The sequence below is a fragment of the Podarcis erhardii genome (assembly GCF_964252035.2).
Source record: "Podarcis erhardii genome assembly, chromosome: 5".
Taxonomy (NCBI): domain Eukaryota; kingdom Metazoa; phylum Chordata; class Lepidosauria; order Squamata; family Lacertidae; genus Podarcis; species Podarcis erhardii.
In genome coordinates, this window is record NC_138509.1 from 29,768,082 (window position 1) to 29,902,226 (window position 134,145).

Genomic DNA, 134,145 nt, shown 5'->3' on the forward strand with positions numbered 1-134,145 from the left:
TGCTGGCTGATGGTTAATATTCTAGGACCAGGCTTTACTTCTACCCCACCCCCTTGCAGGTTCACCAGTTATAGCATAATGTATAATCTGATGGTGTTTGTGTAGCTTTTCCCTTCAGCATTGAATAGGTAGAGCACATGTGTTGCATGGAAGAGTTCTAGGTTTCAAAGACTCCACTCAAATCCTGGAGGGCAGCTGTCAGTCATTATATAGACAATGTAGAGCTTAATGGGAGAATGTAGTTTCCTGTGTTCTAAAAGGCAATCCAAGTGATACTCTAAAAACTGCTACTACTGTTAAAGTATACACTACAGATTTTGGTACAGTGGTACCTTGGTTCTCAAACGCTTTGGTTCCCAAACGCTGAAAACCTGGAAGTAAGTGTTCTGGTTTTCGATCGTTTTTCGGAAGCAGATCATCCGATGCAGCTGTCAGCTATTGTTTCCAGGGCGCCTGCACCAATCAGAAACTGTGCCTTGGTTTTTGAACATTACAGAAGTCAAACAGACTTCTGGAGCAGATTGTTTGGTACTTCTTTTTTGCTGTTTATTTTGCCTTTTTGTTTTTGAGGCTTTTTCGGTTTATTTGTTTTTGTAACACTGGAACCCAGTTCAGCCACTGATTGATTGATGGTGTGACTGGGGAAATGGATAAAAGCTCCCCATCCAAACAATATCAGTGCAGGTAAGGGAAAAATAATAATTTTAATTTTTATCATCTACAATACTGTCTTGCTTATTTTATAGTACAGTACATTGATTTTTGCTTTCATTTTATGGGTCAATGGTCTCGTTAGATAGTAAAATTCATGTTAAATTGCTGTTTAAGGGATTGTTTTTTAAAAGTCTAGAACGGATTAATCCATTTTGTGTTTCTATGGAAAAGTGCCTCTTTGTTTTGGAACGGACTTCCGGAACGGATTACATTTGTGAACCCAAGTACCACTGTATTTGAATTTTTAATGCCAGCTGATGGACTGGGGAAAAATGCCTTTTTTCTATTTGTTCTGAAGTATGCAATCTGCTCTGTGTGTGCCACAGTCCATCCTGGACCCCTAAACTAGTCTGCTGCTATCAGGTGCCATGATGGATGCTGTCCCATTGCCAGCATTGAAATAAGATTCAACAGCTAGTCCAGTTGGCTTTTGTACATGGAATAGGGAGGTGAGCCACCTTTTCCTTTGCCTTAGGCAGTAAAACGTCTTGGGTTGGCCCTGTGGCTTTCCATAATAGTATGAGCGTATGGCGTTGAGATTATTTTCAGACACTAAGACATTCAAGCAATAACACTGATGGAGGAATTGATTGGTTGTGTTGCTGGTGTGAAGCACTGCAAAGAATACTCCCAAATCTGTCACAAGCCTCTGTGGTAATATTTGTAATCTGCAATGAAGAAACACGACAAGAAGCCATTAATCAAGCTATTGGCATAACAGTCAAACGACCAAATACATAGTACTTAATGGTACATTGTCCATATTGGTTGTCTGTGTTCCTGTGCTTGTCAGGTTGTTAGATGCGTGATCTCTCCAGGTCTTCTTTAAAGGCAATCGGGGAGTAAGGTTAAGTCTGTCTCTTTCCGTTGCTTTGATGCAAGGGCAGCACTGGAAAGCTATCTTGAAACCAGAGCGGAACCTGTAAATGGGTGCAAACACAAGCCAAGTGTTACATGGTATAGATGAGGGATGGAGAACCTCAGACTTGAGGGATTCCTCAAGTGTTTTGTCTGGGTGGACTGACACCTCTTGCCTGACAGGGTGGAGAGATAAATCTGTATAGAAAAACCTGACTTGTGTGTGACCGATACCAAAGCATAAGTCACATTGGCTGTTCTGTCTACTTTTGCCTCTGACCCAGCAACCACTAGCATGTGACCCCCCAGAATGTAGTCAGGAAAAGCTCCCCATCCCTTGTACGGTCTGAGAAGGTAGAAATTCTGCAAAACCCATTATTCATGAGGATCTTGCATCACGTATGCAAGAGTGCAGCCTCGCCCCCAAACTGGTAAGAATCAGTTTAGGAGGAACCTAATGGCCAATTGCTTGACAAAGGCACAAGGAAGTCTCCTCGTGTACAGCAAATAACTTGGATTCAGTAAGTGTTTCCAAGGACTATGGTTGGATGAAAGAAGGTGAGGTGCTGAGGTGGCAGAAGGTGGTTGGCTAGAGAATGAATGGTTAAGATGACGTATATTTCCTTATACAGGGTGTGTGCTCTGACAGACGCTTTTGTACTCTGTCCCGTAACACATTACTGAATAAAGTCTGACAAATGAGGAATTTTGTGTGAGCCTCCGTATTGAACCTCCAAAGGAAATTTTCTCTCCAAAGAAAAATGGACTGTTTCCCTGATGGAATACAGAGGCTATCAAAGGAATGTGATGCACATTTAGAGAAAACTGCTGTTTTTTGTGGAATTTGTTAATACTGTGCCTGAGAGTAAGCACCATTGAACTCGGTGGTATTTGCTTCAGAGCGGGAATGTAAATGATTGCATTGTAAATGTTAGAGGTCAAGCTAAATATGATATAAGGATAAGCCCTGAGCGTAGGCCATACTGAGCAAAATGGGCCAGTGATCTGAACTGGTATAAGACAGCTTCCTAGGTTCCTATATTTATATATGAGCATTTTTATCCTACACTTCAGTGATACTCCCAAGTTGCTTGCATCCACTTAATGCATGCACTACTCACTTTTGATTAAGGCAGCAATAAATAATTGGACTATACATCGCAGAGCTCATGGCAAGCAAAAATACAGCCAGGTATACTTGTTGAATGTACTTCTGCCTGTAAATGTCTTTCTGGATGTTCCCCAAGACGAAGTAGAGATGATAAGGGAACCAGCAGATGGCAAATGTGATCACGACTGCAACCATTGTCCTGACGAACTAGAAAAAGGAAAGAGAAATCTTTGAATGCTTTGTCATTCTTCTGGTCCTAGATTTGTGCCTGTGATGTCAAAGAGGCTGCTACCCATTTCTCGTGAAATACAGGCTTAGGGTGGGTACTCAGAAAGTCTGTGATGCATGGCTGTGCAGCAATTTGTGCCTTGAGTTTCTTATGAACCAAACCAGACAATATGTTAAATGCATAGTTGTATTAATGACAGTTTCCTCATCCCTGCAATATATAGTAGTAACTTGTTTATAAAGGCAACTGTGGCTGTGCAGAATGCTGCTGTGATAATGTTGCCGCAAATCCCAGAAACATGCACTTATTAGGATTGGGAAGTGACAGGTGGTGACTATTCAAGTTGAACCCCCTTAGCTAGCAGTATCTTGCCCTACTTGTTTGCTGCCAATGTATATAATGTTGGTTACTGGAACGCAGGTGGCACTATGGTCTAAACCACTGAGCCTCTTGGGCTTGCTGATCGGAAGGTCAGCTGTTTGAATCCGTGTGATTGTGGTGAGCTTCCATTGCTCTGTCCCAGCTTCTGCCAACCTAGCAATTCGAAAGCATGCCCCTGCAAGTAGATAAATAGGTACCGCCGTGGTGGGAAGGTAAATGGCATTTCTGTGTGCTCTGGCTTTCGTCATGGTGCTCTGTTGCACCAGAAGCGGTTTAGTCATGTTGGCCGCATGACACAGAAAGCTGTCTGGGGATAAACATCGGCTCCCTCGACCTGAAGCGAGATGAGCACTGCAGCCCATAGTCACTTTTGACTGGACTTAACCATTCAGGGGTCCTTTACCCTTACCTTTTATAATGCTGGTTAGAGGCATCGTGCTGTAGTACCTATCCAGGACAGCAGAGGGCATTTGCTGAAACTTAGGTGGTAATTTGAAAAATCGAGACTGTACACATTCCCACAAACTCTGCACCTAATGCGCTCCTACCATTGGTTTGGGAACAGGTATTTGTCATGATCTGTACCTATCCTGTTGTTTTTTAAGAAATATTGCATACACAGTCCAAGTCTTAGCCGGAGGTGTGTCTGGTCTGTTCTTGCTGATAACGAAACTATGCAGCAGTGAGATTTACCCCTGGGTTCATGTTACCACTGCGCTATAAGCAGCAATTATTAGCTCATGACAACTAACCTTTTTTTTGGCTGTAATCATATGCTGGTAGCTGAGCACATTAGTGTGATCTCCAGGAACAGCATTATTCCACAGAGCCTTTCCTATTGCACTGTATGTGATAAACATCACTAGGAGAGGCAGCAGGTACACCAAAACAATGACTGTAATGTGGTACCTGAAAAAAAGAGAGAAAGAGCTGAGCATGGATAGAGCTTGTTTCCCTTCCTTCAGTCCAAAAAGAACCTCTGTGTATTGGGAAGATCAATAAATGCTTTTCTGCCTGAGTTTCCAAAACTTTCTGGGGCCAGTGGTTTCCAGGGCAAGAGTGGCCAGAGCAGTGAATGTAAATGGTATCTTTGTACACTGGGATAGTTTCTACACCCACACCCACACACCCTCTCTATTCTCCATCCAGGCAAGCAACAAGTCATTTTCAGAGTTCAATGTCATGTTCCAATCAGGCAAAAACACTCGAGGAGGATGTGAAGCAAGGCCGGTGAGGGGAAGCTATCAAAACACAATGTACCATTAACGGTCTTTCAAAAGTGATACTCTCAAAATTATAAACTGCTGTTTAGGGTGACCATCTGCCCTACTTTACCAAGGACTTGCATGGGGTTGGACTAGATGACCCTTGGGGTCCCTTCTAATTCTTAAGGTTCTATAATTTCTGCTGTTTTGAAAGTGACCTCTGTCAGAAGGCCTGACCAGATATTTATGAAGGGAGAGTAAAAGCCTTGAAGTTGCCCATCAACAGTTAATATGGGGACAACAGACCGAGCAAACCTACAGATCACCTGGTCACAGTCTTCTCCACTATGACAAAATGATAGTTAATTTATATTTGAATTATAGTGATTGTTTCTAAATTTGCAACCACATGTATAAATTAGCATATCATGTATACAGTGTGAATTTGTGTAAAATTTTGTGTGTCCCCCCCCCCACTTTTTTTGATGTGACAGTGGCCACAGTAAACCAGTGGCATGAAGACAGCTTGTCAGAAGGCTACTATTTGTAGAAGATGGTTGACGATAAACGTTCAAGGAGTGATGTTAACGCAATGCTTAAATAACCGTGCCTCCTTTCTGGAGGGAGATGAGAATTGTGCCCAAAGCTCCATAAATGTTTGGCCTCTTGAATTCCAGAACCTCATAAACAGAACAAAGGACTCTATGTTTTAGCCTTGAGTGTGGTTTTCCCCGGACTAAAAGGGGAAGAGGTGAGCCAGACAGAGGAAGAGATAAGAACACATGGGGGAAATCCTTCCCTTTGCCACAAATAGCAAGGCTAATCACTGCAAGGTCTCAAGATATCTCTCCATTTTCCTCACTCCTTTTATCTACTGGACCCAAGGCCTGCTTTTTGAGGTCACACCGCTTCCCCCTTCTTTTTGCGTCCACCACATTGCCATGTTTTGACTAAACATTTTTTTCACTACCGATAATCAACTGTCAAAATTTCTCTGACAGATTTAATGGAACTTTTACTCTGTAGAAGTGTTGCTTCATATCACAGTGAGGGCATCCCATTCAGTGCCAGATTTTGTTTTGATATTTCCCAAACAGGAAGCATGACAATTGTTCAAACAGACGTTTCTTGTTGATCCTTGTTTCTGTGTGAATCTCAATTGGGCCAGAAGATTACATACTTGTGCCTTTCTCATCAATTTCTTGCAACAGGGAGAGTGCTGCTGCTGAGGTAAGTTCTTCACTTTTTGTGCTGGGACAAAGGCAACCCACCTGCAACTTTAATTAGAAGCTTGCTCCCTGTGATCCCTTCCGCTAAGCATTTTCTGTTCAATATGATGTTTCATTAGGAATGAATTGCCCCATATTTGTGACACTATGCTATTTTTCAGTTAAAAGAAAAAAGAAATCTAGTAATGAAAGTGTAGAGCAGGAAGGACTAATTAAAGGACAATTATAGGCTAAAGCGATTAAAGTTGGCAGCTGCAAAGAGGAAGCTTTTAGGTAAAGATACTGTAGCTCTGAAAAGCCTCAGGAATATTTTGCTAGAAAATACATGGAAGCTAATGTTGCAATTGACTTTTAAAGACAAGATGAGAGGGTAACACAGCCATCCCATAGCACTCCAATGCTATGACATTGCCAGAATTGTCCAGCAAAGGCATCTAAACCGATAGATGGGATCCCAGACTAAATTACTAGTATGGAAGGAATACTGGCATCCCTTTTCACCCAAGGATTTAAAAGTCTTCGGATGGTCCTGCCATTCAGTTAACTCGGATAAGTCTGAAGGATTTTTAATTGGTATATGAAACCCTGTTTGAATTAAATTTGATCACCTTGGTCTAGAGTTCCTGGTTTCAACCCTCGTTCCCCCATCACAGAATGTCACAGCCTTCTTTCACTTTAGAAAACTGCAACTTCATTGAAATCTGTGGATCAAACACCCTAAATTGGCAGTATCCCTGATTACTGCATGAATATTAACGTGGTCACCTGTTTGCCTCCACTCTCCTCCAAGTGTAAAGAAGAAATAGTAGTAACATAGATTCTTGCTGAAAACAGATGGTTAAGGCAAGATTTTCAGCAACATCATTCACATTCTCTCTTTCCCCCTTAACTCAAGAGTTCTCAGCTGCCAACATGCATTTTGGGGTTCAGGATTTGGGATGTTCTTACGTGATGAGATGTTTACGATGAACGTCATCTGGCCAGGCAACAACACATTTGGTCATTCCATAGTCGACACGAATTTGTGCATAAAAGAACTGTGGGAAAGCAAGTCCAAAAGCTACCAACCAGATTATTCCTATGACCACTTTGGTGTACCCAGCAGAGAGCTTTTGCCTGAAAGGGTAAACTATAGCCATATACCTGAAAGGAAGAGAGAGAATTAGGCTGCAGTTCACCCTGCACAAAATTGCAATTCCTAGCAACCATTTGCAAACAGCAGCACCCATAATTCTTTGAGGGGAAGACTGTGCTCTGTGCTTTGAAGGTATAGTGTGTACACAGCCATATTCACAGTAAACAAGTCAAACATTGTAGAAGAGGCAAGGCATTATCCCATCCACCCTACTCTACTGTGTACATTTATGTGGAAAGAAATCTACAGATCTAAAGGACTGTGGGAAATGCTTGGTGTGTACAAATGAGTCTTCTGAGCATTCACTCCCAAGCCGATTCTGAAACTTGGGGAACTTCTGGAGGGACCTCTAATAAAAAGCTGTGGCGAGGGGAATATACAGCTCTACTTCAATATTTGCATGCCTCCAAATTTTATAATGGAGTTCTCTAGTTAAAGAATGCATACAAATATGGTGAAAATAAGGCCAGACTAATTAGTGATTTGTATGAGCTTTGTGAGGGGCAATCGTTTATTTTTTAAAGAAAAAGTCATGCTGCTGCCACAGGCCTGATTTGTTCACTGAGCAGTGGAAATGTTTTCCCCTCAGCTCTCTCCAACCCTTGCGCCTTCCAGTTTAAATGGTATGTTGTGCATTTTATCTCACACCTGTTCTGAACCCTCATCTCGGGTTGCTGACTGACACATGACCAGGAAGCCAGTGTGGCCTGCTTGTTAAATGTGCTCTGTGATCGTAGCACACACGTACTGTAGGACACGCAGAAAATGACATTTTCGACAATAATTGATGTTGCATGGCCAGTGTGGCTGAGTTTTTCCAAAATTGGTAGCTTTTTCTAACGCCAAGGATAGGATTTATGATCCCAGGGTTTTGTATACCTAAGTAAGTGGTTCTGCTGAGAAGAGTTATTTGTACAATGATTAATTCCTGCCTCCTTGTAGTTTGTTTACACTGAGATTGCAGGAAGTACAGTAATTCAGGGCAAGTTATTCCATGGAAGTACCATACCAATGGATGAATGAATGTCTCAGTTTTGGTTTCTCCAGGTTTCTATTTTTTTCCCATTCTTAAATTCATCTCTTCATATTTCCACAGCAATTTGTGATTTAATCTTTTTAATGCCTTATGCAAATTTGTCAGCAACCTTGGTGCAAATTTCTCCTAATATTCACCTTTGTCCATGTAGTCTTAACCAATATCTACATTTTTAAAATATACCTCCCCAATATAATGCATTTTCTATGTTATTTTCACTAACAAGCATTTTAATGCACACTTCCCCCCAATATACCCATTTTTGAACACTCTGGTTAGAGAATAGCATTGCAAAATTCAGTGAAGTGCTACTTTTGAAGTGTTTCAGTTCACATATTGGTTCAATAATGTTTCTCATTAAAAAGCAAACAAAATAAAATTTCTCCCCCATAGCTTAGTGATAGGGCACCTGCTTTGAATGTTACTAAGAATTTAATTATTTGTACCCCACCCATCTGACTGGATTGCCCAAGCCACTTGGTTGAAGGTTCCAGGCATAGCTGTCAACTTACAGATTTGAAAATAAGGGACCAGCAGCCTTGAAAATAAGGGACCAGCAGCCAAAATAAGGGACTTGCAGCCTCACCTGTTCCAGGCACTCCAGTCTTCCTGTCCTCCTGCAGTCTGGTCAAACTCATGCTGGTAGCTTCGAGAACACTGTCCAACCAACTTTGTAACCAGAGGTTCAACTGAATAGAATCTGAATCACATGCACCACAAGGCCTATGCAGCCTCAACTTAAGGTGGCTCCCCGGCCTGGCTTTGCACTGCAAAATTTGCAGCAGCACGTGCAACAAAATGGTGTCCAGCATTCAAAAAATCCTCAGCTTGCATTAACTAGCCACACACAAGGCATGCAGGCTCCACCCCCCAGTCGTTCTTAGACTTCTTATTGGGTGAGCAACTCAGCCAAGCAACACAATTGGAGCCTCCCTCCTCCCTGGCCGGCAGGGAGGGAGGGAGAGGAGCTGCTTCCTTTGAAATTTAAGGGACATCATTTAAGGGACATCCATCAATAAGGGACAGCAGCGGGACAGCAGTTCCAGGTTCCAGGTTCAATGCCTGACAACTTCAGACAGTGCAAGGGAAGAGAACTGCTAGTCAGTACGTATAGACAATAGAACACAAGAGCAGTCCTGCTGGATCAGGCCCTAGGCCCATGTAATCCAGGATCCTGTTCTCACAATGGCCAACCAGATGCCTATGGGAAGCCTGCAAGCAGGGCATGAGTGCAACACTGCCTCCAACAGCTGAGGGAGAACATGGCTGCTGTGGTTAGTAGCCATCGCTAGCCTCCATTTTCCTAACGCTCTTTTGGGGCCATCCAAGCTGGTGACCGGGATGTGGGTGGCGCTGTGGGTTAAACCACAGAGCCTAGGACTTGCTAATCAGAAGGTCGGCAGTTCGAATCCCCGCGACAGGGTGAGCTCCCGTTGTTCAGTCCCTGCTCCTGCCAACCTAGCAGTTTGAAAGCACATCAAAGTGCAAGTAGATAAATAGGTACCACTCCAGCGGGAAGGCAAACGGCGTTTCCGTGCGCTGCTCTGGTTCGCCAGAAGTGGCTTAGTCATGCTGGCCACATGACCCGGAAGCTGTACGCCGGCTCCCTCGGCCAATAAAGTGAGATGAGCGCCGCAACCTCAGAGTCGGTCACGACTGGACCTAGTGGTCAGGGGTCCCTTTACCTTAAGCTGGTGACCACCATTATATTTATGTACTTTCTTCTTTCTGTCCCACTTTCATACTAGGTCAGTAGTGTGTGAGATACACCAACAATCTGATTTGGTACAATGCAGCTTCCTATGTTCCTAATACAACTTGTGCAACAGTACTTGTCCTGTTCAATTGATATATTGTCTTGTCGCTTCTTAACTTTTGCACCTTTGAGTGAATCAAAACCCAAACAAAAAATATTCGCTTCCAATTACTTACTGCCAAGTTACGACAGCCTCTTTGCTTGGAAGATTTGTCCGGAGCTTTTGCAGAATGTATAGAATAAATTTTAGGGGTGCCAACTTTTTCTGGCATGGCTCCTGTGTCTTAAAACGCCACATGACAAGCAGAAGTTTAGCAGGCAAAGCTTCCCCACATCTTAGCCGTGTAGGGAGGAAGATAACTTCATCCATTTGTCACACATGGCGCAGGAAAATCTGGCACCCCTAATCCAAACAGCAAGAAATGATGGCTTGTTTTTGTAAACTTTTCCAAGGAAGATAAATGCAGCCTACCTGTTTTCCTGAGAAATCTTTGATGACTAGCAGTAGTGTGAAGGGAAGATAAACAGAAGAGGCAGCTTCCCAGGCAGGAAAAGGTGGCAGCCCAAAAAGGCTGAGCCGAGGCTGGTGTAAGTCTCCGAAAGGGAGCATTCTGGGGCATGGTGGGGGCAGGACTGGGAGGGTGGGCCTTAGGCTGGATCCTAAGTAGATTCAGCCTAGTTACATGTGACCTGGCAACCCAGCACAGAACACTGTTTTAAAGACTTGTTTTTCCTCTGCCAGACTTAGGCAGGGCAGCAGCATCCGCCTAGCTGCTGAATGGGATTTGGATCAGGTGTAACTTCATGCCAGCTTTATTTCCACTGGCTTTCTTTACACCAGCTTCTTGCACTTAGGGTAGCTCCCTAAAGAGTGGTGCAGTTATGGTTATGGCACAAACCTTGTGCTTTATAAAAATGGAAGTTCTTCCCCAAGAATCCCAAAGTGGGAGATGTAGAGAAAATAAACTGATCTGGAGGACTGTTTTTTAAAATAAATTTGTGTTAAGCTCCTGATTACACAATGCATCTGTTACCAGCAGCCCTTGACTTCGAGCCGGAAAAAGCTACTTCTATTAAAGTCATTAATCTTTCCCAGAAACTGATTTATTTCTGTTTTCATGATCGACTACTACTGTCTACCCCACCGAGGAGTGGCCTTATCTGCTTAATAGCACATATTGCTTGCATTCTGCAAGTGTGGATATATTTGGGTTGTACTGGCTGATTCAGGTTTGTGAAAAGGAAACCCCTACAAGCCTGCATTTTGCCCCATGAGCAGTTTGGCTTGCTTTCTGAACAATGCTATGCCTGGCTGATTCCACATTTGATATTTGCTTATTCCTCACTCACCTCTGCCTCCTGAAAGGAAATGTCTGCACAGTTCTCTTTTCTTCCTGTTTGGGTTTTTCTTTCTGTGGCTGACAGTGCAGCCCTATTAATATATACCCACTCTGAAGTAAGCCCCAGTTGAGTTTAGTGGGACTTACGGTACTCCCAAGTAAGTCTATATAGGCTGGGAGCCTCATACTGGTCCTCCCCTCCATTTCTTTCCACTTGTGCAAATCCAAGGGTTCACCAAAGCACACAGAGACCTCCTTATACAGTGGTACCTTGGGTTAAGAACTTAATTTGTTCTGGAGGTCTGTTCTTAACCTGAAACTATTCTTAACATGAGGTACCACTTTAGCTAATGGGGCCTCCTGCTGCCACCACGCTGCTGCTGCACAATTTCTGTTCTCATCCTGAAGCAAAGTTCTTAACCCGAGGTACTATTTCTGGGTTAGCGGAGTCTGTAACCTGAAGCGTCTGTAACCCAAGGTACCACTGTATGCCATATTGACAATATGACAATTGTCTCACACCCTTGGACTTTATTGTTAATAGGAATATAGGAACCACGCAGACACTGAACATAATGGGGAAATACAATGTTTTACATCTGGTTAAAACTTGGGAGTTTATGAATTCTAAATTAATTTGAACGCAGGAGCTACACTGACATAATTTTGTATTATTTGTATTTTATTATTAAATAAATATTTGATGACTAGTATGTTGGGTGTTTCCCAGAGGTAACTTTTGTCCTGTTGACTCTAAGTGAAAGATGTTTCTGAACTGGCAGGATCTTGCTAACTTGTCCTTTTTTTGACAAGAGGAAACGGAACCTAATTTGCACTGTCCTCCTCAGAAATAAGGCATTCAGATATTTCCTGTATTGTAGGTTATGAGTCACTGTCTGTAAATGATGTGTGAACAAGGACTCGGTGTAACACTAAACAAAAACAGATAAATAAGAAGATCAAGTACTGGTATATTTGTAAGTCTTGCTGCAGACTAAAAAAAACCTAGGGAACAGAATGGGACTTTCAGAAAATGATCAAGATACTGTAGTAGAAGCTATGTAGCAGCCCGCTGAAACTTCTGTAATATCACCTTTTTGATTTGGTAGTGATAAACAATTTCCATAAAGTTTAAATTACCGTAATAGGAATGGTCGGCCTTTTTGTGTCCTGCAGAGTGCTTCCCTGCTGAATTATAAGACAGCCAGACTCAGCCAGACTCTGCTATGGTTGAAAACCACATTTAACCTTTGACTTAGGGATCTGCTTTTACTCTGTTATATAAGCTCTTTGATAGCATGAAGGGGTGGTACCTGGGTCTACTGGGTACCAAGCTGTGCAGATTTCAGCAGCTTCAGAGTGTAGCCCCTGATGTAGGCATCTTAAAGGAACCAGATGGAGCTGTTTGGGAGCTGGTGGTGTGCATATGAGCAAGGAAAGGGAAGTGTTTTACCAGTGAACCCTTTAAATATTACATCTTTCAGTGCAAAATAATAATTCAGGATCAGAATATAATGCCCCCTTTGTTCATTATCCCATGTTCCAAATGCAAGTTCCAAGTCATAGTATGGCAACTTGATTCTGGCTTATTTAGAAGTGCTGTGTGTGTGTGTGTGTGTGTGTGTGTGTGTGTGTTCGTTCCCAGGTATAGGACTGTTCCCCTTGACTACAATCTTAAACATACTTACTAGAGAGTAAGGATGCAATTCTATGCACGCTTACTTGGGAATAAGCCACCGTGAACACAAAGGGGCCTACTTTTGAGTAAACATGCATAGGATTGTGCTGTAGAACTCAGTGAGATCTACTTTTAAGTAAATATGCCTAGATTTGTAAAAATTCAACTGCTTTTCCAGTTTAGTTAGCATAACTTCTTTCAACCCAGCTTTTACAAGTTAACCCTTTAAAAACAAATAAGAATAGGATAACAAAATTTAGCTCAACTTCAAAACTCTTACCTCTCAGCAGCAAGAGCAGTCATAGAATAAATGCTCACAAACATTGCCGTAACAGGAATAAAGTTAAGAAACCGACAGAATCCCTCACCGAAATACCAGACGTTGTGGCTGGCATAAATAAAATTGAACACTGTGTTCAAGGCAGTCATTAGCAGGTCAGAAAAAGCCAAGTTAACAATAAAATAGTTGGTAACAGTCCTCATCCGTTGGTGAGACAAGATAATCCAAATGACAGTGCCATTGCCCACAACCGATACGATGACTATGAATAAATAGGTGATAGCCCAAAGTGCTATTTGCCAGCCAGGCTGAGAAAACGCGGTCTGGTTGATATGGTCTACGGAAATGTCATCCACTGAAATGTTGCTTATGTTTGAGGAGGAAATTGTCTTCATAACTTTCTTCAGCTCACTGTCGAAAACTGTGAAATGGGATTACTTTCTTACAGCAGTCCTAGCATTGTTGCTGTGAACTTGCAGTTTGGAGATCTTCAGAACATGACACACTGACTTTGATGTGCATCCCACATTCAGTTTAGAGATCTTCCGTGCACCACACAATGGTTTTCCACAGGAAGCGATTACAGCTCTTCTATGCTCATATCCACCACAAATCTATTTGAATATCTGCTGGTGTTAATGACCAACAGAAATATGCAGAAGATCTGTGATAAGAAGAATCTTCTGAAGAATCGAAGTGTCAGGTTATGGTAACTCTATTAAAATGTGTTGTTTTTTTAAAAAGAAGAGATCAAAAGATATTGCAGCATGGAGTTGCTGGACTTTAATTCTCCCTTCCTTTGTAACACTGAAACATTTTGGAAGCAGGCAAACAGGCAAAAAAAATCTACAGGCTTAACGAGAATTGAAAAGAGGTGGAGAGGCTAGAATATACAATAGCTAACGAAATCCAATTTTGTGACGCTGGAGTTCCACCCCTTGCCCCACGTTTTTGTAGTAATCTTCATAGCTCTGTTCCTCTCAGGTTTAAAGCGAAGAGCGTCAGAGATTTTACCCTATTAGGGCCAATACATTTATCCCTTGCATATCCACAACTCAGATTTAATTTGGTGAGAGTTTCACTAAGAACTTGGCCTGCAGTGTGCCATAAATATTATTAGGAGGGTTTGCGAGAACAGTTCCAAAGCAACTATACAGAAGACAGTAAAAATGTATTCAGGATTGTGAAATCCATCTCCTGCTGACTGCTGTGAGAGCTTCGCAGAAGCTCACACACTTGACTGTGAACAGTGGCTGGGAGCTCAACTGCTGGGAACCATATTCTGCTCAGAGGTAGTCATTTTCATCCTATGAAAAGCTCCCAATCTTCCTGAGAAGGCTCTGTGAAGCACAAGGGAATGCCACAGGAAGGAAATACCGTTTCTCCCCATCCATGTAAGTGTAAGGGCTTTCTGCCTATGCCCAGGAGTTGGTTGCTTGGATCCCATACATTATTTTCTCCTAATAAAATGGTATTTTATTGATGCAGAGAGTTGCCTTCAAAGTGTCTTAAAATATGCCTAACTTATCTATGACTACTATTTATTCTTATTACTATGCCTGTATAGTCTAAAACAGTTTCCTGAGATGTGCCCATTTATTTTTTTTCAAACTTTTAAGTAATTTGCATCATACAGAGAACCATCTCTTTTACTGTGTATTTAAATCTTCGGTGGAAATTCTGAGATTATCCCATTGCTCTGAGACTACGTTAGATTTCCACTATATTTAAACTGGATTATTCAAGTCTGTTGAGAAATTTCTGCAGAACAGTAGCTTGCCCCATTTTTTAAAAAAAGCAACACAGGAAAAACCTCCGGTAATGAAATAGCTAGCATGCCATAGGTGTATAAGCACTATTTCAAGAATGTTTTGTTCAGCATGTAAAATCATGTAGTCTACTACTTGAAAGCCAAAGTTATGAATCCAAGCTCTGACTAGTGTGCACCATTGCCAGAAGACTACATCTAATGTAACCTGTAGCACAAGACTTTGTTTTAAACCAAACAGTGTCCAACCTTGAGTCAACATTGTTTCACCCCAACTTCCCCAGCTGCTTATTCATATCAGTACATTTCCATATATCAGTTCACCTGTGCAAGTGTACCTATAAAAATTCCTGGCCTGCAAACATTTTACTAGCACATGAAATTACATAGCCTTAGTTTCTATGCTGGCCACAGAGGAAAGTTCTTCAACCAGTATGGAAATGTAGGCTACTACTAAGCCATGTAGGCTAGCACCAACCAACCAACCACAACAGTCAGTTGCCTTCTACCAAGGGGTCTGGCGTAGGTACAGAATAGTTTGTTCTAATAGTCTGTTCACAGCTGCATGGAATTCCTGGTGGCCTATGGCGATCAGGCAAATGGTTAAATACAAGGCTGGATTTGATTCAAGTTCTGCTCTCATGTTTCTTATCATCAAATACTTTCTGCTAGAGACACTTGAACATCTCTCTAGACGCTACTTAAAGAAAAAGGGCCACTCTGTATACTGTAGAACAGAGGCAATTTAGTTAGTGCTCTCTGCAAAATCTCCTGTCTGCCAAATGTGCAATTATTAACAGGGACATTATATACCGTTACCCTGGGATGAGGTGAAAAAAGTACCGGACTATTTGAGATGTCCCAGCTTTATTGAAGATGCGCTTTAAACCTTGGATAGCTTCCAAAACACATTTAAATTGAAGAGTTTTAAAAGAGCATCAACTCAGAACTGACTTGTGTAAACAAGTCCTTAACGGATAAACCATTTTAAGAATGCAATATTTAAATGTTAATGCCTGGAATATTCATGTGGAAAATAATCATGTAAGCCATCTTTGAACTTTTTAATGTATCCTCACATATTCCTGCATAGTTGCATTAAAATTCCAGCACATGAAAAAGGAGAAGGCTGAAACTATTGGACATTGTCTATGTGGACAAGGACAGTACTTCATTAGACCCAACATTACCAGTGACCAGTCGATTTAATGTTATACTGTACTTTATTTATTGTTTTGTATAAAAAAACCATATAGCATTTCCAAGAGTACTCTGACAAGCTGAATATGTGCAATTATATTCTTTCTGTGTTAGTTTCACAATGGGAGTTTGATTCTCTAGAAGATGAATAAATATTTACACCGAGTATATATATGAAAGAGATCTGTTCCATTTTACTGTTAGATCCTTATAAGGGGATATACTTCTCTCTGGCTAGCGGAAAGGTTCTGTTCTGTTCCAAAAGAAAAACATGCTGAAAGGTCACTTGTAGAAAGCCCAATAGACTTCCAGGGAAATCACTATGACTTTACACAGTGGAAAACACAGCATAATTTAGCTAGTGATCTTAACAGTTTTAAGATACTCTTCATAAGAGAGATATAACGAAGAGCAAAATCTATTTTTTTATTAGAAAACACAGGGCTTTATCAAAGACAAAGCATAAGATTACATTGAATGCTTGTTGCAGAAAGCAAGAAAACCTGAAAAACCATTGAAATGTTTTCATATCAGACACTTTCAGATTTCACAGCTTCTATAATGCAAATCATTTCTCCTCAATTCCTCCATTCATTCGCTTGCTTGTTGGCAAGTGGGCAAGAACAAATTCAGCAGTTGTTAGCAGTGTCAATGAGCTATTCTTCCTCAAGAAAATAGCTTTCTTGTGCAGGGCTTAGAGTGAGGCATTTCTTTCTTTTTCTCAGCTAGCTTAATATCAATCACATATTCTCTTCATGTTTGCTCAATAATACAGCAAAACAATTCACTTTTTTTTTCCTTGCTAGTTGCCATTGGGAGAGTGCTTGAACTCACTTTGTGAGTCCTATAGCATCTTAATCTAATATGCCAACGTTAGATTCACAATGCTAGGAACAAAACCGGGACATCTGTATACAGTGGTACCTCGGTTTACGAACTTAATCCGTTCCGGAAGTCTGTTCTTAAACTGAAACAGTTCTTAAACTGAGGCACACTTTCCCTAGTGAGGCCTCCCGCGGCTGGTGCCCTTCCACCATTTGGCTTCCATTCTTAGACTGAGGTAAAGTTTGCATTTGTAAACTGAATCATTTGTAAACAGGGCTGTTCTTAAACCGAGGTACCACTGTACTACAATGGAACATTTTTTCTGTTGTTGTTGTGAATGGTTTTCAGCTTATTTGACTCTTGACAAATGCGCATTGCGTTTGTCAAGAGAAAGAGTGGCACCTTTGAAGGAACGCCCACTGATCACAGTCGCACCAATTCTCCAGTAAACAAGACAAGGGGGGGAGGGTCCTCCACCTCTTCTCTTTTTTCTTCCTAATGTAACCCTAATGTCTCAACAAATGAAACTGACCTATGGAAAATGTAACTTGAAAAAAGAGACATTGCACATACCTTTGTAAACCAAGAAAACTTTAATAAAATATTATTTAAAAAACAACAAGAAGACAAGTGGGGTGGGGCTTTTACAGCACATTTCCACACATGCTTATTCGAAAATAATAATAATAATAATAATAATAATAATAATAATAATAATAATAATTTATATCCCACCCATCTGGCTGGATTTCCCCAGTCACTTGAGCAGCTCCCAACAGAATATTAATAGCACGGTAAAACATCAAACATTAAAAACTTCCCTAAACAGGGCTGCCAAATGAGGCTTATTCCCAAGTAAGTAGGATATCTAACGATATTTAGAAGGGTACTTGTGTTAAGGCTGCCACCGCCCGTGAAAGACAAATTTATTATGACATCAGCGCTTGTGAATTAAACGTCTGCTTCATCCGATGCAATGGAGCATAGTAATCAAGTGTCAGAAACACACACACACGTGTAGACGCTGGAGCTCGAGGAGAACGCGCAGCTTGCGGCGATTCAATCAGAGCTTAAACTAGCGCAGCGGGAGCCCCTCCGAGGGCGCGAAGAACCCCCGGGGCTGCGGTTCGTTTTGAGGTGCGAAAGCGGCGCAGTCTCCGACTAGCTGCCGCTCCAGGAAGCCGGGGCGCCGTCGCTTTCTCGCCTCTCCTTTCCCGGCTGCCCTCGGGGACACAGGCAGGCTCCTCCCGCCGTCTGGCGCAGGCCAGCCGCTTCCAGGGAAGAGGAGAGCAGGCGCCGCCGCCGTCGCTCGCGGCCTGGGGCTCCGCAGGTGGCTGGCGGGCGGGCGGGAGGAGCAGGAAGCGCGGCGGCGGCGGCGGCGGAGGGATTATTGGCGGAGGGGAGGCGCCCGGGCCGCGGCAGAAGCAGGCCGAGGGAGGAGGATGGCGCGGTCGACGGGAGACTCGGAGCAGGTCCGCTACTGCGCGCGCTTCAACTACCTGTGCCTCAAGTTCACGCTCATCACCTACGCCACGGTGTTTTGGGTGAGTGCGAGGGGCGGGCGGGCCGGACCTCCGTCAGGCGGCAGCAGCTCCCCTGTAGTAGGGTGGAGCCGCCGAGCTGGGGCAGGCAAGAAAGAAGGAAAGCGGGGCGACGAGCGAGGAGCTGCCATGGGAGGGGGGGGGGCGAGGAGAGAAGAAATGCCCCTCCGTGCCCGCGCGGGGTTGCCCCAGGGATGCCCTCCTGCTGCCTTTTGTGTTTTTTCTCACAGAACCGGGGCGACCTGTCAGCAACAGGTGTGGTGCGATGTGGGTAAGGCTGCTGGAAAGAAGCACCAGGAGACGCGCCGCCCGGCGGCAGCGTTTGGGAATCTGAGGGGGGTTTTGTTGTTGTTGTTTAGGGAGTTGCGCACTGAAACCACACACACACACACACACACACACACACACACACACACACACACACACACACGCCTCCTCCTCCTCCGAACACGCCGGGGCGGGCCGTCCAGTTGCAAAGGTTTCCAATCCCACCCAGTGACGGGAAAGCAAACAGTTCGCTCGATAAGCACGTGCTTTTGTTTGTTTGTTTGTCAATGGGAGGCTATCCCGTGGTTTAAAATAACGCCGATTTCAAAGTATGTAACGGAGGAGACCCTTCAGGGGTGCGGTCAGAATAGTTGTAGCTTGACTTGTGCGGTGAATTTAGCTGTAGGCTTTTAACCTGGCAAACTAGTGCACTGACTCAGTCGAGGAAGGAAAAAAAAGAGGCATTAAAGTGGTTGTGACACCTGCTGCCTTTCTCTAAAGCGAGCATATGCTAGCAGTGACTATTAGAAAAGGCAGGGTCATATTTCCTTGTCATCTCCTCCTGCCCTGAAATTTTCTTCTGGTTCTGTCAAACCATTAATAATAAAATAATTCATTTTTGCAGTAAAAATTGTTTAAATAGAAATAGTCTCTGAAAATTGTAAAGGTAAAGGGACCCCTGACCATTAGGTCCAGTCATGACCGACTCTGGGGTTGCAGCGCTCATCTTGCTTTATTGGCCAAGGGAGCCGGCGTACAGCTTCCGGGTCAAGTGGCCAGCATGACTAAGCCGCTTCTGGCGAACCAGAGCAGCACACGGAAATGCCGTTTGCCTTTCCGCCGGAGCGGTGCCTATTTATCTACTTGCACTTTGACGTTCTTTCGGACGGCTAGGTTGGCAGGAGCAGGGACCGAGCAACGGGAGCTCACCCCGTCCTGGGGATTCGAACCGCTGACCTTCTGATTTGCAAGTCCTAGGCTCTGTGGTTTAACCCACAGCGCCACCTGCGTCCCCTGAAAATTGTACATATGCTTAATTTTTTTTGTGTTGTCATGCACCCATCATTCTGCAACCAACATTGCAAACACACAGGTTTCTTAAGAAGTGCAGAAGAAGATAAAAACCATGCATTTATGTGGCCTGCATAGTTCTGAGTTCAAAGTCTCAATTTTTGCTTGTGGCACACCCATATTAGTAAGGAGGCAAATTTTAACCTATAAGGAAATATTTAATGAATTAGTCACATGGATGAATTGATAAGAGCTTGCAGATCTAATTCAAACAGCCTGTTTTGTTTACAATCGCCACCATTTCCTTCCCTTCCCTTTTCTTTCTCTGCTGTGTTGAATATAGACTAAACACCTTGGGACAGGGATCTATCTATGTGTGCTTGTTCTTGTAAAACACTTATTACACAGTGACAGTGTAATATGACTGACTGATTGAATAATATTGCTCCCAATAAGACTTATTAGATAGATAGATAGATAGATAGATAGATAGATAGATTCTTTATTGTCATTACACAAGTGCAACATTGCACAAGTGCAACGAAATTGGATGCCATCCCTTAAAAACAACAAAAGCAAAACAACAACAACAACCAAACAAACCACATTCCAGCCACACCCACACCCACACCCATCAAACTCCCAGGTCACACTATCGAGTTACTGCATTTAAGAAGGCCACAGCTCTTGGATAGAAACTATTTTTCAGTCTATTTGTCCTTGACTTGATGTTTCTGTATCTCCTGCCAGAAGGCAGTAGTACAAACAGACTGTGTCCCGGGTGAGATGCATCCTGCAGGATATTGTTTGCTTTCCTAAGACAACGGGAACCGTACAGTTCTTCCAAAGATGGGAGGGGATGACCAATAATCCTTTGGGCTGTGGTTATGACCTTCTGGAGCACCTTCCTCTTCCTAGCTGTACAGCTGGAGAACCAGGCACAAATACAGTATGTGAGAATGCTCTCTATGGAGCCTCGGTAGAAGGACACCAGCAGTCTCTCACTCAGATTGTTCTTCTTTAAAAGTCTGAGGAAATAAATTCTCTGCTGGGCCTTCTTCACCAGAGCAGTGGTATTTGCGCTCCAAGTCATGCCCTGATCGATAGTCACTCCCAAAAACCTGAATTCCGCCACCCTCTCCACCCGTTCCCCGTTGATATACAAGGGCTGAATGTCCGCCTTTTTTTTCCTGTAATCCACCACCAATTCCTTGGTCTTAGCCGTATTAAGAGCCAGATTGTTCTTTCCACACCAAGCACAAAGCCGCTCCACCTCGTCCCGATAGGCGGACTCATCCCCTCCTGAAATGAGCCCCACCACCGTAGTGTCATCAGCAAACTTGATGATTTTGTTGCTGGAATAAATGGCTGTACAATCATACGTATAGAGAGTATAGAGCAGGGGACTCAACACACAACCCTGTGGTGAGCCGGTGTTAAGGCTAAGGGCTGTGGACATATGTGACCCTACTCTAACCCTCTGAGAACGTTCTGACAAAAAGTCCAAAACCCAGAGACAGGTGGAGTTGGAGAGTCCAATCGCCTCTAGCTTGGACACCAGTCTATGGGGGAGGATAGTGTTAAAAGCAGAGCTAAAATCCACAAACAGCAGCCTCACATAACTCCCCGGCTGCTCCAGATGGAACAGAGCAGCATGGAGAGTGGTAGTGATAGCGTCTTCCGTGGATCTATTTGCCCTGTATGCAAACTGGTAGTTGTCAAAAGTTGATGGAAGACAGGAAATAATGTGACGGCGCACCAGTTTCTCAAAACACTTCATGATGATTGGAGTCAGTGCAACTGGTCTGTAGTCGTTCAGACTACTGATTGTGGATTTTTTAGGCAGAGGAACAATAGTTGACGACTTCAGGCAGGGTGGGACAATAGACTGGTGTAAGGACTTGTTGAAGATCTTAGTAAAGACCCTCGCCAGCTGATCCGCACAGCCCTTCAACACCTTTCCCGTGATGCCATCAGGTCCAGCAGCCAGTAAAAGCCCCAAGCTTTCATGCTATTTGAAAGACAAAGCTGTCACTTTGGATTGTATTCATACTTATACTGGATTAATTAACCATTAACACATGAGGATCTGGACTGGACATAATGTTCCCTGTTACTATGAATAATAGTTTATGCGGAGTGTTGTTCTTCTTCACTGGCTTTGGTCTGGAGAGCCTGGTTTGTTTAAACTAGAGTTCCCTGTTTAGATGAAATAAGAGACTATGGCTTAATATTTGTTTACTAATCAGTACATTATTCCAGGGCCAGGAATTAACCTAAAGCTAAAGATGAAAAGAGGGGCTTTAGTTTAAACAAGCCAAGATATCTGCACTGAAGAGGACTTGCAATGGGAGGGGCAAAAGAGGAGTGTAAGGTTTTGACACTCGTTCTGGGCTTCATGGTTTATGAAGCTAGGAATGATTAAGTCTGAACTGACCCTTACTTTGTTCATTATTGTATCTTCAGATCTGTGAGTATCACTCAATCAATACACAACACCACTTAATTAACATGTAGCTCAGTTAAAACACAATGCCCAACCATGATTTTGTGGCTGGGAGTACCTTTGCGAGTTTGCACATGCTCTTATTCCCTCCTCCACTTCCTCCACAGCTCACATTGCTGTGATGTCCAAATTGGCACCTTATGATTTGTGCTAACCTCTGAATCATGGTTTGCAAACCATCTTCAAACCAACGTTTCAAATTCTGTTTAACATCATGGCAAACTATGGTTAGTAAACATCAGGAAGTAGATGGAAGAGGGTAGATTGTGGTCTGTTGGTGAACTATTGGCCAATTTTGGGTGAACAACCTAGTTCAGGTGTGGGTAACATTTGTCCCTGCAGGTGTTGCTGCACTCCAACTCCCATCATCCTTGCCCTTGGAGTTCAACCACTTGTGGTGGCTCAGAGGTTAGCAACCCCTGATCTTACCCCCTTTAAGTTGTGTTGGGTTTCTTGCAAAAAATGCTTGACTAAATGCATTTTGATCTCTTAAGAAAAGAGTGCACATTTTGAATCGGTTAACACCCTTCGTTGTGCTTTCATTGTTTAGAAGACTTGCATTCTGGATATGAACTTCTGCTTTGTAAATATGAAATATTTTGGTGGACCCCTGGGCTTCTTAAGAAAAGTAAAACAAGACTTGTCTTGTGGGTATAGTTAGAGGCTTTCATTGGGCAATAATGGCTGCCTCAACAGTGAGTAAGTTGAATGAGATGAAAGGTTAGGTAGCAGCTGCTGTGTCAAAATATTGTTCTGTTTCACTGAAGTGAGTTGAAGAGGTCATTGGGGTCATGGAACTAAACTTAAGATCCAGTTAAAAGTGTGAATGTAGAGGCCTTATAATTGTGTTTGTGCTTGCATTGTAGCTTTCTGTGTATTAGTTCTAGAAATTACTGCCAGATAATTCAGTTTTCATTAGCATAATTCTACCTACATTGGGGAACGGAACTTGCCGATCTGTTTTATTAATAATGCCAAAAATCATTTTAGAAACATTTTGGCTATTTTTTTTATGGCTCAAGTTTAGCTGGAACTGTTTGGATCTTCAGATCCCGGGCTGATATCATCTGAAGGGTTACTCACTTTCTTCACTCTATTTAGGCATCACAGCTAATAGATCCTCGACTGAAATACCACTGAAGGTTCATGCTGTTCTTTATCCTTATGGGGAAATTCCTTACTTTTGTGTGACGCTAGCTAAATTTCCTATTTACAGTTAAAGTTATCTGTATTCCAGGCGGCTAGGACGTAGGTTCCCAGTTCCCAGTTCCTTATTATTAGTTCCCAGTTCAACAGAGAGCTGCATGAGCAGCCTAAACGAGGAACTGAATTTCATAACATCTTGGCACCCCAAAATGAGATTTGGCGCCAACTCATACCTTACAGGACGTGGGTGGCGCTGTGGGTAAAACCTCAGTGCCTAGGACTTGCTGATCGCAAGGTTGGCGGTTCGAATCCCTGCGGCGGGGTGAGCTCCCGTCGTTCGGTCCCATTTCCTGCCCACCTAGCAGTTCGAAAGCACCCCTAAGTGCAAGTAGATAAATAGGTACCACTTTATAGTGGGAAGGTAAACGGCGTTTCCGTGTGCGGCACTGGTGCTGGCTCGCCAGTTGCAGCTTCGTCACGCTGGCCACATGACCCGGAAGTGTCTTCGGACGGCGCCATCTCCCGGCCTCTAGAGCGAGATGAGCGCGCAACCCTAGAGTCGGTCACGACTGGCCTGTACGGGCAGGGGTACTTTTACCTTTACCTTTACATACCTTACATCTCCATGACTGGGAGGCTGTTTCCTTCAAGATACAGCAGAGACATGTAGGGGCATTTCCCTGAACGTGCAAATACCTAAGTGTGGATGGGGGCAGGGACAAATGTTTGAACCCCTGATGCTTCTCAGGATGACATGCATGAGGCTTTTGAAGCGGGGCTTGTTTGTGTACCCCGCCTCCCATCCACAGATACAGCTTTTGCATATTCTGAGAAATGCACAAACATGCCTCCTTATTCTCTCTGGTCAAAAGCTTTGCTTTTGCACAACACACGATTCCATCCTGGTCATTCAGTGTTACAGTGTCAAGCCTTATGTTCTAACCAGCACCCATATGCCTAGGAAGGCTGGCATTTCTTTGTATAATGATGCACGCATTCCTATTTATGGATGAAGGCTTCAACCAAAAGTCAGACTTTTCTAGAAAGGAGCGACTTAAGAACCTCAAATGGAGAGAGGCCTCTCCCAGCCAATACACTTTTGTCATAAAAGATTGGTGAGAGGATCACTCCTTCTTTCTCAGTTTATTTTAAACTGCCTTCTTTGGCAGTTTTTCTTCCTCAGAGGAATTTTTATTGAGGGAAAAGAGACCTTTTTAAAGCTATGCTTATTTTTAACTTTGATAAATGCAATGGTTTATATTTCTTAGAAGTATATTTTGGCACTGCTTTTATATATATATATATATAAAGGATTTCCCCTTAGTTCCCCGGCTCTCTTGCTTACTGATGGGAGAAATTTTGAAGCTGTGTGTTGAGATATGGGAGCTCTAAAAATACAATTCAGGATTGGTCACTCGGGCCATATGGAGACAGGACCTTTCACCCCAGAGCTAATAGCACTGTGGGGAATATTTCCACCAAGATCATGGTTGAGGGGAGGGAAAACATCCTCATGTGCTGCAGTCCTGACAAATTTAAATACTGTATTAATATTTATTAAATCATATTCAATTTGAATTGGATGATCATGTAGCAGGATAAACCGATTTTCTCTCTTCTAAAATGTTGGATAAGAAGGCTGCTGAAAATAAGTAGACACACAGCTTCAAACAATATTTTCATTAGCTTGATTCAGGTAGAACAAGAACGGAAGAGATATTACCCTGGACCAAACCACTGCATCTGAATAGTCTTTAAACCTCTTTTGTTGACTAGCAGCATTACGCTTTCCATTTTTAAGTTCGGAATAGAGTAGTTGCTTTGGAAGACAATAATCAGGCATCCACACAACACGACCAGTCCAACGAAGTTGATGTTGAAGAATCATTGCTTCGACACTGGTGATCTTTGCTTCTTCTAGTACACTGGCCTTAGTTCACCTGTCCCGATTGAAATGCAGAGTTTTTGAGGACTGGGACATTCACAGGGAAACCAAAATGCTTGTTTACAAAGCTATTGTACTACCAACCTTACTGTATGCTTGGGTGCCCCTATAAGGCCATTAAGACCAGAGTGTAAGGCTACCTCGTGCACCACTATTAACATTGAGTATTGTGGCACTTTAAAGATTAACACAATTATCCTTTTAGCAAAATGATATTGTTTTATTAGTATGAATCTTTTATGAAAGTGGCACAGGACTCTTGGCTGAAGTGGACTTAACACGATTAGTCTTCTGGAAATGTATCCGTGGTATCAGTTCGACTACGGAACAGTTCAATAATGTTTTGGTTGTCTGCCCCTTGATTTAGGGACCAGACAAAATAATGCTGTGTGCTTGATGCTTCCAGTTTGCTGAACCTGGTTTAAGGGTTTTTTGTTTTTTGTGTTTTTTTTAAATCAATTCCATTTTTCAAGATTCCTGCTAGTTTGTACTTTTGTGAAATAAGCAGTAATTTGATTTTCTCTTTTTAATAAGTCAGTTTAAAATACAGCCATTGGTTTTGTTTGGAAAACAACAATAACAAACACTTTCTCTTTCTTTCTGTTACAGTTGCTAGGAGGGTTTGTCTTAGCCGTTGGCATTTATGCAGAAGTTGAAAGACAGAAATATAAAACCCTTGAAAGTGCCTTTTTAGCTCCAGCCATTCTTCTAATACTCCTAGGTATTATAATGTTCCTCGTTTCCTTCGTGGGTGTGCTGGCTTCCTTAAGGGACAACTTATGCCTTCTTCAAGCTGTAAGTACTTTTATATAAGTAGGAGTCTACTTGTAACCTGAACTTGATGTTTATAAAACTTATTTTGATCTCTATTCTGTAAACAGCTTTAAGACAGCTTATCTAATAGCTTCCTTCTTTGGATAAATAGCAGAGAGAAAAGAAAGTGCAAGATGGATTCTAATTTAACCAGTGTAAATGAAGTTGTCAAAGGCAAATGCTTTACTTTAGTGGCACTTAATCATGGTTTTAGAGAAAATGTGGGTGCAGCTGAAAGAGCCTGCTTAAACAAAAGTAAGATTTATGTAAGAAAAATACAATGTAAATTCAGGCATACAAAATGTTTTTATATTTAACAAATATTTAACATGTGTTTACATAGCTTGATGTTAAAAGCGGAGTCAGGATAAAATATTTTCATTCAAAAATGTATTTACTTATTATTTAAACTGAAGTCCATTGATTTACTGCCTCCAGGTTAGCAGAGCAGGTTTCTTTCACAGCATGTATGCTTGAACTTTATCCATCTATATGGTTTTTTAAAAAATGTGTCATATTTTTATATAACGTATTTATTTATGAAAAGAGCCCTTTGATCTAAAGTTGCACCATGATTCCTTTTGGGGTAGAACCAGTGATTGACATCTTCACATCAACAGTAAAACAATCAATATGCGTAAAACAATCAATATGCAAATTAAATCTAGAGAAATGTTGAGAATGAAAAGTAAACAGCAAGAATTAATTAACACTACAGTGGTAACTTGGGTTAAGAACTTAATTCGTTCTGGAGGTCTGTTCTTAACCTGTGTGTGTTTGCCAAATTGCGACTTTCCCAAATAGGCTTACTTTGAATGAATGGTGTTGATGTGTCCAGAGGGGCCCGTAGGTTTTTTAAAATTAAAATTACTGCCATCTCATTGCCAATATAATAACCTACAACAAATGAGCTCCCACCCCACCTTCAGGATACGCAAAACCATGATATTCTTTAGGGGTTCCTGTAGATACTCATTAGCATGCTATCCTGAGCTGTGCTGCTTGTGAAATGAGAGACTGAGCGAGCAAGTGAGAGAAAAGGAGAGTGGTGTGGTGAGCACAATGTGTTCGGCATATATCAAGGAGCCACTTTAATTTTAGTAACAAAGAAATTTAGTGCCATGCAAAGCAGGGCATTTATAAAGACCTGCAGAATGCATTAAAGAAAACAGTAAACGAGAATATCCTTAGTAGTACAAATAATTCCACAGGAGGAAAAGTTGCTGAGGACTTATTCCCCTTTGGTTTGGTGTCTTTGGTGATTTGCTAGGCAAAACTGCTGGATGTGAGGAAAGGGGAGGGAAGCCTTCTTACTGTTCCCTTTAAGAACCAGGAGTCAATAGTGGAGGTGGTGTGTTCCACTGCCAATCTCGTGTATACATATGAATTGATTATTACAATATTAGAGCAGCCCACTCGCTCTGCAACACTCAGGTGTTTATTAGAGTAAGCTGACCAAGGAGACGAAATGCAAAGTATAAAATACAAAACCACAGCCTCCATGAAGCCAATGATTTTAGAATGACAAGCTCAGAACTAAGAATCATAGTAGGCCTATGAGACGTTACAACATTCGGAAGTCTTGCCACCTGCTTAATAATAAACATATTGATCCCCTCAAGGAAGAAACTTGGAAAGTTCTCTGAAGATCAGTTGGGAAACTGTTTCGTAAGTGAATATATTGTGTGCAGTCTTCTGCTGAAACGACAGAAAAAGAACTGATGAGAGACCCTTTTGACCTCTGAGAGGTCATACAGAAAGCATCTGCCTAACTAAAGGGAACTAAGTTTTGAAGTGAAACATTAAGATGGGCAAATCAAATAGCTGTTCTGTACTTTGGCACCTAGCAACTACAGTGGTACCTCTGGTTACATACTTAATTCATTTTGGAGGTCTGTTCTTAACCTGAAGCACCACTTTAGCTAATGGGGCCTCCCGCTGCTGCTGCGCTGCCGCCACACGATTTCTGTTTTCATCCTGAAGCAAAGTTCTTAATCCGAGGTAATATTTCTCAGTAAGTGGAGTCTGTAACCTGAAGCGTATGTAACCCGAGGTACCACTATATGTGCTTGCATCGTGCTAGCTGCAGCGTCCCCATGCCACAAGTGTCTCCTTGATGACCAAATGTAACAGGGAGAAGGCCCCTCCCCTTTCTGTTTGCCAGATTGCGATGATTTGTGTTTCCCTTCTAGTGAGTTGCCCTCACCAGCCAGTGCTGCATGTTTCGATTTCAAAGCCTTGCAAATTTATAAAGAAAAAAGGGGGAAGAAAGAAAAAGAAAGAAAAATAACACCCCTCACATTAACCACTCAGTAAACTTCACTATATTCAAATGTCTGAACAGGTATCCAAACAAAATGGATTTTGTTTGTAAAAAGTATGTTTGAATGTAGCAAGGGAATTAAGGTCTTGGGTCCATTGCGTAATAGGGTCTAAAGCATGAGTGCTGCACAGACCTCAAGAGAGGAGGATGAAGGCGGCTTGGGGACCTGACTGTGGTGCCACAGGTCTGCCTTCATCTCCTGTGCTGTGCTGCTGCTGCCGCCGCCTGCTGCTCATCCTTAGTAGCTGAGAGGCAAGATCACCCCTGAGGCACATGGGTCTCTGCAGAGTAGCAGTGGCAAGTGCTCCAGTGGCCCTGCCTCATCTACAGCAGTTCTAAAAGTTGCTTAATTTCACTGGAAGTCATGAGTCATGATTTCAGCACTGAAGATTTTAGATTTTGTATGTTTACGTAATATTTTTGAACTTCTTTTGCAGTTCATGTACATCTTGGGTATTTGTTTGCTCATTGAATTAATTGGTGGAGTTATGGCCTTAATGTTCAGGAATCAGGTAAGAAAACTGAAATATTCAAGAAAATGCCTAGTTTAAAAAAACTTCTCCCCATTTGTTATGGAAAAATGGAACCATTACTCACTTGTCCCAAAGCAAAATTACTGATTACCCTGTTTTTCTGTCTATAAGACGCCCCCAATTTTGGGTACTCCGATCCAAGAAAATGGGGGAAATCTATCCATGTATAAGATGCCCCCAAATTTTGGACATTATTTTAAAGGAAAAAAACCTAGTCTTATACACGGAAAAATACGGTATTATGGAAGAGTCACAGAAGATCATGTATTTGAGTGGCAAGATTGGAACAAAATCAGGGCTATGCAAACACTACTGTAATAAATAAATAAAATTGCATTCTTGCACTCCTGATTTTGTGCCCATAGCTACTATGTAACTTGCAGAAAGCACGCAAATTTTCATAATTTCTCTTACTTTGTATAATTTATCCTGCAATATTCACTCTTGCCAGCTATACAAACTCTTTTTATCCTTCTGGCTTTTCAGCAGGTGTTTTCCACAGTTCAAAGTGTATGCTTGTTACCTTAAAAGGCTAAAACTATTACCATTAAAAAAAATGAAATATGAGATTCTTAGGAAGTTAGATTCAGTGCCCAATACCACATTATATGTTCAGTAGACTGTGAGTTTAGTTTATTTGTATGTTGTTTTTTCATAGTCAGCTGTGACCAAAGCAACTCATTAAGTTATCAAAAAAGAAAGATGGTCTTTCCTTTCAAAAAGAAGGAAATATGTATATGATGCCTTGGACTTCCTTCATTATTTTCAAAAGACACCCATAATTGGGTATTAGCAAAATGAACATTAACAGAGGCTAAAAGTCTGGTAGCTAATCAACTAAAAATTCTGTAATTGGTTGGCAACTCTAACATTTTGTCATAAACCGGGAATAGCTTTGAGTGTTGCCAGAATATAACTTCATAGTGCTTTAGGAAGATAAGGATCAACAAGTTGTCTTTGGCAGTCCGCTACCCCTCTGAAGCTTCCAACCTGCCTGCTGGCCTTGCATGTGTGCAGTAGCATAAATACGATAGAATGAGACAACTTGCCTCTGTGCAGCCTGGATGCGAGAACAATATATAGGCATCAAATATCACTCAATACATTATTGCTTAGATTATGTTATGTGAAGTTTCTTTTCAGTATGGAGAAATGCAATAGCATTTTCAAGATGTCAGATTACCTTGTTCGGAGATTTGCAAATCAGGCATCGTGGTACCACTGCAGCTTCACACTGGCTCTCTGCCTGTGGCCTAACACGATACAGGACATTTAGGCTGTAATCCTGCACACACTCACCTGGGAGTACCGTATTTTTCGCCCTATAGGACGCACCGTCCCATAAGGCGCACCTAGTTTTTTGGGGGGGAAATAAAGGGGAAAAAATTATTTTCCCCCAGGCGCGGGGCTGGGGCGGGGGAGGCCCAATCTTCCCCCGACCCCAGTCCCCAAACAGGCAGCTCTCTGCAAGCCGTGGGAGCCCAGCGCTGGCTCCCGCTGCTTGCTGAGAGGTCCGCGAAGCCTGGATGCGCTGAGCTCAGCGAGGGCTGGCTTCAGCATGCAGGCAACTCTCCGCAAGCAGCGGAAGCGCTCCTGCTGCTTGCGGAGAGATCCGCAAAGCCTGGAGAGCGAGAGGGGTGCGCACCGACCCCTCTCGCTCTCCAGGCTTCAGCGAAAGCCTGCATTCGTCCCATAGGACGCACACACATTTCCCCTTCATTTTTGGAGGGGAAAAAGTGCGTCCTATAGGGCGAAAAATATGGTAAGTCCCACTGAAGTCAGGAGAGCCTACTTTCTTCTCAGAATACATGTATCACATTGCTCCCATGCCTTGGGAAAAGACTTCAAACATAGTAAGTTGGTGAAAAGGTTGTATATGTTAAAATATACCAATCAGAAGAACTGTGGAATAATAGCCAAATCAAACAAATGTGAACAGAGGAAGTTAGCTCGGGTGTTGGAGGGCAACCTCCCTTCTCACATTATGTGGCTCCCCAGCCAAAGATTGGAATAACCATCCCTCCTTGCTAGGTGAATCATGAGCTGTAGATGTGCCTCAAGCCCCAGTGTTCAGAAGCTTTCATTCAGGCATGCAGCTCTAGTGCAGAGAGCACTCAGCAGCACCCCTAAAGCTTCTTGCTTTGGATGATAACTCATGGTTGTTCCCTGCCTAAAAATGCCTCATGGTACCAGTCAACTGTTGTTTTAATTTCCTTCATCAGCCTGCACAGAATGCTTCAGAGGTGACTGGTTTCTGCTTGTTTGCGTCCACCCACTCACACACAACAGCTTGAAAATAGCTCTCAGCGCTGGCAGATGGACCCCATTGACCCAGTGAGGGGCAGGAATATCATAACTGATTCTGGGGTGTGGAATATAGCTTCCCCCCCAAATCTAGAGAAACTGCTTGACCATGCAGGAGAACCCAACTCGAGTCTCTTCCAAAGTGAGAGGGATAGAGCAGACTTGTTAATTGGACAGCAGGTTTTTTGCAAAGAGCAAGAGCGATTCATTCTGCGTAGTGAGAACTTGGAATTTCAGCAGCAGCATCCTTAAAAGTCCACAACTATTTTTAACTTGCCTGAGCATCAGTTCCACAAGGCATGGATAAAGACTTGAGAGCCTGCCCAGGCATAGAAATTCCTACCCACAGCACTGTAATGTCCCTTCTTAACTTGTAATAAAGAGGCATACACTCATTCTGGCTAGGCCCAAAGGGTGGAGATGTAAATTACTTCCTTCCCCCAAGCTTCTCGTTTTACAGGTAGGTTTCAGTCAGCCTGTTCCAAGAGCTAGTAAGCAATTCTTGAGCCATTAGTGTTTTGGAGAAGCGTGGAGCTTGGTGTTTCCTCTTGCAGCACGAGCTGGCCTGACAAGCCTGTTTTGTCTCTAAAGTTGACGTACAAGTCCTCTGATTTGCAAAGGCTTGTCTACCTTGAATGTCTAACTCGGGGAAACTGATTGCTTGCTAATAATAGTGAAATGAATAAAAGTTTGAGATAATAGGGACCCCCTCACACACATAATAAATCTTCAGTTATGATGTTGTACCTTCAGATGCCTTTCCTCAAAGTAGTATTTCTGTAGTGTGAATATTGCATTTTCCCACCATTCAAACCGAATATTGTATCTATGTGAAAACGAATGGTGCACCAATGGAGACAGGATTCGGCCTGAGCAGATGGAGATCTTTGGCCTCGCAAGTTGATTTTTTTTTTGGAAGAACTTAGCCATTACGGGGTGTATCCTGCTATTAGAATGATGCTCATGTGGGAGATAGGTATTTTCTGGTTTGTTAGTTTGTTTTTGTTTTAAAGAACCATTTTATACTCCAGCATTAGATGTTGGGGACAACGGTGCTGATTTGGGCCCCACACTGTGGGTACCCAGCATGACTTGCCCCCTGCCCACACTGTGACATTATGATGCACATGCCATGACATCATGATGCACGCTGTGGTTTCATGATGTCATAGCGTGGGGCGGGACACAAGCTCCAGCAGCACGGCGGCAGGACTTCTCCCGCCAGCTCTCTCTCACTCTCTCTCTCCCCCCAACTCCATGCTCTCTCTTCCACCCCATGCTTGATCTCCTTGCTCTTTCTCCCACCCACCCTGCCCGAACTCTGTGCTCTCTTCCACCCCAAGTCTACACTCTTTCACCCCCTAACTCCACACTCTCTCTTCCCCTCCTGCCTGAACTCCACTCTCTCTCTCCCACCCCCCGCATGAACTCAGTGCTCTTTCCATGGGGTGTGGAGCCTGTGTGCCAGCTCCTGCATTTTGCGGGTGCCCAGCCCCTATATGGGAAATTTTCTGGGTGCTTGGGCACGCAGGGCCCCAGAGAGATAGTGCCTATGGTAGAGACGTATTCAATCTTCAAATAATTTTCTGTGTGTGGACAAATTGGAGGAGAGGAGAGCTTGCTGGTACCTACCACTTGTTGAAGAGAGAGATTACAATCTCCAGGTTGGAATGGTATAGTGGGAGAATTTTTATCTTCTAAAGCAGTAAAAATAAAGAAAAAAACCCAAATGCTACAAAATGGACATTGGAAGGATGTATTATTTGTCACTTATGATACATCGCAGGCATTGTTCAACAGTTAACCATATTCCACGCAGCAATGTGAATGAGAGGAAAAATCACATTTTCCCATTGGCAAAACACTCCAGTTGGTATGCTGGGAAAATGCAAAAATCTTGTAACAAAGCCACTTTTTCATTAAGTTAATTCTGTGGATCCTACATAGTGGTCTAAGTAAGATGTTTCACATTTATTGTATGAAAACAACTATTAAACCATAAGCAAACATTTGCAGGAGTAGGTTCTTGTTTTCCTACAATTTTATATATTGACAGGGCCTAATACCAGACTAGTTCTTGCATATTGCTTATTTTTAGGGCTGTCAATCAGTTCCACATTCTTGACCCATAATCTGCCTTTGATTCTTACATTAAATTGTAGATATCATCATCATCTTTCTAAGATACCAAAGGAAGTGTGAGAACTTACAGCATGTTAAAATTTTCTCTTTTATTTCCTTTTGTAGCAGCTTATCAGAACTAAGAGTCTAAAAAGCATTACAATCATTCTCAGTTCCACTGCTGAATAGACTTGTTAAAACTTGTTGCCAGTTATGGATGGCATGAGTGCATGCTTATACTTTTTTCTTTTCAAATTATGTGTGCTTGATTTCATTAGCCTTTTTTCCCTTTAGACAATTGACTTTGTAAATGAGAACATCCGAAGAGGGATTGTGAATTACTACGATGACTTGGACTTCAAAAACATAATGGATTTTGTTCAAAAGGAGGTTGGTTTTTGGATGTCAAATTAATCAAACAGTAGTAAGCTATTCATTGATCCCATGTGCTACAATATAGCAGTAGCTTCCAGCTATTTGCTGTTCAGGTGGATGTGTTGGGGTGCTCAGTGCTGGGGTGGCTTCCTTGCTGACCCCCGCCCACTGGTGGAGGCTGGCAGAGCTGGGCAGGGGTATCTCTGCTCCATTCAGACCCTCTCCAGCATGGTGAGCTGGGGTTTGGATGGCTCTGTTAATCGCTTACAAATTTGATGATTTAGTTTCCATGCAAACATTTATCAGGCACTAAGGTGTTTGTCGGAACTTGAAACCCTTTCTGAGGGTAATAGGCCATTGAGAGTTAGAAATTGTTTTGAACCACGGCTGTGTGTTATGCCATAGCATGCTTAATTGACTCATTGGTTTGTGTTGAAATACTTACAGGGTTGCTTTTGCCTTGAGCTACAGAGATGTTAAATGAAACGGAAAAGTTGGATATTTTTTAACATACAGAGAACAGCATGTGTATAGATATATAGATGAAAACTCCCATCATTTAAAAGACAACTTTGACTTTATGGTGAAGATTTTGGACACAAGCCAGAAGAGAGGTTCTTTTGGGCAAACTAAATTGAAATGAAGGGAGGTGTGCATAAACATTAATGCTCATTTCAGTGAGGCTTGCTCAGAAGACCATGGTGGTGAATTGTGTTCCTTACAAGATATTTTTTAAAGGGGACAGCCTTCTTTTAAAAAAAGGTCAGGAACAAATTGTTTTAGGCGTGTACTAATTCATAGCTTTCCAAGTTGCCCTTTTGTTAAATGTATACACAAAGTTTTAGAGTTCTCGTAAGTATCTGGTTTATTCTTGTTTAGGTCCCTGCCAATGAGATGTTTAGTTAATGCGTTAATGATTGATTAACAGTGTTTAGTTTTCTAGTTCTTGTTTTATAAATGAAATTACATTAGCTATTCTCTTTTACTCTGTAATGATACTCATAAAATCTGGGACGATTCTGTGGTGCGTAGTCAAAGCTGAGAAAATTTTGATGCGGCAAATAGAAGCTGAAGGTCACAAATGATGCAAATGAAAGTTTAATCAATCATTTTATGATGCTTATTGTAAATAGCGCATCACAATCCAAATGTTTTTTGAGTTTGACCTTCAGGAGTGTAGTCATCAGCAGATCTCCGCTTTTGGCTGTGGCTGTTTTGCCTGAAGGAAGATGCTACGTTCAAAATGTATGGGGATTTCATGATATTTTAGCCATTAAATTAAACACACACACACACACACACACACACACACACAAATAAATTACACAGTATTCAGAACTTTGGCTAGATAGCTCCTGCCCTTTTTGTTCCTATTTCAACCCTACACATTCATTGCTTTAGTGTTTTTCTTTCCTTTTTTGCAGTCAGACTAGACATCATATAGCATAAATTTAAAGCAACATATTGGTCAGCCTTTCCCAACTTGGTGTCTTCTGGATGTTTTGGACTATTAATTCACATCAGGTCCAGCCAGGGCACCAGGTTGGGGAAGGCTCCCTTATACCTATAATTTGGGGTTCTAAAGTGAATAGGGATTGCTTTGGAATCTGGTAGGATCAGCCCTTGAGACTTCCTCACAGAATTCTTTACAGGCTCTTCCTGCCCCACAATAGAGCTGCAAACAATATACAGTGGTGCCCCGCAAGACGAATGCCTCGCAAGACGAAAAACCCGCTAGACGAAAGGGTTTTCCGTTTTTCGAGGCGCTTCGCAAGACGAATTTCCCTATGGGCTTGCTTCGCAAGACGAAAACGTCTTGCGAGTCTTGCGAGTTTTTTCGCTCCCCCCCCTTTTTCTAAGCCGCTAAGCTGCTAATAGCGCTAATCCGCTAAGCCGCTATAGGGGTGCTTCGCAAGACGAGAAAACCGCTAGACGAAGAGACTCGCGGAACGGATTATTTTCGTCTTGCGAGGCACCACTGTACATTTGGGTGGTTTTGTATTCCATATGTTTAAATTGGTGATATGTAAATAATGTTAGGCACCTCCACACATGCCTATAATAATAATAATAATAATGAGAAATTAGGATATGAAGCCTCTATAATAATCACAAGGTTTTATTCTTACTGATAATAAGGTTCTAAATTTCTGCAGCAAGGATTTGTCTTTGTGTAACACCTTTTCCCCCCTCTTCAAAGTTCAAGTGTTGTGGCGGTGAAGATTTTAAAGACTGGTCAGAAAACCAGTACCATGACTGCAGTGCCCCGGGACCACTAGCTTGTGGAGTTCCTTACTCTTGTTGTGTCACAAACAAGGTAAAAGTTATTTATTATTACGGATTAATTTTGCAGTTACCTGTTGGTTCCTCACATTTCACCAAATGATATTTTTTTCCATGAAAGAAAATCAGTCTGGCAAGCTAAAATTGCCACCAAGAATGGAGATCTGTACACGGAAGGGTTCGTTATGTGATTCATCTTGCTTGATATGATCTGTGCACACTTAGACTATGTGTAACAAATGGTAAGCAAGTGTACATTTTCCACACAAAAGCAGATCACCCAGAAACAACCTTGGTAAGGATAACAGGCTCTTTCAGTACAATTTACCAAAAGGAAAAGTTCTAGGAATCCTTTTTAAAATAAATTGGTTTATTTGTGTTGGTTTTTTACAGATATTTTAAGTACTGGATTCCCCTCCCCCCCTAATATTTTTTGAAGCAAATGAAGAATTATATCCATTTTCTTCTAGGCTGTTTATGGAATGAAAGATTAATTATACCATGTCACCTTTTCTTGATCAATCAAAAATAACCATTAAGAAATGTTTCCAAAGAAAGCCTAGTAATAACATCATATCAGTATGATAGAATAAAAAGCTCAACAACATTTGGATGAATTAAAAATTGACGCTCCATTGAGATTTTGTGACAGAGAGGGTGATAATAGAACGTTGTTTAGCAAAATATTTTTGCATCTCTTTTTTCATTATTACCAAATGAAACCAGTAATGTTGCTATAAATAGTATTGCCCTTTTTAGGTTATAAGAGAACATGTTACCACGTATATCACAGAACAGTCCTTGAAATCTTGCAGCACCGTCTTGTTAACACTCATTTGTCTGGAGGATGCCACACCGGCAGTCTTTAAAAAATAAATCAAGATGAATAAATCTTAGCCGCATGACATGTTTCCAAAACCAACTTGGCTTTTGCACTGGAAATGTACAGATGTGAGCAGTAATTAGTCATTTACTCTCTGGTCATGGAAAAGTACTGTTAATATGTGAGGGGAGCGTCTCTATCTTTGGACAAATTTCATGCAGTACATAAGATTCAGATACTGATACCTAGGTGTAAGCAGCTTCCTATCACAGCCAAGCTTGGGGGCAGCCCACAAATTTGCTTGCCAAGGAACTTTTTTGGGTCCAAGCGTGTTTATGTTCTGCCACCTCTGGCATGGCACTGCTCATAGAGCCTAGGAGGGGATGCCTGGGCACAGTCTGCTCAATTTCTCCTTCCACAGGCTATCAGAGCTTGACAGGACTAACTCCCATCTGATGGGAAGGCAGGAATGGGAATGACCTGACTCAGTCCAGTGGCCTCCTCCCACATCTTAGCAGAACAGAGCCAAGGATCTTAAAATGAAAAGTTGGCAGCCCTATGTGCTACTCCCATATCCTGTAATTGCTTAGAGCAGTTCTGCAAACGGACTGACCCTGATTAAAGAGCACACAGTCTTACCATTGCCAGAATGGCGGAGGCTGTTTTGCTGCTCTGCGAATGAACATGCATAACTTTCCCTCCAACCCCCTTGCCTAGTTCTGCAGGTGTTCAGAGTGGTAGATCCTGAAAGGAGGAGATCTGCCTGTGGAAGATCCTAGCTGGCTGGCAGCTTTGATGCCCAAACTCTAGAGCAGTTTTATGGATTCCTTTGCAATTTGTGATTATTATTTTTTTGCTTTAGGAGGCAAGTTAAATATACTTTATACGTGTGTGTGTGTGTGTGTGTGTGTGTGTGTTGCCACTTTGAACAAACCCCCAAAGGGTGGCAACTCACTTGACTCATGATGGGGAAGACCAGAATCGGTGGGCAATCCAGTATTCAGCTACGTTCTGTGTACATTTGCAGTACTTGTGGAAACTGTACTGGCTGGGCATGAGCTGGGCTCAGCTGCAGTTGAAGAACAGACACTGCTGTTTGCGTGGAACATCTGTCACAACGCTCAGTCTCACGCCTGGAGGATGCTTTAGAACAGTGGCCCTAGGGCAGCACCATCTTCAGAAAGATGACAGCCACCAAGAGTCACTGCTGAAGGAAGCCTGTATGCAGCATCATTCCCAGTGTTAGGACATAGTACCTAGGAAGCCACCTTCTACTGAGTCAGGCCATATATATGTTCATCTAGCTAAATGCTGCATGGCAATGTTTCCAGGGTTTCTGACAGGAGTCTTTCCTCGCCCTTCCTGAAGATCTTGGGGATTAAGGCTGGGACCTTCTGGGACAAAGCACAAATTCCATCACTGAGCTGCCATCTTTGTGGCTGAGAAAGCACTTTCTCCACTGCCACTCCTGCCTTCAAGGAAGCATCTGAGGCAGCCTATTTTGTTGCCCTTAAAATGCACCTCATATTTGCTACCTGAGGTGAGACCTTCTGCTTAGCACTACCTATAAAACAAAAGGTGCTTTTTCTTCCAGTATGCTCAGTAACATGCAAATGTAACTGTTTGCACTCTGAAGTGGCTTGGCAAAGCTGGAGATCTTTAAAAAAATAAAACTACCTATAACTTAAATCATGACAGTTTTATTCAAAGGTTTTCAACTTTGGCATTGCCAGTTGGTTTAGATGATAGAAAAACAATTTAACGATTCCTGTCATAGTTTCCGATGACTTTCTGTCTTTATCGGAGGTCCTTCATCTTGCTTATTGACCCTTTGCAGATTTCTGGAGCATCCCAGGACACACCTCGCAAGTAGTCAGTGCATTTATGTGTTATGTATTGTGAATAGTAACTGAGGGCACAAGGTGCTGGGAACTTCTCTGTAAGCCACACTGAAATATGCCTCACATGTGACTAATTTCTATTCCACCTTTTCAATGGTAGAAGTGAATTCCATGCAAACTGTGTTTAGAGAGCTAAACTTGACAACTGCACACACACTTGTTTCGTTGCAAGTATAGGCACTTGGAAAGTACAATTGCTGTGCACATGAAACTTCCTACAGGAGAATATAGGATGTAGTTCAGCAGAGATGACTGGAAATTAATTGAACAGAAGCACAGATTTGTTGTGTTCTATTCTGTTTCTCCTTTGTATTTTTGTTTAAACCAATTCACAAACCAAGAACTTATATATTGACCACTAATAATAAACCATATATTGCAAATATTGCTGCAAAACTATTATGCTATTTTTTTGACATGAAAAGACTTGGCTTATTTATTTGTATCATTAAATATCCAAATTATCCTTGTTTATAAAACTCAATTAAAAATTGTTTAAAAAAGCAGCAGCAGCACAAATTTGTTCTTAAGTGATTTCTTCATTTGTGCAAGAGATGTTCCCAGTGGACTTGGTCAACAGTAGCAGCAGCAGTATCGTGTGGATATCCTTGTTCATGCCTTGGTTTCATAGTAAGGAGAGTCATGATTTATAAGTGGCATTCATGGGCAAGATTCAAGGCTCAAGCACCTTAACAGCCCTCAAGGTTGGCCATTCTTGTTCACAAGAGAAACTGTAGCCTTGTGAAACATGTGAACGCTGAATAAATTGGGATATTGTCAAGGGCTGTGTAACTGCAAACTGAATTGTGAAGCTTGGTGTAAGTCTTTGAGCTTTTGAAATTTGGGAGATTGTAGTAATAATTGTGGTGGTAGGCAACTCATTTGTGCCAACTTCACACTTTTATGTGAAAGTACCTTCCAAATAGCATTGAAAATACTTTCCACAAGAAGCGTAGCAGGGGCTCTTAATGCTTACAGTCACTGTTGTTTTCCAGTTTACTCATGGTACTGTTTCAGGCCTGGTAAAATGAAGACATCCAAATATATACTGATTATTTCATAGTTTGCATTATCCAAAAATTGAAAATAAGCTATATAAATATATTCATGTTACACTGTACTCATTTTGTGAAATATGTCTTTCCCCCAGACAGCAGTTATCAATACCATGTGTGGATATAAAACTATGAATGAGGAGGTAGGAACATATATTTTTTCCCCATATACTTTAAGCTTTAAGCCATTTGAAATGATCTACTGTTTTGAGGTACAACTTGCAGTCTTGTGTCTGCACCATCAAGCATTTCTGTTGCAGACCCAGAAAAGGAAAACTCTCCTTGTCTTATTTGTTCCTGTGCTGTTTTTTATGCCTTTGCAACCCACACATGCCAAGAAGAGCATGTGTATGATTTGTAAGGCTACAGTTATCTTCATCACAAATAGATCTGTTTGTGGGCACACCAAAATCTGCTGTTTAAGACTCAGGTAAACAGATCTACTTCTGAGTAAATGCCCAAGCAACAGGGTTGTGTTTTTTTAAAATAAACACATTTTCTGTGATTTTTGTATATTATGGGTAATTCTGCATTGAGGTTACTGCTGACTTCACTGGAACAAAACACGGATGCGGGGAGCAAGATGAATTGGCTGTTCTTTAGACCTAGCATGTGAGTAACAGCTGTCACAGAAATACCAGTCTGTGGTTGAAGTTTCTTGCAATGCAAGAAAGCATTTTAGGCGGAATTAAATGTTCTGCTAAGGCGGCTGTTGCATTTGCAGTGTGCATTTCTGCTTGCAAGATGAAACGTCTCCCCCCTTTCCCCCCATTTGGGGGTTCTCCTGACCCAAGCAAATCTGAGGAGGGTGTAGGGGTCACTTGGGGGACAGTGCTATTGGGCTAGGAAGACTAGTTGTGTTGGCTCCCACTAGTGCCAACAACTGACTTAAACGCAGACCTGTGTCTCGTGTGGTTGGTCTGGTAATGTTGGCCTGAAAATAAGAATGAATTGCTTGCCATCTCTCCCATCCCTTTGAAACTTAAGATTGGGATAAGATGTAACCAATGGAACTGGAATGGCTGCTTGAACTCGAAAGTAATTTATTAAAAAATATGTACTCTTTCAAACCAGGCTCTAGGGATCTCTCAGGGCACCTAACGTTATATAAAAAATCATTTTAAAAATCCAATTTAATCATAACGCAACCAGTTTCCTCTTATAAACAAATCATTGGCAGTAAACTGCCCTAGCTGGAGGGGCAGTCTCTTTTGAGAGGCACTGCAGAAAAATCCCTGCTCTTTGGCATTAGTCTGGACTTTGACAAAGAGGGAATTGGAAGCAACACCCACTCAGACGATTTCAGTCCTAGTATCTGGGGAGGCATAGTAAATGAAGTAGACATTTTCAACCTGCCACGTAAAACCCACTGAGATCCCAGCAGTAAACTCTTTGGGTGAAATTCAGTGGGGCTGTTAATACAGGACACATATTGTCTCAGTAGACAGATCAGGCTGTTTACTTAAAAGTCTCTGTTGTTACTTTACAGCGCCTGAGTGTTCAACACGTGATATATGTGAGAGGATGCACAAGTGCTGTACTGATTTGGTTTTTGGACAACTATGCCATCATGGCTGGCATTCTGCTTGGTATATTGCTGCCACAGGTAAGGCTGGCAAGACTCTAAAAGGAAATATTCAGGACAAGGCCTAGGCTCCTTCCTTCCTTGTTGGTTTGTGAGCCACAGTTTGCAGCTTGGATGCGTGACATGGGGGTCAGTTGTTTCCTATATGTGTTTTGGGCTGTCAGAGAGGGTGGTAAACTTCTCTGTTATTCATTGGTCAGTTTGCAGTAGAGCTGGATCCCTTTCAGTGTGGTCCGTAAAGACAGGCAGTAAGACCTGTGAAACTTAAGTGCTTGGGCAAATATTTAAAAGACATACATATATATATATTATATGTATAAAATTATATATTGCTCTTACAACTTTTGAAAATCCTTTATGAATGATACCGTGGAAAACATTTTTGCAACTGACTAAATTGCTTCATGAACCAGATTGGACAATCAGGCTGTCTGTTGACCAGCCTTGGTGTTAATGATTCTGATGACTGCCTGGATGATTCCTGTGCTGCTGGTCTTGGAAATAAGTAGCCCTGGCAATAATAACTAATATCAATGGTACAATATGTTGAAAGATTGCAGTTGGCAAGGGTGATCGTGTCCTGTTGAATTAGTGTTTCTGAATAAAATATTTGTAGAAATGGCAAACATTGCACATCAAACTACATATGTTACACAAAGATTACCTCATTTAAACAAATTGGGAGGGAAAGGGTTTACAAGCCCTCCTGTTTTCCTCTCCTTCCTTATGAAAATGCTATTACATATGTCCTCTGAGAAAGTATAACTCCCATGAGATTTCGGGGCTTTTCCCTATGGCATGCTAGCACGCTAAAGAGGGAAGGGAGAAATCCAGGGGGATTCCAGACTGCGATTGAATCCCACCTGAAAATACTCAAACGAGTAATTTGGGATGTACAACTGCAGTTGATTGGGAGGTTTTGTGCAACAAACTCGCTTCCCCCAGAACCGGACTTTTAAAGTGATGAGAAGATGCACTGGGAAGTATAGAGTAATGCTTGCTTTGGCATAATGTCTTCTGGAAGCAACCCCAATCTCTCTGCTTTCTCTTCTCGTGGCATTTGGAGCACCACTCCCACTTCCTCAGTGCCATCAAAGAAGTCTAAATTAAAGAGGAGGGGAGGAGGGCTTAGGAGGATTGTCATCCTGGCACCGATAATGTTTTGAGGATCGGAGTGGCTAGGAGGGAGGGAGATTTCTCAAAGTAGCTTGGAAAATGTCAGGCTGTTTTTGACCTTTTGGGAAATGCCTTGGCTTACTTCAAAGCCGTTCCATTTTGGTTTGGGGAAGGCTTGCTCTTGTCTAACCTTTGTCAAGAATCTCAGTGATTGACTTCCTGGGGGATTATATTCAAGCATCCATCCTTTGGATGGTGTAGCGATTCATTGCTGTCAAATCTTGCTTTTCCGAAAACACTTTGTTTTTCTGTGTGAAATTCCTTAGCTCAGGCAGCAATGGTCTGAGATCCATTTCTCATGTTTTTAGTACTTTGGGCACTGTGCAAATCATGAGTGAAGTGCACCAAAGTGCAAATTTCTGCACATTCAGAGGTATGGGTCCACACCTGCCTTTTCTGAATGTTTTTAAGGGGACAAGTGCCAAATTTCAATATGCCTGAGTTATCCACACTTGTTGCTAGGTGCACGTTATAGAAGCATAGTTATAGAATCGGAAGGGACCTTGAGGGCCAACTAGTCCAACCCCTGCAGTGCAGGAATCTCAACTTGTGTCCTTTGATTCTATCTGAGTACAAACTTTAAAATGAGAATTGTTTCCCCCAGATGAGCAGGAATTGTAAACTGTTAGTGAATGGTGCTATTCTGATCATCCTCATCTCTTTATTTTGCAGTTCCTTGGGGTTTTGCTGTCTTTGCTTTACATCACCCGAGTAGAAGATATAATTGCAGAACACAAGCTTAACGAGACTCTGCTTGATGGAGGGAGACGGAAGGCGGACATTGAATTTACTAGCGCAGGGTGCTGTATGTGTTATCCTGAGTGACCCCCAGGTATTCCTTTAAGAAAGACAAATGACTAACATCCCTTTGCATTGTGCCTTGACTGTAGTCAGAACTTAATGTGATTTGCAAACAACAGTCCTTAGGAAACAAACCTCCCAATTCTTTCCAGACCTTGATTAATTAATTTTCTGCTCTGAGCGTTCTTTACAGTTTCACTGGCTTTGAGCTTGAAATGTGTTGTCTCTTGTGGCATCTAAAAATCTAGCCAGTTTCCTGCTTTACGGTAAACAGTATAGCTAATCTGGGAGGGAAATGGTTGTGAAAATTAATACAATAATTATTGTAGCCAAACTGACTATGTACAAGGGCTGTCCACGTTCCCTATGCAAGGATGTTGCTAACAACATAAAATCATCTTTACTTCTATTTTTCTAGTCATTTTCAGAACATGGTAGGATTACCAATGCAGGGGGCACAATCTTAAATTCACTCTAAAAGGATCTTTTGGTGACTTTCCCACCTCAGAACGATGGTTAGCTTGAAGTAGCCATTTCCTATTTTTTTCCAAAGGATATTTGCTACTTTGTTTTTTATTAGCTGACTGAATTCAGGCTTTTTAAAAACTTGAAAATTTCGTGTAGGTTCTTTTTAAGACTTGGGTCCTACCACTAGGCAGATTTATTCACGGCAACTGCAGATCATACTATTTTGTGGGCATGTTCAGTTTTGAGTGGAAGCCTGTGTAAGTAATGCTTACCTGTCCAAATTGTGTCGTTTTATTGATTCCTAATGAATGAAGTATGTTTTTAAAATACTGTGCAATCATGTTTTGATGCTGCTTCTTATGGGTTAGGGAAAGCACTCTGGAGGCCTTGATTAATCTTTTGTGCCTTTCTACTATCTGGATTAAGTCAGATAATGGCAGCTTGCTTTGATGCCAATTTAATTTCCTAATTTATATATTTTTGTATGATATTTGGTATCCCTGATTAATTTGAGTCCTGTATGTATTGTGATGTACTGTATTTTTCCTGCCTATTGACTGGAATTCTGGAGTGTACAGAGATGCAATTCTTTATATAGAAAATAAATTTAATGATTTTGTAAAAAAAGAAAAAAACTTTTTTTAACTTCATAACCGAACAAAATGTTGTTTTCGTAATCATTGCTGCTAAGGTGAGGAACCAAATTCAAACCAAGACATGCATTTTTTAGTACCACTGAATAGTTTTTCAATCAACAGGTCACATTGACAGCAGCGTGGCACTTTAAAAATTTTATTTTAAAAAAAATGTACAAAGAGGAGGTACATTCCTACTCTCTCTCACTCTTCCAAGAGGAGCGTGACAACACCTATTTCACAATCCCAATTGTTCATCCGTAAAAACATCTTAATTTGGCAGACTATGATCAATTAAAAAAAAAAAGTCCTAATTTCATAAGATAGAGGAGAGACTCCAGCAGGGTAGCTGTTCTCCTAATGGCTCATTAATGCGGTAGTCTATTTCCAACGGTTTACTCTCAAGAGCTGCATGTAAGCAAAAAAGAGGAAGATGCATGTCAAGCAGAAGAGGGCCAGCTCATTCTCCCAGAAACCCCACGTGCTGTAGTCAATCTCTTGGTCCTTCATGTAATGCTCTCCAGGGACCCTGAAGGAAGAATATGGGAAGTAGGCTGCTGGTAAAAGCCCAGTGAACCCAGACCTTTTGGGCATTGCACAGTACCCCCATAGCTAACAAGCAGGCAAACATTCTTGAGAAAAGCTTCTGGAATATTCCAGAATATAACTCTTACTTTGCCAACCTGCATGTCATTTTTCAAAAAAACAACAACAACAAGAAAACCCCCCACTGAATTGTCTTTTTATAAAAATTAAATTCATGGAAAAGAGCTTGTAATGAGACCTATCAGCTGTGATAAGTGCAACTTCAGAGGCAGAATTCACCTTCCCACTCAACCGCAGGGAGAGAGATTGGTATCAGTTTTGATTCACCATTTCTTGCTCTCAGCCATGGGATGCTTGTGGTTCTTCATGAGTGCAATGGATGTGGCCAGGGCCATTGGATTTCTCTTGGAGCCATCCCTCCTTCTCTACCCTTCCAATGGCAGAACAGAGGAGGGAATGCAGAGATGGGTGGAAAGCCCCTTGGGCTCCACACTATCCCATGGCCTCATGTTTCTCCAACACACCACTGACAAGGGAGGGAAAATGCAAGGTGGAACACTTACTTTCCCATCCAGCTGCTCCCAGCCCCAGCTTTTGGTCCTGGCTGGTGTGAGACCAGCAGAGCTCTGAATTTGCCAGCTTTTCTCTGTTTCCCATCCCCCATTAGATTGCTCTCCCCAACAGGATGGTTTTTACCTGGTAGAGTTCAAGTAGAAGACTCTTCCTTTAAGTTCATTGATGGTCAGAGCCTGAAATTGAAACACACATTTTACAAACGCAAATTATTGGGGTGGGGGAGACATTTCTGACTGTCAGGTCACCCAGTTTCTGGGTGCTTTCATATTGCAAACCAGTTCAGGTATCTGTTTGTTTGCATTGGTGTTTTTTTTAAAAAAAACTTGGGTGGATTTTCTGCAGAAAGTAAATCTGGATTAAATTGGGGTGGGTTAGACATTTTGATGCTGATGCCACAGCTCAGGCTAGAGTGGATGTTACAATAAACTTGCATGAGCATCAGAACCAGTTCCAGAATCACCCATTTGTGACACTTTTCTCCCCAGGTGCATTTTTGTCATTGATATTGTTTGCAAAAGGGAAAGAAAAGATAACTGGAGCTAGGTGTACAAAGCAGTGTTGTCAGATGGGAAGTGTCTGAGCATTTAACCCAGTGTTTCTGAAACTTGGGTCTCCAGCTGTTGTTGGACTCCATCGTCCCTGACCAGTGGTCCTGCTAGGTAGTGATGATGATACTTTGGTTCAACAACAGCTGAAAACCCAAGTTTGTTAAACACTGATTTAATCATTTACCTACCCACTGATTCTCCTCCTGCGAGACTCTCACCAACCCCTTCCCAGCAGACATCTTTCCAGACTTGTAGGCCAGTTGGGGAAATAACCTTTAAAACATCTTGGGGAGGGAGCTGCAGCTGGAAAAAAGTCAGTCCCTGTGACTCACATTCATGCCATATCTGTAGATACTAATCCATTTGATCCAGGACAGCCAGCTCAACATGGAATTGAGGTTTACAAGAAACCCACCAAAGACCTGCAGGATATAAGATGCCCAAACAAACAAGCAAATAATTAAAAACCACAGTAAGAACTTAACAAGTCCCAAGGGGTTCATTAAACAGTGACAGACACTTTGAGTCATCCTCCATGTTTGGAAGCATTAGCTTTCGCTTTTGGTTAACCACCAATTGTAGTGACAATTAGGAGTAACAAATGGATTAATTTTCAACAAGCCGAACTTCAAACCACGGTTTCTGAAATTGGCTTGACTAACCATGACCAACATTAACCACAGTTCGAGACTGTAAGGTATGCTGCAATTAGTGTAATCTAAAGCTTCCAAACTCCTCCTTAGGAGGGAGTGGGGAGCAAAAGAGCTCTTTAGGGGACTGGGCTCATTCACATCTCGCTTAACCATAGTTTGATGTGACATTTCGATCTAGCCATTCTATAGTTTGGCTCGAAGTCACAGAAGCGAGCAAAGCAATGAGGGACAAATACTTGGTGCTTTTGGGGCTACTGTTTGTATCTGATTTCAGTATCTTAGTTTTGTCTTTTGCTGTAACGTCTAACTGTACCCTAGAAATTTCATACGCAGAGCTTAAACTCCAGCAGAAACTGTTCTGTAAGTAGCCATGCACGTTATTAAAAAAGGGTGCACCATCCATATTAATGTTTTGAAGAACTGAAAAACAGAACAGCTTACCATCATGAAGACATATGGAAGGGCAATCAAGAGGTTGGCAATGGCAAATGCATTGACACTGGCGCTCACTAGGAAAGCCATGCTCACTGCTGCAAGGTTAGTCAGGCTAAGAGACAAAACGTGCAGGAAGAAAGATTCTGCATCATATTTGAGACCTGGAGGTGGGCAGAAAGAGAAAAAGTTGCATGGCATCCTTCAAACCCTTAGTTTGGGGATGGGGAACCTTTGGTCCTCCAGAAACTGCTGTGACTCCAGCTCCCATCATTCCTGGTCACTTTGGCTAGGGTTGATGGGAGTTGGGAGTCCAAGAGCATTGGGTGGGCCACAAGTTCCCCATCACTGTCCTAGCTCATTTAGTGCTTCTATCCCTGCATCCATTTGAGTTCTCCTAAGTGGCCTTTGGTTGGTTGTTTCCCTTCATGAGTTTCCTGCTTGAGGAAATGGATTTGTGTCTTACTTTGGGCAAATATTTATGTGTTACTGACTGCAGGGCTGACACTCCCAAGAGAACAAAAAAGCATAGCTGATGATGAGCTATTCAAGGTTGTGAGGGGGTGGGGAACAGATCAGAGGCATATTTGTGTACAAAGACTCCTGCTGAAGAGAGATTTCCAAGCTTTGTTCATGTTTGGCAAAGAACAAAAGGCTTACAAAGGAAGAAAGAGAACAGTAGCCGGCTGGATTCATGCAGTCCATCATTCTCTGCAAGAATCCCAGCAACCAGCAGATCACGGTCCACTCCTAGATGACCTGTTGGAAATTGGTCTAACAGTGAAACATGGCCTACTCTCTGCTCACACTGTCCTTGATGTGTTTGCTGACCTTTTGAATTGTGTGTTTAAAAATCCTTAATTTGTGTCTTATTCCCCCCCCCCAAAAAGATTTGGACTGGAAGAAATGGCACACTCCCCACCCCTTATGTCACCACTGCCACCACCAGTTGATGGTTCAGATCAAATAACATAACACTTTACTCACCCATCATGAAATAGGAAATGGAAGAGAACAGCAGGACAGGCAGGATTCGATTGGGAATGAGATCAGCAAACACTTTGGCTAGAAAGTATGCAGATGTCCTATAGTAACCTCTGGCACTCTCATGGCTAGAAAAAGGAAAAGGAGGAAACTCAGGGTTGTATCTGGTTGTGTCTCCATACTGACAGAAAGCTCTTCGGTCCAGTTGACGTTCAAAGCAGGGAGAGGCTATTATAGTCGATTCCCCCTTCCCTCTTTCATGCAGCTGCATGAAAAATCTGCAGAGAACCCTCTAGGGCAGCATGGGAGGAGAAATGCAGGGCGGGAGGGCCACAAGAGGTAAAAAAATGGATAATATTTGTCAACACCATCCACTTTCCTGGAACCCATCAGAGCCTTCGATCAGCAGAGGGACACAAAGATGCAACAACTCTACATTAATGTATTTTAAAAGCTGTGCCACCAACACGGGATTCAACAGGTGAACAAGGTTTTTAGGAAGGTGGATCAGAGACTGTTTTAGGGTAGTGCGACATGCTGCAGGGGGTGCCAAAACATTGCTGAAGAATGGAATGGAATGGGAGAGGTGCTGAAATTTGAGAGCCCCAAATCCACCACTGGGTGGATTTCCATTCCCACCTATAAAGAACAGTGTCACAGTGGAACCAAAGTTCCCCCTGAAGCAAGAGAGTGGAATCATCTCTCTTGGAGACATACATATTTAGGGTCAAAATACTCTCGGGGCCAGTGGTTGGACTGATGACCTTTCCCGTTCTACAATCCTATCTCAAGGTGCAAGGCTGGGGCATGGAAGGAACAAAGAGGGGGTGTTGTTGTTTTTACAGCTGATGATTTCAACCTTGCTCCCCCTTCTAATCCTGCAAGCAAAATTTGGAGAGGAAAACCTGCATTGGCTAGCTCCTTGATGCCATAATTACACCATTACACATCTAATTCAATTTGAGACTCTGCAGGCACAGTTTTCTGGAAAGGCCATGGCACTGGGCATGTCTATTACAGAATGGATTTTCTCAGAAGCAGGACTGCTGCTCACATGAAGAGCTTTCTGTCGTAGATGAAGAGCTCCACAGCTGACAAGTTCCCAAAGATCTGAGTGAGAACCATGAAAAAGAAAGCTCCTAGCCTGCAGCAAAAAAAGAAGAGATGTACGAAAGAGGAATTACATATAACTCTGTGCATGCTGCAATTATGCAGGAGTGCAGACTGCGGTATTTAGTGCAGAATTCCACTGCCAGCCAGCCACCCACTTACACACTTGGCTTTCTTTTTAAAAGGGCAGGTTTCTAGCCAGTATGAAAGTAACAGCTTGAAAATGCATGAGAAATGCCTACTGATACTGGAAATGTCAGAGAGGCAGTTGACTAAGACGTCCAGTGGTTAGAAGGGTCCCTTTCCACAAGTCAAGTTAAAACTGCAACTGTGCAAATTAGCAGTAACAACATAATTCTTCTTCATTAAGAAAAATTATGCCATTTCATTTCAATTCCCTCTCTTCATTTACTGCACTCACATACTGTATGGATTTTATATCAATTAGGGGGTGTCTACTTTGGGTTCTCTCTGTATCTCATTTTTCCAGTCTGCAATCCTGCACATTTCCACATCAGTTTGTGATTCCTCCCCACCCCTCACTCAAATGCTCATAAGAATTTGTCAGCATTTTAATTCACATTCTTCCAACATTTTTGCATGCATTTTCTTTATTATAATACATCTTGCATGTTATTTTCACTAATATTTGCATTTTTACATACAATTGTCCCCCAATATACACACATTTATGTACACATCACTGCAGATGTGAATGTCAAAGGATAGCTGTGTTTTGGTTTGCAAATTGTTCCGAGAAGTGCATATTATGCAGTTGTACATCAAAATGCAAACTGACCCTGATTTTGCCCCCATCTCTAATCCTGATGAGATACTCTATTCTCAGAGGATTGCATCCAGAGGAAACTGCCAGGAGTCAGTCTGGAACCATAAATAGCTTCTGGATTCACCCAAGCTACAATTGCTGAGGAGGCCCATCAGGATGCTCAAAAACATTCCCATTGGACATGCTAGAACATGGGAACATGGGAGAAAGAAAGATGGTGAAATGCTGTGCTCTAGGGCCACCTGAGTAGGAATGAGCACCTTACCTGTTCTGTAGGGCTTCCGGCAGAGTGTCTGGGATTTGGTAGTAAATGAGCCCCACCAACAAGGAGAAGACCATGCCCAAAAGGATCTGGCCAATGGAGGTCTGAGGATTCCTCAGCAGATGCTTCACATTACGGCAGCTCACAACATACAACTAGAGAACAGTGTGGCATTAATAGCTTGACATGAGGGATCTCTCTCCCCACTTCTTGACAATTTCCCCCCTAAAGATGTTGCTATCTGTGAAAATGTCCACTTTCCCAGCAAAGTGGCGTCCCATGTTTGGGACAATTATCTGGAAAAACCAAAACAAAACAAAAAGAAACCTTTTAAGTCATAAACATACTAGATCCACTGAAATGGACAAACATTAGTTAGTTCAGTCCATTAATTGTTATGGGTCTGCCCCAAGGAGGACTTTGTCGGGTACCATCCTGTGATTGTGCTGCACACACAGCCTCGTTGCTCAGGGCAGGCGTGTCACCATCTACAACGAGCTTAATGGTGTATCACATTCTTCATTCAAAGTGGCAGACATCACTCTTAGCAGTAGAACGCAAATCAGAAGCACTGCCGCTGCCCATATGGCAATACGTACAATCACAGAGTTGGTTGCAAGCAGCAGAAGGCAAAACTATAGTAGCTGTTGATGCTGATGTGAGTTCTAAATACAATATTGGACACAGAGCTCCAGCTAATGAGAGTTGGGGGTGTTTTGGTCAATGATTTAGGAAAAGGAGGATAGCCCTTCCTTGGTAGTTGTATGGGGATTACTGTACAGAATCACGGAGTGGGAAGGGTCCTGCAGTCCAACCCCCTGCAATGCAGGAATCTCAACTGAGAAATGGCCATCTTAAGAAGAAGAAGAAAGATTTTTAATGTCCCCACATTTGGTTAAATAGGTAGAGAAAACAAAACTGATCTATGCAGATTGTAGCCCAGTTTTATTACAGGTTTATTAGAATGGATCAAGGCAAATGTTGTGCTTATTTGCGGATCCGTCACCCTTTCTCTGTTCCTGCCCCTGTTCCCAGCCCTTTCCCCCTTCACCTGTTGGGCGAATGAGGTGGCATAAGTGGCTTTTGATGTGGTAGCATCGCAGCCTTGGTTCTGGAATGACTGTAGGTTTTTCAGATCTTCTTGCAGCTGCTCATAGTAGGAGGACTGATGGTAATAACTGGAAAGCGCGTTCTTGTCAAGGGAACACTTGCTGGAGAAAAGGCCATCCTTCTTGTTGCCTGCTTCAAACAAAAGGTAGATTTTTTAAAAATAGACAGTTTATTCATCTTAAGATACAAGTGGTATGACCCAGTTCCTACCAGCCCAAGGCATTATATGTTGCCTGAGGCAAAGGACAAGATGGCAGCTCCACATTCTACATGCAAAAAAAGGACTGGACTGGCAGTGGAATCTTCCTGCAACAACAGTGATGGGGCAGCACCCCACTGCACCCGTGTGTACCCTGGGGGTACCCCACTGCACCCTGGGGGTGGGGTGCAGACCAGGCCACATCATTCTGCCCTTCGATACCTTGCCACCACTTGCACACCAGCCCACTTGGCACCTAGTCAGCCATGGTGCCAGCATGCACCCCATGAGCTGAGCAGCATAAGCGCATGTGTAATGCCTGCTGGAGGGCGTGGCCAGGTGGGATAACCACCACCTCCGGCCTGCTCGCTTAGTAAGGGACATTTCTGGCAGACTGCTTCCTCCTCACCCAGCCCCAGTTATCTGCTGTTTGAGGTGGCCATCTCAATTTGTCTAATGGTGGCACTTTCCCTGATCAATCCCAGCTAAAAACAAATGTGATTTCTGTTAGCTATCCTGGCATCAGGTCGCAATCCGTTTGGACACATCAGCCACCCATGCCAGCTACCAACAGAGCGACACTTGCAACACTCTGCCAGTGCAGACCCCCCTCACCCACCCGCCAAGCATGCAGGTGGCAGGTTCACCAGCAGGACGTCTCTTGGCGGAACCTTGCAGAAGGCTTCCAATTGTTCCAAGGGCAAAGCAGGTCTGGATCCCAAGCTATTCTTAAGTCAGCGCTGGCTGGCAAAGGGTCTGAGTCAGGCCCAAATGCTGCATCAGCCTGAAACGGACACAGGGATTGGGCCAAATTTGCTTCTGACCCACCACTTTTCACGGGTGCCACTGTGGCTAGCTAGACTGCAGGTGTGGCAGAAAATCAGAACCTCAGCGGCGGCAGTGGCAAATTACAATTGCTTCTGCCCGAAACTTTTTGTTTTTGACAAGACATGACTGCAGCCAGACTCAGGGCAATTTGACCAGGGTGCCCTAAAAATAGCATTGTATAGGGCTAGTCTAATCTTCATTATACACTGGGAAGGAGTATCCAACGATCTTCAAAATTACCCATCATTTCAGTGTACAAAGCTCTCATTATGGCTCGTTTTCATGCGCCTGTATAGTTCCGGCTTGCGGGAGACCAGCAAAGGCTGATCTCAGTGCTATTATGGTGTTAGTGGAAAATTAAATTTCCCAAATGGCTGTATGCCATCTCCTACTTCAAGCCTGATGCAGACACATTAGTTTCACTGTGGGCTGCATTGCTTCCGTCTCCATTTATTAAAGGCTGAGCATAAAAGGCACAGGACAGAGTACACAGAAGGGATGGGAGCTGATGATAATTTGGCACTGTTAAATATTTGTTGGGTGGCTGGTTCCTGGGCTCAGCGATGGGCGTTTTCTGTTCTTGTCCCTGATAATATGTAGAGTCTCCTAATCCCACCATTCTGTTAATGGTGGGATAATTATAATTCTCAACAAGGGTGCTCAAATAGTTTCATTTATCTCATTAATTGTTACACCACTCCTGTATGGCAGGTCAGTATTAATATATCCATATTGCAGATGGAGGCCTGAGGCCAAGAGCATGTGGCTAGTCTGCAGCCAACAAGTACCTTTCAAAATGAGGGGAGATTTGATTTGAATCAGATTCACAGCTTACTCTTTCAGTCCCTCTCCTACCGTTGTTCTCAGGCTTACCTCGAAGCAAAGGTAGAGCAGCAGAGGTACTTGTGAGAATTTAAATGTTGCCATATCTAATGGATGGTCTCTGTCCTTGGGAAGGCAGGCCCTGCTGTCTGAAAGTCAGGCTTCCATAACCACAGCTACAACCATTATAGTTTGGGAAGATTACCCCCCCCCCGACTCAGTTTCTCAAACTAAATCAATTACTGGAGGGGGGAAAACACTCACCCAAGTCTTGTTGAGGCTGGGACTGTATCACCTCCCCACTGATTACATCCAGAAAGAAGTCCAAGGGATTGTTAAACTGCTCACACTGATAGCCTGAAATTGAAATTCATGTGTGAGAGAGAGACACACACACACACAAAGACAGGCCTAATAGATTCAGTTCAGGGCATTTCCTGCCACAGCTCATGATGATTTACTGGACACTCTGAGAAGAAATCAGAATATTTTTACGTGCTGGCTTTAAAAGTTCCATCCTGTCTTTCTAAAGCTCCTCCAGAAGTCATAGGTGCTTTTTGTTTCTTTTCTGGGAGAGACTCTTTTCTTCCTTACCAATGCTATTGAAGTAAGTTGTGGCTTCATCTGCTGCTCCTGCAAATATTATTTCTCCCTTGCTCATCAAGGTCAGATGGTCAAACAGCCTGAAGATGGAGTAGCGCGGCTGATGAATTGAGAAGATCACCGTTCTCCCTTTCCTGGAAAGTCTGCAAAGCAGATAATGCTTAGTTGTTGGAGTGAAAGAGGTCCTTAGCACATGGCTGCCACCGGAAAGCGCTCAGCAATTGCTGAGTTCTAGCCCTGGCAGTGTGTTCCAAGGACAATGTGCGACTGCTGCTATGCAGATAGGTATTATTTCTGGTGGTGTGTTAAACGCAAATAAATAATGTGCATTCATAAAAGAAAAAATCATATGCAGATGTTGCTTCACCTGCAGCAGATTTCTCTGCCATAGAGGCAAGCTGCTTCTTAAACTGGATGGTGGCTTGTCTCTTTAGCAATGGGGACTACTGCAGTAGAAGCTGCATGTTAAGCTCTGGCTGTATGAACACTAGTTTCCCATTCATGCGTATCACTCCGTTGCCTCATTAGCATTTTTTTTGGGGGGGGGGTGTTGAGTGAGTGTGTGAGAGATCTCTGAAGACCTATTTGGGTTAAGGCGTTTTTATTTTTAGCAGAGACAGAACACACAGAAACTCACTGGTGCAAGAGCTGCATGATGGCATTAGCTGTGTTGGCATCCAGCCCTGTGGTTGGCTCATCCAGAAAGATCAGGGAAGGTGAAGTGATCAGTTCCATGCCAATGCTGCAGCGTTTCTTCTCACCCCCTGAAACGCCACGCAGGAATTCAGTCCCAATCTGACGCCACGGAAAGAAGCAGGGAGCATGGGAAGATAAAAGGATACAAAAGCTTTAAAAAAATCCATTGAATTTACCTTCCACCAAAGACAAACCGTAACCCAGCCATTCTACCATTTCCTGTTTCATTAACATTCACCATTCTAAAGCAGATGCTAAGAAGCTTGGTTCTCTATGGAAATCAGGGACAAGACAAGGGGATGGGCTTCTTCTATTACCTTCCTATGTAAAGGGTCCTCATACAAGCACAGCCCTCATGCAAGAGCAGAGGAGGAAGTCCACCTGTGTCAGGGAATATGTAGTCTCCTCTTCACAAGGTAAGTGTGGAGCAGGGGCTCATGGGGCTGAATAGCCTCCAAAGAGGGAGACTCCGGCACAAAGAAATCTAGCAAGTTAGGGAGAAGAATAGGCTGGGACCGTTCTCTCCAACGAGCCAGTCTTCCATATACAGGAGAGTGTTTTATCATGCAAATTCCCACCTGCAGCTTGGAGCCCCCAAACAGGCTTTCCTGATTGTTTGTAAGAACTGGGCCTTCTCTAAGATGTACAACTCCAGATGCCCCGTAATCCCCGAACAAGGACCATGATGGCTGTGGCTGGTGGAAACTGAACTCCTACCAGATCTGGAGGGCCACAAGTTGCTCTGTGGCTTACCTTGGTGTCTGCGCAGTCCTGTAGGCCCAGCTCCTGTATCACAGCATCAACCTTGACCTTCTTCTCTGTGTTGCTGTTCCTGTTCTGTGGCAGCCGCAGGTTGGCAGAGAACTGGAGGTTCTCCCGGATGCTGAGGGTTCCTGTCAGAATGTCCTCCTGCAGGCCAGGGAAATTTAGATGCCTTAGGAAGCGAAAGGATTCCCACAGGGGAAGGAGGACACATTGGATAAGAGCACTGACACCATGCTGAGCAACAGCAGCTTTTCTTGGGGCAAGCACTTGCTGGGCATCAGGCAGGATTACACATCCAATGCCTTCGTTTGCATGGTGGATCTCTTCAGGGTAACAGAACCAAGGCACCAAACCCCACCGTTCTAACATGCTTACAACCACTTGCCAATAGATTCAAGCAGAGCCTCTTCATTTGAGCTTTTTGACATGAGGGAGCAAAGATTGTGAACCATTCTGTGCAATAAGTTGGGATATACCTGTAAGCAGTGTTCACATTACTATACACTGAAATGCAACATAATATATGCAAATTGATTAACATTTAATTCGATTACAATAACCAATTGCAAAATAAAATAACCAACGAGCTACAATAACCAATGTTGTCTGCTTCCTCTGCCCCCTCTTTCCTTTGATACAGCTGCGCAGGAAATTCAATTTCCATTCATCCATGGTTTAGCATTATGCTTGACCCCTAAACTGTGGCTGATGTTAAGCATTGTTGGTTTAAACAAGCCAGCTTCATAACCCTGAAGTTGACTTGTTTCAGACAAGCCGCAGTGAACACTAAGCTTCGTTTATTGGGTTCTGATCACACAACCAGCTGTGCCTATGCAAAAGCAGAAATAAAAGCTTCTAAAATCTGCCTTGCAGACATGCATTAGGAAGGGAGAAGAAGTGCAAGCGCCTGAATCTTCCTGTGGCTTATCCCCATATGGTTTAGTGTGAATTGCGCCAGTATCCCTAGAGGCATTTTTACTGTACCAAGATCAGGATGCATCTAGAATATAAATTCTGTCCCTGACCATCATTGAGATGTTAACTGGGCATTACATACAAATAACATGGCCCTGACACCATCTCCTTTTCTTCTCCCCCCTCCAAAGAAGGAGTGGGGTGGGGTGGGGGGTGGGGGGTGGGGCTTGCTCTAGGGAAGCAATAAGAAGGGAAGTGACTCTTCCTTGACCTTTATTTCTCTACTCTGAAAGCAGAGATTTCAAATGGAAAAGTGGCTGGTCAGAAGAAAGTGAGTGTCTAGCTTCTTCTGCATGGTGTTTCCATGCAAACTTCTTAAAGACATTTCTGTATATAAAGGGAACACCTGAGGTGGGCAATAATACCACTGCGATTTCATGAGGCTGCAACTCATTTCTTTTTCAGTTTCCTGAAATTATGTTCCAGTAAATCCAAGGGGTTAGTATATCCATATCCAGAGTACACTTGTTCAGATTATTGGTTAACTTCAATTAACTATAAAATATGTGAACAGATACAAAAAAAGTTGCACATAAGGAAGAGTTTACCTGGACTACATAGGCAGAACACTGATGAAAATTGGAGTCTACCAACTTTCCATCCATAAATATCTGCCCACCTGTAAGCCCTTTGGGGTCTTTCCATCCTGCTAGGACATCGAGGAGCCTAGAGATGGGGCGGAGGGGAAGGAAACAAGTCATGGGCAGCTCATCACTCTGCTCCCAGGGGCTCTTGGAATAAAGAGGAAGGAGAATAAAAAAGAAAGGGAGGATGTGAAAAGCCTACAAAATAAAGGAGGAGAAGGAAAAAACAGGGAAGATTTTGAATGGAAAAAGCCAAGAATAAAGGAAGACAAGGGAAAAAGAGGGGTTTGGGTCTAAAAATAAAAAGAAGACCCCCCCCCAAAAAAAGAATTGTAGAGGAGATAAGGGGAAAGATACTGTAGAAAAATGATGCCAAGGTATTACAATCCTGATTGAAGAGTTGAAATGGAAATAAAAGGAGGAAGAGCAGAGCATGATGTGAATAAATGTTTAAAAATATATATAGAAGCAGCAGAAGAAAAACAAGACAAATCACAGAGGAGTAAATTTTGAAGGACTTGTTTATCCATGTTCTGCTTATCTGGCTGCTTTCTCTTACAACCCCCTCCCCAGAATTAATATTCAAACTTCCCGTTATTATAACATCCAAGGAAAGAAAGACAATGGAATTAAGAGACTACAGTGGTCTAGTGCCATGTCTATACTGAGATGTAAGTCCCACTGAGTTCAATGGACCTTACTCTCAGGAAGTGACTACAGAATTGCAGCCTGGTTGCAACCCTATACCCACTTCCCTGGGGGCACAGAAGGATCTTGGCCGTGGGGAACTGCACTCAACACACATGATCCTGCAGTGCGGAGCCTCCATTTTAATAAGTGTCCCACCCAGCTGCAGAAAACGCATCGGCTGCATGCAAAAGCAAACAGCGACCAACAAGAACTGTGGCTGGTTGCAGAAGTGGATGGCTGAGCACCTTCCGCTGGGAATGTGCAAGCGCCATTGTCTGTGGGTGGAAGAGCTGCCAAGAGAGAAGAGTAGGTGGGCTGGAGGCAGGAAACTATTGCATACAGAGGGAAAAGTGCAACTGGGGAATGAGTCATCCCCAGGACATGCAAAACACAGGTATGAAGGACAAAACTTACGAAGTTTTCCCACTTCCGGTTGGCCCCAAGATGGCATTCATCCCAGGCTTCATAATACCACTGCAGAAATAGAAATGGGTTGGTGCCAGTTCCCAGACCAGACATTTCTGAACTGTATTTTGCATGGAACGAGCGTCTCCACCCCCATTGTTCAGTCCATACACTGAGGTCCAGCATTGAGGTCCTTCTGCTGGTTCCCTCAATGCAAGAAGCAAAGTTACAGGGAACCAGGCAGAGGGCCTTCTCGGTAGTGGTGCCCGCCCTGTGGAACGCCCTCCCATCAGATGTCAAGAGAATAAATTTGAGGTTTAGAAGACATCTGAAGGCAGCCATGTTTAGGGAAGTTTTTAATGACTGATGTTTTAATGTATTTTTAATCCTTTGTTGGAAGCCGCCCAGAGTGGCTGGGGAAACCCAGCCAGATGGACGGGGTATAAATAAATAATAATAATAATTTTTAAAATTATTATTATTATTATTTTCTAAAGTTACAAATTGCCATGGGATTTTTTTAAGCGCTGAAGATCTGCCATGTGACAGCAACAGTGTGAAAAATACCATGTTTGTGTGGCAGTTTTTATTTTACTGCCATGCCAATATTACCTTTCTCCTCAGAAGACCTATCCTTCCAGCTTTTGTGATATACACACAACCGATTTCATCTTACAATTAGTGGCTGGAAAGATAAATCAGCAAGGATGATTTGGGCACTAGTTTGCCTGCTCCCACTAACTCCCAGTCGCCACCAAATGCATCTAACAGCCCAGTGCTGGGAAACCTGTGGAACGCCTGATGACGCTGGACTATAATTCCCTTCAGCCCTGATCAGAGTGGCCAGTGACTGGGGGTGGGGGTTGCAGTCCAACAACATCTGGCAGGCCACACTTTCCCCATCCTTGCAATAGGCCAGCAATAGCACAATTCTTTCTGAGCAGACATGCATAGTCTCGCTGAGTCCAATGTCACTTACTCCCAGGTAAATGTGGAAAGGATCTTAACTTGAATTAGATAGAAACAGTGGGCGATATCTGACAAAGTCATACATGGCCGGACAGCTCAGTTGATTAGAGCATGGTGCTGATAACACCAAGGTTCCAGGTTCGATTTCTGTATGGGACAGTTGCATATTCCTGCATTGCAGGGGGGTTGGACTAGATGATCCTCAGGGTCCCTTCCAACTCTACAGATCTATGATTCTATGATCTATGATTCCATGGAGTAAACCCATTGAAACTAATGGATCACTGATTTTAATGAGTCTGCTCTTTAATACTGGATATCACCCAATGTCACTGAGGCTGCGTGTACACCATATATTTAAAATTCATCCCTCCTTCCAAAGAATCCTGGGAATGTAGTTTAACCCGTACAATTGCAAGCAACCTTAAACTACAACTTCCAAAATTCTTTGGTGTGTGTGTGCTTTAAATGTATGGTGGATATGCAGCCTAATCATTTGTGAAAAGGACAGTTTGTCACTACCAAAGGTCATCTTTGTTTGCTGTTGGCAAATTATGTTTGCATAGTTGCATGATTTCTAGCACAGCAAAGCAGCATGTGATTTGTGCTCCCCTGAGGAGGCTACATTATCTTCTGCAGCAAGTGGAAAACGTCAGCCAGTTTTCTTGTTTTTGTTATTAAGAAAAGTGCATAATGTTATTCGAAAAAGAAACATCCCAGAAGCCAATTTTGCTTATTGTATGTGCAAAAACGTTTGTCGATACATTGCACTGTAACAAAGTGGTACAAGATTAATTTGCTGGTACAAATTTGCTTATTGAATTTCTGTCTCCAGTTGCCTGTTTCACCCCTTTGACTGGCTTGAGGCTCCAGCCCCATCCTGCAATCAACTTTTACTATCATTTTATCAGATTGCTGACAAGAGTTGTGCTATTGCATGCTCACAAAACAGTGGTGAAGAGGGGAAAGAAATAAAAAGAAACCCAACAGCCAGCCCCACCTGCATGGGAAAGGTGCAGCATCCGATCTGTGGTACACCCACAATATTTTGATTGTGGATAAGTGCCCTTTTATATTTCAATAAACCAAGCCTATGAGGAACAGTCGAGGGAGCTGGGGATGTTTAGCATGGATAAGAGCAGACTAAGAGGAGATATGAGAACCCTATTCAAATATCTAAAGAGCTATCACATAGAGGATGGAGCCAGCTTGTTTCCTCCTGCTCTGGAGACTAGGACCTGAAGCAATGGATTCAAGATACAAGAAAGGAGATTCCGACTAAACACCAGGAAGAACTTTCTGACAGTAAGAGCTGTTTGACAGTGGAACAGTCTTTCTTGGAAGGTGGTAGACCAGGCACCCCCAACCTTCGGCCCTCCAGATGTTTTGGACTACAAGTCCCATCATCCCTGACCACTGGTCCTGTTAGCTAGGGATCATGGGAGTTGTAGGCCAAAACATCTGGAGGGCCGCAGGTTGGGGATGCTTGTGGTAGATTCTCCGTTCTTGGGGGATTTTCAGCAGAGGTTGGATGGTCATCTGTCATGGGTGCTTTAATTGAGATTCCTGCATTACATGGGGTTGGACTAGATGACTTTCAGGGTCCCTTCTACCTCTACAATTCTATGAATATTCAGCATTTATATAGGGCTTTAGAGTGTTAAAAGCATTCCACATAACTTTATTCATTTATGTCTTCCTTGTAAGAAGTTATAAACAACTCAAGATATAAAATACCTGAGGGGTGTGCATTTTAAAACCTGAAAAGAATATACAAAACAAAATAAGGTAAAGCATCTTCAGTAGTATGGACAACATGACTAGGTCAGACTACAGGGAAAGCTTGTGTGGATAACAAAGTTTTAACTCAGTATCTAAGCACCATGAACACCCAGAACAGGACACCCAACCAATATGTATGGCGTTATGCTTAGAGCAGTGATGGGGAACCTCTGGTCCTTCAAATGTTTCTGGACTCCAACTCCCATCAGCCCTAGACAGCATGGCCAATGGTCAAGGAGGATGAGACTTCTAGTTCAGCAATGTCTGGAGGGTCACAGGCTCTCTCCCCCTGCGTAGCACCACTTGTTGGATGTCCAAACTAGATGAAGCCGTGCTAAAAGTTCTGCTCCGGGTGGTCATGGAGTGAGCGTTGGAGCAGGGTCAAAAGCGCCTCTCCTGTGGACTGCAGGGACCTGGGAGTGGCTCTTCAAATAGGCTGGCCTCATTCTAATTAGAGTTACAATTCCCAAGGCCTTAAACCTGGTCTTGTAGCATGCTGGCAGCCGATGCAATTTTTTTCCAGCCACAGGGCTCTATGCCGGTGATAGGCTGCTCAAGTCAGGAGACACCAGCTGCAGCTTCCAGACCAGCCTCACGGGTATCCCCCTCCCCCTTATCTCAGTCCATCTTAAAAGAACTCTTCAAGGTAGGCTAGTGCTATCCCCATATTGCAGATGTGGCACCGAGGCTGGGAAAGCAGTTCCCATTGATTTCCGAAGGAACTGAATGGAACCAATTTAGTCCAGATCTAACCCCAGTGTCCAAGTACACATGTAATTGCCGTCTGAAATGGCAACTGGCTTACCTGACATCCCTGAGAACTTCCTTTTCTTCTTTTCCTTTGAAAGGTAAAGTCCAGCAGGTGGTGACCCGGTAACTAATGTTCTGGAAAGCCAATGTTGGGCCATGGACATTCAGCTGAGTAACAGCATCCTGAATATTTGCAAGCTCCATTCCCGGCAGCCCCTTCGCGTCAGAATGGTGGGAGAAGACACAAAGGCTTCCCTTTTAGTCAGTCACCTGAAGGGAACAGGACATGCAATGCTTTACTCTTTTCACTCTGTCTCGCTTTGCCTCAGCTCATCCACCTTTGCTATCTCAAAAGCAATCTTACTTTTATCTATTACACAGGCTCGAAAGTCATAATTCAGACAAAGTCCTTCTCAGTCAAGCCTTGTGCAAGCAGAGTTTTATGAATAATGATCCAGTGCTATTTTTCCTAGAAAAGGAGGCGCTGGAACTCACCATGAACGTCTTCCTTGTTCTCTCGTAATGGCGCTGGCACCCACCTGAGAGGTGCCAGAACTGAGTTCCGGCTGGAAATAAAGCTCCGGATAAAATAGATCTCCGTTGCCCCTTGAGGAAACGTACAGTACATTCATAAAGGAACAATAATAGAACATGCCATAGCTGATCAATGAGCCATACAAGTCAGCAGTCTACCTCTTGCCTAGGGTATGAAGGCAGCAGGTCCACTTCCTGTTCTGAGTCCTTTGCATCTGGGACCTAGATTTGCACTATACTTGAGCGCTAGAGGTGTACTTTCGAATTTCATGGCTATTAGACATCTGCAGGTCGCTTTCCTGAAGTGTGGCTATCATTATGCAAATAGTGAAATGACATCAGGAAGTGAGTCATGCAGAAACGTTTACTCTTTGACATGCTGCTGTTTTTTTAAAAACAAAGTGAGTTGGAGTTACTCCCAACTCACTTTTCCCTTTCATGTGAAACATTCAACATGAGTATGGCTCTAATGACAGCCAGCAAGATGAGCCCAAGATCTCTGTGTACATTAGGAGTGTAGGAGAAATTCATTTCAGCCCTTGTCCAAATGAAAACCTACGTAATTCATACCTCCTCAAACACTGTATCCCCTAGAGCTATCCACTATATCCCCTAGAGCTATCCCCTAGAGCTCACACTTCCTCAAATTTTACAATGCACTTCCAAATAACACATATATTAGGGGGCAACGGACCTAAAAGTACACGTGTTAGTGAACATATAAAAATGCATTGTTATGAAAAATTACTTTGCAGAAATGTGTGCATAATAAAAAGCAAAATATCGGCTTAAAATAACGGTACATTAAAATGACAGCAATAAGTAGAAACTCAAATCAAAAATCCTATAAGAATCACAAAATGGTGCCTTTAATATCACAGCAGATTCAGGAAATAGGAAGCAACTAAAACTTTGGGTTTCAGTGGTGTAGCAGGAACCCCCTCCCAATCATTCAGTTTGTCCAAACTTCACACACACTCACACTCACACACTACATACACTACGCTTCTGTTATAAATTCATAGAAAATCAACCATACATCGGATTTGCACTGTTCCACTTTTATTTTACTCCATGAAGGAAGGACTACAAAATGGAGAAGGTTTGATACAGGGCAGCCATAATCCTTGAGCATACCAGTACATACACAGGAGCCCTGCCCGGTTGCTATGCCAACCCTGATGGTCTCAGACAGAAGACCATCAACAACACAACCGACTGCATACACGAGCAAAAGAACAGTGATTGGATTCCCCCTCAGGGGGCAGGAAACTGCGACTACCTTTTGTCTTCTGAAAATGACTCATGGGGAGGGGGAGAAGGGAACCAGCCAGGTGACAGGACACTCAGGTTACCACCACAACTTCTCCCTCAACCCCTCCTTTCTGTGATGTATGTATGATGTTTCTGGGGGTGGTCTTGATCTACAGGGTGGGAATTTCAAAAGTTTTATAAGGCCTTGCACACCATTTTTCTGTGTCCTTTCCTCTCTCCTGCAAGTGAGGGGAGCACCCTGTTGCAACAGTTCAATAAAGGCCAAGCCTACAGGCTGCTGATTTGCTCCAATTTACTCTGGTTGGTGTCTTTACTTTTTGTCCAAGGGAGCCCTCGGATTTTTCCGGTAACAGTTGGGAATAAATAAAAAATTAGACTTGGGATTTGAACTTCCCGTTCAAATTTGGATGTTTCATTTCCTGAGCCAAGGTGCCGTGCAGCACAATATTAGGCATTTTACTCAGTTCTCAACATGTTCAATGCAGCTTACTGCCCAGGAAGTTTTTTGGTTTTTTTAAAAGGGTCAGTAGCCCTAAATCACTGGAAGAAAACGAAGGTATGCCATTATTATACTTGGACAGCAGGTGGCAGTGTTTGTTCACAATTACCATTCTACATGAAACTTTTCAAATCAGCAGTCAGCTTTGGAGAAAAGCATCTTACATAGTCGGAGCAGGAGGAGGATACATTTATGAATAGTTTTCTGAATTTCAAACCCTAAGGTACCAAAGCTTGGAAGCTGGTATTCTACCATCCAAATAAAATACTTGTGATTTTGGAGGCCATGTGCTTTCCCCTCCAGCCTAGGAGAAGGGAGGGTTAGCGCAAAGGTGTCACAGTGGGAAAACAAGGTATCTGGATGTAAGGAAGGGAACTCCGTGTCCCTCCACAGAGGAAGGGACCTTCTCCCATCATTATTCCCAGCTGGAGGCAAGCTCAAACATACACGCATTTGTTCATGTTTGTTCCTTCTCTGTTCTCTTTTCCCCCTCTAACTTTTGCCTTTCCCACTCCTCCAGGACAGTAAGCAGAGATTCATTTTTTCTTTACACTTACAAAACTCTAAAGCAGGGATGGAGCACTTACTAGCATGGCCAATGGAAGCTGGAAGTTTCCAGCAACACCTGGAGAACCACAGTTTACCCATCGCTGCACCATGAACACCAAGGCTTGCTTTGCCCTAAGTTGACTTAGCTGTGAACTGGGGTGAAACTCACATGCAGTCATAACAATGGGGGACGGGACGTTGGTGTCTTTTGCAGCAAATCTGTCCAGTCTGCAAGCAGTGTGCGTCTCTTTAAACACCTGTGTGTACAAGTCTGAGAAACCTGGCCAGGCCAGGCGTCAGAGATGTGGGCGCCCAAGTGTATAAATTCAACAGGTGAAAAGGAGCTGCAGAAGTTGCCATTTCTTACTACCATGGCAGGGGAGAAAAGACAGCAAACCAGCACAAATCTACATCCACCACTTTCTAGCAAAGCAATTCTCCTTCTCTTGAGGGGATGAGTAATGGAAGGCATAAGTGGGAGCTGTGGCAAAATGCTGCAGTGACTAAGTGCTCCCACATTCTCAAATTTCAAGCCAGCCAGTCATGTCCAGGAGACTCCATTCTGTTCCACTTCAGTTGAAAAAGAAAAGTCAATAGTGGCCCCCATTTTCATTGGAACTGTGGCACATGGGGAGTGGGGAGTTACATTAAGGGCTTCTGATCAGACCCAGAACAATGTCTTATTCCACCAGGGATGGAGATTAGGGAGGAGTCCTCCCACTCGCTTTCCCCTGCAGGATTACTTTTTTCTTTCTTCTCCAAGGTGGCATGAATGGATTCCCCACCCCACCCTTCCACTTTACCTTTACCACAACCCTGTAGTTAGGCTGAGAGACTAACTGGCCCAAGATCTCCCAGCGAGTGTCATGGCCAAGTGGGGATTTGAACCCTGGTTTTCCAGGGCCCCAATCTAACATTCTTGCCACTACACTCTGCTGGCTACCAGTTTCTGATTTGGACAGAGGTACCTGGTGTGACTGTCTCTTCCGCAGGCTGACTTGACTGTGGGTGCAGAGAGTCTTGGGTGCCTTTTCAAGCCTCTGTTGCTACTTTTCCCTTTGACTATTTTTTCCTCATTAAGCCTTCTAGTGGTACTTTTTTTTCGGGGGGGGGGAGGGAAGACACCTTTCTTTGAGCCCGCATTAATTAGTTTCAGCTGTCACCCAGATCCTGCTTCTTCAATTACTCTGTGCAGCTGCTTTCCCCAGAGGTTTAACCGCTTCCTAACTAGCACAACTCGTAGTTTGCAGAGTGACCACAAATGTCCACTTCTTTCAAAGGCAGACTTTATTCAGCACTCTGAATGTGTAGAAGCTGTCTCGTGAATGGCTCAGTGCTCGCAAATGTTACCTGAAAGACCACCTGCCCCTGCACTACTCTAAGATCACTTGGATCAGCCTCTGAGAACCTGCTGTCTCCTATCAGCCAGCGCTGCCGATAGTCAGGGATGATGAAAGTTGTGGTTCTAAACATCTGGAGGTTGCCAGGGTGGTGAATAATGACTGACATCAATCTTGGGAAATACTATTCATGGTATCACACCCTACAGAATACTGTACAAGGGTGATCCTGCAATGGGCACCTTCTCTTATTGCCCCTATGTGATGGAATGCCCTACCCTCTTGCCATAGGTGAAGCAGCAATCATCAGCTGCTTTGGGACATCTTGTAAAGATGTCCAGGTGTTCCCTGACCCATAGGATTGGACTCTTGATTTTATGGATTTCCCGAATTCCTGCTTGCATACTATGGCTTTACTGCTTTTACCTTTCGTTTCAATCATAGTGAAGACTGTTTTCATGTTTTAAATCTGTTTTGAGATCTAAAATAAAAAATAAATGGTTTAATAATAATAATAATAATAATAAATTTTATTTATATCCCGCCCTCCCCAGCCGAAGCCGGGCTCAGGGCGGCTAACAACAATCAACAATCAAACAATCAGATATTCACACATTCTAAAAATATTACATTATAAAAATCAATTAAAATCAAATTAATGGCAACTAATTAAGCAAGATTCTAAGCAGGTTGCCAGAGGAGGGAGTCAGGCTGCGCCCTGACCAAAGGCCTGGTGGAACAACTCTGTCTTGCAGGCCCTGCGGAAGGATGTCAGGTCCCGCAGGGCCCTAGTCTCTTGTGACAGAGCGTTCCACCAGATTGGAGCCGCAGCCGAGAAGGCCCTGGCTCTAGTTGAGGCCAGCCTAACCTCTCTGAGGCCTGGGACCTTGAGGATGTTATTATTTGCAGACCGTAGGTTTCTCTGTGGGGCATACCAGGAGAGGTGGTCCCGTAGGTACGAGGGTCCTAGGCCGTATAGGGCTTTAAAGGTTAAAACCAGCACCTTAAACCTGATCCTGTACTCCACCGGGAGCCAGTGCAGCTGGTATAGTACCGGCTGAATGTTATCTCGCAGCGAAGACCCCATAAGGAGTCTCGCCGCGGCATTCTGCACCCGCTGGAGTTTCTGGGTCAGTCTTAAGGGCAGCCCCACGTAGAGCGAGTTACAATAATCCAGTCTGGAGGTGACCGTCGCATGGATCACAGTGGCTAGGTCAGGGCGAGAGAGATAAGGGGCCAACTGCTTAGCTTGGCGGAGATGAAAAAATGCCGCCTTTGTTATAGCTGTAATCTGCGCCTCCATAGAGAGGGAGGTATCGAAGATTACACCCAAACTCTTAACGGACGGTGCTGGCACTAATTGCACCCCCGCAAGAGATGGGAGTTGCCCCCTCAATCCCATATCATCCCGCCCCAGCCAGAGGACCTCTGTCTTCGAAGGATTTAACTTCAACCGGCTCCCACGTAACCATCCAGCCACAGCTTCCAGACATCTCGCCAGTGTATCGGGGGCCGAGTCAGGATGGCCATCCATCAACAGATAGAGTTGGGTGTCATCGGCATACTGATGGCAACCCAGCCCAAAACTCCGGACAAGCTGGGCGAGGGGGCGCATAAAGATGTTAAAAAGCATCGGGGAGAGAATCGCACCCTGAGGCACTCCACACACCAAGGAGTGGCGCGGTGACAATTCCCCCCCGAGCGCCACCCTCTGTCCCCGACCAGAGAGAAACGAGCGCAGCCATTGAAGGACTGTGCCCTGGATCCCCACGTCGGCAAGGCGGTGGTCCAGGAGTTCGTGATCGACCATGTCGAAGGCTGCTGACAGATCTAGAAGAATCAGCAGCCCCGACCCGCCTCGATCCAGCTGCCTACGGAGATCATCTGTTAGGGCGACCAGAGCCGTCTCGGTCCCATGACCAGCACGGAAGCCGGACTGGAATGGATCCAGAGCAGATGTTTCATCCAGAAACCTACCAAGCTGTTCAGCAACCGTTCTCTCAATCACCTTACCCAGGAATGGAAGATTCGAGACCGGGCGGTAATTGGATAGATCTAAGGGATCTAATGATGTTTTCTTTAAGAGCGGACGCACCACTGCCTCCTTCAGTTCCCCTGGGAATATCCCGGTGCCAAGGGACAAATTGATGATATCCCCCAGGGGGGCCCGCACCTCGTCTGGACACGCTCTAATCAGCCATGACGGGCACGGGTCAAGAGGACAGGTGGTGGGCTTTCCAGCTTGGAGGAGTCTGTCCACATCGGCTGGAGATATCCGGTCAAAATGGTCCAATACTGGACCCGAGGACAGTCGAGGGGCCTCCAGTTCCTTTATTGTATCCAAATTGGCAGGGAGGTCATGGCGGAGCAACAGGACCTTCTCCGCAAAAAAGCTCGCAAATGCCTCACAGCTGTGTGTCAGATTGTTATTTAAATTTGGCTGTCCTTCAAGGGACGTTAAAGACCGAATTATACTAAATAATTGCGCCGGGCGAGAGCTAGCGGATGCAATGGAGGCCGAGAAGTAAGACTTCTTAGCGGCCTTCACAGCCATCTCGTAGGTTTTCATAAAAACCCTATAAGATGTTCTTGAAGCTCCGTCACGGGCACCCCGCCATACTCGCTCTAGCCGTCTGAGGTCCCGCTTCATTTTCCGAAGCTCCTCGGTAAACCAGGGAGCCCGGTTTCTGCGGGGTCGCAGAGGGCGCTTAGGTGCGATCTCCTCGATGGCTGCCAGGAGCTGGGTATTCCAGCCCTCAACAAGCTCAGTCAATGAGTCGCCAGGGAGAGCAAGGTCCCGCAAGGCTTGACGGAATCTATCAGGGTCCATCAGCCTCTGCGGGCGAGCCCAAATCGGCTCGCCACCTAAGCAGGGTGGGGGTGGAAAGTCAATCCTGGCTTTCAGAGCGTAGTGATCAGACCATGACACCTTCATCGAAGGAGACATGATCACATCTATACCGGCACCAAAGATCAAATCCAGCGTGTGGCCTGCTTGATGTGTGGGGCCCGAAACAAACTGGGAGAGCCCTAGTGTCGCCATGGAAGACACCAGGTCCAGAGCCTGTGAGGAGGGAGCGGCATCAGCATGGAAGTTGAAGTCTCCCAATACCAATAGGTTAGGGAACTCCAAGGCCCAGCCGGCCACCGCCTCCAGCAGGCCTGACAGGGTGGCTGCTGGTGCGCTAGGTGGCCGGTACACCAGCCAGACAGCCAAGCTCTCCTCGGAGCCCCACACTAGGCCAACACATTCAATGCCGGGGATCGATGGCGATGGTAGAGCCCTGAAAGAACAATCTTCCCGGATTAATAATGCCACCCCTCCCCCCCGGCCCACAGTCCGTGACTGGTGGAGGACAGAGAAACCTGGGGGCGCCATCTCTCGTAAGGTAACAGTTACCCCTTCGCGCACCCAGGTCTCCGTCACACAAGCCAGGTCGACCCCCTGCGAGGTAAAGAAATCTCGCAGGGTGGCGGTTTTGTTGCCTATAGACCTGGCATTGCACAACTCCAGTGAAGGAGGTGAGTAATCCTTGCTCACCCTACCCTCGTCTCTCGGGATGGGGCGCAGATTGGAAGGGGTACGAGCATATCCGTATCTCGATCCCCTTCGCTTATAACATCTGCCCCCACCGCCGTACCTCCCTCGCCCCTCCACGGTAGCAATCCCAAGCCTCAAGCCAAGCTATAAATAAATGTACATGTGTATATTGAGCCTTCATAGAAGCTCCTTGCAAATCAGAAAGGAGCCATTTCTCGGTGGCAGAGAGCATGATTTGCTTGCAAAAGGTTCCCTGCTCAATCCCAGGCTTCTCCAGTCCTCAGGGATGGCTCAAACAGCAGGTTGGGTGAAAAACACTCTGCTCAAGACCCTGGGAAACTGCTGTCATCTACTGCACTGTCAAATAAGCTGCTTGCACAACATGCCTTTAAAGTGCATGCATCCCCCCCCCCCGAATTACAGGAACTGTAGTTTCTTATGGGTGCTGGGAATCATAGCTCTGTGAAGGGGTAACTACAGTTTGCAGGATTCTTGTTGCAGTTAGGTGCTTTAAACATACGATAGCGTGTATGCAGCCATAGTCTGTCACCTTCTGATTTTCAACGCATGTTCTATTCTAATCACGATTTAAGAAAAATGCAGAATCTCATATGGGTGTGTATGGGTGTGCTCAGTTTCCCTTCAAATGGTTCAACTTCCACTTTTTCAGCATACATATATTAATTTTCAGTCTCTGGACTTTGGGGAACCTAGAAAAGTTGACTTGTGTTGCCTTCCAAACATCAAATATAGCCAAAAAAGTCCATCATCATCACCACCAGAATAGTCCAGTATGATTTAGGGATTCTAATGAAGCTAGAAAACAATGGATCACAAGTAGTGTAGTATCTGGCACCTTGGAGTCCCAGTTTCCAGGTGTCCCAGTGTCTAATGCCCCCTTAGAATTATTAAATTTCCCAAGGCAAATTGTCTAGGTATTGGGCTGCATTTCAGCTCAGCACACTTCTAGTGGGGCATGTCCTCATCTCATCATTCCCCAACATCAGCACCAATTAGCCCTCACCCCATCTTACGACTCTTTCACACATTACACAGAAGCAAACCCAGCTTTGCCAGCAAGGGCTTACTTATCAAAGAGTTGTGGCCAATCCTGCACCCTGACAAGTATATCCATATGATTGCAGATGTTTGCAAACATGATGTTGTCACATTACGCTTTTTAGGCGTGTGAAACCCCCTGAAACGTAATGTCTGAATGGGCCCTTACCATTCAAGTCATCTGAAAAACTGCAATGTCCCTGCTCTTCCTCTTTCCTGTCCCTTCTCTCCCCCCCCCCCCGCCCCATCTGAAGCAACAGAAGAGAACAGCAGGCCAGGACCAAGTCACGATTGTTGTTGGGTGTTGGTGAGAATAAATGGAAAGAAAGAGGGAGAGTTGTGAAGAGGTCATTTTAGAAGCTCTTTCATTGCTTTTCTAACTTCCTTCTCAGTGGGAGCGGGTGGCAGAGTCCTCAAAGCAACACTGAAAGCAAGGCAGGATAATGTGTGCCTGGCTGAGGCAAGGAATCCCCGAGTGCGAACTGCAGTGTCTTAATTATCAGTCAACAATTACTCCTTTCAGGGTGGAACATATGGTAGATGGTTTGCTTAAGAAAGAAAACAAAAATACTTTAGAAACTTAAATGATGTTGGGAAAATAGTCGAAATTGCTTTAAAGGAATTGCGAAGGGGGAGGCGACATTGCTCAGGATGCAAGTCCCGCACGAGTCAGCTGGGCTAGGGTTTGATTTGAAGGCGTTGCTCCCACCGCACGCGACCGGATTCGCTTCCTTGCTTCCTGAGCAGGTCAGTTCTGGGGGAATGTCCTGTCCTCGCAGCCAGACCTTTTGAAGCAATGACAGGAGCAGCTCCCAGGTGGACCCGTGAACAGAACCCTCCATTTCTGCTGTGTTTTTGCTTATGGAGTACACTGGTGCTTCTACTCCATATAGCTATACTGGCATGAGGTGAACAAATGAGGAGCCAGGCCAAGCCAGGGAACAGGCTGGAATTTCAGACAGTGGAACCCCACCATTTGTTTAAGCCAACACTCATGCTCAAATCAGTTTGGTTTTGCTAATATTAAAATAAGTTTGGCGCACTTCATTTTTGGCACAGTTCATATGAAGGAGGAGCAAAGGAGTGGCAGACATCCTCACAGAGAGTATTCAGGAATTCCAGTGTAACTACTTCTAAAGGTGTTTCCGCCTGTTGCAGGAGGCAAAGCGTATCGTGACACCATAACAACTAATAAATCTGTTGTCTTTAAGGTGACGCAAGACTTAATGTTGTTTTTTAGAGGAGCGTGCAACTCCATTTCTGCCTCGTTCTGTCTGCAAACACATGAGAAGGGGCAGAGGTGAAATGATGCAATGCCTTTGGATTGTTCCTCATGGGAATGCAGTGTAGGTCAGAAAAATAACTGGTTAGTTTTGTGCCTTCCACAGCGGCTTCAGCTGCAGAAGTCAATGGGTGAAGGTTTTCACAACATGGAGAAAAAGGCTATCATCTTCTGCGCACAGGACTGGCTCTACTGTTAGGCAATATGAGGCATCTGTCTCAGGCAGCAGATGCAGTGGGTGGTGAGAAGGAACAGTAACTGCAACACCTTAGCCATTTCTTCTTCCTCCAGCACCAATAGTCACTCAAAAACTAGGGGGGAGGGGAAACTACATGAGGGAACAAAAAAAGAACATAGCAGTAGCCCAACAAATTTATTTGCATGTCTTTCACCTGGAACAGCTGATTTTAAGAAAAGGAAATGCCACAACTGAGCTAAAGTCTGTTTGGAAGTTTTTGTCCCTCCTGTCCCAAATATATTGAGGCTAGAATTCTATGCACGTTTACTGGGTAGTAAGCCCTGCTGAGGTGGCACTGTGGTCTAAACCACTGAGCCTCTTGGGCTTGTCAATCAGAAGGTCAGCAGTTTGAATCCCCACGACGGGGTGTGCTCCCGTTGCTCGGTCCCTGCTCCTGCCAACCTAGCAGTTCAAAAGCATGCCAAAAAGTGCAAGCAGATAAATATGTACTGCTATGGCGGGAAGGTAAATGGCATTTCCGTGCGCTGCTCTGGTTTTGGTGTTACGTTGCACCAGAAGCAGCTTAGTCATGCTGGCCACATGACCCAGAAAAACTGTCTGCGGACAAACGCTGGCTCCCTCAGCCTGTAAAGCAAGATGAGCGCTGCAGCCCCAGAGTCATTTGCGACTGGACTTAACTGTCAGGGGTCCCTTTACCTTTACCTTTATGCCCCGCTGAACAAAGAGGAGCTTGCTTCCTAATAAGCTCACACAGGATTGGTCTGAATGGGTGTGCCTGGTTTCCTGAGGGTGGGGGAAGAGAGGGAGAAAAATGAGATCGTTCCTCTGAGCCAGTGGTTCTCAAAGGGTGTGGTGCGCCACACTGGGGTGGCAGGAGAGGATGGCAAGTGTGGCAGGAAGATTCAAGGACAATTAAAGAAACATTTAAACATTTCAGTGTAGTATAAGATAGTATCAAAATAGTTTTTATATATAAAAGCAGAAACAGTATCCATGCCTGTCTTCAAGAGCATGGATTACTCTTCTACAGCTCTCCACAACATGGTGTGGTGAACAGGGATTCTCAACCGTGTCCAAGAGGAAAAATCAGGAAAGAGAAAGGCTTCTTTGTGTTGATGAGAAGATGAGAGTTCGTTTGTATCAAATAAGACCTAATGTAAATGAGATTACCCGGCAAAAGCCAAGCCTAAAATCCTCACCAATTATACGCATAAAAGAGCAGATCCAATTCAACACCACCCCATTAAAAGAGAAGCAGAAAATTAAGGTCCAAAAGGCTTGAGTGAATAAAAATGCTTTTGCCAGGCATGCCTCCCTGGGGAAAGCATTCCACAAGTGGGGAGTCACCCCCGAGGAGTCTGTTCTTGTGTTGAAACCCTCCACGGCTGCCTCGGAAGGGGGCACATGGGGGCTGACTCTCAGGCCAGGCAAACTCTGTAGACCTAGCATGGCCACCTGTCATAGAGGCTTTAGTTGAGATTCCTGCATTGCAGGGGGTTGGACTAGATGACCCCCGGGGTCCCTTCCAACTCTACAATTCTAAGAGATTCTATTGAAGTGTTTTTTCAAAGCCTGCCTCCCTTTAATGGAGGACACACAAGCCACCACCTGAAGTAGCCCAATGCATGGTCTTACCTGAAGAGTTAGCCCCATGTACAGCCTCTTTCAAAACTGTGCTTCTCCCAGGACCTCAGCAGAATGGTCTATCAGCACCAAGCAGTTCCACCTACCAAATATAAATGCACACACATTAATGCCTAAGTCATGCTCTAGTCTATGTCTGTATTATATTCAGAAGCAAAATATTTCACCACTTAAATAAGGGCTGCATGCACCCCATGCATTTAAAGCACCCGAGTTCCACAAAGAATCCCAGGAACGGTAGTTTGTTAAGGGTGCTGGGAACTGCAGTTCTGTGAGGAGGGCAAACTATAGTTCCCAAGATTCTTTGGGGGAAGTCATGGGCTTTACATGTGCTTTGAATGTATGGGGTGTACGCAGATCATGTACTTCCACTAGTCTCCGCCTCAACCTGCTGTGGGGCAAAATGACTTTGGACAGCTAATGGAATGCAGGAAACCATTCAGAGCCTCAGCACATAAAAAGGTACGGGTACTTGTTTTACGGATGTGCATCTGACATCCCAAAACTTGTGCCTGCTTGAGGCTTCGCACACATCTGCTGATATCAAAGGTGGCTTCCAAACAACCATCATCTCTGTCAGCTGCTTGTTCCAAATTATCTCACTACTCTGCACAGGCTGGGAACTGGGTCAAGAGAGGCACCTGAAGGCATGCAAAATCCGCCTGCATGCACCTTGGGAGAGGTTGACCTTTCGGTTCCAGTAGCAGCCCCTCATGCACTGCTGTGGCACACATGTGTGGATGACCCCCATATTTCTACATGGATTCATTGCACCCACAAACAACAACTGCTGTGACACTGCAGGTCGATTGCTGATGCTGTGAATTGCAACCCAAAGCAACTGCAGGGTCCCAGGTTAGACTGATGTAACAGGAGAACCATGCCATGCACACTTCTGATATGCCCCCATGCCTCATGTGTGTGGCTGTAACTTAGCACAGGGTAGGGAGACTCTGGCCTTTCCAGTTGTTGGACTTCCCTCATCCCCAGGCAGCATGGTCAATGGCCAAGTATGCTGAGCATTGTGGTCCAGTGATATCTAGAGCGGCGCATGTTTCCCAGTCCTGCTGCAATCAATTGAAACAGTATCACCAAAAGGGTTAGGAGTTTCCAAACTATGGTGCACAGACCACCATTTATTCAGGTGGTCTGTGAAGAACAGTGGGCACAGAGCATTAGATGTTCATATTGATTTTAACTGTTTTTATTGCTTCTTTTATTCCTTATATTGCATCTTTATTATTGTTGTATTTTGTATCGTATTCTGTAGAATCCAAATGGTAATATGATAAAATACAAATAATTGAAACAAAAGAAGCAATAAAAATACAATTAGAAACCAGACAGCATCTAGTACAGAGCAATACAGTTGCAACAGCAGGCAGAAAATTTGTTATGCAATTTTCAAGAAGTCGCTGTGTGGGTGAAAGGTCTGGGAACCACTGGGTTAGGATATCTGTGTAACTGCCAAGACAATTTCATATTTACATGTTACATCTTTTAGTGCAGGGTGTTTTTTAATGGCTTAAATCTTAAAGGTTACACACAACAAACTATATCATTTGCTGGGTTTGACAACAGGCAAAAACTATGGCGTTCTTCATAGCTCAGTCGGTAGAGTCATGCGTTGGGCAAAAGATTCCTGTCTTGCAGGGGGTTGGACTAGATGACCCTGCAGATCCCTTCCAACCATACAATCCTATGATTCTACACAGATGCTCTTATGCTGGTGCAAGATGAGCTTGCAGTCTCTCAAAATCTGGGAGAGTTGTGTACAGCTATTAACCAAATGAAAAAGAACAAAGCCAGTGGACCTGATGGGATACCTGCCGAGGTCTTCAAAGTACGCAGAATTGAACTTACACAACAACTTCACAAGCTCATCAAAAAAATCTCAGCGAGAGTGGAGATCCCAGCAGACTTTAGGGATGCCAAAATTACCACTCTTTAAAAAAAGGTGATAGAATGGATTGCAAAAACTTTCAAGGCATCTCTATTAGCCTCGGCTGGCAAAATTATTGCAAGGATGTTAGGAAACCATCTCCTAACAATATCTGAGGCTACTGTTCCTGAATCCCAAAATGGTTTTCAACCTTCTAGGGGGACAGTGGACATGATTTTCACTGCTCGACAGCTTCAAGAAAAATGCAGAGAGCAAAACCAACCCCTGTATTGACCTGACTAAGGCCTTTGACATTAAATCATAATGCCCTGTGGACTGTCCTTCTGAAAATTGGCTGCCCAGATAAATTTGTGAACATCTTTCGGCTCCTCCATAACATGACAGCAAGAATTGCAAATAACAGTGGCTCTCAAGATGAACCATTCACAGTGGCATCAGGTGTTAAACAGGGTTTTGTTATCACCCCGAATCTATTATTTTCATCACCATGATCCTACACTTTGTTGAAGGGAAACTCCCCAATGGAGTAGAAATAATTATCAAACAGATGGAAAGCTCTTTAACTTGAGTAGGCTGAAAGCAACGAGCAAGGTTACTATAACTTCCGTCAAAGCTTCAGTCTGCCGATGACGACGTAGTGTGTGCACATTCAGAGGATGACCAAACCATCCTAAATATCTTCACAGAAGCTTACAGAAAGCTTGGCCTATTGTTCAACATCCAAAAAACACAAGTGCTGCACTAACAAGCACAAAACAACCCCTCTGCAGCACCACAAATCCAACTCAATGGTGTAATGTTGGAAAATATCAATCACTTCTCCTACCTGGGAAGTTATCTTTCCACAAGGGCCGACACTGATGCCAACATCCAGCATCGCACGAGTTCTGCGAGTGCAGCTTTCTCCCAATTGAAGTTCAGAGTGTTTGAGGACCGGGACATTCTCAGGGACACCAAAATGCTTGTTTACAAAGCTATTGTACTACCAACCTTATTGTATGCTTGTGAAACATGGACCACTTATAAACACCATCTCCAGCTCCTCAAAAGATTCCATCAATGGTGTCTCCAAAAAAATTACGTATCACTTGGGAAGATAGGTGAACTAGTGCCAGTGTACTGGAAAAAACAAAGATCTCCAGTGCCAAAGCAATGACTCTTCAACATTAACTTCGTTGGACTGGTCATGTTGTTCGGATGCCTGATTATTGTCTATCAAAGCAACTACTCTATTCCAAACTTAAAAATGGAAAGTAATGCTGCTGGTCAACAAATGAAGTTTAAAGACTCTCCCTAGGCAAATCTTAAAAAATGTAGTATAAACACAGACAATTGGGGAACTTGTGAGGGCTCCAACTGGGGAACAGCCTTTACCAAAGGTGTCATGGGCTTTGAAGACGCTCGAACTCAGGAAGAAAGGGATAAACATGCTAAGAGAAAGGCACGTTTGGCAAACCCTCACCACGACCAACTCCCACCCAGAAACCTATGTCCCCACTGTTGAAGACAATATGGATCCAGAACTGGCCTCCACAGTCACTTATGGACTCACTGTTAAGACTGGGTTCATGGAAGACAATCTTACTCGGCTACGAGTGATCGCCAAAGAAGAAGAACTCGATGACCCTGCTGGCCCCTTCCAACCATACAATCCTATGATTTTATGAAGATGCTCTTATGCAGGTGAGTTAAGGAAGGGGAAGAGAACTGGGGAAAGAGAAAAGGACAGTGGGGAGATCACATTTTAGGAAGCGGGGAACCTGTGGTTCTGCAGTTCCAATTGGACTGCAACTCCCCTCCAACCTAGCCAGTGCTCAGGGGTGCTGGGCGCTCCAATTCAGCAACACCTGCGCCCCCAGATTGCACCTAATTTTAACAGTGAGGATGAAACACGGAGGCAGATTCCCATGCAGCATGAGACAATGCAGAAAGTAAGCCTTGCGATGGAACTCGTTTCCTCTCCCAAGCAAGCTCCCCGGTCTTCAGCGGTGCGTCCTCGCTAGGACTGCAGCCTGAAAGCAGCTCAGGCCTGGCGTGCGCGCACGGCGGGCGGGGAGAGGGGAAGGCAGCTCGCCGCGGAGGGTTTCGACGTGACTCACCGCGCTCAGGGTCCATGGCCGGGCGGGTCCGGGGCGCGGCCGAGCTCCCCTCGGGCCTGAAAGACGCCTCTCCCGGCTGGGCTGCGGCTCCTCTCGCTTCTCGGGTTCCTGTCACGACGGGCCCACCTGCTCCGCCCCAAGCCCCTAGCTTCGCGGGAAAGAAGCCTTTCCTCCCCTCGGCTGTAATACGAGCTCTTGCAACCCGCCCTCTCCGACCGCCCGACTTGGTTTCCCCTCACGTGTTGCGTAGAGGCCTCGTTAAAGGCTCGGAATAGCAGCTGCGGAAGAGGACGCGTGTGAAAAAAATGCCGAAAAAGATCCCGCCAGCACTTGGGTTATCTCTGCCTCTTGACTGCACTGGGCCAAAGTTATAGGCAACAAAAAAACTTGCAAAACGGAGAGCAAAGACTTGGCAAGTGCGAGACAGGATGCTGGACTAGTCGAGCCTTTGGTCTCTTGTGTTTTGTGCTAAGCAAACTTTAATGTTTTAGTTATAATATTTAAAGCATGTTTTCCCAGCCTTAAAAAGGCCCCGGTGAGCACTAACAACAGGAGAGGTTGCCTGCTCTGGGTGGGGTTGCAGTCCCCCTGAAGGAGCAGGTACGCAACTTTTGGGGTACTTTTGGATCCTTTTTGCTGTCGCTTGAGGCTCAGGTGGACTCAGTGGCGCCCCTCTCTGGACAGGGAAACAGGGATAGCCTAACTTCTGCCATCTATGCTCTGGTAACCTCTGGGGTGGAATCTAGACCAGGGGTCACCAAACTTTTTCAGCAGGGGGCTGGTCCACTGTCCCTCAGACCTTGGGGCGGGGGACTATATTTTTTTTGGGGGGGGTGAACGAATTCCTATGCCCCACAAATACCCCAGAGATGCGTTTTAAATAAAAGGACACATTCTACTCATGTAAAACAAGCTGATTTCCGGACCATCTGCAGGCCGGATTTAGAAGGCAATTGAGCCGGATCCGGCCCCTGGGCCTTAGTTTGCCTACCCATGATCTATTCTAGACACACACAAAAACGCTGTGAAAATGTTTTTTTTTAAGCGTTTTGAAATATATATTGAATTTGCCATGAGCTCACCATCGCCATCTAGTGCCACACTTGTATAATGCACTTAAAACATATTTGCAGCTCTATAGCTAAGTCTTAGGGTAAGATTACTGCAATGGGTTATATGTGGGGCTGCCTCTGAAAACAGTTCAGAAACTTCAGCTGTGCAAGCTCTGACAAGCAGCAGACCAATTTAGAGCTTTGATTGATAAGAACAACCAAGAATCTTGTGGCACCTTAAAGAATAGCAGACTTACTATGACATAAGCTTTTGTGAACTAGAATGCTCTTCTTCCAGCTGAAACGAAACCATGAAATCTTATGCCTTAATAAATCTGCCTTTAACGTGCCACAAAGCTATGTTGCTTATGGTGTGACACAAGGACAGGTATCTTCCCCAATATTCTCTTAACACCTTCAGTGTGGAACCTCTGAAACATGCAGCTAGTACAGAATATTTTTTTAAAAATCCATTACAGAGGGTTGAGTCGCAAAGAGCATCTGAACACCTGTATTCTAGGATGTGCACACTGGAAGACCATTCAAATTCCAAGACTGTTAAGCTAGAGCAGGGATCGGCTACGTGCAGCCCATGGGCCAGATGCAGCCCACGAAGACCGTCGTACCAGCCCCCAAACTGCCCCCAAACTGAGTTGCCTGCATGCTGCGCTAAACCAGCGTGGTGCGGGCACTCACCGAGTGGCGCCACAAATGGCATCTGTGCACATGCAGATACCAGAAATCGCATCTGTGCATGTCCAGATGCCAAAAATCGTTTCTGTGCAGGCACGATTTTCAGCATCTGGGCATGCACAGAAGCAATTTCCGGCGCCGCGGACATGTGTAGACACAATTTCCGGCATCACGCTGCACCAGTACGGCCCACAGATGATCTCCGTGAGAATGATCCGGCCCATGGCCGGTAAACTTTGCCGACCCCTGAGCTAGAGCTATGCAAGTCCCTTAATTTCACTGGAAACCCCTCTTACCTATTAGGCCTTGCTCTCTTAAACACCAGGTGAGGGGATAAACTTGTGTCTGAGCTGCTTCTCTTCTGACTGCAAGTGGGAGTTTGCATGATGGAATTAAGAATAAAATAAAATCCATCCACTTAGAAAACTAGCCTACCAGTCAGGGAGAAGAGTACATTAGAGCCTTTCCACTTGACTCCCAATCTTCTGTGTACAGGGATTTTTTTGGTACTCATGTGAGCCAACATCTGTCGCATGAAGTGAGTGAATCCCGCCCAGGAGTTGCTTGTGAACAAGTGTTATGTTCAGCTGCCTTGTGTGGTGATCTGGGAGAACTGCAGCATAAAACTCCTTCCTTTCAGTGGCATATTTTTCTCAGGACATGGGGGGTGGGTGGGCTAGATACGGTCCCTTTGCAGGGATGCAAACCGTAGTCAACCCTTGTTTGCAACTCCTTGGAGGGAGCTTCATGTTCACTTTTCAGGCCAACACTAGCCATGCACTATCCAGGAGTGTGAGTGAATGCATGTCCGTATCTAGGGGCTGGGTCAAGCCAGGAGCATTCTCAGAAGCTCCTTGAAACATTTAGTACTCATGCATACCAAATAACTGAACAGGACTCATGTCTCTTTTATTCTGGAAAATCCAGAGCACATCACTGCCAAACTGCTGCATGCACCTATCTTCCTGAAGGAGCGTCTCCACCCCCATCATTCAGCCCGGACATTGAGGTCCAGCTCCGGGGGCCTTCTGGTGGTTCCCTCGCTGCGAGAAGTGAGGTTACAGGAAACCAGGCAGAGGGCCTTCTCAGTAGTGGTGCCCGCCCTGTGGAACGTCCTCCCACAAGATGTCAAGGAAATAAACAACTATCTGACTTTTAGAAGACATCTGAAGGCAGCCCTGTTTAAGGAAGTTTTTAATGTTTGATGTTTTATTGTGTTTTTAATATTCTGTTTGGAGCCGCCCAGAAGTGGCAGGGGAAACCCAGCCAGATGGGCGGGGTATAAACAACAACAACAACAACATGATATTATTCCAAGTTGCTTGCCCATCTTTATCTCTCTCTCTCTCCCCACCCCTGACTTAAATGCAATTGCAGCACTAGCCTATCCAGTATGGACCAGTGAAGCACCAATGATGCAACTGGTGGGGGTAATGGTCTATGTAGCATAGTTGCCTTTCTCTATTGTGCTCCCTGACTGCATCGCCATTCCAATGTCTTGCTACATGGTCCATTCCCTCACAGGCCGCATTCTGTGCCTTAAACTCTATCATATAAACAATTCATGAAATAGCACACTGATCTTTTGAAGATATGCTTAAGGAACAGGTAGGAAATTATCATGCAGCACACATATTATTCATGGCAGAATATTCATTTTAAGTGCACTAACCTTACCCCCGAATACCAAGTCTGGGTAGTGCCCATCTTTCCAAATCACTGGAGATTTCCATTATCAGCCTGTTCATTTTTGTCACTTGAGAAATGTAGAAACCAAAATCCCTAGACGTGTTTATGACTTCTGGACACCAACAAAACCACTAGCTGGCATACAATGTAGCTGATTTACACTTGCTCATGGGCAGTAGTAGGGATGCGGGTGGCGCTGTGGGTTAAACCACAGAGCCTAGGACTTGCCGATCGGAATCCCCGCGACGGGGTGAGCTCCCGTTGCTCGGTCCCAGCTCCTGCCAACCTAGCAGTTTGAAAGCATGTCAAAGCGCAAGTAGATAAATAGGTACTGCTCTGGCGGGAAGATAAACGGCGTTTTCGTATGCTGCTCTGATTCGCCAGAAACGGCTTAGTCTTGCTGGCTACATGACCCGGCAGCTGTACACTGGCTCCCTCGGCCAATAAAGCGAGATGAGCTCCGCAACCCCAGAGTCGGTTACGACTGGACCTCATGGTCAGGGGTCCCTTTACCTTTACCTTTACGGGCAGTAGTAATTTAGTAACTTTTTCACCCCCTGCACTCTGTGGCACTATCTTTCTCTACCACCGCCGGGCTATTTGACACTCTTCGGACACGGCACTTATTTCCCATTTGCCTATTGCACAGGTCTCTACAATCCATCCTTTCCTCTCTACAAACCACATGCTGATACTGTCTTCCGTCTGCATTATCACAGTTTCATCCACAGTTCCTTCTAGATCCCCACTTTCCCCAGGTCACTTTGCACATCCTGTTCTTTTCTTCTTCCTTTAGACCACGGATAGGGAATCTGTACACTCCAGATGTTTTTGCACTGCGACTCCTATCAGCACCAGACAGCATAGCCAATGGTCAGGGATGATTAGAGTTGCAGTCCAGCAAAATCTGTGCTACAGGTCCCTTACTCCTACTTTAGACAGACTCCAAATGACCTGTTTGTTCAACATCCATCCTGATTTGCTTGCACAAAAGTTGCATGCTAGTTGGGCTATGGCCGGTCTTTTTTTTTGAGCATTCATTCTGTTGTTGCTTTATTACAGAGTGGTTATGTGCAGGCCCAGTTGCTAGCTAACCCCCAGGCATGTGTGTAGGTTGCCCAGGAAGACCCCAGAGACCTTTCTCTCTGTAGACGGCACTGTTTTCTCCTACGCTTTCTTTGGGCTGTACACACAAAGGGCACTCTTAAAAAAGGGTCGAAGATTTACTGTGCCAGAATGCAACTGGCGGCGTTTTTATAACAATCCTTTGCAGTTTTTCCTATTCAGTGAATTAGTGACTGATTATTCTAAAGCATTTTCAAGTTAGCTGAGTAATTAATTATTTCCCTTTTTAAAAACACCATAGATCTTTCTAACCGTGTGTGTGTGTGTACACAAAGTGGGAGATGGAGAGAGAAAGAGTCGGGTAAGGAAAGGACATATTTTAAACCCGCTTTTCGGAGGCAAACCACATTGTTTCAGCTTGCGGCAAGCAACTGAGACAAAAAGGGGAGCTTTGCATATCTCACCTCTCTTTCCATTGGTTACATTGGAAACAAATAGGCCACTTCCCTTTTGATTAATGATCATTTCTGTATGAATGGGTTGATCTTGCCACTGATCTCCTACCTAAACTTAACTTGTGGATACGATTGTCTCTCTGCATTGGATAAATTTCACATCTTCTGTGCAGCAGTTCCCACTGAGGTGCTTCTAGAGCTGGGGTGGAGAGCCTGTGACTTTACAAATGTCATTGGACTCTACTATCAGCCCCAGCCAGCATGCCCAATAATCTTAAGTGATGGGAATCGAATCTTGGGTCAGCTCTCTCATGAAGCAACAGCCTTGGGAAGTTGATTCTGGGGTAGGTAAAGGTAAAGGGACCCCTGACTATTAGGTCCAGTCATGGCAGACTCTGGGGTTGCGGCGCTCATCTCGCTTTATTGGCCAAGGGAGCCGGCGTACAGCTTCCGGGTCATGTGGACAGCATGACTAAGCCACTTCTGGCGAACCAGAGCAGTGCACGGAAACACCGTTTACCTTCCCGCCAGAGCGGTACCTATTTATCTACTTGCACTTTGATGTGCTTTCAAACTGCTAGGTTGGCAGGAGCAGGGACCGAGCAACGGGAGCTCACCCTGTTGCGGGGATTTGAACCGCCAATCTTCTGATTGGCAAGTCCTAGGCTCTGTGGTTTAACCCACAGCGCCACAGTAGGCACCAAATGTTTGGGCATTTAATGTTTTGTTACTGTTTTTTTTTAATGTCAGGGAGCGAAAATAGGCATGTGGGATATTATACCTGAGCTGCTGGGGGAAAAAACCTCAACAGGCTTTGGGTGCTATAAACCTCAACTTGGGGAGAGGAGCCCGAGACAGCCCTACCATGAGGCAAAATGAGGCAGCTGCCTCAGGCAGCAAACACTGAGGGGTGCAGAGTAGACAGAGCTGTTGTGTGACCTGCAGCCTGCTTTATGTCCCTCCCTGAATGAGGCTGCTGCCCTCAATTGCAGTGGAAGATTCTCACTGCCAATATTGAAATAGGAGTCAAGTGCTGTCTAGCCATCTTCTGTACATGAAGCAGGGGACATTCCACCTTTTGGAGCAAAATGCTTTGGGTTGGGCTCAGTAGTAATCCAACCATATTTGTGGAGGTCCACAGGTTCTCCACCCCTGAGGTCACCAAGGGTGACCTGCTGAATGTCAATACAGGACACCTTCAGCAAATGCGCATGAACAGATATTCAGATGTACTGTTTATGGGATGATTAACAGGTGTTGCATCTGCAGCCCCTCAGCCACTTGTACTATCTCATAGGGGTGGGGTACCTCAGCCAGAGGGCCAAATACAGCTCTGAAGGCCTCTCTGGACTTTTCCCAAGCCACAGCCCTTCTTCCCAGGCTCCAGAGCTCCCTGGTTCTGCTCCATGCACCCTTGAGTGCCTTTGCCTACTGGAAGTGTTCCCAAACTGTAACAATGTCCCTTGTTTGCATGGATAGAGAGAGGAATGTACAGCTTTGTGTGGCTGGAATGTTGCCTATTGTACACAGGAAAGCATCACACCTGTTGCTCCTCCCACTTTTGCCTCTTTCCCCACCCACCACTGACAAGCGACCCCTGGAAGGTTGCTCATGAGACAATGTGGCCCTCAGCTGAAAAATATTTTCCAAGGCTGGATCTAAACACAAAGAAGTGTTTCAGTTTAAAGCATTGTAAATTTAAACAGGGAAAACAAGCACAGTGGTACCTCGGGTTACAGACACTTCAGGTTACAGATGTTTCAGGTTACAGACTCCACTAACCCAGAAATATTACCTCGGGTTAAGAACTTTGCTTCAGGATGAGAACAGAAATCGTGCTCTGGCGGCGCGGCGGCAGCGGGAGGCCCCATTAGCTAAAGTGGTACCTCAGGTTAAGAACAGTTTCAGGTTAAGAACGGACCTCTGGAACAAATTAAGTTCTTAACCTGAGGTACCATTGTAGAGAAAAATGGGACTCCACATTGCCATCTGTTGGCACAATGTTATATCGCATATACAACACATATAAATCGCTTTTTCTTTACCAGTCTGGCTGAGTCCCTATCGTCAGTGCCCCTGACATAACAGCAAGCTGATAGAAGAAATCATTTGTGGACTGGTGCCATGCAGCACAATCCCATAAATACATCAGGGATAGATAACCTTTTTCAGCCCAAGACTCACGTTCTTTTGTGGACAACCTTCAATCCCTTTTTCTTTCCCCCTCCTCCTTACTTTTCTCAACTCTCTGTTGCACATGGATCATCCCTATTTCTATATCTTCCCCCTCCTTTATTTTGCAGCCCTCTTTGCAAACACACACACAATGCCCTGAACCCCTGGCCTACCTGGCAGCAAGTCAGTATGCCAAGTTCCCAGTCCAGGGCCAATCCACACGCCCAGAGCCAAAAACCAAAGAACAGTCCCACAGAGATCCTGCAGGATCCGAGCCATGGCCCAACCATGGGCAGCTGAGCAGACACAGCACCTCAGCTCTGCTTCCCTGTTGTACTTTACCTGCTGACTGCAGCATCTGGGCTTGACGAGGCAGATGACCCTCACCTGCTCCAAGCCTACTCCAGTTGAGGAATCACAACCCAGAGCTAATAAATCCCGCCTGGCCACCTAGGGAGCTGGGCTGTGGGCCCTTGACTGCCTCCGCCTCCTGGAATTACTCCCTACACCTCAGAGCCCACCGTGTTCATGGAGACAGGGACCCCTCTGGCTCTAGTGATGGGTCCTGCTGCTCTGGTTCCTGTGCACTGACCCCCATCCCTTTGCCACCCTCTGTCACCCTGTACTCCTATCCCCAGCTTGCCCTGGTGTGTCCCAGTCCTGGCCACACCCCTTGCCGCAAACCTCTTCCTCCTCCCCATCATCCTGCCAGTTCATGACACCTTTGCTCTGCAGGCACCTTATGGGCGGCACAAGCATCTGCTCTCTGCTTATGACAGGCTGTGATCTGAACTGCATACGTTGTTCTGGGGTAGCATGGTGGATAATGATACCTGATACTAAGCAAGGGACAACTGGACAATAATCTTTCCAAGGCTATGATTTTGGGTGTCTACAAATGCTATGGTTTTGTAACCCAAACTGAAATTCCCAACGCTGAATGAAGCTGACTAAATTGATGAAAATCTGGATTCAAATCGGAGAACTCCAGAGAGATGTAATTTTATTAAGCACTGAAAAAGAATATATTTTTTCCCCAGACATTTACTGATATCCGTGGTTCATAATTCAATATCCAGCAAGCATCCCATGTTATTTATCCATTTGCACCAGTGTAGCAATGCCAATAATTTGCTATGTGCATGTAAATTTTCATTTTGGTTTGTTTTTATATATTTGTAAACTACCCTTCAGCCAATGATTCCCAGGGCAGTGCATAACGCAATAAAGAAATAACATCAGCCACCAAATAAGCAAGAAATTAAAGACAGCAGAGTTAAAACTCAAAAGTCTGGGAGAATCCAAATATTGTTGCCCGAGGCTGAAGGGACAGCACTGCAGGGGCCCAGGCCAGCCTCTCTTGGGATGGAATTCCATAAAAACAGGGGAGGGGGCAACGCCACAAAGGCTCTCTCCCCAAGTGCTGGATTTACGGTATGTATAGGCAAAAGCTTAGGGACTGTGAATCTAGGGGGCTTTGCCAGCCCACCCGCTCCCTAGTGGGCAGTCTCCCCTCTCCCAAAACTGCAAACCCAAGACTTCATGAAAGAGAAGGGCAACTTGGGCCTCTAAATCTTGTGGGCCTCGTCAGCCTGCCCATTCCCCAGCAGGCAATCTCCTCTCTCCCAAAATTGCAAACTCAAGACTTCGTGCAAGGGCAGGGCAACTCGGGCACAGCAACTATGAGACTCAGGGTTAGCCAGTGGGGCCCCACTGGAAGCAGTGGGGCCCAACCTGATTTTTTTTTTTTTTTTGTAGGGCCCCAGTTCACAGCCAAAGTCTGCAAAACCTTATAGATATAAATAAAATCCATCTAGATTGCACTGGTGCAGGGGCCCCATTAGGAGTGGCCCACGGGGTCCAATTTGGCCAAATTGCTCCAATTGCCTTAAGGTCAGCCTTGATGAGACTGTGCAGGGGTTGGACTGACAAGCCCTGCATCTTCTAGGTCCCTGGTGTCACCATTCAGAGTACAGACTCAATGACTTGTTATGGAAATAAAGGGGGATGTCACTTATTGGAAATCAGTTTTGTCACCTCCCCCCCCCAAACCCCAAGACAATGAGCCCAGTCACCTTTTATTCACAGTCACATAACCACTGTAGTGTAGTGGTTAAGAGCAGTGGACGCATAATCTGGTGAACCGGGTTCGCGTCTCCACTCCTCCACATGCAGCTGCTGGGTGACCTTGGGCTAGTCACACTTCTTTGAAGTCTCCGCCTCAGTCACCTCACAGTGTGTTTGTTGTGGGGATGAAGGGAAAGGAAATTGTTAGCCGCTTTGAGACTCCTTAGGGTAGTGATATAGTGGGATATCAAATCCAAACTCTTCTTCTTCACTACAGCATGGCCATAAACCTGTACGTTCGACAGCTGAAATATACACTCAATATGTACCAATGGAGATTTATGTTACTGCTTTATGAATGAACACTGTGTTTTATGAATAGACTGTATTTTGTGAATAACCTGAGAGCCACCAATAGGGAACTCTAGAATCTGACAGCTAACCAATTGGGTACTACCAAACTGCAACCCCTATTGCTGGAACAGGTAACCAGCAGGGAACACTTCAGCTCAGCCTTTGCACTGTTGACTGAACATGCTCTGCTGTGCAGATAACGGAGAAAGCTTGTAAATTGTATCCCTTCTGGCGGCCAGGGCTGGCCAGGCCAGTCTTCCTGTTATATACCTGCTGGGATTGGCAAGGCATCTGACCCTCACCTGAATCTCATAGCTCTCCTGACGAGTGATTTGGCCCACCAGATACCAGGCACTCTACTATTCAAATTAGGCCCCAGTGTTTTTCTTACAAGCCCCTTCTCAATGAATTAATCAATTTTAATCTAGCATGTAAATTCTCAAAACTTTCTTATCTGTTAATTCGAGCAAGTAAACTACTGCTCTCACTTCATTACAAACAGTATTTCTACCTGCAACACACTTGAACAAACCTACTAGTTGATTAATTGATTCGGCAACTTCCATGCACATGATGTGTGATGCTAATTTCCCCCCCAAAGAGTTAAATGATAACTCATCAGAAGCAGCTACAGTTGCAAATGGCCACAAAATATCTGTGAAAGGAGGAGTAGTCCTGTGTCTGTACTTTGAAAGTGACAAACTTAGACAAACAAGTTTTGATGAAGTTTTGGATGATTTTGCTATGAGGAAGGCTAGAAAATATACATTTTAGCCTTACTGTATTTGATGGTTGTAGTTTACTTCTTAATATGTACCATATTTTAAAACTGACATTTTATTTTAATTATTATTTTAATGGCAACATGAAGTAGATTCTAAAAATGCCACACTGTCAGGTGATCATGATCATATTGTTTACACTTCCCAGGCAATATAAATTGTAAACTCAAGGTGGTTTTTTAAATAATAACATTACAACTTTATTTTCCTAAAAAATAACACTTATTCCACAAAAGGTTTACAAAGTCCAGTTATTGCAAAGGTTTCTCAGTGTTAATTTTACGCATTTTTAAAAATCACCAGGTATTTAACAACAACATCTTAGGTCCTTTAGAGGAGAAATTGTGAATTGTAGAATTTTAAATGCCCGTCATCATCCTTGGCTTCACTCAGTTTTGTTTATAACACTCTTCCATTTTCTTCTAGACGTGAGGGTGGGGGTAACCTAGGGCCTCTCTTCATCTAAATCTGGCCCTGCTCTCCCCATTCATATTTTATAGTGTAATTTTATGTTGGGTAGCCCCCTGAGACCTATAGCAATAGGGTGGTACAAATTTAATAATAATAATAATAATAATAATAATAATAATAATAATAATAATAATAATAATAATGCTATTTCACTCGGGTGGTGGGGGGCGGGTTGTGGGGAGCACCTGAAGATGAACCTCATGGGTCTGAGACTAAGATGGTAATGGGTGCTCTTTCAGGTCTCAACCTGTGACAAGCCCTGAATCCAACAGCTTTCCAGATATAGAGTGGGAGGCTACAGAGTTGGATAAGCCACTGTGCCTAAAGCTGCCCCAACAATCCCTCCCCCCCCAAATGCAAACAAACCACACTGCAGCCAACAACAGACAACCAACTACACACTGTCCCCCCAATCCCTCTCCCTACCACGGAAATTAAATAAGTGAATAAGAAGAGGACCTAACAAGTAGACACTGATGAAAAACCCCACAGGTACACTATATAAGAGAATATGAGTCTCACCACCACCACCTTCCCCCCCTCTTCTTCCCCACCCTTATACTGTACAGTGGTACCTCGGGTTAAGTACTTAATTCGTTCCAGAGGTCCGGTCTTAACCTAAAACTGTTCTTAACCTGAAGCACCACTTTAGCTATTGGGGCCTCCCGCTGCCGCCGCACCACTGGAGCACGATTTCTGTTCTCATCCTGAAGCAAAGTTCTTAACCCGAGGTAATATTTCTGGGTTAGTGGACTCTGTAACCTGAAGCGTATGTAACCCAAGGTACCACTGTATACAACACTAATGTCTCATTTCAAATGCAACCGATCAGTAGAAAAGACTTTACAACCTGAAAAAAGAGGCAATGCACGTACTTTTGTAAACCAAGGAAATCTTTAATAAAAGCTATTTAAGAAAGAAAGGTTATCTAGAGAGAAGGACCACCAAACCTCCTGCCCTTGTGCTGACCTGTGCTGACTTTCTTTCCCTGTTAGGGTTGCTGACCTCACTTCCTCACATAGTAAACAGGTACATATGTCAAAAAACAATAAAAACAACTGCATATATATATATATATAATTGTAAAAGTCATAAATATAAAAAACAGTTTAAAACAAAAGCAGAACATCCATGAAAAAAATTAGAATCCATCGTAGAGTAGACACAAACTGTGTCTACTGAAGTTTTCTGAAGGCTTGCTGAAAAAGCGACGTCTTTGGCTCAAATGGCAAGAGAGAAGATACTTGTCTGATATGCACTGGGATGAAGCACCAAAGGGGAGGCAGAACTGGGTCCCAGCTAATGAATTGTGCTGCTGCTGCAATCTCAAGTGCTCACTGCTCAGATAGCTTGCACCTGCTGCTTGCTGCTCCACAGTGAGTCAGTTCACGGCTGTATTTATTTTTAAACATCTGTATGTGAAGTGCCTATATATATCTATATATATGAATTACTTATTTTCAAGGCAAATAAGGTGCATGGTAAAGTCTTTGGCTCATTTGGCTTCCCTCTTCAGGTTGCATGTGGGTCTGGGGCCTTTGCTGCTGCAACCTAGCTGATACTTCAGACGAGGTAGCAAGGTTGGAGTGCTTTTGTCCAGAGGAGGACTAATGGATGCTTCTTTCCTTCTGTTGATTTTGGGGGACTGCGGAGATGACGTGTGCATGCATGCATACATGCATGCGTGCCATTAGCATGCCTCACAGCAGAGAAGCTCTTCTGTGTGAACAGCCAAAGTGCACAGGGATGAGAAAGATACAAAGTCAAATATGAGTCTTTGTCCAAGGCAAGAAACCCTCTAATTTGACTTGCAAATTTGCAAGCATCATTCTTCATCTCTGCATTGGCATTTTGCATTAGACTGCTTCAGGTGCTGCCCCTCCTCTCCTCATACCATAAACAGTGGTGGCACCAATTTGAATGAGAAGTGTTTCTAATAAATCCTCACAGAACTAGAAGACTGGGAGACTCTCTCTCTCTCTCTCTCTCTCTGTGTGTGTGTGTGTGTTTTCTGGTTCAGTCCTCCCCACATTAGTTTAAGGATTATTTTATATTTAAAAAAACTATAATCCAACAAATCGATTTTCAAACCAAATCACTGAACACAACCAACTCCAAACCTAGATACAGCAAACAGGGTTTAAAATAGGTCAGGTCTGATGGTTGTTGCACGGAGGAATAGAAAAAGAATTAACCTGGTGCACTTAATGCAGAACAATTTGCAGAGTGCCAAAATTCATCACTTGTTGTGACCAGATAATGGTGCTTGTTTCCTATTTTCTTAGGAAGTTTCCTATCCATTTTTTTCAGATTAACAACTGGATGTTCCTTTAGAAAGATGGAAGGTGTTTTGCACCATTATAGGAACTGTTTCTGGAACTTCTCCATCATTTTCCGGGTTCTTCTAAGGCAAGGTTGGGGAATGTGTGGCCCTCTAGTTGTTGATGGACCACAACTCCCATCATCCCTGACTATTGGCTCAGGAGAGGAGGGCAGTGGCCTGTGGGGACCTGTACCAGCCAGGAGGCAAGAATCAGAGGCGGGGGGGGGAGCTTTAGAGCTGGAAGAAGAGGATGACAAGGCAGGCCAGGCAAATGGACTGGGTGCTTCCCCAGCCTCCCCCCCCCACCACTCCCAGAACCAGGACAGAATTGAAGCAGGTAGAGCAGAAACAGCATCTTCCATACAGGTGTAGTCCCCAGCTATGTTTGGACAACCCATCGGGGGAAGGTACATAAGCCGATGGAGGGGGAGTGGTTCCCAGTTGTTGCAACTGCTCTATAGAGTGCAGACCTGGGAATAGATGCCTAGATGCCAGACTGATGTGTGTTAGTCTCCAGAGTTGTGGAAGCAACTGTAACTGTTATCTCTGATGATAAAGAGTTAGGTCTCTACCGTGTGCATTCGTTGGCTGGGAAGCACCCATGACATTGGCCATGCTGTCTGGCACTGATGGGAGATGGAGTCCAACAACAGGTGGAATGAGACAGGTTCCCCATCCCTGTTCTCAGAGTGCCATTGAACAAAACACAATTTCCTTCATCATTATCTCTGGATTGCTTGGTGGGAACTTCAGTACCCCTTCCTGAGCATCGCCAAGTATCTTCCCCAAGAAGCTGGGTGGTCCTCTTCCTTCCTTTCCAAGACTTTTGCAGGAAGCCCAGCAAGGAGACTGACCAACAACAGTGAAACTCCAGTTTACCTAAATGGGTCCCTGCCTCCATCATGCTCCAGAACTGGCAGTCCATTTCTAACCTTGCTCTGTTTTGTTTTTGGCAGTGTGTTTGCTCTTGATTTCAATACAAGTCCTCTGCTCCACCATTGCTAACAGAAGAAATCCATTCGCTGGCCATATTTGCAAACCAGAACCCCCCCCCCCCCAATGAGATGCAACCCTGGGTCTCGCCCGTTATGGTACTGTTGGTTCCAAGGGGGATCCAAGTCTACACAGATAAAGGCACAGAAATCCAAACAAAATCAGGGCTGTCACTTTCTCACCTCCACCAGTGCTATAATACATGGTCAGCATGTGGTGCTTTAGGGCAGAAGTCCAGGGCCTCACTCTGAAGGCCACCGAGGTTACCACATTCTGGAGGAAGTGACGTGATGCACTAAAGAGCCATAAGACCATTAAGGCCAGAGGTAACAACAAGGATGGAGAACTTCAGGTCTGGGGACCAAATGTGGCCTTTCAGCTCTCTCTCTCTGGCCCTGGGGACTCCCCCAGAACAAACTCTCCATTGCCTCTGCTTTGCACACCCTTTGAGAGTATTTAGCTGCAATGTATCCTTGAGCTCCCATACTATTTCTTGCTTGCTTGGGAGCAGGACAGAGAGCAGTAAGAAAGTGCATGTCGAAATGAGGTCCCTGAACAAAGGGGTAGTCGTTGCTCCAGCCACTTTGGCCTCTAGTCTCTCCCTCCACTGGCATTCAACCACCTCCGTCTTCCTGTCAAGGTTGTCTAGACCAGAATGTGTCCCTGGGACAGGAAAAAGGTGTTCTCAACCCTGGTGATACCTGAGGAAACTGCACCAGAGGTCAGTTCCTCCCACTGTGTTTCTGGATGGAGAATGCGAACGGTAGCGGGTTGTTGATTGATGGCCTGAGCTTGAGCCAAAGAACTATCCATCTCCGAACAAGACCTGGCCTGGGATCCCGTCCCCGCAAAGCGCTTTTCTTCCAGAAGCTTCATCAGACCCCACACGAACTCAACAAGTGAGAGCGCACCAATTTCCAGCAGAACGTCTCTGTTCCTGACAGACCGAAGGCGCCTCTCCTCTTGGGATGGGTGGTGGGGGTCTTGGAGAGGGAGCTGCCTCCTCCCTCCTGGCTCTAGAGATGGTTTCGCTGCCCCCTTTCGATGGCGGGAAGAGAGCCATCTCTCCACTTTTGCGCCCGGCGGTTGCGCTCCAAGCAAAACCGCCTGGCGGATGAGTTAAACTGGGGAAGGGGGGAAATGGAGCGGAGGGGGAAATAAAGAGCATCTGTCGAACTGGACAAGGAAGCCCTTCCCTCGCAATCGAGGCCTTGTTCTCAGCCATATTAGCGGGGTTCTCGTTTGTCAACCGGTTGCGTGTGTGAGAGAGCGCGGAGGACGCCAAGAGGTGGCTCCCCAGTTATCTCTTCTGGGTAGGTATGTCAGGAGCGGCAGCTGTTCCTTCTGTGTTCCTTCTGAAGAGCATCCATATGTGGCGGCTCAACATATGGCCTCACAAATCACGGTTTCCAGCTAATGGTCTCCCCCACCTCCTCCTCGCCAGTTTCCTCCTGGCTTGGGGCGGGGAAAGAGAATGAGCGAGCAGGGCGCTGAGAAGTCTTGGAGGGCGCAACAGGTGTTGCGCTGCGCCCTTGTACCTTTCCCCGACATTGAGCGCAGCTCAGCTCCTCTCAAAGCTTCGTTTGTCCGCCGCTGAATGGAGAGATCTTGTGTGTCTCTCTCTGTGTATAGAGGGAAGCGGAGGAGAACGTGTCAGCACAAAGCTCCGGCCACTTGGACTAACCCCTTTCCCTTGTCTGGGTTCATTTTGTGTGTGGGGTTTTTTTGGGGGGGGTCTATTTCCTTTCCCAAGTGTTCCACGTGCGTCTTGGGTTACCTCAGATGGGGACATATGGTCGCCCTCTCACCTCTCCAAAAATAATAATGGGGGAATGCCTTCTTTTCAGGGATGCGGATGAACCCGGTGCCAGTTATTCTCTCTCTCTCTCTCCTTTAATGGATTGTGTGTTTGTGTGTGTGCGTGCCTAAGATTGTATTGACACAGTTTGTGTGGGAAAGGGAAGCCAGACGGCCCTGTTATCTCCACGAGCCCTCCTCAAACCAAACAGCGCGCCAGTTGGCCGCGGCAGCCTGCAAGAGGAGAAAGGGGAGGGGGAGGCCCAGATTGCACGAAGCCTTCGCCGACGCCTGGCAGGCGAAAAGGTGGGGTGCTTGGCTCCTCTGGTTACCATATGGTTTCAATAAAATAAGACAAATAGGACGGGGCGATAGGGAATTGCAGTAAACCTGTTATAAAGTAGCAGAAGGAAGGCCAATGTAAACGCCAGAAGGGCCCCAACTGGGATGGCCATTTAATGCCAGCGAGGCATTCAAGCTGCCCGGACAGGTGTGAGGAAGAAGCCAAGGCAGCGCCCCCCCCCCACCTCCGGTCGATTTTTATCACGTTTGTGGTAATATTGCGCTTGTTATGCTAACTATGAGTAAACAGAAGCGACCAGCCAATTGTGGCAATTGGAGGGAAGTTATCGGGGAAAGCAATGGCACAAAGGGGGGTTGGGGAGAGGGAGAGAAGGTGATCTAACAATAAAGTTGCCTTGTTTCCCTGAGCAGGTGATGGCTGCCCCCCGCCTCATGATTAATGTTTCCCCAAAGCACTCCACTTTACAATCTCTTGTCATTATTTATTAAACGAAATCTATTTATTATTATTTTAGCAAACAGTGCGACCAGGTGGGGCTTTCTTTTCCCTCTTCAGCTTTTGTCTGGAGGACGTTTGAAGTGGGCAGTCTAAGGGGTTGGTAACTCGCTCACCAGATTTTTGTTATCCATTTGTGTGCAAGCAAAAAAATCTGCCAGGAGCCTATTCAGTTTTCCCTCGCGCCCCCCTTTCCCTCCTCTCGTCGCAAATCTAAAAAGGGTACACAAAATTCGAGAGGGGAGAAAAGTCTCTCGCTTCCTCCCCGCCCCCAATTTTCCTTGTGGGGGAAAAGACGGGAAAGTCTTTCAGATCCCCGTAGAGAAGAGACTCGAGCGGCGGTCGACAGATGCACGAGGCTGGCGTTCACCGACGCCTCTGCCCTGCGCTTTTGGAGACAGCCGTGCGTAAAAGGGGTCTCAGGGGGCCCCCGTGCTACCTGTCGCATGGAGCAAACCGCAGCTTGTCCGAGGTCACCCTTTCAGCTCTGGGAAAGGAGCTGTTTCAGCACCACCGCTTTCCACATAGGGATCTTTTACACAGATTCCAACGGCGATTCTCGCTGCCGCAGCCAACGGCCAGTGCGGAAATGTTTTTGGTGAGGTGAAACGGAACCCAGAAAACGCCTCCAAATCCGCCCTTTGGGGCTTGACAAAGATCTCAGCCCCACTCCGATTCCAGCTCGGCAGACTCCTCCAAGCATGGGAAAGGGCACCTCAGAGTTTCTCCTTCCCGCCCTGAGGTGGGAAAACAGACGTGCCAGAGCTTTCCAACTGTTTGCGTAAATTTCCCGGGTAATTTTTGCGCACAAAAGTGCCTCCTCCTTTTCCTTTGCTCGGGTCCACTTTCTTAAAGGAAAATCACATTTGGACCTTAGAGTTCCCACCACCAGGTTTCTTTGAAGGACCCCAGCCTTTTTAGAGCCCCAACCTCTCTAATTTTTAAGCACGGGGGCGAAAGTTCCAAGTTTCCCTTTAGAAGGGAAATTTCTTTTCCCCTTCCCTTTTTTGCTTTTACTTTACTGGAGGGTTGGGATGGCGAAGTCTTTGGAGAGCCGCATCCCCGGTGCTGACTCCCCCCAAAATAATAATTTTTGGTCACCTAGTGGGGGTATTTGGCCATTCTGGGGCGCGGGGGAGACCTTGGAGCGACCCCTTACCCCTCTCTGATGGAGGGAAGGGAGGTCCTTTCCTCTGCGCGGGCAGCAACAGGTGTGCGCAAAGGAAGCCCAACTGTTGCTCCCGCGTGCCATTGTCTCCAGTCCTCCCAGACACGCTCTCCTTGGGTCTCTGGTTGAATCTTTTGCACATGGCTCGGTGCCAACGCCTTTGTTCCCTTCTGTGGCTTATGTGTGTAACTTTAAACACTTCCTGACAGTTTGCCTTGTTTGGCCAAAGCCTTTTTCAAAACAGGCCGTCTATGCAAAACTCAATCTAGCGGTTGCTTTTTACAAGTCAGAAGGAAAGACTGTTAAAAAAAAAAAAAAAGGAGCAAATACACCAGTACAGAGGAAAGGGGAGGGGAGGGGAGGGGAGGGGAGAAAGGAACCAAGGCCTCTTTCCTCAAGAAAACTGGCCTCTTCCTTAGGGTCAATTGGGTGGCGGGGGGTGGGGAATGTTATGAATGACAACCCTTGTATGGTAGTGATATAAACGTAAGATCTCCAAGGTTGGACAGAGCAAGGGCTATCTAGTGCAGCACTGTGGCTGGTCAGATGCTTCTGAGAAACTCAAAAGTGGAGGATGCAAGTGATGGTGTGGGGGGGGGGGGCGGGCGGGTTGGTTGTCTGTCCTCTACATTAGATGGTACTCAAACATAGACTGGCACTGTGCAGGGAGGTTCCATTTAGCCACCATGGCTATGGAGAGGTCTGCCCTCCCTGAATTTGTGCAGACTTTCCCCCCACTCTCCCCACAAGCCAACAAAGGCAATCGCCACTTTTTGCACTTGCAAATCCCATAAACAAATTCATATCCCTGTGAAAACTGATTTGAGTTTGGCACATAGCTAAGTGAACACCTCTCCCCTGCCCCAGGTTTCTAACACTGAGGGAGAGAGAGAGAGAGAGAAATCTCCTTTTCACTCTCAAACCCATAGTTCTACAAATCTCATGTTTTCCATTTTTCACCCACCCACTAAAGAGTCCATAAAAGACAGCAACACTTTACCCACCTACCTGGGAATGAGCCCCACTTAACAAATGGGGCAGCAACAGAACAGCAGTAGAACCAAAGGCTTTCCGGAAGTCTTCAGTCCCCAGCAAAACACAGGCAAAGAGGGGCTTCCTCTAAGCTTTTGGTTAGTGAGTTTTGTGAGCTGAGTTCCACCACAGAGAAAATATGCATTCTCCCACATTGCCACCAAATGTGTCTCAGAGTTTATTTATTTGCGGACAAATATCATGCCCTTTCTGTGCGCTGCTCTGGTTTCGCCAGAAGCAGCTTGGTCATGCAGGCCACATGACCCGGAAAAACTGTCTGCGGACAAACGCCGGCTCCCTCGGCCTATAGAGTGAGATGAGTGTGCAACCCCAGAGTTATTCGCGACTGGACTTAACTGTCAGGGGTCCTTTACCTTTACCTTTTTATCATGCCCTTTCTCTGCCATGGAACCCAAGGCATTGTCTGTAAAGTCCCCAGGTGGTCACTCACCCAGGTACTGACCTGATCTACAGCTGCTTAACTTCAGCAGTGAAAGAGGTTGATCACCATGGATTTAGCCTGGAAACTGGTCTAAACTATGCTGAGTGCGGAGGTGCTGGAAGGAGAAATATAACATTAAAGAAAGGCAAGGCAACTTTTTATTATCTATCAGTATTTACTTATGTATAGGGCAGTCAAGACCCCCTTTGCTCCATGCTGGGGGTTGAGTTGGGTGTGGGTGTCCCTCTGTCCAGCCCTGTTGGCCTCTGTCAGTCATCACCTCCACTAGTATGGAGTCCCTCCTTCCACTTGCCCAATAGGCAGGGAGAATGACTGCCAGGAGAATCCCTACCACCTGCTAGCAGAAAACCCTAAAATGTAGCTTTCTGGGGAGCAGAACTGAGCTGGCCAGAGATCCGAGCTCTCATGATGATGACACTGGTTCTGATTCAGGCCCAGTCACCCCATGAGCTGCAGGCTGGTGCAGTAATCTGCCTTCCCCCCTCCCCATGTGTGGCACTGCCATTCTGTAATGCCCCGGGTGGGCTGGGTGAGGGGAGCTGGGATTACTCCCATACTAAGAGGTTTTGGTTCTGCCTCCCTAAGAGTCTTGAAGTGGGCTACAAAATTTAAAATAATAAAATCTCAATGCAATAAAAATTAACGCAGCTGAAAGATAGGGATTAAATAAATCAGATACTGGAACTATGCACCAGCTGAGTACATAAATAAGTTTTAAGGAAGGCTGTTTCCTTTGTAGTTTATAGCTAGCTGGGCATCGATGCCAGCCAGAAAATACAAACTGGAATCAAGAACTAGGGCTTCCCTTTCTTAAACCTTTCCAGATTCTTCCTTTTAAAACAACTTTTTACACAGTATAGAAACCACTTTTGCCTGCTGGGTGCTCCAAGTTACAGAACACATGGTGGGCACAGGACTGCACTGGGTGCAAATATCCCAGAGGACTGAAGAGACACAGAAGTTGTTGAAAGTGGCATTTTTTTTTCATTGGAACAGTACCTGACATTTGTCAAAGAACAAGCAAGCCTTTAAATGATGCACAACTCATAATGGAGACTCATTCTCCACTATGCACTGTCTGTTGGATCCATTGTGAAGTTACTCATAAGCAAGCCGAGATGCCTGCATTGCAGGGGGTTGGACTAGATGACCCTTGGGTCCCTATTTCTATTTCTCTGCATAGAAACAGAGGCACCGTTACAAGAGACCACTGGTGGCAGAGCTGACTTCTGATGTAGCGAGTAAAATGTTGGAATACTTGGGAGAAGCCGCATTTGGGGTATTATGTGGAGTGTGTGAAATGTCCTGTTCCCTTGCAGCAGGAGAATTGCAGCAAAAAACCAAAAGCAATGGAGACAAGAGAGCTCTCCTTTTGAGGCTAGTTAATTGACTATTAAGGGATGCGGGTGGTGCTGTGGTCTAAATTACAGAGCCTAGGGCTTGCCAATCAGAAGGTTGGCGGTTCGAATCCCCAAGACAAGGTGAGCTCCCATTGCTCGGTCCCAGCTCCTGCCAACCTACCAGTTTGAAAGCACGAAGTGCAAGTAGATAAATAGGTACCGCTCCGGCGGGAAGGTAAATGGTGTTTCCGTGTGCTACTCTGGTTCGCCAGAAGCGGCTTAGTCATACTGGCTACATGACCCAGAAGCTGTACGCCAGCCCCCTCGGCCAATAAATCGAGATGAGCACCGCAACCCCAGAGTCGTCCGCGACTGGACCTAACGGTCAGGGGTCCCTTTACCTTTCATTGACTATTAGCAGTGCTACAGCTAGTTGTTTCTGTGCCTGGGAAAGGACGGCTACACCAGTTGCTAGAGAACTTGTGTGCCTCCAGATGTTATTGGACAACTCCTGACCATTGACCACAAGTTGCCTGGGGCTTATGAGAGTGTGAAACAACACCCTAGGACCACGGGCTCCCTAACACCCTCCCAGAACTGACACCATAGAAATGACCTATATGGGTGCTTTAAACCAAAGTTCTCAACTAAACACAGGAAGCTGCCTTTAACTGATAAGTTGATTCGTCTGGCTTGTTACTGGTCAGCCTTGGCTGACAACTCTCAGGAGTTTCCTACGGGCAGCTGGGACCAGGATGCTGGGGTAGATGCCCCCCCCCCCAGCCTGATCCAGCGGAGCACAGGGCTCTTCTTGTGCTCTTAAACTTGCCCAATGTCTCTTGCTGGCAGTTCACTGTCCCATTGTGTGTATATGTTACTGGGGGTGAAAATGAGTCTGATCCATTCCTACTAGCCCATAACTGTCTTGTGGACTCATAGTATCATGGAATGGTAGAGTTGGAAGCATTTCCCCCAGCCCTACCTAGAGCCGCCACGAATTGAACTAGAGACCTTATGCATGCAAAACATACGCTCTGCTACTGCGTTGTAGCCCTTCCTTATATAGGGATCTCAGATGAACTGCCCTTACTCAAAAGCTACTGTGCAGAACACCTGCTGTCTGCTGCTGTCCAATGGCTCATGGGTCTGTCTTTCTCCTTCCCCGTGTGCAGTATTCAGAGGCTCTAGGTGCAGGGGCAATGAGAACCTGCAATTGTGCCATTCTGCTTGGCTAGCTGCTTTCACTAAGTTGACATCTAGTTTGAATCTGCCTTCTGCAATTTTCTTTTCTTTTTTTTTAATCAGCACCTCAAATGCTGCAAAATCTCATATCATGCTTTTGTTGGAGGGATGGTCCGAAAATGTAGCTATGTTGCGTAGAAATTAGTTTCAGACTAGGACCCCAGTTCAAATTTCCACTAAATCTTTCGGCTCGCTTGAGCTAGTAAACTCTTTCTCAGCTTCACCTATTTCACAGGGTGGCTGCGAAGAAGAAGGAGAGATGACTTTAGATGTGTTTTTGCAAGCAACGTTGGGGGCAGAGAATAGGTTTAAAAAGATTTTCCCCAAGCTTTGTTTCCTTTTTAGTTTCTAAGTGGCTTTTCTTTCTCAAAACAGACAAAATACTCAGAGGACCACAGGTTAGCCCCCCTGGGGCTACTGCCTTCATGGGCTTCCCAGACTAGATATTAGTTCTGGAAACGGGGATGCTGTACTCAAGGAATTTCTTAGTTTGCAGGATGCATTTTCTACTGCGCATAAACCCGCTTGTAGCCCCTCCAAGAATCCACCTTAATTGCCGCACGTGCAAAGCAATCCTACACCCACCCACTTACCTGGGAGTAAGCCCCACTCAATTCAGTGGGCCTTACTTCCGAGTAGATATGTCTAGGATTGCGCAGCATGGGAGGAAAGATTCCAGAGTCCAAAGACCTCTTCTTGGCTAACGCATAAAAACGGAAGGTTAACATGCCATTAAATAAATACGTAAAAATAAACCAAACTGTACCGAAAAGAAAAGCGGCACGTGTGTTTTAGGAGTTTATTTGAAGAAGTTTTGCTGCCATTCTCCTTTTGAACCCCCGCCCCCCCCCCATCAAGGCGGCAGCTCTATCAGTGCTTGGCAATCTTGCGCTTCTGCTTGCGCGCCCGCGCGCACACGCACCTTGCCGTGAAGCGTCTCTATTGCGGGGGAGCTGCTGCTGCTGCTGCTGCTGAAGAGGCGACAGGGGCATCTCCCCCCCCCCCCAAGTTCTTTGTTGGGCCGCCAGCTGTGCAAGGGGCTCGCGTGGCTCAGCCCGGAGGCGCCTCTCTGATTGGCCTCTTGCGGGCGGTAACGAGACAGGCACGCTCCGAGCCGGCCTGATAAGATAAAGCGTGCCAAGCTGGACGCGCTTTGGCGAGGTGGCGGGGGTGAACCGGACGGGGGGGGGGCGGGGAGGAGAGGGAGGAGAGGACGGGACGGGACAGAGAAAGCACCACACGCTGCCCAGATCAGGAAACTCTGCATTGTCTCTGCGCCCTATATATAGGGGCTCCCGAGGCAGTCGTGTGCCCGACCTGCAGCCTCCACTCTCCTGCCGTCGGGGAAGGCGCTATCCTTGCCTCGCGCTCCAAGGTGGGCTGCTCCCAAAGCGAGATCGTCGCCTCTGGCTCAGGTAAGAAGATTCCCCCTGTGGATTCTGCGGAGCTGAATGCCTCTCATTGGAGAGGCGCCGGGAGCCGTCGATGATCTGGGCAGAGAGGTCAAGGCGCTTTGCATATGCCCAGAGGCTTCCTCTCCTCGTGCAGTCCTCTTCTTCTTAAGAGCTGCAAACTGGTTCGGGGGCTTAAAGAGCAGCTTATTTCTCCCAAGGGGGTGCAAAAAAGAAGAAGAAGTTGGTACTTGCCCATCGATTAATTATTTCAATGCCTTGCGTGAGGGCACATCTAAGTTCTTCTCCACAAAGCATCGAAGCTGCTTAGATTCCCTTTAGATTCCTGGGATCCCTGCTTGCAGCGCACCCACTTTCTCAACCCATTTCCCCAGGAAAGGGTCGCCCCCGTGGATGCGCCACCGCGCGCCCACAACCCTGCGCCATCTCTCCGGGTGCCTCCTTGCCACTAACGTGGCCCCCTCGCCCGGCTCTCTCCGCTTGCCTTGCAGGATGTCTCCCAAGACGGCCTCCTCTTCGCCAGCCTCGACCACCAGCGAGGGGGAGCCGCCCTCGTCAGGTATCTCCGACGACGACGCCTCCTTCGCCTCGTCTTCCCCTTTGCCGGGCGCCGGCGGCAGCCTGCCTTCGTCTCCCAGCCCCCGCCTGCTCCTGGTCGAGGTGGGCGCGCGGGCGGCGAAAGGGCGTCGGGGCCGAGGGCCCGGCAAGGGCGAGGGGCTGGGTCCCAGCAAGGCCAAGCGGAGCCGGCGCATGAAGGCCAACGACCGGGAGCGCAACCGGATGCACAACCTGAACTCGGCGCTGGACGCGCTGCGAGGCGTCCTGCCCACCTTCCCCGACGACGCCAAGCTGACCAAGATCGAGACGCTGCGCTTCGCGCACAACTACATCTGGGCGCTCACCGAGACCCTCCGCCTGGCCGACCAGAATCTGGCCGGCGCCGGGCCGGGCCCCGAGGTGGGCCCCGCTTTCCAGCAGCTGGGCGCCGGCTGCGACAGCCTGGCTGCCTGGCCCGCTTGCTGCCAGTGGGACGCCGCCTCGCTGGACTCGCCCGGCTCGCAAGAGGGCAGCCTCAGTCCCACGGACTCCTTCCAGGCGCCCCCCGGCGGGGGCCCTCTCCGTCTCAGGCGCCCCCCGGAGCGCGCGGTCTTCCCGGACTTCGTCTGAGCTGCCTAGTCTTGCCCGAGATCCCCTCCTCGACGGACTTCGTGCGCGCATGAACTGGGGCGGCTCGGCCGCTCGGCTCTCCGGCCAAGCGGGAGAGGAGAACGCTCTTCCTTCCACTAGATTCGCCTCAGCCTTTACCTTAAGAGGGAGAGCTCCCTCCACTTGGTCTGTGCAATTTTCCTGACAACGCCCCCACCCCCCACCCCTATTTTTTTTGGAGAAGCCAAGACAGGGCTGAAAATAAGACATGGTAGCCCTCAGAGCTAGGGATCGGGAACCTGGAGCCTCCAAGATGTGGTAGAACTGCAACTCCCATCATCCCTGGGCATTGGCTCCGCTGGGTGAATATGATGGAAGCTGAAATGCGACCGCGTCCGGAGGAACCAGGAGGACTCCCCTCTCTGCGCCAGAGACTTTCCAGATGGGGTGGTTTTCTCATCCGGAGACTGTGCAGCGGTCATATGCAGTGGCCTTGCCCCAGTTAGCATAAAACGTTAAGGGAGAAATTGCGTTTTCTCTAGGGCTCAAATGAAAGTACTGAATTGGGGTGGAGAGGAATGCCCCCCCCCAGCCTCCATAAGCATAAAATCTGGGTGTAACTCAAAGTCACCCTTTGGAGAGTTGCTCATGACATCACTAGGCAGCTAATTCCACTGCCTCATCCTCTTTGGTACTTAAAGATTTTATTCATACTGTACTTAAATAATAATAATAATAATCTGCACCCTATTGTAACAACACAGCAAGGTGCTCTCACTTAGTGTGGAATTCCAGCAAGGATACGCACCCCCTTTCCCCGTGCAGCAATGTCTTACCATTTCATGCCAACTTTTGCATCTCTTCCAATCTCACCCCCCCCCCCCATTTAGTTCTGGGTCCTAAAAGGAGAACACCTACTGATTCCGACCTTTTATGTTTGTTCTGGTGGGGTTGCACTGTATTGGAGGTAGTGTGGACAGCAGGCTAAATCAAAACACAGGGCCATCAGCACAAGCACAACTGTTCTCCATTGAAACCAATAGGACGTAAGGTGCTTCACTAGGCTGCATTCCCCACTGCCCCAAGCCCCAAATATCTCCATACTGAATGCAGTTGCTTAGAAACTGCTGCTTTCAGAGGGACCTTGCTTGGACATAGGAGCTCAGCCTTTTGCTTCTGGGAGGATGAATCTGGAATATTATCCAGCACAACTCCAGATTGATTGAAAATCTCTGTGAGCGTGTCTTGAAGAGAGGGTGAACCTGCTCTTTTAAACCACCGTCAAATCACTCACAGGGAAAATACATATTCAAGAGCACTTAATATATAGATTAGTTGCCCTTCGCTTTGAACCACCCTGTGGTTGAGTGGTTGTGGCTGTAATCCTATGCCTTATTCCCTGGGAGGAACACAATGGGACTTACTTCTGGGTCAACATGTATAGAATCAGCCTCTGAGAGTGGGATGTATGGGCTTTCCTTACCCAGTTTTCAACACGCGCTAAGGGTGGCATAATTTATGACAGAGCGTACGCTCTAAGAAAATGAGAAACAGTGGTGAGCATAAAACCTAGAGTGGTAGTTGCTCTGGGTGAATCAAGCAGCATGCAAAGGTGTGAACTTGTGTGTGTGTGTGTGTGTGAATGCAACTTGGACAGGCAGGTAAAATGTGTGTGGGGTTTGGAGGGGGGAGGTCAATGTGACCTTAAAGGGGATGTCACTCAGTGACAGATGGTCCAATTGGCATTTTCACTACAAGCCTTAACCCCTGGGAAACCACTCTCAGAGGAAACAGCCCTAGGTGGGATGGCCGGCTCTGCCATTAGACAGAATGAGGCAGCTGGCCAGGGCTGTGGGGGCACAGTAGCAGCAGGTCCCTTTTGAGATTCCCATGCTGTTCCCCTCTATTGGAGGACAGAGCTTTGCACATCACCCAAGCAGCTCTGTACATTCCCCCAAGCTAGCCCACAACAGCCCTTCGCTGTGGCACTGTCCTGCCACGAGTGTTGAAGTAAGATTCAGCAGTCAGTCTGACTGGCATCTGCCCATGAAATCTTATCCTTTGCCAGCAAAGCCAGCAGCAGACGGACCGGTGGCCCACCTCAGCATACAGCAGCAGCTTCCCATGCCCATACACTCCTCTAAGAAAGAGAAACAGCAAACTTATTTGCAATTAAAATTGAATTGAAAGCAGAGGGATTCACTGTGACAGTCCCTCTGAAGAGAGGACTTTCTCTACATGGGGAAGTGTGCATGTGTGTGAGGGGGGCAGAGAGAGAGTGTGTGTGAACATGTATGTGCTAAGTACACATGCATTTAATAAAAAGTCTCTGCCTTTTGGTACATTTCAGACTAAGACTGAAATACTATACCCACTTACCTGGGAGAAAGCAGCATGGAATCCAGTGGGATTTCCTTCTGAGTAGACATTTACGGAATAGCACTGCAAGCTCCTATTTTCCTGTAAAATGGTACCACGCGTGTAAGAAGCATTGATCCCTTCTTTTCGTACTGAAGATAATAATTTATAATAATTTCTCACTGTTTTGTATTTATTGATTATATTTCAGAACAAATATATGAATATATGAATATATTATATATACAGTATATATGTTTGGTACCGAAGATTATATTATATACATGTTGCGGAGTTACAATGGGGAGAATTAAAATGACTTTGCTGGTGGTGGGAATTAAATTTTCTTTGGGAAAAAAATATGGAAGTGGTCTCCTTTCAAACTTGATGAACACAGAGAACTTTCCAAATGCACATGCAAATGATAAGGATCCACCAATCGTCCTGAGGGCACCTTCACATGCAATTTAACACTGGAACATTCTGCCAGCAAATCCCAACAGGAGCAATCACAGTTTGGCACTTACTAAATGGAAGATACAACATCCACAGTAGGTCTGTTCTGCACCTGATGTCAAATGTAATTTTTTAAAGGAGAGCAAAGCCACTGATGATGTGGCCAAAGGATAAACTATAAAGTTATTGCTGCACAGATCCATAAACACAACATGACAAATACGTGTGTATCCATATTTTTGTCATATCAGAACAATCTTGTTTGTTTTAGCACCTGTTTTCCCCATTTCCATTTTTTTAAACCAGCTATGAAAACTTGAAATTTTGTACTTTTTGTATGTAGAGGCACTCTCATAATCTGAGACTCTAAGATGTTGTTTACTTAGCTTGTGTGCAAAACTGGCACTGAGTGGCTCAGTTGGTTAGAGCGTGGTGCTGATAATGCCAGGGTCACAGGTTTGATTCCTGTGTGGGTCGACTGCATATTCCTGCATTACAGGGGGTTGGACTAGATGATCCTCAGGGTCCCTTCCACCTCTACAGTTATATAGTATCAGAAGAATCGTTATTTGCATCAGCCACTAGCCATAGCAATAAAATAATAAAATAAAATGAACTGAAGATAGAGGTAAAAACTTAACTATACAAAATACATTCCGGAGGTTTACATCAATAATCAAATAACAGATCTTATTTTAATCGCCCCTAATTTTTTTTTGCAGTTTTTGCTGTCACCTGATTATCTTGATCTGCTAGAAGAAATGACACAGTAGCAATGGTTGAGCGACCCGGCATGGACAGTAGTAGAGGGGTAATAACCTCACTCCTCAAATCTTTATAAAGAGTGCAAGCCAGAAGCACATGAGCCACTGATTCAATACAGTGGTACCTCGGGTTAAGAACTTAATTCATTCCAGAGGTCCGTTCTTAACCTGAAACTGTTCTTAACCTGAGACACCACTTTAGCTAATGGGGCCTCCCGCTGCCGCCGTGCTGCCACCATGCAATTTCTGTTCTCATCCTGAAGCAAAGTTCTTAACCCAAGGTACTATTTCTGGGTTAGCGAAGTCTGTAACCTGAAGTGTCTGTAACCCAAGGTACCACTGAACTGCCATCTCCACATGGACATAACAATTTTTCCAGTGGAATTTTAAAAAAATCAACCCTCAAGTACAGCTGAAGGCAGCATTTTAAATCTTGCTTAAGTGAAAGCACGTCTGTATTTTAGAATTGTTAAATTTTGCAAATAGGGTGCCAATGTGTCAAAATGACTAGGTGGAAAATAATCATACCATGGACAAAATTTCCTTATCTTGGCCATATTATTCTGTCGCTCAATATCATATAGGCACGGTCTAATTAAATTGTTTGCTTTACTGAAGCCTGGTGTTAATAACTGTTGTGGTGGTAAACCAGAAAAGTAAAGCTTCTTTTGGTTGACAATTTTAGTCCAAGCGCTCTCATGACAATCTTGCAATACTAAGGGCAGTAGATCAGTGGGGTTTTAATTTAGCCAAAACCAATAATTAAATGTCCTACACCAAGTCTGTAATTCAACGGAGGGGAGATTAGCCTCCAGGCATAATGAAGCAATTGGAACACGGGATGAAACAGGGAAAAAAAAATGCCTTAGGAACTTAGATTGAACAGTTTCTGTAGATCCAAGGTGAGTGTCTGTCCAAATCTGAGCCCTGTATAATAACTGTGCTGGGGGTTTAGCTTTAAACACTTCAAGTGCTGGTGGTATGTGATTGGCACCTTTTGGATGGAAAAAGCATGTCAGAATTTTGGCGCTTTGAGACGCTTCTTCCTTTGCATATTTCTGATGTGCTCCCCATGAACCTATTGACTGAAAAATAAGGCTGAGGTGTTTAAAGACTTTAACTTGTTCGATCAACTGATTTTCCATATGCAATCTATGGGCCCTATAGTTTCTTGAAAACAAAATGATTTTAGTTTTCTTGTCATTCACAGCCAGCTGTTCTCTTTGGCAGTATCCTGAGAATGCCCTCATAAATCTTTTTAGGCCCATTTTTGTCTGAGATAGAAGTACCGCATCATCTGCGTATAGTAATATAGAGATGACTTTTGTGGCCAATTTAGGGGCATGATACTCTGGGGATGTTAAACTCTGAACAGTATCCTTTATATATAAATTAAATAGAGTGGGAGCTAGGATACAACCTTGTTTAACTCCCTTTGTGGCTGGTATGGATCCTGTGAGCTGCCCATTTGTAGAGCAACACACTTTCAGCACAGTGTTTTTATATAAACATTTACTTCAGTTATATATATATGAGTCTAATTCCTTGTCCCTCTCATCCAGAGATGGGTGAGTTGCTGGCAGATTCAGAAGTCTACAGGACTGGAAACAATTCACTTCTGTCCTCTCTGCCCAGTGGCTTCCAGCCCACTGAATTCTAGCTTCCATCACATCAATGGCCATTTGACCATAGCTTTCAATGTAATTTGAAGAACACCCAACGAAACCTACAGCCCTGCAAGATTGGGTGGCCTTTTAGGAGAACTACCCAGTGGCTGCAGTTCTGGCAATATATCTGCACATTCCTCTCTTCCTCCAAGAAACACAGTCACCCATTTGTTGGTGCTCCTCAGCGCACAAGCAAACAGCCTCCTGGCTCTACAAAAGCTTCCCAGTTTATTTCAAAAGTGATATATGGCCCCAATCAAAACCCGGATGAAGGTTAACTAGCAAACACACAGATGAAGGAAGGTGTTGTTTCATTCCTGGGGGTTTGACTGAGTAGCCTGAGATTAATGCGTAATTGGTGGTGTTTTTGCAGAGCTCGAAGGAAGAGCAACGCTTGCACCTGGAGCTGCAGGTGGAGCTGTTTATAGGCAGCAAAGGAGGCCCAGCCACTGACGTTTCACAAAAGCCTCTCCAGTACACCAAAGCTCTCCCAATGTGGGGGGCATGGCTGATATTTCAAGTGGATAATAGTTGTTATATAAGGTTGCCTCTTGGCGTTTCCCATGGGACCCCAGGAGGCTGGCAAGAAGTGTGCTGCAGACAGTGAGCGCTGGAACTCTGAGGTGACCTGCTTCTATTCTGTCTCTGCCGTTGGACACAGTATGCCTTTGGCTGCCAGTTTCTGGGAATCACGTGGGGAGGCTGCTGTTGTGCTCCCATAGGCATCTGGTTGTCCACTGTGAGAACTGGGTGTTGGACTAGATAGGCCATTGGCCTGACCCATCAAGGCTTTTCTTATGCTGGTGGAAGACAACTAGAGACTGGGGCACTGCATGGTACATGCTGGTATCTGAAAGTCCTGGGTATTTAAAAAAAACAAAAAAACCCAAGCCAGAGAAATTTCCCTTTTCAACTACAGTCGTATCTTGGTTCTCCAACGCCTTGTGACTTGAATGTTTTGGCTCCCGAACGCCACAAACCCAGAAGTGAATATTCCAGTTTGTGAACGATTTTTGGAAGCCAAACGTCCGACGTGGCTTCCATGGCTTCCGATTGAGTGCAGGAAGCTCCTGCAGCCAATTAGAAGCCATGCCTTGGTTTTCAGAAGTTGAACAGACTTCTGGAACAGATTCCATTTGAGAACCAAGGTACAACTGTATGGGCAATTGAAGACAGGAATTATATTTTAAAAGTTGGGGTGTGGGGATAGATTCTCAAATCAAAATTTCCACGCTCAAATGTAATAGTAATAACAGTCCATAGACTTCTAATTTGATGCCTCCTGCAGCATCTCCAGTCATGGGTGCTGTTGCATTTAAGATTTTAACAAACCAAACTAAAACCTAAGCATGAAAGTGTTAAAATTGGCAAGATGATTCTGAATTTTATTGCCTTAAAAAACCATCAAAATATAAGCCTCAATTGTTTCCCAATAGAACTCTAAATGTACTAACCTTGGCTAGGATGCCCCCTAATTTCAAAAAAGCAAACTTCACAGTCGACACAGTGGGAGGCAGCGACACTCCTGAGCACCATGAAGGCCACCAGAGGGGAGAGTGATCATGTGCTCAAAATGCTACTTATGGGTTTCCCACAGGCATCTGGTTGGCCACTGTGTGAATGGGATGTTAGACTCGATGAGCCATTGGCCTAATCCAATGGGACTCTTCTTACGTTTGCTGAATTGGTGGGAGATTTCATTCCAATTTTCTAGAGCTAAACAGCTTGGTGGGTGTTGGTTCTTAAGTACAAGTTGGATCAAGGTCTAAGCTTCAGGGGAAGAGTGGGGTGTGGAAACAACCAAACATTATGTGTCGTTGTGCATAGAATGGAGTGGGCAGTTGTGGCCCTTAAAGCCATTCTATCTGGCCTTCAGCACTCTCCCAAGGGCTACACTCCTTCCTTAGCCATACCACCTCTTGTCAGGCCACACCAATCACCAGACATGCTTGTACCCTCCTTGAATTTTTCTGTCTGTCTGGACTGTGTCTGTGAACTCTGATCATGCCTTTTGCTTCCCTGGATGGAGGTAGAGAACAGTGCATGAGTTTCATGGAAACTAGCCTACTGTACCAAGTTAACATTGACATTTGTTGCTCTGCCTCCTTTTGCCTCTGATCTTGCCTGAATGGCCTGGCCCATTTCACCACCTAAGGTGGAACGGGAAGGTGCAGCCCCCTCCCTCTGCTGCCACCCTTCCACCGTTGTCTGTCTCAGGAGACAATGGAGGAGGGCGTCTTCAGGGGTGAAGTCAAACTGTTAGAAGTTGCAGCGCCTGCTGTGGCTGTAGAGTCCGATACGGGAGAGGCATGCTTTGTTGTAGTCGGGGCGGGTAAAGGCTTATGGCTGTGCTGCTGCAGATTACACCATGATATTTCTTCTGTCTGCGCTCCTCCCAGCGGTCATTCCTCCTCTGGTCACTGCTGTGGATACACAACCTGTCTGTCTGTCTCCAGGCACTGTGGTGGTCTGCAAGGGATTCCCACACAATGGGGTTGATGTTGCCAGCCTTCATGTCATGTTTACAGACATCTTTGTAATGCAGAGTTGGTCTGCCATGGGCCTGGTGGCTGAAGCCCTGTAGAGCACACTTCTCCACCAAAGCTTTGCTTATCGGGGTCGTGCAGCTGAGGCTTCTGGGTTCTGCTGAGATCTCGCAAGAGGTCCACAAGATCGCACCGGAACCTGGAACCTGCATTCCCTACCCTTCTTGCTTCCCCGGCACTTGCTTCTTCCACCACAGAAGAAGTGAGAAGTGGAAGTGGTGACGAGATGTTGTGTGAAGCCACCGCTGCCCCTTCTCCTCTGGCAGCAGGGACCCACCGGATTCTGCCACTTGAGGCAGGTGCCTCAATCTGCTTCATGGACAGGCTGGCCCTGAATCCTAGTGTGTGACCCTCTGATGGATGCCTAGCATGGAATGCAGCTCTCACACTGAAAAAGATTCCCCATCCCTGCTACAGATTATGACATCAGGGAGAGCCATTCTTAGTTGTCTGGAGAGAATGACATTATAGGGAAGCCGGCCTAAGAATTAGGTAGCTTACTGAAGGCCAGAGTTGCATGTGGCTTCAATACACCTTTTCGCATCACAGTCTGGTGCATGTTGTCGAGCTTTGAGTGGGTTGTGTATAGAGAGTTGGTCTCTCTAAAATATAACTTGGGTAGCATACAGTTTGCTTTCACTCAAAGTACAGGATAATTTTGCAAAGCCAATCCAAGGGATTGTCTTACTGCTCTCTTTTTCTGTAGAATCATCTCAGTTTTATCCAGGGATTTTTTGAAAAAGGGAAATTGCTGCCTGCCTTGCAGAGATTTCCCCCTTCTCCACCCGAGAGGCTTTGTCTGGGTTAAAGAATGCCCAGCCTAAAACCCATGAATCTTGGAGCTTTCCCCCCTCCTTCTTCACCCTGTCCTCCTCCTCCTCCTTTTTCACCACCACCACCACCACCACCACCACCTCCTCCCCAGACTCAGTTTGCAGGAGGTAGATTTATGGTGCCTCCTTTTTCTCTCCATTCTCCCACTGCCTCTTTTGCAATGCAGCCCATTAACAAAGGGAGGCTTCTGGGCCAAAAGGCGATTGTCATGCTAACTGATGTCAGCAGGGGCCCATTTGCCAGCCAGCAAAGAGAGGCTATTGAAGCAATTTGTAGAACAAAAGAAATTTGGTTATTGGGGGACAAAAGCACATGCACTTCGCTCCCTCCCTCCACCAACCCTGCTCCAGAAGAAAAGGCAAAGCTTGCAAAACAACAGCCCAAGCTGGGATCTCTGCAGGCCTGGGATTGTTGTGGACCCTCCACTTGGAATGACTTTCACTTCTCAGCTCAGAGCATTGATTCTCCCTGCCCTGAGGGTCACGTTAAATGAGGTGCCCTGCTTCCGAGGGTGGCCAGGGTGACTTTCTGCCCATCCTCTTAATCTGATGTGTGCAGGAGACGGTGGGCCTCAGCCTCTGAAGTCAGGAATTCAGCCAAAACTTAATGAAGAGATAGACGCTTTATGGGAGGAGATGTAGGACTCGGACTCCGTAAACCCAGACTCACTAACTCGCCTGAATGGGTGGCATTTGCTTCCACGCACTGCGATTGGTCGGTCATTTGGGGAAAACAGCTCAGAAAAGAGGGGGTTGGACCCTATGCTTTGGCAAGGCTTGTCCCTGCCCCCCATTCTCAGTTTCTATCTGAATGGCATCCTGACCCCTACACACATTTACTGAGAAATACATTCCATTGATCTCAATGGAACACATTTCCAAGTAAGTACTTTGGCACTGGGGCTTTTTGATAAAGGCTATTTAATTAATGAATGGATCCAGCAATGCCTGGTGACCTGAAAAAAGGTGAGTCATAGGGTCACTGGTCATTAACCCACCTGCACATACCCTAAAACTTCCTTCTCCCCAGCTTTATAGATGCTTGTCAGCTCCTGCCAAATCCTTAGATTCTTTTTATTGTGTTCTCTTGCACCCCTCCTTTCCTAATCCCAAATCTTCTTTCTTTCCTGAGCACCTAGACTATGGTCTAGGGTGGCCTCTAAATCTTACTCGCTCCCCCCAAAACAAAATCCTTTTAGGCTGCAATCCTTTACACACTTGCCTAATAGTAAGCCATGTTGAATACAGTAGGATTTGCTTCTGAGTGCATAGGATTCAAATATGCATAGGATTGCACTGCTAAGAGTTTATTTCATTTGTACTTTTCCTCTAAGGACCTTCAGGTGGTATATGCTGTTCTTCAAACTCCCATTTTATCCACTCCACTACCTAGAGATGTAAGAAGCATAGGAACACCAAAATACTATGCTGTCCACCTAGCCCAGTGTTGTCTACTACTATGACCAAAGGGGCTCTGAGACAGAGCTCTTTTCTGTCAACTGCTGCCAGATCCTTTTTTTGAACAAACTGGAGATGGCAGTTGGCTCTCACCTGCACTCAGCTCTCACCTGTGGCTGCTAGAAGCTGTCAGCATGCGACAGCAGCCACACCCCAGGAATGGCTTTGACTGGCTAGCTAAAGCAGGTGGGGGTAGTCAATGGGTGTAAAACCCTCGGTGAGTCTGGGACTTCCCCTGCATGCGAAGACAGGCTCCAGTGGGTGGAGTGGATGAGACCAATAATGGGTCCAATGGCCAAGAAGCCATTTTCTGCACATGTTGTAGAGGTAAGTGAGAGGTAAATGGAGCTCATAAACTTAGGAAGGTAGCCCATCTAGGAGAAGGAAAATTCTGACCCAAGACCTCCGCTGCCTTGCAGAACATCTTTGGGAGAATAAAAGGCTAAGGAGTAAACCCTGCACAAATCTGGAGTAGAGTAGAGATGGTACCCTGTGCACCATCTTCTGGCAACTCCTGCAGCCAAACATTACCCCTTCTTCCTAAACATAATTCAATATTCAGTTTTAATTAGATATAAGTTTCTATACCATTCTCACTATAATCTAAGGAATTATTTAGTTGTTGCTGCTGCTGCTGTAGCAGCAGCATTTTGAATAGCATCTGTGCCTTGATGCCTGCCACATTCCTGCTGGTTAATATGCTTCCTCCTCCTCTCTCTCTCTCCTTGGCTTGCCACAACAGTAAAGCACCAATCACCCAAAAATATGAACTATTAGTAAAGAGGCTAAGGCAGGAGTGGCCAGTGTGGTGGTGCACTTCTGATGTTATTCAGGGACAATGGGTCCAACAACCTCTAGAGGGTGCCATGTTGACAACCCTGGGGCATCTTTACCCAACATTGGATTATAGAGGGTTCATGCGGGGCACAAAGGAAGCATCAATATGAGAGATTTTTTAATCTCGAAATTGAGTTTAGATATCTGTTGGTGATTTTGAACTGTCTGCATCTTCTGCTATGCTATTTGTTGAGAGATGCCATATTTTGCTTGTGTCTTGTTATGCCAGCAAGTCACCTGCCATCTCGCCAATTCTAGGATACTTATATAAGCTTCAAATCTGGTGGAAAGAAGTGCTCCCTCCCCACATCTTCCAGCTTCTCGCCGCAAAGCCCTTTCCTTCTCCTTTAGCAAAGAACCTCCAGCCAATTATTTTGGCAATGAGCAAAGCAAATGAAACAGAGTGGGTGCATTGCCTGCACATTGCTTTGGCCCCTGAGCTTAGTACCAGCTTCTCTGTCGTTAAGGAACACCACAAGTTTGTGTGGTGCTGGGAGAATCTCTCTGCAAAAGAATGCCAAGTGTATAAAGACCATTTTGTGGAGCAAAGGCCGTTAGAAGGGAAGGGAAGCCACTGGCCATGGTGCTGAAATATGAGAGCCACCGCAAGGAGCTTTCACAAACTACACCAAACTGCTGTGGATGTGTCAAGCCAGTGCCACCAGCTGCCCTCCCAGTTTCTTCAGCCACTAGCTGGTTATGCTTGTTTGTAATGACCTAAACCAGAGGTTTTCAACCTTTTTGAGCCCATAGCTCCCTTGACCAGCTACATTCTTTCTGTGGCACCCCATTTGGGGGGGGGGCTCAGGAGCCCAGTTATGTCACCCCTTGCCTGCAGAGCTGGCAGCCCCTCAGTGCTTTTCGAGCACCCTACCTTGTGGAGTGTTCCCTCAGCCTCCTCTCCCTGGGAGTATTCTGGGCAGCAGCAGCAGTAGCTGCCCCTGGTCTCCGAGCTACCCCCCTGCCCCAAAGAGAGGTGCCTCTTCACACTACTCCACAGGGGCTTGGAAGCACCCCCTGGGAAGCACCTCCTGGTCAGCACCTGAGGCACCATTTGCCTGGGGAGCTTGTAGCCAGGGCTGCTGCAACAAACAGCTGTGCAAGCCTTTGGGTGGCAGAGAAGCAAAAGGGCATCAGAGGAAGGAGGGAAAAGAAAGAGGGACAATGTTGCCTGCGGCACCCATAACCATCCTTCAAGGCACCCCAGGGTGCCATGGTGCACTGGTTGAAAACCACTGAAAACAGTTGTTGCTCAGTGTTCATCTGTAATCTGTGTCACCTTTTCCTTTTGGGCATCACAAACCCAAGCTCTGCCAGCCGCCAGCTACTGATTGTAATATATGAAGCTGTTCTAAGCATTCCTGTTTAACATGGGGTGCATTGATTATTATACAGGGTTAATATCTACTCCTTGCTCCCTCAACTGTTGATGTTTTATTGAAGCTGTGAAGCTAAATTCAGGTGAAATAGACTTTTGTGTGTGAAATACTATGCATCTGGGCACCTGCTAGGTGGGGAAAGTGGCTCATCAGTTCATTTGTGTTTCACATCCCTTGTCAAGCAGAAAAGAGATTTATGCTGGGGTGGGATCTCCCCGCCCCCGCAAACCTATTGGGTCTTTAGCACCAGCAATAAAACCCCTGGGCTGTCCATCACACCTACCTCACCTCCAGCTAGTTCTGTTCCCATCTGTCCCATCTATATCCCACATATAGGATATAAACTTCCAAGAGATGCTATGGTTCTAGCTCCTAAACTGTATGGAAACAGAAAATATCTGAATCAGGGATTGGGAACCAGGGATGTAGCTCTATCACTCTCACCATGAGCCCTGATCAGGCTGGCTAGGCCTGGAGAGACTTGGAGTACAACCACCCCTGAATGGCCACAGGTTCCCCACTTCTGTAGCCTGCACATTCTGTTGTTATCTGTGGGGACCATGATGCAGCTTGCAAAAGGATGGAAGTTCATCCTAAGACCAAAACAATGGTTTGCTAGAGTGTGAAACTGGTTTAATGGAAAATGTAACCTACTGTCGTCATCAAAATAAAATACCGCCCCCTCAAAATCATAGATACTTTAGGCAAATAATTATCCTTTTGAGTAAAAGAAAACGGGGCATAAAGAATGGAATCTAGCAAGATGTAGATATTGCAGAGCTCAGAAAAGTTGTTAGTAAGTTGTTTTTAAAAAGAAACAACTTTAAAGCTAGTTCTTTAAACGTATTCACTTAAGTGGGTTTTACGGCACTGCAGCCTCCTTTTTGAGCCTTGCTCTGTATACTGTGGGGAAATTTACAACTTTTAGAGAAGCGAATAATGTTTTAGGGTTTTGAATGCATCTCCCAACCCCCACCGCTTTGCTTCCACATTATTCAGTTAATCATTGCTTGAACTGGTTGCTATGGTTTTGGCAAGCCCATGGAGACTTTATAATGAAGACTGAAAGACTCTTCCATTTATCTCTGCTCAATGTTTAGCACATGATAGTTTCATTTCTGTTCACCAGGCAGCTCCAATGCCATCATTACAACCAAGGTTTCTTTTTGCCCTTTTCAATGTCTAATGAAGTGGTGACCAATTGGAACACTTCCATTTCTGTGGGTGTACAGAATACTGCATCCATGCAACACTTTAAAAATTACACAGCAGCTTGTTTCAAAAGAAAGAACAAAAGGAAATTCAGAAAATAGCAAACCCTTGTCAAAATTGATTAAAAAAAGAAAATAAAACCTCTTGTACCCAATGCAGCTAAAATTACTTGAGTCTAAGTGCCATTGCCTTTTATGGGATTTAGTCATGGCCAACTTTAGCTGGGACCAGAGTCAGCCTATATGAATGATCTCTGTTATATCTATTCGGACCAGGATCTAGAGCAGGCATGGAGAACCTATGGCCTTCCTAATGTCATTGAGCTCCAAGCCTCATCTGTGGGATATTTACAATGCAGTCAAACCAACAACGCATGTTTGCTAGATAGGCACATGATAGAAGCCGACACTCACAGAGTTTTCTTGTACATTTGCTAGGGAGAACTCTGTGAGAGACAGCCCCACTGTGCCCTAACAGGGGGAGGGCATAGTCATATATATTGTCCTTACCTGCCTGGGCACATCCTATTTCTTCTCTTACTCCTACACCTTCATCATCAAGCCAGAAATGTGAGAACAATCTGCATGTCTGAGCTCCAATGCTCAGACACCATCTTAAGTTAGATTTAAGCATGCCTATGTAACTGAATTACCATTTGAAGCTGGCCTTAACAAAGCTGCTGTATCTGTCATTCTGCAGCAGTGAGTCAATGTTCTTTTTACCTTTCACAAGACTGTTTGTGTGATTATTGTTTGAAGGGGGGGAAAGGGGGAAATACCAGGAGAATCCATTCTGCCTTAAAGCATCCTGGATTACTTAAGCTAAAAGGCTAAAAACGAATAGCTAATAAATATATCCTCTCCTGGCATTTGTACACATCCCTACGCCATCAGCCCCAGCCAATATGGCCACTTTTTTTGGAATGATGGGAGTTGTAGTCAAATAAAATCTGGAGAGCAATAGGATCTCCATCTGTGAACTAGAGAGATCTGTGTATACACACACACACACACACACACACAGAGAGAGAGAGAGAGAGAGAGAGAGAGAGAGAGAGAGAGATTTTCTAAAAGCAGATGGAGGTGTATGACTGGTTTCTCTGCTGCTTAACATCCTTTTACATCTTTTTGGATGTTCTCCAGAGGATCTTTGAGGAATTGGGTGGGGGGAGGCCTGAGAAGCTGCTTCTAGAAGATGAAACCGAGAAGCCCCAGTACACATATGGAACACCACACACAAAGCTTAGGATCTTGGCTATAATGAATGAAAAGTAGCGACACTGAATGGCTTCATTACAAAGCGGGTTATTGATTTTACAACACTGGGAGAAACAGCTTTTCTACTGATCATTTGTTAGGAATTCTTTATGATGAATAACAGTATAGATCATAAGAAACACCGGACATCTATTCAGCCCACATTCTTATAGGCTAAGACCTCCTCTGCTCACCCTGCTAGTCTCTGTTCACTTCCATGGAAGGGATGGCTGTGTGCCTCAAAAACAGGTATGTGCAAAGAGATGAGTCTGCAAAGCCGCTCTCTCCATTGCTGTGAATGGGGAAGCATATTCACACAGATGCTTTATGTGCGCACACTGGAGTATATGTGGGTTAAAGCACCTCTAGGGGGCACTGTGCAAGAAGGATAACCCCAAAGCAGCCATGTTGTTATTAAAGAGTTCACAGCGCTGAAGCAAAGAGCCTTTGTTTCATACCCCAGTCAGCAGGGTGCATCACATTAGAAAGTTGACAGTTGCAACAAGTACAGGGTTAAATTCACACAACTACTCTGGAGTCTTGAAATGGCCACATGTGTCAGCTTCCTGTCCATTGCAAGACAGATATTTAAGACGGATGCCAGGCACCAGTTTCATGTTTCTGCATGCCACTGGAAATGGCCCCCCAAATAGGCTTGCTGCACCATGCAACCTCTCCCCACTTAAATATTGTTTGTGGTACCCTGCTTGCAGGCCATCAGCCAAAACATCTGGCTACTTCAGGGATGGTGTGAATTAGTCATAGCCCATGTTCGGCAGCTTTTTCATGGAGCAGCAGTGTGAATTATGACATAAACTGGGCATCACCTGGACTGCGTCAGCTCATGAGAAACTCTGTGAAGTTCCACATGACTCCCATTGTCAACATATCAAATTGGGAGTGGTCCTAAATTCATATTGCTACAGCTCCTCAACTGTTGTTGTTGTTGTTGTTGTTGTTGTTGTTGTTGTTGTTGTTGTTATTAAAAAAAACCATTGCCACAACAATTTCAAATAATGCAGTGCCATTCTCCATGATGCAAGGAACTCCAATCCCATTTGCTGTAGAAATGTAAGAATTGGGATTCTTTCACATGAGCAGATCTCTCTCTCTCTCTCTCTCTCTCTCTCTCTCTCTCTCTCTCTCCTCTTTTCCAGCTTATAATGACAATCCAAAGAGTTCCTGATAGGGTTTTAAAAGATGCTTATTCATTCACTGTCCACCAAGCATGAAAATCCAGCTCATTTGTTTCCTTTCTTCATGCAAACGACCTCACAGGGTTCAGTTCAAGCTAAAGCCAGTTGCTGAAAACTTGTCACTCACACATTTAACTCCTTTTTGTTGGCCTCTTTCTATTTTTGTTCTTCTTGGTCTCCGCCTCCTCCGCAGCCCCACCCACTCCAGCAGTCACAAAAGGAAGTCTGGGAATCTCTTTAAAGCTGCAGCGCCTCCCTTTAAAAATTAATACCAAACCAAAACAGTAGCTTGAAAGGAAATGGCAAACATGTATAAGATAGAAACTTCCGTCTCGTCTGGTCAGCGGTCTACATGCTGTTGAATTTAAAAGAGGAAATAGTTGGGGTTGAAATCTGAGCAGATATGACAAGAGGTCTCTGTCTGTCTTTGGGCATAAGTCAAGTGTCAGCCCATTGAAATGAAGTGCCTTTTTCTTACCCTATAAATGGCAGTTTGCAACTCACAATAGTTGCATTGAAACCAGCTATTTGGGTCAAGGAGTCGTGTACAAACTTTACAGACCAGCACCCTCTCTTTCCATATTATATCTGCGAAGGGGTCCTCCCATGATTAAGTGGACAAAGGGGCAATGCTGCCACTGGCCTCACCCCAACAGCATGTAGCTCCTCCCCAATGTCTGCACATTGAGCATGGACACCTGACAACAGGAAGCCAATGAACACCAAGCTCTATGTGCATAAGCTTCTGTGTGATCTAGAATGCCAATTGCTCAGGGTTCTAGATCATTTGGAAGGTTATGTGCACAGCCTTGCCCTATTCAGATGTAAGTGCTCAACAAGCAGATATTGGGGGTCAGGAAGGCACATGATGATATTGGGGGCAGGGCCAGACCCACTGCCCCATTTCTCCTTAATTGTGTGGAGCCTTCATCATGCATATTGATATTTAGAAGATTTCTTACCAGTCCATCGCCATAAGGTCTCAGGGTGGGTTACAATAACAATATCCAAGATGATAAAAAGAAATAAAACCATTACAAATGCAACAGAGCAGAATAAGTACAACAAAAGTAGTGGAACCCTGCACCTTAACTGCAGAAGGTCATCTTCAGCACACAGCAAAAGCTGGACAAGCAAGATGATAGATGCACCTATATGGGGATGGGGTTTCACAATTCAGGGGCTACCACAAAGAAAGCCCTCCACTTCTCTGCTGACTGTATCACACATAAAACATGTGAAGTGAGACTTAAGTTTTAGTATGAACCCCCCACACTCAGGGGATATATCATATTATAATGCATTTTGTTCCTTTTCTCTTTCCCTCCGAAATGGATGTGTGCATGTGTGGAAGGAGTTGGGTAGGTGTTCAGACTTCAGATGCTTATGTTTTGAAGCATACAATCTATGCTTCATTGTGATCTTGTAGAGTTCAGGGTAAATAGCATGTTGCAAGGTGTTTTGTCTCTTTCCTGACTCCCGGGGAAATGATTGTGGAAGTGAAGCCCCAATTTGAAAAAAAGGCACCAAATTGTGCCCTATTTGTGCATACTGAATTTTATTTTGAAATCTCAGTGTTGAAAAGAGATGTTGGGCTGCAATCAGAGAACACCAAACTTTGATGAACAATAGGGTGCTGAGTGGGACATCGATGTGGCTAGACAAAGAAAACACAAATAACTGAAATGGATAATTATTGAGAAATGCTCTGGTTATTCTGCTTTCCTCTTGCCAGACTGTTCATATAGCCGCTGAAGATGACAGAGGGAATGCAAGGCTTTAGGAGTCAAGCCAGTTAGGAGCAGTCCAAGGGAACATACATTATTTCCCTTAATATGTCGCTGAGATCCATTGTTGTAACCATGAATTGTCTGAATAGAGGAAGGGGAGGAATTTTTGTTAACTGGTATGAGCTTGTGATTTGATGAAGCAGGTCCATCTTGCCTCTGCAGCCCTCAGTATGTTACGTAACCTTTCCCTGCCTTTCTAAAGAGAGTTGCATTGGTGTACTCACAAAGCTCCAATCTCTCCTGATGATCTATGCTGGACAACCCACCTAAGAGCCAAGGATTTGATTCAACTGCACAATCAGGAATTTCCCTCTCTAAGTGGGGCAGGAGGGGGAGATTCCCATCTCTTTTACCTCCCAGGTACCAATCCATCATTCACAAATACTTCAGAAAACCAGTCCTATCAGCTTCAGTTGCTTAGCAGCAGCAGGTACAGAGAGTGGAACACCACCCCTCTGATCTTGTTCAGTCTTTTTGCCTGGTCAGCAAATAGCCTGCCTAATACAGAGCCCTCGTGTGCCGGGGTCAGGAGATTAATGAATTAAAACAGGTGTTTTGAGCCAGGAGCTGGAAATGCCACTGATAACATTTCAGTCTGAGATACGGTCACATCTGGCTGTGCCCAGGAAGGGGAGGGAGATAAAGCACAGGCATTCCTCTTTGGCTGCTGCTGCTGCCAGCTCTCTGAACTATCTGCCTTGCTCTGTGTTTTATAGACATTTCACCCGCATGAACAGTCAACAAGTGTCTGTGTTCACAGTGGCAGGTTTATGGTCTGTATGGCCCTGTGCATGACCCTTTTTTTGGGGGGGGGGACTTATTCGATCACTTAAATAAATAGTGACTGCTGCATGGAGCACAGAGAGAAGAAACATCAGGGTGTGTCTGCATCAGCACAATCGGATGCCTTCATCTGCCTCACCTGCAATAAAACATATCTCTCCCATATTGGTCTCTACAGCCACAGCAGGTGCTGCAACTTTCACCCCCAAAGGTGCACTCTTCCATTGTCTCCCAAGACAGAAGGATGCCAACAATGTCAAAACTAAGGATGTATAAGATGATAGTAATAATGTTTCTGCCTTTGCACTGTGTTCCTGCCTCCCAACTTGGGGTGATCCCTGCTGCAGGTTAGGCAGGAGGAAAAGGTGATAATAATGTTGTCTCTGAAATGGGCACTCCCCACAAAGGGGGAAAAAAACCCTGGGAACAATCAGGGGGAACATTTGTCTCCATGTCAGTTTCAGTTTATTGGTTACTTTTTTCTAATAAAGCTGTTTCCCATACTATTTGATACCATTGGTCCATGCTTACTCCTGACAGGTCTCTCCAGTGTCTGGCTATGATGCTTCTGGATGCTGAGAGTAGGTGGGTTATGAACTCTTTATAATGTGAGTGGGCCTTTGGAATATGTTCAGTAGGGCTAGTTCTTGGGTGACTTGCTTAGTTACTTGCTTAGTTATTTTGCATATTTTTTGTATATCTGTATGATGTCCAGAAGAGTTGAATTCTGGGACATTCCCACCACATGTGGAGATATGTGACTGCAAACATTCTTGAAATGTTTGTGCAGCTTCTGTTCCAGCTCACCACTGCAAGTCCAATACAATATACGCAGAAAATAGCATGTTGGAACTGGGGTCCCTCCAAACACAACCATGTGCTAGATAAGTTTAAATAATGAAGAATCTTGTGGCACCTTAAAGGTAAAGGATCCCTGACAGTTAAGTCCAGTTGCGAACGACTCTGGGTTGTGGCGCTCATCTCACTTTACTGGCCGAGGGAGCCGATGTTTGTCCGCAGACAGTTTTTCCAGGTCATGTGGCCAGCATGACTAAGCTGCTTCTGGCGAAGTGCACGGAAATGCCGTTTACCTTCCTGCCAGAGCGATACCTATTTATCTACTTGCACTTTGACGTGCTTTCGAACTGCTAGGATGGCAGGACATGGGACCGAGCAATGGGAGCTGACCCCATCATGGGGATTTGAACTGCTGACCTTCCGATCAGCAAGCCCTAGGCTCAGTGGTTTACACCACAGCGCTACCCGTGTGGCACCTTAGAGACTGACAAATCGATTATGGCACAAGCTTTTGTGTACTACAGTTCACCGCAGTTGTTTAGTGCGCAGAGATTTATTGTTTTGGACACATCCAATATTTTTGCAACTGCGCATGCATGCATTGTGCCATAGTGAGAAGTGCCCAAATATGGCACAAAAAGGGGCAGGGGTGACATGAGCTGTTTGCAGGCTTTTTCAGTGGGTGTTTCGATTATACACAATTTCACATTAGCACATGGTGCCTCAGAATGTAACCCCAGTGCACATTGGTCATTGCCTGTATCTTAACAGAAATTGAAAATATAGTTTTGCTTTTTTGCAAGATCGCTTAATGGTGTATCGTGTTTTCAGTGCAATGATGCTTCTTGAAATTGTGAAATTAGTTCAATGACCTTGTATGCTCCCTTCCTCAAGGCTACTTGGGTTCATAGGAACATGTGAGTAGTAGATGAAGTGTTTATGTTTTTGATGAGCTAAGAGAGCCAGGGTGGAAAGGGGTGCAATATCTCGGTGCCAATTGAAGCCTTTGCCTTTCACAGTCTGAATGCGTATGCATCCTTGGAAGGCCTGTAGGGTTAACAGTATCTTCCACTGAGAACAACGGCCTTTCTCCCCTCCACCCACCCTCCACAAAGCGCTCATACAAACAAGCCAAGAAAAAGGTCGATTTAGACCTTAATGCGAGGCAGACGGCTCGGTGTCTGACCTTGTGGCTCTGGTAATGATTTAACAAGACATTCGCAAACCTGGTGTGTGTGTGTGTGTGGTTCTTCCTTGTTGCATGGAAGCTCCAGCCAAGCACTCAGTCTGTGGAGGGTGGGTGGGGGGAGCGGAGGACAGAAGGGCAGACCTTCAGCTTGTGCTCTGTCCTACTCCGTGTGTCCCCCCCCCCACCTGGCCTCTCTTCAGCCATCTGCTGTGGCTGGCTGGTTCTATTGATCAAATGCCACTCAATAGCTCATCTTCCCCCAGCTAGACCAGGCAAAGCCAAGGTTTCAACCTCATTGTCCATTAATAATTCTACAGGGCCTGCTGCCTTTAAATTTATCGCTTCTTCTTTAAAAAATAAACAATTCTTCACGTGCTTCCCCCTTTCAGCCCATTTTAATGCTCCGGTATTTCATCACTTGGCACAATGTCTTTCAAACACTCTTCTCTTTTCTCTGTTTGGTCAATCTATGGCTCCCCTACCTTCCCCCCAATAAATGATTGCTGTCTCCCTTTATATTTCAGTGCCGTTTGCTGCAAGCGATTTCTCTTCTCTCATTGCCTACCAAACCCATCCCTCTAGCTATTGCTTTTATGGGGGGGGGGAGTATAACTGCTTTGGAAACCATTGTCTTTTAAGAATATCTGGCAAATATATATTGTGAATAATCACCCAGGGGGACATCACCCACAGGGAAACTGTGTTCACATTAGTGCGCCACCCCATGAGGATTATTTTATGCTGCTGGACTCAGTTCTGTCACCAGTCTCTGCTTAATTATCTGTATGAAGCTGTTGCAGTGCCAGATTTAGTGCAGTGAGGATGGTTCCTCTGCACAGGGCATTGGATTGCACTGTAAGTGGAGTGCCAGGATTGTTTCCTCTGCCTTCTTTTTTAACCCAAAGCAGCCTTACTTTGAGCCCCAGTTGGAAAAGATCAGGTAGAGGCTCATTTTCTACCTGCTCCTCACTAAGATGGGCAAAATGCTGAAAAAGCAGCTTGCGGGGGTGGTGGTGAGTAATTTTGAGCTGAAAAACAAAACAAAACAGTGAGAGGAAAGCAGCCTCGTTCCCCTGCCCCTTCTGCTCCTAAATGTAGTCTATCCAAGGCTGAAATAGTTTTTAATTCACCATTCCAGTGCCCCCTATGGTGATGAACACACTATCTTAGGCCACAGTAAACAGTGGTGTAGCATCGATTGCTGGCACCCGGGGCTGGCATGCACACATGCTGGGTGGGGTGCTAGCCCAGCCCTCACCACTGATGCCGTTGGAGCGACCACACCCCCACCGGAGCAAAGCAGAGTTGTGCTGATCCACCTGCCCATCAGAACAGGGGGGAGCCTGGCCAGCCGACACAGCCCTTGGAAGGCGGAGAGCAGCATTGGGCTAGACCGCACTGGGGGCGCTTACATGGGATTGCCTGCTTTGCAGCCACTCAAAAATTGTGCACCCAGGGCCATGGCCCCCATGCCCCCCCATGCTATGCCCTTAACAGTAAAGACAAAGGAAGAATCACTAGGTTAGCTTGGGAACATCACTGTTCTCTTGGACAAAGGCACAAATGTGTTGGTGCATATATCACAAGACTCTTGTTCTGTAAAACACTGGACGACATAAATAGAGCGATTTCTAAAGTTTGAGGTTTTCAGTGTTATTACCTCAAGAAAACTTTTTGAAACATATTTGTCTGCTGTGAACAGTTTTACTTTGCAAAGTTCTCTCAGTATAGCTTACCCAATACTGAGATTTACTTTTTCTTTTTCCTCGAAGGACCCCTCTGCTTTTAACAGCGGCAAAAACAACAACAGTGGCCTCATTTCCCACCACGGATTCTTCTTTATTGGAAAAGCTCTTCTTGCTACACTTCTGCCTTGTATGGATTTGTGAATAAACTATGTCTTGCACATAAGTAATCCATAACAACCATTATGAATAGAATTACCAGCTGACCGGTGTGGTGGTGCTGGTGGAGTGGGCTAGCCTGTTGCTGTTTAGCATCTTGATCTGAAGATAAGCTTACCTCACAATGAATGCGGATTAAGCTGCTATTAAGCTGCTATAAAGGCACAGGAGCAGGGGCCAGTATGGAAGCAGGCAACCCTGGGCTTAAACCTGGACTGCAATTTGACCATGATGCAGAATCGGGACCTGGCAGTGCCAGGCGAACAGGGAAAGTAAGGAAGTCAAGTAAGGAGGAGGTGCATGAATAAAGCTGGCTACGTATATAGCACGGGAGCTGAAGCACTGAGCCCAGGGTCTGTAAGAACAGCAGTCACGGCTTTTGCCTGGTTGATGTGTCAGACACATCTATAGAGTGTAGTGACTAATTGGAACTGAAAGGGAAGCCGGATAGTCTCAGGAAGGAGCACGTTGCAGGCGCTAACTTGGCCATCTAGTTTCTAACCTTTTGACCTTAGAGATGCTGTTCGGGAATCAGAGTTCATTCATTGGGTTGGGAAAAAAGAAGAAGAGATCCTTTCTCTCTCTCAGCTCCCCTCGGTTTTCCCCCCTTCTTCTTTCTTTTACGCCCCCTTCGCCACCGCCCTTCGGGGAGAAACCCTTGTTCGGTCCTTCCAGAAAAGGAGAGTTCAATTAGCTCAGTCAATCGTCAGGAGAAGAAAAGGGCACAATGTGTGGGCCTCATTCAGGCCTGCAGTGGCTTTGAAGATATGATTTGCTCAGCCTGGGGAGAACCAAACAGATGCTAATTCACCTGCAGTGTGCAGAGAGGGCCGAGCAAATGCCTCTCTCCCAAGGCAGCGGTTGGTTGAGCAGGCTTGTTCTGAACTGACAGAGTGACTAAAAAGGAAGCCATGTGTGTGAGAGAGAGGGGGCTAAGATTCCTTTCATTTCTCCTCCTCTCACCTCTCTCTCTCTGGTTTTCTTTTTCATTGAGTTGGGCGATGATAACAGTTACTCTTCCTCTTCATGCTTTGTTGACGGGAGACGAAAGGCATGGCAGCTAAAGGAAATCTGAAAAACTCTGACTGGAAAATCATAGAATTGTAGAGTTGGAAGGGTCCATGAGTGGCATCTAGTCCAGCCCCCTGCGAGGCAGGAATCTTTTTGCCCAACAAGACCCTGAGATTAAGAGTCCCATGCTCTGTGGACTAAGCTAGCCACTGTTGTGGCCTTACAGAAAGTTTTGTGGCTCTGAAGCACAAAATGCTAGGGATAGTCTTTCTCACTCTTTCTTAATCCCTTCACTCTTTCCCTCACACCTGCAGTTGAAGTGCCAATTTCACTCGGTTCAGGCAGATCAGATGAGGGGATAAAACTGTCCCCAGAGAGAGCCACTTGGGTGTGGGCAGGTGAGGGACTCCATCACTGAATGTCGTTCCAGATTAAAAACAATCACAACTAAGGGCTGGCTCAAGCCATTTTACTGCCAGAGGAGAAGGACAAGATGGTGCCCCCCCCCCCCATTTTACATACAGAAGCTGACTGGACTGGTAGTTGAACCTAGTTTTTGATAGTATTTGATAGTAATATTAAATAATATTACTTGTAAGTATGATATGGATGATATTATATGAAGATACATGCAGAGAGAAGATTGATAGAAGAGATGTTTGTGAGAGACAGAATAAAATGGTTTTTCTCAGAGTGTGAGGCTGAGAAAGGCGGGAGCTGTCCCAGGTGGGAACTGGGAAGACATAGATCTCTGTGAATTGAAGATTAAGATAGAAGATTGATAGAATATAAAATTTTGTTTTTGTGGGGGTGTTTCCCCCTGCTTCTCTCTTTCCTTCTTTTTATTATTTTGCTCTCTTTAGATGTTAACTTTGTTTGGTTTTTATTGTATTATATGTTGAAGCCTTTAATGAAATTGATTTTTAAAAGAAGAAAGATTTCCATATTGAATTCAGCAGAGCTTTCAAGGCAGTTTACAAAAACACCTCACAACTTCCTCTACCCCAACCCCCATCCCAGCATATGCTGCCTAAACTGTCCAACTACCTTTCTCCAGTGGTAGGGCCTTAACAACAACTCACTCTGCACAGAAAACTAGGCACTAGAGAGAAAAGTTATAGCTTGATATGTTAATTTTATTCACACAGAAGTGTTCAACCATGGAATTTCCCAGCTGTAGCCTGAAGTAGTGGAATCCAGCCTTGCTATCTCATCTGCTGTTGAAGGTATATTGGTCTCCAGCAGAATAAGAGATTTGCGTAACTAGACTGCTCAGATTGGTGCTTCATCTCAGTGTGGAAAGACTTCTGAACTGGGACTAGATTGGCCAGAAGAACAGCAAAGCGAGACAAAAAAATGCAATGCCTCCCTCCCACCCCAAAGCAAGTACAAGAGATGTAGCTAACGGCTTGAGAACAGGCCTGGATTAAACCAAGTGGAGGCCCTGAGCTAGGAGACCTTGAGAGGCCCAAACTTAATAGCATCTGACCATGAGAAACAAAACATTGTTCTCTTTTTTGTGTACAGAATGAAAGTAGAACATTGTGGAAATTTTAGCACTGATACTAAGATTGTTTATAAATTTATAACCTTTAGTAAGTTTACAGAAGTGTGGTATTAATGAAGACACACGGAACATTCACGGGGGAAACTCAGCTTTGTTATAACATTACACTATGCACAAAGTCAGAACAGTTTCTTTTGAGCTCTTTTGGATGCAAATTACCAAGTAAATAATTAAAATCAGTAAGTCACAGTTTATCATTTTCTATGCAGAGAATATATATATGAATATATATATATATATATGGGCTGAAATTTTCTTTTTCAGGGTGCTCTTGTTTGACATGCATGTGGAAGTGCAAGAATTCATCAACTAGACTAAGTTCCACATCCTTTGGATACTCTTGCATCAAATTAAAAAAAAAATGCCAGCTGCACCCCTACAGACTGTTGCTCTTCTGTCTAGGCTGGTTTCGAGAGCATCCATAACAGGGATAAATGAATTTACCCTAAACTTGTTTCTTGGAAAAAGTTTGTCTAAGGCTTTGGGTGCTGTCCCATCCTTGGTCCCCCCCCCACTACTTTCGGCCTTCTTTTGGCAGTTTTGTGCTCAGGATTGAGTAAATTTTGCTTGCTGTTCAATTTCATCAACGTTAAGCCAAGTGTTTGATATGAACTGCAATAGTGTCTAACAGAGAAAGACGTTCTCCAAGCCAGTGTGGTCACTTATATTCACACTGCATCCGTTATGTGACTCGTTTGCGCATACCCTTAGTGACACTCTCAGGTGAATGTACGAACTATCTCCACTGGAAAAAATATTGTGTTTGAGCTGACATACATGGCTCAGTAACTGGGCCAGTTAAAGAAATAAAAACACTTTCCCTAGTCATTGTTTCTCATGCTCAATATACTGTGGTCCTTCTGCCTTCTGTGTCATTTGATAAAATTTATCCTACATTCATGTTACAATATGATGGTGCATTTCATTTGCCCTTGAGTGCTGGTGCCCCGAGAGAAAATTTGTGGTATTCTTTAGGAACCACTCTTCCATGAAGTATCATTCAGCCACTAAGTCTACACAAGGTCTTATGTGAACAGGTGCTGAGATTCTGGAGGGATAAAGAGCTGATGTTTGAGATGTTACGATAATCACTTTAGTTATTGGTCTTCAGTGGCCTAGAAATCCTTCACATTGTGGATCCAAGTTTGCTTTTCCAATAAAGCGAAGGAATTTTCCTCCAAGTTCCCTTCTTAAAAGCATGACCCTTAGCATCTGTCTGGCTCCAAACCAATGTTGTTGTAGTGGGCGGTCTCTCCTATAGGCTGTTTCTCCCTCTGCCGGAACGCTGACCCCATTGTTATCTGCCCAGTATCCTGTAGCCACAGAGACCCCTTCCAGACTTTGGTTTGGAGAGTAGTTCCATGCCTCTTCACCCTCCCTCCACACACTCTCCAAGTTGAATGGCCTATTAGGGAGCCCCTTTGTGATGTAATTGGATTTATCCTCTTGTTAGTTTGCAATGAAAATGTCATCTAGATCAAGGGAGGGGCCCTTTCATTACAAATTAAATTCAGTCATCTCTTTGGTGAGCTGTGAAACTTCATGCTGCAGGAAGCAGCTGCAACTGGAGGTGCCCTCGATAAAAGCAGCTCTGTGAGCAAAGCCCACCTCATTCCTGCCAAGTTGGTCCACTCTCTTCTGCAAGCCCTTCCAATCCAGAGAAATTAGATGCCTGGCTTGCCCCAGTTTTGATATGGGAGCCGTCTCCGATTGCCATATTTTAAACTGGTTTCAGTACAGTCTGGTAGGTCTTGGAGGCTGGGTGACAAACCAGGATGTCCTAGGTTCAAATGCCACCTCTGCAAAGTATCTGAAGAAGTGTGCATGCACACGAAAGCTCATACCTAGAACTAACTTAGTTGGTCTTTAAGGTGCTACTGGAAGGAATTTTTTTATTTTGTTTTAACTATGGCAGACCAACACGGCTACCTATCTATAACCTCTGCAATGAACTGACTAGCTGGCCTAAGGGAAGCTGCTTCTCAGCCACAATACTCCCATCCTGTATAAAGGCAATAATACTGACCTATCTTACAGGTTAGTTAAAAGGCTTACATGATAATGTTCATGTAAAACACTTTGAAGAACCTCAAGTGCAGTACTTTACAAATGCTAAGAAGAGAGGTGGGGAGGCATGCCTGTTCTACTTTGGTTTTTACGAAAACTCCAGGATCCAGGAACCAGAGCCAGGAACAAAGGGCATACAGTTAGCATTAAGGAACAGAGTGCCTCTGAATTCATTGTAGACTAGGAATTTGTGTTTGGTATTAAAACTGAACTGAGCTCACTACTGTTTCACACAAGACATCCACTCCTGCTTAGCTCTCTTCATTTCAGCCGCATTATTTAGGTGGAATAAACAGTTTTGTTGTTGTTGCTACTGTATTGTTAAAACTACTGGGAATCAGAAACCCTTGCTGAGCTACAGCAAACCACTAATTTACTAATTAAATTAAATCTACTAATAAACTTCAATGCACCTTCTGGCCACTCTGATATACAATACACTATGATTGCCAAGGGCACTTCTGATACAGCTGCTTGTCTTAGTTTATAAAATATTGCCTGTAAATCTCTCTCATGATGAAAGCCATGGTGCCAGCCAGAAGAGCTAAATCTCTGTGCTTACTTCTGAGCTAGGCACTTGAATGCCAGTCCACTTTTAGCAGTACCTCTGCCTGACCTGTAAGCAGAGCTAGAGAGGCGTTAAGAGTTGCAAGGATGAATCAATTTAACTGGAAGGGGAATCAAATAAAGTTTTTATTTATTGACTATTTAGGGTACAAATGTTGATTAGCAGGGGCAAATTTTAAACCAGAGGGCTGAGACTGAAGGGAGTACTTCTTTTTAAAAGAGAAATATGGACCTGGGATAGCTCAGTTGGTAGACCATGAGACTCAAGGTCACAGGTTTGAACCCCACATTGGGAAAAGATTCCTGCATTGCAGGGAATTGGACTAGATGACCCTTCCGACTCTATGATTACAAAAGTAAGTGTGTGTGTGTGTGTGTAATGAATATTTCAACACACCCCAAGTCTTCTCAAAACAGTTAACATCACGTTGAGGGGTACGGCAGGGGTGAGAGAAAGTGAACTGAAACTGCACAATAAAATTTCACAATAATTCCTTTTGGTACAGTTGCTTTCCTTATGGATTTTCTCAGTAAGCACCTATATAAATATAGGTTTTATTTTCGTCATTATTAATATTTTGCACCTCCTCAGCTTGTCGCGTTGTGCGAGGGAACCGTCCGCGCTGCCCTAAATTTGTCATCCCCTTACTAACTTGATCAATGTTGGCAGAACCTACAATATAAGTGAGCATTCAAGTACAATTCAGGGATCAAGATTATATTTTCTAGAGCTGCATAAATGGTTTGAAAACTGAATCTCAGGAGGGGCTCTCAACAGACCAAAGGGCATCTTGACTCTTTAGCATTCTAGTCAGCTTTAGAAGTGAGAGGTATGGGAGACTTAAAGTGCTCAGATGTGTTCCTGAAATGATTGTATTGTTTCTGAGGCATAGGGAGGGGATTAATGTTGCAATCCCAAACTTTGAGCCTGCTTTCCCTACTTTTCATCCCCCCCCCCCATTTAGCAAAGAAAGGCAGCCAAGTGTTAAAAGGATTAGTTCTGTCGTTCAGGCTCACAATGTGGGCCTACAGCAGTGTGTCTTTGTTAAAACCTATTTTGGGGTTTGTTTTGCTTTCCCCTAAGGAGGAGATGTATGCAAAGGGAGACCCCAAGAGATGGTTTTGCACTGGTGTTTCCATGAAGCAGAAACAGGCTTCACCTAAACGAATGAGAGATATACTGGGACTGAGAAAAATTAACATGCCCTCATGCCCTTACTGTTGATTCCTGCACATGTGTAGTGAGCAAAAATGCACACATGCAGGCAAAGTTCCAGGTTGCCTGAATTGTACTGGAATCCCTTTTTCCCCCACAAAAGAAAAAGCAATGGACTTTCTACCAGGACTTAATTTAATCCATATATCACTTGAACCATTTCTGGTGCCCACCCCTCCCCACCAGCTTTGGTTGCTGAGAAAAAAATGTAAATGCATTGACTATATCTGCAGAAATTGTAGACTTTGGGTGGTATTCAACATTGGTACTAGTGCAAGGATTAACTCTAGTGCAGCAGGATTCCCCACTCTCCTCTTATGGCAACTGGCCCATGCCACCCCCAAATCCACTCCAGAGGATTAAGGGAACTCTGAGAACAGATTTAGGGGGCACAGAGGGGAAGGAGAGGGAGAAACCATTCCATTGTGCAGGGGCGAAACTAGGTTTTATTTTACCCAGGTCAAAGACCCAGTTTGGCACACCCACACACATTTGCATACACACCCACACCCACACACGAGCGGGGAGTCTCAATGGTGCCCCCCTGGAGGCTTCACCGTGGTAAAAAAATCTGACTAGCCACCCCCCCCCCCACCTACAGCTCTGCATTGTGAAAGGATAGGGGGAAATGGAGCAGATTGATGCAGAAAAAAATCAATCTCATATTTTATGTAACAAAATGTGTCAATAAAAAAAATTGCTTTATCAATATTTGCTAATCAATATTATAACAGCAATCAAAAGAACAATTAAAGTTAGACAATAATGAGAATATAATGACACGAGTGAAAAATGGGTTTTGTATCATTCTGCCCCACCTACGGGGCACTTTGAAACAGTGGATAGGGCACTTTGATACAAAGCATAAATTGTATGAGAATGGTAAATTATTGTAATTTATTTAGAAAAATTTAATGAAAGAACAATTTTTATTGTGAAAGATCATAATCAGCCTTACAATTCGTTACTTAAAAACTAAATTACGTATCGAAACTAACAGTGTTTCACATATATCATAGACCATGGCAGGTTTTCTTACCAATACATCAAAACTTATTCCTTCCAGTAGCACCTTAAAGACCAACTAAGTCAGTTCTTGGTATGAGCTTTCGTGTGCATGCACACTTCTTCAGATACACACTTATACAAAACTTATATTAATCTTTCCTCCAACCTGTTGCAATTCTCTCTTCTACCCAGCGGTTAAGGGTGCAGGGGGAGCCCTGCCCTGCTTTTCCCCCTTTACCCGGGGGGGGGGCGGGCGAGGAACACGCGGCCATCCCGAGGTCGGCTGGCCCTCCCTCCAGCCGCAGCCCAAACATCTGGAAGGCCCTGGTCCAGCAGAACTTCCTTGCGTCCGCCAGTGCCAGCTCTCTTGCCGTCGAGCAACCTGCAGTTCACGGAGGGCGCCGGAGGAGGGAGGTGCTCAGGTTTTGCAAATGCTTCTCGCCGCAGGATCTTGCTTTGCGCCTCTCCCTTCCCTCTCCTGCTTGCAACTTCCGGCGCCGACAGCCTGTAGGAAGCTGCCAAGCTTTAGTTGTGTCACAGTCGAGAGGAAGCAGCTGGAGGAGGAGCAGCAGCCGGAGACGTTTTGCACCAGCCGGAGGGGGAGAAAAGAGGCGAGTGGTGCATCTCTAACTGCTCCTTCAGCCCTCCCACCCCGCCGCCAATTTTGTTTTGCTTTATCCTCTGAAAGGGCAGCTCTGTTAGAAACGCAGAATCCTAAGATGCAGCCGAAGAAATGCGGATCCCCTTGGTTAAAGCAGGGCAGAATTACCTTCCAGGATTTTGTTTGAGCCAAATGCGGCGTGGGAAGTTGGTCCCTTTATCCGAGGGGGTTTGGGTGTCTGCCCTGGAGCAGCTGCAAGAATAAGCAGCGCTTTGCGAGCATGTGCAGAGTGCCCGTTTCCTTGTCAGAAGGGGTGGCTTTCCTCCCAAAGGCGAGGCTGGACATTCTAGGGCACCTCACATTTAAAAAAACAACAACTAAGCTCTGTTATCATAACTCGTAGCAGTGAGTCCCTTAATTCTGCTACCTGTGTTTTCTGCTTGCTTGTTAACTCTTACCCATGCGAGGTAGGTCAATATTGCAAATGTAGAGCTGAGCCTGACGGAGAAGTAGCGTGTCTAAGGCTACCTGGTGAATTCAAGCTGTAGGTGAGAAATTTTAACGTGTCTGGGGATTTTTCTAGTTTATGGCTTAATACTGTGTGAATCTGCCTGAGTGTTTTTTAGGGGAACTTGGATGTTCATCTCACTCCTGAAGTACATTATGTTGTGCTTTTGTGAAGCTGCCTTAAGTTGCCTCTGGTGAAAGGCGGTGCCTGATAAATAGAATAACAAAAATAAAAGATATGCATGGGCCATCAATCTGTAATGGTCCTCCTGACTGTAGTCAGGTCATGTATGACATCAGCATCAGACTGTCTTGCACCGTGGCATAACTGCTTTTATGGGACTGTTTCCCAGGTTTGTTTGAGTGCTTAGAAATCTATATTCAGATGCAGCCCTGGGGTCTAATCAAATGTGTGGAGCTTTCTCTAAAATCTGCCCTTTGTGATTTCTGTTAATCGTCCAAGGAATTAGAGACAGACTTTCACCTTTCTGTTTAGATATCAGGCTGCAGCCATTTGTCAGTTAACTGGATTAAACGATTAAAAGTCTTCTGACTCATCAACTGTGCAGTCCTATCCCTGCTTAGTCTGAAGTTAGCCCCATTGAATTAAATGGGACTTGCTCCCTGCTGACTGTGCCTAGGGTCATTCCTTGAAATGGACTGTGATTAATTGTTCTTCTCTCTCAGCTAGGAGAGATTAACTTTTCCAAGATGGTGTCTTGCGACAAATGCATGCATCATCTAAAAGCAAAGCATGCTTTTCATTTTCATTCTTAGGGTGTGTGTGCCAACTTAATCGATTAAAGAGTCCTGTGATTAATCCACTTTAACTGGATGATGATGGCTCTACTGTACAGGAGTGTGTGAGTCAGCCTTTCTTCTTGCTAGTCAAAGGGCTTGTCTGGTTGGGTTTTTTTTGGTAATTTGTCCCCCCCCCCCCGTGTTTCTATATGAATGATCCATGGAATAGATTTTTTTTGCGTACAGTTTAGGATTGTGTGAAAAGTGTGATAAGTATTCCAATCTGCACTAGCCATTGTGACCATGAAAAGAGGGGGGGTCAGTATTAATTGTGGAGCAACTAATAGAGAGTATAAAAATGTGCCTTCATGGAGTACTTTTTTCTGGGGGTATGCATACCCCTAAACATTTTGTGAATCTAAGTTTGGCCTCATTGAGGGGTAGTATTTCAATATGAGTAGGAAAATAAGAGAACCCCTAAATATTTTTATTTTTTTTAGAAATAAAGCACTGCCTTCATGTATATTAATTTGATATGTCCTAGCTTCTCTAAACTGCA

General features: G+C 44.9%; 5 protein-coding genes across 10 annotated transcripts in view; 3 read left to right on the forward strand and 2 right to left on the reverse strand.

Moving 5' to 3' along the window:
* Positions 1-680: 680 nt before the first annotated feature.
* On the reverse strand, positions 681-13,912 carry TACR2 (tachykinin receptor 2). The gene is made up of 5 exons (XM_081861935.1): positions 12,953-13,912; positions 6,676-6,870; positions 4,046-4,202; positions 2,694-2,890; positions 681-1,634 (listed from the first exon to the last, which is right to left on the reverse strand). The coding sequence occupies exons 1-5, from the start codon at positions 13,345-13,347 to the stop codon at positions 1,436-1,438; spliced, it is 1,143 nt and encodes a 380-aa protein (XP_081718061.1). The 5' UTR covers positions 13,348-13,912; the 3' UTR covers positions 681-1,435.
* A 3,614-nt stretch (positions 13,913-17,526) lies between these two features.
* TSPAN15 (tetraspanin 15) lies at positions 17,527-43,316 on the forward strand. 3 transcript variants are annotated; one of them, XM_081861978.1, is made up of 8 exons: positions 17,537-18,289; positions 25,771-25,956; positions 28,735-28,809; positions 33,550-33,645; positions 35,831-35,947; positions 39,788-39,835; positions 41,182-41,298; positions 43,126-43,316. In XM_081861978.1, the coding sequence occupies exons 1-8, from the start codon at positions 18,188-18,190 to the stop codon at positions 43,276-43,278; spliced, it is 894 nt and encodes a 297-aa protein (XP_081718104.1). In that variant the 5' UTR covers positions 17,537-18,187; the 3' UTR covers positions 43,279-43,316. The 3 variants fall into 3 exon arrangements, with proteins under 3 accessions (XP_081718106.1, XP_081718105.1, XP_081718104.1); XM_081861979.1 differs by lacking the exon at positions 39,788-39,835 and having other exon boundaries at positions 17,534-18,289; XM_081861980.1 differs by lacking the exons at positions 39,788-39,835; positions 41,182-41,298 and having other exon boundaries at positions 17,527-18,289.
* A 1,182-nt stretch (positions 43,317-44,498) lies between these two features.
* LOC309341905 (broad substrate specificity ATP-binding cassette transporter ABCG2-like) lies at positions 44,499-77,594 on the reverse strand. Of its 3 annotated transcripts, XM_081861810.1 has the most exons (18): positions 77,358-77,594; positions 73,347-73,437; positions 61,929-62,039; positions 61,489-61,703; positions 57,942-58,001; positions 56,802-56,919; positions 55,267-55,422; positions 54,455-54,612; positions 53,809-53,960; positions 53,479-53,571; positions 51,307-51,497; positions 50,259-50,410; positions 49,151-49,240; positions 48,100-48,224; positions 47,122-47,276; positions 46,360-46,449; positions 45,600-45,652; positions 44,499-44,886 (listed from the first exon to the last, which is right to left on the reverse strand). In XM_081861810.1, exons 4-18 carry the CDS (start codon positions 61,635-61,637, stop codon positions 44,739-44,741), a joined length of 1,890 nt encoding a protein of 629 aa, XP_081717936.1. In that variant the 5' UTR covers positions 61,638-61,703; positions 61,929-62,039; positions 73,347-73,437; positions 77,358-77,594; the 3' UTR covers positions 44,499-44,738. The 3 variants fall into 3 exon arrangements, with proteins under 3 accessions (XP_081717936.1, XP_081717937.1, XP_081717935.1); XM_081861811.1 differs by lacking the exon at positions 61,929-62,039 and having other exon boundaries at positions 51,307-51,494; XM_081861809.1 differs by lacking the exon at positions 61,929-62,039.
* Positions 77,595-101,134: 23,540 nt separating this feature from the next.
* NEUROG3 (neurogenin 3) lies at positions 101,135-101,958 on the forward strand. The gene has a single exon (XM_081862027.1). It carries the CDS (start codon positions 101,222-101,224, stop codon positions 101,894-101,896), a length of 675 nt encoding a protein of 224 aa, XP_081718153.1. The 5' UTR covers positions 101,135-101,221; the 3' UTR covers positions 101,897-101,958.
* Positions 101,959-132,216: 30,258 nt separating this feature from the next.
* The window catches only part of FAM241B (family with sequence similarity 241 member B), a 5,470-nt gene continuing 3,541 nt past the window's right edge, over positions 132,217-134,145 (forward strand). The window contains exon 1 of one of the 2 annotated variants that reach the window (XM_081862011.1): positions 132,217-132,348. The gene's annotated coding sequence lies outside the window, so the exon portion shown is untranslated. The other variant, XM_081862010.1, reaches the window with a different exon arrangement.

Excerpts from the sequence above, each read along its gene's own strand:
- TACR2 (XM_081861935.1), bottom strand. The coding sequence starts at position 13,347 with ATGAAGACAATTTCCTCCTCAAACATAAGCAACATTTCAGTGGATGAC. Across the intron at positions 6,871-12,952 it reads ACTGCTCTTGCTGCTGAGAG|GTATATGGCTATAGTTTACC; the intron begins GTAAGAGTTTTG and ends TCTTCCTTTCAG. Across the intron at positions 2,891-4,045 it reads TGATTACAGCCAAAAAAAAG|TTCGTCAGGACAATGGTTGC; the intron begins GTTAGTTGTCAT and ends TCCTTTTTCTAG.
- TSPAN15 (XM_081861978.1), top strand. The coding sequence starts at position 18,188 with ATGGCGCGGTCGACGGGAGACTCGGAGCAGGTCCGCTACTGCGCGCGC. Across the intron at positions 33,646-35,830 it reads TGGATTTTGTTCAAAAGGAG|TTCAAGTGTTGTGGCGGTGA; the intron begins GTTGGTTTTTGG and ends CCCTCTTCAAAG. Across the intron at positions 41,299-43,125 it reads TTGGTATATTGCTGCCACAG|TTCCTTGGGGTTTTGCTGTC; the intron begins GTAAGGCTGGCA and ends TTTATTTTGCAG.
- LOC309341905 (XM_081861809.1), bottom strand. The coding sequence starts at position 61,637 with ATGGAGCTTGCAAATATTCAGGATGCTGTTACTCAGCTGAATGTCCAT. Across the intron at positions 50,411-51,306 it reads CCACCTCATTCGCCCAACAG|TTGTATGTTGTGAGCTGCCG; the intron begins GTGAAGGGGGAA and ends ACTGTTCTCTAG. Across the intron at positions 48,225-49,150 it reads TACGACAGAAAGCTCTTCAT|CCATGAGAGTGCCAGAGGTT; the intron begins GTGAGCAGCAGT and ends TCCTTTTTCTAG.
- NEUROG3 (XM_081862027.1), top strand. The coding sequence starts at position 101,222 with ATGTCTCCCAAGACGGCCTCCTCTTCGCCAGCCTCGACCACCAGCGAG.